General features: G+C 47.8%; 2 protein-coding genes and 2 non-coding genes across 16 annotated transcripts; 2 read left to right on the forward strand and 2 right to left on the reverse strand.

Moving 5' to 3' along the window:
- Positions 1 to 590: 590 nt before the first annotated feature.
- On the reverse strand, positions 591 to 62240 carry Ndst1 (N-deacetylase and N-sulfotransferase 1). 13 transcript variants are annotated; one of them, XM_074076646.1, is made up of 17 exons: positions 62072 to 62240; positions 41910 to 42000; positions 34576 to 34768; positions 31871 to 32763; positions 25934 to 26428; positions 19553 to 19640; positions 18310 to 18464; positions 17436 to 17621; positions 15758 to 15886; positions 14863 to 15045; positions 13826 to 13922; positions 12279 to 12402; positions 10946 to 11120; positions 8561 to 8731; positions 7959 to 8068; positions 6295 to 6397; positions 591 to 5563 (listed from the first exon to the last, which is right to left on the reverse strand). In XM_074076646.1, exons 4-17 carry the CDS (start codon positions 32381 to 32383, stop codon positions 5444 to 5446), a joined length of 2649 nt encoding a protein of 882 aa, XP_073932747.1. In that variant the 5' UTR covers positions 32384 to 32763; positions 34576 to 34768; positions 41910 to 42000; positions 62072 to 62240; the 3' UTR covers positions 591 to 5443. The 13 variants fall into 13 exon arrangements, with proteins under 13 accessions (XP_073932747.1, XP_073932745.1, XP_073932746.1 ...); XM_074076644.1 differs by lacking the exon at positions 62072 to 62240 and adding an exon at positions 61675 to 61809; XM_074076645.1 differs by lacking the exon at positions 41910 to 42000.
- LOC141424555 (small nucleolar RNA SNORA11) lies at positions 44852 to 44980 on the reverse strand. Its single transcript, XR_012449456.1, has one exon. It is a non-coding gene; the product is annotated as a small nucleolar RNA SNORA11 (small nucleolar RNA).
- A 24485-nt stretch (positions 62241 to 86725) lies between the features above and the next one.
- LOC141424408 (U6 spliceosomal RNA) lies at positions 86726 to 86832 on the forward strand. Its single transcript, XR_012449345.1, has one exon. It is a non-coding gene; the product is annotated as a U6 spliceosomal RNA (small nuclear RNA).
- Positions 86833 to 88436: 1604 nt separating this feature from the next.
- Rps14 (ribosomal protein S14) lies at positions 88437 to 93429 on the forward strand. The gene is made up of 5 exons (XM_020157780.2): positions 88437 to 88595; positions 90377 to 90527; positions 91339 to 91500; positions 92562 to 92638; positions 93311 to 93429. Exons 2-5 carry the CDS (start codon positions 90379 to 90381, stop codon positions 93376 to 93378), a joined length of 456 nt encoding a protein of 151 aa, XP_020013369.1. The 5' UTR covers positions 88437 to 88595; positions 90377 to 90378; the 3' UTR covers positions 93379 to 93429.
- The last annotated feature ends 26649 nt before the right edge of the window (positions 93430 to 120078 follow it).

Consider the following 120078-nt stretch of genomic DNA (forward strand, 5'->3'; position numbering starts at 1 on the left):
GTATACTTTGACAGTGGGCTCTCTGCATTAATTAGAACCTGCAGGAATCTTCAGTCCAAACCAGGGTTCCCCAAAGTTGGGCCTGCCACATGCCAGAAAACTTGTTCAAAATGCAACCCCCTCGCCATACACCTGCTGGAGTTGAACCTCTGAAGGAAGAGCCTGGGAATCTGCATTTCAGGCAAGTTCTCCAGGTAAGGTGGTTAAGTTCAACTCCCTCTACATCCCTAAAAGACAAGGGGAACCAAGGATCAAAAAGTAAATGTGATCTGTCCCCAGTCATGATATGTATTAGTGGCAGAAGTGGTCCCAGTCTGGAGTCTCCCCTCAGTGCAGTGCTCACTCCCAAGCACTCTGACAATCCAGTGCACCTGAGAGCTCTTGGGCTACCTGAGAAGCCACATGGCCGGCCTGGGACAGGCCTCTGCTGTGTCTGAAGAGCAGACACAGTTTATAACCCAGTGGAAATGATCTATCCTGACCAAGTCACCATGGTTGGCAGATTTGGGCCATGACTGCAAACCTCCCTGGCCCCACCCTCCCTCGCAGGCATTGCAAAAGGTCAGAAAGAAACAAACAGGGCCCATGTATACAAACAGAACCCCACTTTATTAGCAGTTAGTTCGAGATTGTACATTAATGGAAGAAAATTCCCACATTTAACGCAACCCAAAACGGCTGGTTCAAGAGCCCTCATCAGGTGAGCTGGGTAGCATCCCTCTCCACCCACTCCCCACCCAACAGGGAAGGAAACCTCTGCCTGCTCCCCAGGCGCGCCCTCCACCCGCTCCAGTCAGTCCTCTCCTCTCCCCAAGAAACGACATGAATTTCATGCACAAATTACAAAAGAGCCCTCTTGCCCCTAAGAAAAACTAGCCCAGTCATAGAAAACCCTCCCTGCCCTCAGCCTCCTCCAGGGCCAGGGAGAGGAGGAAGAGCGCTGAAGCCAACCCTCAGCACTGGCCACACAGTTCTCAAGCCAGTTCCACAGGGGAGCTGGTGCTCTGAGTGATGAAGATATCCAGCCCAGAACCAGCGAACCAGACCAAGTATGCCTGGGGGACCTAGGGATGGGTCTGGAGCCCCATCATCTCCAACTACAGCAAAGCTGCTTCCTCCTTGGACACTGAGAGTCCCTGATAAAGTCCCCCATCTACTCATAGGGGAGCTGAGGGCCTGGGAAGAAAACAGTCATGCAGCCACCAACTGTACCCAGTTTGGACAGAACTTCACAGCTCCTGCCTCTAGCCCAGTGCTCTTCTCTTCACACCACAGCTTGAAGGGAAACATTTCCCCATTTAGGCCTTTCCTGGCACATACCAGAGGCCCATCTGTGCTCCAGTGCACAAAGACCACAGGCCTACAGAAAGTGAAAACCCCAGGACCACAAAGCAGAGAGGACAGGGAGGGAGAGGGGGAGCGGAGAGAAAAAAGGAATGGGAAAGGGGGAGGGGAAGAGAATAAAAACAGCAGACAAAGAGATGGATGCTGTGTTTGGCGCCTTGTGGCCCAACTCCAGGGTCAAAGCAAGCTCCTCCATGCTGGAGATATTTCATTCCAACAGGCCCAGAGCCTGGCCTGGCTTCCACGTGTGCAGTCTCCTCCTACCACAGTGCCCTCAATCTTGTCCTCTCGGGCCCAGTGTGATGCCGCCTTCTCCACAGAGTCAGTCCCTCCCCTGAGTTCCTGCAGCTCCCACAGGCCCCTCAGCTGGTTTGGCACTGCTGCAGGTGACAGAGGAGGTACATCTTCGGCAAAAGGGAACTATCAAGTCAGCACAAAAAACAAAATTACCCTTGAAAATATGGGGGATAGAGAAATTGGTCATGTCAGACCATGAGGAAATAATCAGACAGATCTGGAATGTAGGACTTCTACGTGATAGCAGGCCTGCTGGCCCTAAAAACAATATATAAGTTTTAAAAGTCAGATGAGCAGTGGCAAGACTTTTCAGCAAAGAGATTTTTTTTTTAAATTACAAAATGCAATGTGTGCACCTTGATTGGATCCAATTCCAAAACCAGGTATAAATTATTTGGGGGACCTTTGAGTATAGATGGAGAGACGCTAGGAAATGACTGTTGTCTTGGCATTGGCTAGTGCGTGCGTGGAAGGCCCTTTCCAGTAGAGGATGCAGGTGGAAGCACCTAGGAAAAAGTCTCAGGACATTTGCAACTTGCTTTTAAACTCGGTACAAAGGACATTTAACATGGAAAGGGGTGGGGCACATCAGAATGCTAATAATTTCAAATCTAGATGCTGGGCTGTGGTCATTCATAATCAAATGTTTGGTAAAGCACATCTGCACTTGCTTTTCCTGCTAGCATACTGGTGGAGACAACTCCACGTTGGGGCCCATTTCTGTGGGTCAGGACAGTGTTTCTTTCACTGGGAATTCCTAGCTGCTGTCTCAGCAGACTCGGAAACATTAGCTGCTCATGTATCAAAGATCAAAGAGGCCATCTTTAAACTTCACACTCATCCTCCACGCAGATGCCCACACCGTGGAAGGCTCTAGACCCTGAGTGACTGAGGCAGCTGCAGAGGACGTTCCCATCTGCACCTCCCTGGTGGGAGTGGTCTGAGTCAGTTAATCTCGCTGGCCAAATGCTGATGCTGTCCCCCTCACTCACCTCCGAACTTCCCTCATCATAGAGGGGACCTGTGTACCCATTAGCTGGGAACTCCTAGGACAACTTACCTCCCTTCCTCCCTCACCCCACACCCGCAAGTCCGGGCAGTGTCTGGGCCCAGTGGGTCTTTGAGAAAGACTGGTTAGTGGGAAGGGACACAGCAGTAGTGACCTACATAGACAGACAGAATAGGTGGCAGGTCCAGTCTCCAGGCTCCCAGAAGGGCCTAGGCCAAAATCCAGGCTTTCTCCTCTCAGCTCACAGGGTCTCAAACCTGTCTGCCCCATGAGGGCTACTTTAGCCAGCCCACCTCAGCTTTCCAAGTTCGACTAGGACCAGGCATCCAGCCCAGAGAGCAGTGTGAGAATGTGGGAGCCTTAGTCCTCCCAGATCACAGGGTAGGTCCCTCATGAACAGATTCAGGAAGACAGACTCAGGGCTGTCCCACCCTGGGAGTCTGGCTCCAGCCTGCAGGAAGGCCTTCTTGAGCATGAGGCAGACTTGCCACCCTGTCCCCGGCACCGTGTTACTCGTCCCTGCTGTGCTCACAGAAGCACGACAGCCAGCGTTCACAGGCTCAAAGGCCCAGTAAGAAACATGATGGCAACATGGTACTCTGCACACGCTGAAACCACATGCAGTGTGCCACTGAGCAGCCGACATTCCCCACCCCAGCGGAAAACTTGAGAAGAAGGCATCTGCTCAGTTAATGAAGACAGACTTGGACCACAGGTTGAAGGACCTCCCCACATGGAAAGAACATGCAAGGGAAGCAAATGCAGATCTGGGAATGAGAAGGCTCAAAGGCACCTGGCTGGGAAGGAGTGGTTTGTCCCCATATCCTGGAATGACCACGGCTGTGACTGAGGGAAGGATAGGAACCTGGCATAGTGTAGGGTCTCAAGGGCGGGCTCAGAGGCAGTGTGGCACTGGAAGAAGAGCACTGGACTCAGAATTGGGGGCCCTGAGTTCAACTCTTGGCCCTGCTTCCAACCAGCTCTGTGACATGGGCCAACCAGGCCACTCCCCTTCCTGGGGCTGCTTTGTACCTGCTGAAGAACCCTTCCAAGCCTAAAATGCCAGGCTTCTGAATAGGACAAGCCTCTCCAGAAATAATGACCTGGGTGTCTGGTGGAAGTTGAATTGGCAGTTGAGGGGGCCAAGGAAAGACACTCCAGCCTCAGTCATTTCACATTGTTAAAAGGGGTTGGGGGCAGGAGCAGAACCCAAGAAGAAAACAGCCCAGAGATCCGGTGTCTGCAGGGGGCCTGGAGACAGCTCTGCAGGTCCCAGTGGGCATCCCACTCCCAGGGCAGCTCCCAACCTAGCACCATGTGAGGGGAGAGGGATGGGCCAGCTCTGGGTTCCAGCTCTCCAACCCTCACCCTGGCTCTTCCCTTTGGCCAAACCCCCCATGGTCACTGAGCTAAATGAAGCCAGATTTCCTGGAGAGAGTTGGTCTTCCTTGTTCATGTCACCACCTCTGTTCCCCTGGAGCAGCCCCAGGACAGCTGTAGCACTTGGGAGAGGGAGCAGAGACAAGGTGCACCTTTGTACTGCCTCCTTGAGGCTCAGACACATGAACTCGCACCCTCCCTCCTTCCTACCTCATTCTCTAGCACTAAGATATGATACCCTTTGAGGCTGGGGCTTGCCACCATTGTGTACAACTGAATTAAAAACAAACCCAACCAAAAAAATATAATATATATATATACACATTATATATATATATATATATATATATATATATATATATATATAAAACACAGTGCGACCCCAGCACCCAGGGTATAAACTCTGGCACCAAGAAAAAAAAAATATTAAAATACTTTAGCTTCTTAGTATTTGGGAAGTTAAGGGGGGGGGGTCCTCTGGGGACCCTCGGCCACAGGTCACTGGGGCAAAGCAATGGACAGCAGTCTGCCATCTCTGCCGTGTCTGCAGGACCGAGGGAGTGGATATGGGACAATGTATGTACATGGGAGCATGGACGCTGGCCGACTCCTGACCTCCTCGGCCTTTCACCACAGGAAACACCACATGTCACATCTGGGGTGAAGAAAGGGGGCAGCCATAAGTCTCTGGGCCCAGTGGCATGGCAGTGCCCTAGGACCCTGTAGGAGACCTTGAGCACTGGGTAGATACTGTAATAACCACAGAGTCTTTCCCACAAAAGGAAGGTAAGATGTGACAGTATTAACCTAAATGTGGAAGTTCTGCCCTCTCTTGAGGTGGCCACCCTCACATCCGGCCCAGCGACTGCTTCTGAGTGCCCAGCTGACCCCCTGGAAGGGCCTGGCTCGAAACACACTTGGAAGTCTGGTCTCTCTCCCTAGTTTGGCAAAAGGCCCATCTGGGCTCTTTTCCCTTATTGTCTAGAGAACAGAGAAATATGGCAGCTAATACTGAGGAGATACCCTGCTGAAGCAGGGAGTGGTGGGACAAAGAAGGGGGCATGGTTTGTAGAACACAGTGAGGGACAGGAGAGAGAGTCTCGTGGAACCTCTCTCACCAGGAACTGGCCTTCCACCAACAAGAAGTGGCCTCCCCAGGGAGGCTGTGAACAGAATGGACCTCTGGTGCCAGAGAGGTCCTGTAGGCCACAGATCCAGCAGTGGATGCTCTGAGGCGCTTGCAGACCTGCCCAGGCTTCTCCTGGCCCTTTGTGGGCCTCAGCAGAGTATTGCTCATAGTGCTTGGCCAGCCCAGGCCCAGCTCCTCTCTCTGAAGGTCAGTCTGGCTCAGCGCGAGGCAGGCGGGGCATTTCCTGCCGTCATAAGCGTTCGATCAGGTTTTGGTGACTGAGGCTACCTGGTGTTCTGGAGGTCCTCCCGCAGCCAAGTGGGCAGCGTTTGGCCCATCTTGTATAGCAGTTTGGAAAGCTCGATGTTGTGGTCCCGGTAGTAGTCCTTCAGGAAGGCTCGGGACTGCACAGAAAGAAAGTTCAGGTGCGGGCAGCATGCCCTCCCTAACACCACCATTCTCCCAACACCAGGCCATCCACCTCTTTATTCCCAATTCTCTTCTAAACAGTAGCCTCCACAGGAAACTCCCATATAGGAGGAACACCAAAACAGAGCTCATAAGGTCAAAACTCTCATGACAGGGAGAAAAGAGCATTCATCAAAACCAGAGGCAAACAGGAAGAGGGAAACATGACAAGATGCAGAGTCTGTGACCTTCCCCACAAGTGTTTTCACACAATGTTCTCTCGTACGAGAACAGCCTGTCCTTCTGTTCCATGGGTCCAAGTCCTGGGGCATGAACCCCAGCTCCAGAGACCTTGCCTCCCACTGAGGACTTTTCTAGTCTCCAGCCCATAATGATACCCTATGCCCTGAATACCCACTGTACCCCATCCTACACAAAGCTCTTCTGGCCTATACTCTACTCCCTGAGTACAGCTGCCTCCCCTTGGAGGAGTCCTCTAAGGCAGAGAATACTGTTTGCTCTGCTTCATCCTCAGCCCCATGGTACCACCTTCAGAAGAAGGTAATGAATATCTGCTGTACTAAATCAGTTCTGACCCACCATGCCTAGCCCATATTTCCTACTTTTGAGGCCACTGCATGCTGGGGTGGGGTAAAGGGGACGAGGCCCTCCCCCTTCGGACCCCTCCCACTCACTGTCTGCCATGGTCAATGTGTCTACCACTTACATCCAAGTCCATCTCCGGGTATTTCCGGCCCTTGCTTTTGCCCAGACACTTGGTTTTTCCTCCTTCAAGTAGCTGACACCAGAATCCTTTCTTTGGATCAAACCTGTGGAGATGGGAAGCCTGTAGGTGGGATCCAGTCAACCCATCCACCCTTCCCTGAGGCCCTGGTCACACACCCAGGAGCACAGGGAGTCCAACCCCCATACACTCTCAAACTGCACTGACTATGGAGTGACACTTGGCATCACTTGGCCCAGGTGCTGTCCCTGGTCTCCACTACACACACCTGACTATCTTCCAGCAAACGGCATCTCCCATGCTCCAAGTCTTCTCCCACCCAGGCTGAGCTGCCCCGATTCCTCCTGCAATCCATAATGTGAATTTTTTCCATCCCGCACAATGCTAGGAGACACTTTCTGAGCATCCTTTAACTCAGTGATGAGTAACTGTTTTTCATCAAGAAGCCTTCTTTACCTCTCCCAGCTTCAGGATGACTATGATGACAATGGTAACCATGGACTGAGTAACTGGCACATACCAAGCACTGAGCCAAGGGCTCCACAAGCCTGATTTAATTCAATTCAGTTGACCTAGGAGATAGGAGATTTTCTCCCTATCCCCAACATAAAGATGAGGAAAGTGAAGGCCAAAAGACTAAAAGGTCACAGAGCACAGTGAAGGGTTTGGGGTCCTAACCCACGCATCTGTAACACCATAGCTAGTGCCATGGTTTCTGTTTTTTCCTGCTTCGAGATGAGGGACTAACTTCCCTGCTCAACCTTCCACTACCACGACTTCCCCAAGAAAGCAGCCAGGGAGGGTGACTTTTTTCTTCCTTCTCTCGAACCCTTCCTCTGGCTATGTGTGTCACTTGTCTGTGACACAACACTGACAGGCAGGCTTTCCTACCCCAAGACCCTGTAACATAGGCTGGCACTTACTCACCCTGAGAAGACATTTTCAATGAACCTGCCCCAAGCTCTAGGTGGGGTTATTAGCTATCAACAACCATATTCTACCTTCCTTTTCTTAAAATTACATTTTAAGTCTAATTCTAATGCTAAGAAACCCTTGTGGGAATTATGGATGTTCATTGTTGGTCTAACTTATTCAGATGAAACATTCTGATTTGGGGCTGGGCTTGGGCTCACACCTGAAATCCCAGCTACTCAAGAGGGGAAAAAGTTAGTGAGACCCATCTCAATCAATAAGCCAGGCATGGTAGCAGGTGCCTATCATCCTAGCTATGCAGGAGGAATAAATAGGAGGACCACGGTCCAGTTCCGGCCTGGGCAAAATACACGAGACCTTACCTGAAAAACAAACTAAAGCATCATGTCACATGATGACATGGCTCAAGTGGTAGAACGCCTGCCTAGCAAACATAAGGCCCTGGGTTCAAATTCTAGTACATTACCCCCCCAAAAAAAAAGTAGAACAGAAACTGACTAGAGTAGAACATATTCATCACTCCTCTTTTTCTTAAAGTGCCACTACCTTAGGTTTCTTCTGCTTAACAGCCATCAGGGAAGTGTTCATGCTCTATCATACTTGCTGACTCTAATTAACCTGTGTCTCCCACATCATCATTCAAGCCTTTGTTTTTTTGGCCTTGGTCCCTGCTCAGGGATATCACCATGTTGAAAGGTCAACATGACACTCACGCCAAGGTTTTGTGGTAGTCAATGGTGTTGGTCACTCCAAGGAATTTCTGCACCGTGTCCATCACTTTGGCAGGTTCTGTCCGAAGCAGTTTACCGTCCAAGACCAGAATCTGGAAAGAAGGAGAGAGAAAGATGATCTGGACCTGCCTTCACTCCAGTGGCAATGGGTATCAGTGTCCATCACAGCAGGACCACCTGACTGCAAACTTGGGATCCTATACCTTCTCAAGTCCACTTCCTCCTCCACCTTGAATCAGCAGGTATCCACGCACAAGGCTCAGTCCTCAGTATCTAACTCTCTGCTCTCTGCCAGCTCCCCTGATTCATGTTATCTTCTCCCAGAATTTAAGCTATCAAGCAAACCTCGTTCTCAAATCTCTGCAGCATCCCCTTTCCAGCCTCTCGACAAGCCTCCAGTCCCCACACCACTCACGTGGCTCCAATCTCCAAGGCTTTTTTAAAAGGCCTTATGTGATCTGACCCTCCATCGGGTTCTCTCTCATCACCACACCCGATCTCCTCCTCCCAGCAGCCCATCTCAGGGCTTTCCAGGTCCCCTTGGGCTAATGTGAGCCCTCCAAGGGGCAGGGGCAGACAGCTACCTGATTGGCGTGAAAGGCGCTGAGCCAGCGCTCAATGTGGGTGGCATACCAGCCGGGGACCAGGCAGCGGTTCTGGAGGGCCCGCAGCTTGGAAGACACATCAGTGCCAGCTGTGATCACCTCATGGAAGGTGTACTTCAGGGCCACTGGGTCATCATGGGCCCGCTGGTGCTGCAGGAGAGGAAGAAGGTGGCCATGTCACATGGAGTGAACGAAGTGATTTCTGCGAGTCAACAACTCATAAGGTGGCCAAGAGATCCTGGGCTGGAATTGGAGCCCTGAGCTCTGCCTCTCACTGCTCTTTGGTCTCACGGAAGTCACTGCCCCCAGGGCCCCAGCTTCCCCATCTTTTCAAGACAGGAATTGAATCAGGTTAGGGTTTCCAAATGTTGGTCATTCACATAGTCTCTGCAATTCCTGCTGTACCACAATGTCCACATTGTTTTTCTTTTCACCTTTTTCTCATTAAAGAAAACTCAATTATCACCTCCATAAATAGAAAACTAGAATCAATTTCCACATTCAGAATGCAGCCATTGATAAATACAGTAAAAAGAAAGCAATGTTCTTAAACACCAAACACAAACGTTTGCTCCAGGCCCTGCACCCAAAACTCACCCTCTCTTTGTTAGAAAAGACAGGAGCCACTTGTACCAAACTGTGCTCAATTCTCCTTTATGGAAATCAGAAGGATTAGGAAGAAAAGTATAAAGGGAAAAACGCTAGGTCTAAACCACCTAAAACAACGCTGTGGGCCACCAGCATCTGCAGAAATTGCGTCCAGAGAGCAGGCACAGCAGTGCACAGCAGGCAGCAGCCTCCCCAACTGACCCCAGGCTCCACCATGGAACGGCACAGCCCAGAGCAAGAACAGGCAGCAACGAGCACAACAGCCTCCTGACCTCTTCTGAGGCAGACCACAACCCTTCTCCTTCTAGCACCTTCTTGGACCTTCCTTAGTATGCATTAATCTCCCTTCTCATTTCCTTTACCCCCGATCATAGACAGGAGAAAGAATAAAGTCTTAGATCTAGATGACCTGGTTTGAAGTGCCGCCACATGAAAACTGCTGAATCTTGGTCTCCTTGTGTGTGAAGGGGACACAACACACACACACCCTCCTCTGCCTTCCTTCACACACACACACACACACACACACACACACACACCCGCCTTCCTTCTAGAAAACTGCTGCAAAATTCCAGTGAGGTGGCAGAAGTACTGTCATGAGTATAGAACAGGGGACCGAGTAGACCCATGATGCTTTCATGATGACCCTACATGTCCCCCCATGAAAGCCAGAGGCAGAGGGAAGACACACTGCCTGCTACATTCTGGGTTCCCAATAAGGCAAAGCCCTCAGGAAAGGCGGATATCAGCACATAAGCTAAAGTCCTAGGGGATGAGTGGAAGATAGCTCTCCCCACCCCTGCCCCAACTAGGCTTAGGGAGTGGCCAGAGAGGTGAGAGTTCTGAGGGATCAAGAGAAAAGAGGATCTGCTCTGTGCCTGCTGGCACTGCAGGGGACACAGCAAGGCCCCAGAAGCACCTATGGAAGCCTGCAGATAGGGAGGCTCAAAGTGTGGCAAGGAGCTACCAAAAGTGGCCAGGCTGGAGAGGCCTTCCTGGCTAGGAGAATGAACCCCACCCCAGGTAATCAAGGACTAAGGTCCAGGAATTTCCTAACATCAAGAGCAGCCCCAGTCTGCTGGCTTGATAAGGGTGGACAGGAACTTAGCCTTGAGTACTGGGACCACTTCTGAATCAAAGTTCTTGGCATAACCCAAGGAAGACTGACAAGTAGCAAAGGGACCCCCCCCTCACCACCACTGGCCACCACACCCAACTGAGAAGCACTCCTATAAGCCCAGTGGACTGAACTCAGAAGAAATCAAGTCAGGTCACAGAAATGAAAGAAAGTTCAGGCCTCACAAACATGAAGTAGGGATGCATTTACAGCACCACTGGTAGGTCCTGAGTCCTTTCCTTCCCTGAGTTCTCATGCCACCCTCCCAGTATCCAGCAGGGAAGCAATAACCCAGCATGAGCCCACATGGCTGTCACCAAATCTAGGCTGTGTCAAGGTCTATCCAGCTCCACCTCTTATTGGTATCAGTCTCAGGCAGGACCCCCATTGATGCTGGGGGCAGGAAGTCAGCTGGTGATTGGCATATGGCATAGATTTCTACCTGTCACACCGCCACCGCCGCCACCACCACCACCACGCCAGAAGCACCAAGGAAGCAGGGCTTTATTCTTTTCATCACCACATTCCAGGTGCCTCCTTTGGGGTTGCACATAGTAGGTGCTTAATCAGTATTTGTTGAGTGAGTATCAGACAGAACCCTGCACCCCTACTCAGAGATTCCACCCCTGGCTGCTTACCTGGTACCATGAATAGGCCCGGTCCGCTGGGTTGATGAGGATGGTGAGGATCTTGGCTTTGGGCAGCAAGGCAGCTGCCCGCCGGGGCGCCACTTCTGAATCAAAGTAGTTGGCGCTTTTCTCAAAGTAGAAGTCCGAGGTGGTATTGGAGGGGATGGGGAAGAACTCCATGTACCTGCAGACAGTGACTCATGAGAGGCCGAGGAATGTGGGGGGATGATGATCACTGGGGGTACACCTCATCAGAAGGCCAGCAGGCCACACTGCTCCAGCCAACCAGGACTTCCCCCTGGGGGGGACGCTTTAGGGAATGGCCTCTTGGCAGGATCCCATCCCAAATTTGTTCCTTTTCAGTGCAGGCTGTGGGGTCAGGAGGATCTAAAGACTCGATGTGGTGTGGGTTGCAGGGCATATGGAGGGAGCTATACTGTTCCATCCTAAACTCTAGATGCTCCTGCAGCTAAACTCACTCTGCCCCTGGGGGCAAGGTGGGGCTCAGGTCCACTCTCCCTCCAACCCAAGGAGGGAGGACTAGTTAAGAGAGGAGGAGGCCTTCTGCTGCCTCCAGGGCAGGCTTTCTTTCCAGACTTGGGACGGTGCCCTCCAGTCTGTCACTGTGGACCTGAAGATAAGGAAGAGAGTCGTTTCCTACCACCCATACCACTGTCCCTATCCAGGTAACCCATTAACATAACAATAATAAATAATGTCAATACATGTACATACAAGGTTTTTTTTTTAAAAAAAAAAAAGAGTAGGGAAAGATGCAAATCGAAAAACTGAAGAGTAAAACCACACTATGCGGGCCACCACATGCTTGCGGTGAACTCTGGGGAAGACTGGTGGGAAGCTGCAACTCTACCAGCCTTCCAGGGAAGCCCCTGAAGGCCAGCTAGTGCCGCTGGAGGGCCTGCAAGAACACCTTCTCCCACAGTTGCCCACATGCAGAGGGAAGGGCCAGCAATCAATCAGACCACTTGGATTTTTGCCCCTGCTGTCACCAACAGACCTTGGGACCTTGGATGAGCACTACCCTCTCCTCTCCTAGGGCCCAGAGGTTCTGTGTAAGTAAGGGAGGAGCTGGACTCTGACTTTAGTGGTCTCTGACCTTAGGCCATACTGCAGAGGGGCAAAGTGCTTCCACATCAAGTGTCCTGTCTGTAACAACCCTCTTCCATCATGATTCAAGGGTCACTGAGACTTGTCCCTGTTTATAGGAACTTCAGCTGTGTGTGAGTAATCACCAGCTGTTTCCTGCTGTGGCCATGCAGGCCTCCCTTGCTGGCTCCATGATGGCCTTCCTGTCCTGCAGTGGACAGGACAGCCCACTCACCAGTCAATGCCTTTGTGATAGTTGTGGCCGTTAAAAAACTGGATCTCCTCAAAGGTCTCTGAGCTGGGGTAGTTGCTGCTTAGGTCCGGGTGCATGCCCAGGAACAGGTAGAGGGCTGTGGTGCCTGTGGGAGAAGAGACAGCTGAGGCCATGCCCCAGCCCCCAAAAGAGATGGAGTCTGGGTTCTGGGCTTAGCTCTGCAATATTCACTGGGAGGTCCCAGCAAAATCCCTTTCCTTCCCTGAGTGTTAGGTTCTTCATCTGTCCATAAAAGGAATTGCACTAAATCCAAGATGGCAAAAACAGGGTATGCATGTGGACACCCTAACTCCTGTAGCCTTTACAGATATTACTAATCCATTACAGCATTCATCATTACTAAACAAGACTTGACATTGGAATTCTTCTCATCACAGCACTATGGTAGCCATGTTCAATGGACTACTGTATCTGCAGAATCTCAGAACTAGATGCTTCCTGCTGTTCTTTTCCAGCTGTGAACCTCTGTCTACCCTTGCACTTAGGAACAGCTCAGGGAAAAGGAAGCTGACCCTCTAGGTCTATTAATGTGACTTTTTTTTTTTTTAAAGACAGAGTCTTCTATGTAGTCCAGGCTGGTCTTAAACTCTTAATCCTCCTGCCTCACCTCTAGAGTACTGAGATTACAGGCATGTGCCATCACACATCTAATATGAAACCCTTGAGGAGCCAAGAACTCCTCTTGCAGGTGCTCTCCCTTCACTCATGTTCTCTCTCGCATCCCTCCTCAAGAGACCCTCACTTATTCCCTGGGTGCTCTCTCTGTGACGAGAGCCTCCAGAAGAGAAGGAAGCTGTAGTTTAGTGACTGTAAGTAAGGCTTTAGAATCACAGAGACAGGTTTTAAGACCTAGAACTGTCACTTCCTAACTGAAGGTGTTGCAGGAAATCACTTAACTTCTCTGAGCCTTGAGTTTTCTAGGTTTTGGGGTTTTTTTTTTTTTTGGTATTTAGAGACAGGGTCTCAACATGTAGCCCAGGCTGGTCTCAAACCTTCTATCCTGCCTCTGCCTCCTGAGTGTTGGACTTATAGGTATGAACCACCATGCCCAGCTGATGTTCTTGTCTGTAAAATGTGAGTACTCATTTATGCCTTACAGAAACGTGTGCGTGGCAAATGCTCAGCAATTACTCAGTGCTTCCTTCTCCTGCACCTCTGGCAGACAGCACTAACTGACACATCTCTTTGCACTGAGCCACTTTTTCTTGGCCCTGCTCAAACTTGCAGAGCAGCTCACCTGGGCTACCTTCCTGCCTAGGCTCAGACTCCCAAGAGGACAGAGAGAGAACTTGATGAGGCTGTGGTTCAAGACAAATAGGAGAATGCCATACCTACCCTCCACTCCCTTCCCTCCTTCACACTGATAGGCAATTTGTATTTACCCCAACTTTGCTCCCATTTTTGGGGAAAGGAAGGGCAGAGTATTTGGGAGTGGGACCAGGAAAGGGTGGTCCCCAGAATTACATGGCTGACATAGCCTGTGGGGGAGGCTGGGTGGAATGACCTGCCTGTTTTCTGGGGGCCGATGATGAGGAGCTTTGGGAAGCGGTCACATGTTTTTTCCTTGGACCAGATGTCTTTGTGGCGTTTGTCCTCGCAAGGGTCCTAAAACAACAATGGAAGGGATGTGAGGGAGACCCGAGAACCCACGAATGGACTCCCACCACACATACATATGTGGCCATGACCAGCAGGCATAATACCTGCATGTGACCTCATCACCTCCAGACACCAAGCTGCAACAGGCAGGGACTACTTCTACTTAGCATCATGCTCCCCACAGAGCCTGGCCAAATGCCCAGCTGCATAGTTGGCACTAAGAGGAACTCCCGAGTACTTGTTGAATTTAACTAGACAAGCAGTGTCTCAAATGAATCATCAAGCTTTTCCTCCAGAGTCCAGAGTTAGTAAACACTATAGGCTTTGGGTAACTGTCCAGTCTCTGTTGCCACTACTCCACTCTGCTGCTGTGGCACGAGTGGTGCCTGCAACACTCATGAGAATGAGTGGGGCTGGTTCCAACAAAACTTTCTTTATAAAAACAGAACATGGGCTGGTTTTGGCCCACAAATTACAGTCTATGGACCCCTGGTCTGAACTATGAGACTGCCACTGAGCCCAGCTTCTGCTCCCAACTTTTAACAGTCCCCAGGTGTAGTCCTTCCTAAGGACGGCCCCAAACCATCCCTTGAGTTCCCTTCCCAGTGGCTCAGAACTGCTATAGTTAGGGGACTTGGGAGAGTCCCAGTCAGGGTGGTCGCTCTCGACACTTCAGCCATGCTGGGTTCATCTGCAGTTCTTCAAGGCTGTCTTTTCCAAGACTGTGAATGAGTGTGCATGTTTGCAGGAGGCCATGTATGTGTACATACATGTGCACATGTGCTCACGAGTGGTGTGCCCATGCTGGTGAGCAAACAAGCATGGGAGTTTCTGCTCAAGAAGGCATGAGTATGAAGGGTGAGCCTCAAGACCATGCCTGGAACACATGTTTGTGAGCAGAGGGCATTCCATCCCTGCAGCAAGGCACCAGGCTGCCTTGCCCCACCTGCCAGAGTGGGTCCTTTTCCTCAGCGAAGATCTGGAAGTACTTCTGGGCTAGCTGCACCGGAGGCAGTGTCTGCAGCCGCAGGTTGGTCCAGGAGTGCAGGAAGCGCACCAGGTGCTTGAACGTGTACAGGCCCAGGCGGTCATTCCCATAATTGGACAAGTGTGTCATGAAGATGCTGATCTGCTCCAGGGGAGGGGAAGAGGAAGACAGCAGCTGCATCAACATCTGAGCCACCCTCATCCCCACTTCTAACCCCTCTAGCCCTGCCTCAGCTTGCAGGCCCACCCAAAGACCAGTGCAAGGTACACTGGGGCAATCAACAACCTCACTGTGTGACCTCAGGCTGGGCACAGGTAAGGTCTTAATGGCCTCCAAATGTTACAAGCCTGGGGTAGGAGGTTGGCTTAATGCAGTGATTTGTAAATCACAAATATATAAAGTTGGGGGGTGGTGGGATACATGGAAGATGAGGAAATCTTAGCCCATTGTGCTAGCTAGACAATATGATTATTTCTATTTTACACATCAGGAAAAAAAAGTCCAAAAAGCTCAAGTAGAGAAGGAGAGAGAGGGAGACAGAGGAGAGAGAGAGAGAGAGAGTATACATGCAGGTCTACACTTGAACAAAGACTGGAAAAAAGAACATGCAGAAAAATACTAACAATGCTGTATTGCAGCACATGATCATGAAAGACAGGAAAAGAAAGCTCCAATGCTTTAGTCCAGCTCACACAGCAGAGAAGGTACAGTGCCAGGGCTGGAGAGTGGATCTCCTAATTTCCAGTCCTTCACACTGGCCCCTCACCATTCCCCAGCCCAGAAGGCCTCCTCAGCTGCAGACAGGCTGTCAACAGCCCCTCCCCAAGCCAGCTGTGGGCTGCAGAGCACTCACAGGATTGAGAAGCACGGTGAGGAAGAGCTCGCCCCCATTGATGATTTTGTCCAGCTCACTGGAGCCACCAGGGTACTCATTGTAGAAGATGGTATGTGTGAAAAGGCCACAGGTCTGCCGAGGGAGGACCTGGGATGGAGAGGGAAAAGAGCCATGGCATCTCCAGACAGTGAATGTAGTAGGAGAGGTCTTCCCTATCCTCTTGTGCAGACACAGCCCCTACTACAGGAGTCCTTGCTCCCAAACACTCTGTAGGCTGTGACACTGCCTCACATGAACAACAGGTCCTTACCAGTTTACATTTTGCTGTTATTCTTTGTACAAAATAAACAGACCCTACGTGATGTAGGAGAATGAGACAGTTTCTGGAAAACTGACTGCTTGCAGCAAGAATCCTGTACCCTCTAACATTGCTCTTCAGGGCATACTCTGCCTAGCCTGCACACTAGTGTCATGCATTGACTTAGCTACCTACTGTCTCTACTCCAGAAACCGGACTCTAAGAGGAAAAGAAGAGGCCTGCCTTGTCACCACCTAATGCTCAGTGTTAATGTGAGCCCCTGATACTGAGGAAGTGGATGGATGGGTGGGTGATGGATAAAGACAAACTTTGCCTTCCCACACTTGCCCCATCTTGACTGACAATACATCCTTCCAATGCCTCAGGCCAGAAACCTTAGCATCACCTCTGACTTCTCTCTCTCTTACACCTAGAATCACACTTATCAACAGGTCCTACTGGCTGTAAATTCTAACAAGTCCAACATACAATTACATTCCCACCTTGTACTGGGTCCATTTCTTATCTGGAAGAGTGTAATGGCCTCCTAACTGGCCTGCCCGATTCTTTTGTACCCTTTACTCCACTCCACACCAATAGACAGAAGGATAGAAAACTCTTTTAAAATATGAATCAGGTCATGCTCCATTCAAACCTTTCCATCTCTGCCTAAAAGTGATGGCCAGCCTTCCATGGCCTTATACCAGCTGGACCATTACCCCTCTGACATCCTCTACCATCTGCGTGTCACTCACTCCCTTCAAGACACACTGCCTCCTAGTTGGTCCTCAGACACACTCAGCACAGGCCTGCCTCAGAGCCTTTGCACTTGTGCTGCTTTCTCTGCCTTGCATGCTCTTCCACATGTAGCAGGTGGGAGGGGAGACCTTCCTAATCCCTTACTGAAAACAGCCCCTTACCTCCCTTCCCTGCTAGATTGTCTCCAGGGCACCTTTCACCATCTAACCATTATATGCATGAGTGTCTCCTGCCACTAGAATGCCAGGTCTACAAGGCCAGGAACTTCTCTGAGTTTTGTGCATTTCTGTGCCTCAGTCCCTAGAAGGACAGACACATGGTAACAGCTCAAGAGAAGTTTTTAAATGAGCAAATGAGTGTAACAGAGGCCTGTCCCACATCCTCACCAGAACCCCCTTTAAAGCATGCTCACTCCTAGACCCTCTGTCACAAAAGCTAAGATGTTCACGAAAAGGGGCCATGACTGGCAATCTACCTTCCCCATGATGGAGCCTCAGATGCCAAGGTGGCAGAAGAAAACAGCCTGCAGCCTCTATGCCAGCTAGCCACAGCTCTACTTCCCAGAACAGCACATGCACATACCCCATGAAAGTGTGGGCCCACAGATCCCCCACCTCCCTCCTGCTGTGGACCACTTGCCATGATGCTGTTGTGGATGAAGCCGCGGCGGTAGCGGGCTGGCTTCAGGTGGGGGTACTCCTCTGTGCTGGTCACACGGATGTTCCACACCTGCTTCCAGGCCTCATACAGCTGCATATGCACAGGGTACACACCCGAGTGGTGGGGTGCCACTGCGTACCCCATGTCTGTGGGAATGCCATGCTCCTGGGGAAAGGATGAGCAGGGCAGGATGAGAATGGGGCCTTTCCCCTTGGGGCTTTAACTCCCCCTTGTAGAATATGAGAGAAAAATCAGAGGCTAGAATGGCAGGGTAGTTGGTCTAAGCCCTCATGGTACAGATAGGGAAAGCAAGGCCTGAGAAAGAAAGGAAGCTGCTCAGAGTGAGTGACTGGCACAGCTGAGACTAAAACCCAGGTCCTGACTCTCGGTCAGGACCCATGCCTTCTAGCTCAGAGGTGCATGCACCCCAGAGTACAGGGCAAAGACAGGGTTTTTCCTGCCTCCTCTTGCCTCTGGTTGTTCAGTGAACACAGGCTAGTCTACTGAGCAACCATCCCCTCCTCACTGAGTACCTCTCCCTGTTTTCCTGTGCCTCTGCCCTAGCCTGGAAGTGAGAGCTTGGACTCAGGAAACACAAAGACCTGGGTTTAAGTCCTGGTGTAACCTCCCTGAGCTTCAGTTTCTGGTCTGTGAAGTGGGGCTGTTTTCTTAAATTAAGAGTACAAGAGACAGAGACTATAAAGGGGCTCACCTTAGGCCCCGACACAGAGTTGGTATAAAAATCTGTCCAGCTGAACAGATATGCTTGCTAAAGCAGCAAGAGGCTCACAGTCCAGGCCCCCAGCCCAGCCCCTAGGCACCCCAGCTCTGCCCTGGAGGGAATCTTACTCACGACAGCGAACTTCTTGTTCAGGGCCATCTGCTCAGCTAACACAGACTGATTGTGGAACAGGTGAGGCTGCATGTGGCTCCACATGTGGGGGAACCACCAGAACTCCTTCACATAGGACAGCAGCAGGTCATCTCCAGCATCCTCGGCATCAGTACCTGCAGGGTGGCACAGAGCACTCTCAGCACAGATGACTTGGCCATAAGGCCCTCAAACCTGGCCTGAGCCTTCAGATAGGGTGCACAGCTACAACCCATTCAGGAGCTGCTTGGGAGAATTCTTCAAGCTCACCCCAGGAGAAGACAGTCTAGAGTGTGCCCTGCCTCAATGAAAAAACGTGCAGAGAACTTCTCTCAGGGACTTTGGGGTTTGGCATCAACAATCTCAATTGTTTCCTCCACTTCTCCCCTGCCTTCTCTGATCCTATCTCAGTGATCCAAATGGGGTCATCTGCCTTTCACCCACTGATCTATGTAAGCTCTTTGTGTGCACACAGGATGCGTAACACTCTGTCTCATATTTGTTACTACAACGACCTCTGACATTTCTTAGCATGTTGTCTCTGACAACCAGGATAGTTCCTATTTGGCTTTGGCTATGTTGCTCATTGTCTCCCTCCCTCTAATTGCTGGCCAAAATGGTTCTGCCTAGAATTCCAGAGAGGCCACCCTCACTATGGTGAGCAGAAAGCACCAAGATGGATGGTCACTGCAGATGACCAGTCTAGGGGCTGTTCTCCCTGCACAGTCCTAGAAGGGCAGCATGTGAGGAACCTGAGAGAGCCTAAAAGAAGGCAAGCATGAAGCAGGCAACCTACAGCTCTCAACCTCAAGCCTTCTGCCTCCAAACTCAACTCAGGACACTGGTCACGCTGGGGTGGGTACAAATGCAAGGCGCCTTCACCTTCTATGCTACACACCCTGTAACATTCTTAAAATTCAACTGGTTTCTTTTACAAGCAAAAATAATACAAATAATTTTACAAAGTGGAGGGTGGAGAAGAGGTACACCTAGAACAGTATAGCCTTCAAGGCTGGGGGTAGTCAGGAAGAAGGGTGCATCTGCCTGTTGCTGTGACTACTCTTGTGGTCCACTGGCTCTGGGGAACCAGAGGGGTCAGATGTGACCAAGTGTGACCAGCCAGTCTATCTGGTGGCCTGTAGTAGTGTTCCCAGGAGGTGGCTTGGAGGAGCCCCTGAACCTCCATCCTGAAAGGTGCTAGTGAGAACAGGGGCAGGCCACATACCTGTATGGAAGAATTTCCCTGAGTAGCCCAGGTTGAAGGTGAAGTTTGGGATGTGTGTGCGTAGTTCATTTTGCGTATCAAACAGGGCCTAGGAAAAGCAGAGGAGAAAGGAAGGGGTGAGGGAAAGACAGGAGCTCCCACTCCTTCCACTAAGGGCCCAAGGAGTGTCTTGTTCCAACAGAACCAGCTACAGAGTTGGAAGGCCCAGTGAAAAATGAAAATGTGGGAACCACAGGGCACAGTGGATCAGGCCTGTAACCCTAGCTGTACAGGAGGCAGAGATCAGGAAGATCGAAGTTCAAGGCAGCCTAGGAAAAAAGTTTGAGACCTCATCTCAACCAAAAAAAGGTGAGCAGTGGTGCACACCTGACATCCCAGCTATGTGGAAAGCATAAATAGGAAGACTGTGCAGGGCACCTGTAGCTCACACCTGTAATCCTAGCTACTTGGAAGGCTAAGATTGAAAGGATCACAGTTCTAGGCCAGGAAGGGCTGCCAAGACCCCATTTCCAAAATAATCAGAGCAAAATGGACTGGAGATGTGACTCAAGTGCTACAGCCCCTGCCTAGCAAGTGAAAGGCCAAGTTCAAACCCCCAGTACTCCCAAATAAAGGAAAAAGAAAAAAAGAAAAGAAAATTGGGACCCTTGTTCAAAAGGTTATAAAGAATATCAAGAAGCAACAGCAAATTGGGCATAGTGGCTCACACCTATAATCCTAGCTACTCAGGAGGCAGAGACCTTGAGGATCACAGTCCAGGCATAAACAGTACATCTTATCCCAAAAACAACTAAAAAAGCAAAACAGGCTAGAGGCTGACTCAAGTGGTAAATCGCCTGCCTTGCAAGCTTAAGAGTTTAAGGCCCTGAGTTCAATCCCCAGTCCCACAAAAAAAAAAGAAGAAGAAGAAGAAGAAGAAGGCAACAGCAGAGCACTCAACCACATATGAGCCCCACCCATGCACAGGGTCCTGTGTGACAGCATAGGATGCACATGTGTGAAACCAGTCTGCGCTGCCTCCTCCAGCAAGCCTCTAGCAGAAGACGTGGACTGCAGTCAGGTCTGCTGTATGCCTTGAAAAGCTTCCAACTTCTCTAGGCCTCAGTTTCCCCAAATGCAAAAGGGGACAATAATCTCTCTCTCCCTCATGGGCTTTTAGAGAATTAAGAGAGCTACAGCCTATAAAGCTGCCTGATATTTGGTTAAGTGATAGAGACTGGTAGCCACCGCCATGTCTGTGGTCACTGCTACCAAAAGCCTTGGTGTCTTTATGTAGATTTCTCCTTCATGGTGGAATGCAAGACTGCAATGTTCCTATGCTCAGCACACCTAGCTTTTGCAAGTCCACGAAGGGAAGCTGACCCTGTGAACACAGGCAGCTATACTGTGGGGAGAGGAATGCATGGTTCACCAGGCTGTTAGGGACCCTGCAAAAGCCTACTTTCACAGAATGTTGCAGACTAAAAGTTCTGGCCCTCCAGGGACAGTGTTGTCACCACTGGCATATAACCAAGGCCATGCCTTGTAGACACGTGGCCTTGGACAAGCTCACCTCTCTGAGTCCTAGTGTCCTCCTCTGTGAAATGGGACTCATGACAACGCCCACTGCAGCAGGCTGCTGGGAGGACCAAATGAGGCCCTCACAGAGAGGGCTGAGTCCAGAGCCTGGCATTTCTGGAGCCCTGAATACAGGGTTTCTGTCAGTACTATGTAAATCATGGTGCACTGCCAGTACTGTACAAGCTCATGGGATGACACACCATGAAGAAGGGCACAGTTGTCACCCACGGTTGGGACTAAAGAGGAAAACACCCTGCCCCTTCTGACTCATGAGAATGTTTGATAATAATAAGACCCTGGCTGCAGATACACTTTGTTATCTGTGCTGAGCTTAGTTCATGGAAGAGGATGCCTCGATCTGTGGTGTTGTACACACATGCCTCCTAGCTGCTATTATACCTCTCACTTTAGAGATAAGAGCCAGGCAGAGTATTTGGGAGGCTGAGGCAGGAGGGTCATGAGTTCCAGGCCAGCCTAGGCTACATAGTAGCCCTAGTTTCAAAAAAAAACCAGAAGGAAGAAAAGAAGAAGAAAACAAAGTGGGAAGTTCAGAACTTATAATGATGCTGTGTGTCCCACAGCCAGACTTCCTTGTGGGCTTATTCTGAACGAGTTTCATGGGGATTCCCCTGCACAGGCATCATGGGCCTAGGCTAGAGCAAGAGAGAACCAGCTTGGGCCACTGGAAGAGCATCCTAAAGTAGGAAACAGAGCAATCTATTTGATAGAGGTAGGTCATAGCATCATATGAAGATGTTCAGATGGGAAGGCTCAACTGGAAAGAACTTCAAATCTTCCTTCAATAGGAAAGCCCTTGAGGAAATGAAATGAAAGGGAAGAAAAACAATGAGTACAAGCAAATCAGGTTGTTCTCATTCTCACTCCAAAAGTGACCTGCTTTCAGTCTACTGAAAGTGTATTGCAGCTCATGCCTATAATCCTAGCTACTCAAGAGGTAGATAGAGCTCAGGAGGATCTCAGTTCAAAGACAGACCAGGCAAATAGTTTCTGAGACCCTATCTTAAAAAACCCATCACAAAAAAAGGCTGGTGGAGTGGCTCAAAATGTAGCCCTGAGTTCAAACCCCAGTATCTACCAAAAAAAAAAAAAAGAGAGAGAGAGAGAAAGTGTATTGCTTTACTAATAAACTTTACTATCACTTTCGCTACAAAAAAAAAAAAAGAAACCTGAAGACCAATGGAACTGAGGATCCAGATATGAATCCATTCAACTATGTCCACCTGATTTTTGACAAAGGCACCAAAACATACAATGGAGAAAAGACAGCCTCTTCAATAAATGCTGCCAGGAAAACTGGGTATCTGCATGCAGAAAACCAAAACTAGACCCATGTCTTTCATCCTGTACAAATATCAATTCAAAGTGGATTAAGGACCTTAATATAATACCCGAAACTTTGAAGCTAGTGCAGGAATGAGTAGGAAATACACTGGAACTTATAGGCATAGGCAGTAACACCCTAAATAGAACTCCAGTGGCTCAGCATCTAAAAGGACTAAAAAGCTTCTGCACAAAAGAAATGGTCACTAGATTGAAGAGGCAGCCCACAGAATGGGAGAAAAATTTTGCCAGCTATACATCTGACAAGGTATTAATAACCAGAATATACAGGGAGCTCAAAAACTAAACTCCCCCAAAAAAATCAATGATCCAATGAGGAAATGGGCAAGTGAACTGAACAGAGATTTTTCAAAGGAAGAAGTCCAAACAGCCAAAAAATACATGAAGAAATGCTCAACATCCCTGGCCATAAAGGAAATGTCAATCAAAATCACGTTAAGATTCCATCTCACTCCTGTTAGAATGGCTACCGTCAAGAACATAACAAATGTTGGTGAGGATGTGGGGAAAAAGAGATCCTCATACACTGCTGGTGGGAATATAAATTAGTATAACCACTATGGAAAACAGTATGGAAGCTCCTCAAAACACTAAAAAACAGAACTGCCATATGATCCAGCAGCACCATTCCTAGGGACATACCAAAAGGAATGTAAATCAGGTTACAATAAAGGCACCTGCACACTCATGTTTACTGTAGCACTATTCACAATAGCCAAGCTATGGAAATAGCCAAGATGTCCCACCACTGACGAATGGATTAAGAAAATGTGGTATTTATAAACACTGGAATTTTATTCAGCCACAAAGAAGAATGAAATTTTGTCATTTGCAGGTAAATGGATGGAATGATGGAACTAGAGAGTATTATCTTAAATGGAGTTAGCCAGGTTCAGAAAGTCAAGGGCTGCATATTTTCTCTCATACATGGAATATAGGCCCAACACAAATAACAAGCAATATCATATATATATATATATATATATTCATACACACACACACACACACACACACAGAGCATGTATCCCAAAGTGGGACTGGTAGAGGAGACCAAGGGAGGAGGAAACGAAGGAAAGAAAGATAGCGAATAATAAAGAAGTACGTCACATCATGCAGGAACAAGATAAAATGAAACAACACAGGATGGAGGAAAGGTGAGGAAGTGCAGTGGAGGGGGTTACACTGACTTAGGTACAATGCATGTACAGGAATAAAACCAAGGCAAAAATCCCACTGAACAACAAGCAGACACCTAAACAATGAAGGACAAGAATGAAAAACAGGTCACGCTAAGGGAGGGCCACTAATGGGAGAGGGAGAATAAAAGAAGGAAGCAAAGAAGGTGAACATGGTTGATGTACTTTCTATACAAGAATAAATACAAAACTTTTAAACCTGTCAAAATCACAAGAATGGGACTAAGGTAACAAAGAGAAAAATGGACGGGATGAACCAATTCAGGATACAGTACATATATACATGAAAATTTCATAATAAAATTTCCTGTATAGATATCTTAAACAAACAAAAATGTCTTTTTTCAAAAACAAAGGACAAGAAGGCAAACAGGTCCTATCTGGGGGATGGCACCAGTGGGAGGGGGGAGGACATACAAAAGAGTGTAGGAGGGTGAATATGGTAGAAATATTATGTATGAAAATGGAAAAAATGAGACCTGTTGAAACTATTCTAAGAATGGGGGAGGGGATAAAGGAGTATGATGGAGGGGGTAAATTTAACTAAGACATAATATAAGCACTTTTGTAAATGTCACAATGCACCCCCAGTACAAAAACAGTAATTTAAAAAAAGACTCGCTTTGTAAAATTGATACTGTATGCTCTTTTTTACTATTTTAAATTTGAAACACTAATAAAACCTCCAGATGGCTACAAAAAAAAAAAAAAAAAAGCACATCAAAGCTTGCAGTAAGAGCACCTGCCTAGCAAGCATGTGGGCCCAAGTTCAAACCCCACTGCTGCCAAAAACTAAACAAAAAAGCTGCTGGCTTGTCCAGCTGCAGCAAGCAGCCTGGAGGGTGGAGCCTGGCCAGAAGAGCAGGACCTCTCCCCCACCCCACCCCTCAACCCAGCACCTTTGTGAAACCCAGGGGTGCACAGGAAACAGCAGGTGCTCTTTACAGCTGAGACTTAGTGATGGGAAGTGACTTGCCCAAGTCACCTAATCAATCAGGGTCACATTGGGATTTGACTCAAATTAGGTATCAACTTCCCACACAATGCCAGCTTCCCAAGTCCATCTACTCTGATTGTCTCCTCTGGGGTGTGAACAGGTGCAGAAAGTTCACTTTTAACAGAGACAGGGGCACAAACCCCACCAGCACCTTTCTTTCAGGCCACAGGTCAACCCTACCAGGAGACTTCAGGTTGGTGGAAAAATACAGCACAACAGACCTGCATTGCTCAGGGAGAGAAGTATTCCTCTCTGTTTAAAGCCTCCCGGAGCATCAAAGAGAGGTCTTGGTTTAGTGCTAATCTCCTGTAAGAGAGGACACTGGGTCAGCAGGCAGCAGTGTCTCTGGGAATTTAATCCTGTTTTGTTTCCACTGCATTCATTGTTATGACTGCACTCTATCACAGCAACCAGTACCAATGCCCACTTACACTTGGAGGCCATCTCCTTTGCAAACAACCTTCAGTAAAATCACTGATAGATAAAAACTGAATTTTAAGCAAGGCTTAATGGTCTTGCTTTGCAGACTTCTCTTTCACAGTGACAGTGCCTATGTATATAAAAACTTGTGGTTTGCAAAGTGCTTTTCCATGCAGTTTTGTTTGGTAAACGTATTTTGAATTCAACACATGCATTCCTCTATCTGTAATACCTGTTAAAATGGGCTGAAAGTGTGATTCAAGCTCTCATTCTTGTTTAAGAATTTTTATAGGAGCTCTGATTTTTTGTTATTGTTGTTTGGTGGGACTGGGGTTTGAACTCAGGGGTTCACCTTTGCAAAGCAGGAACTCTACCACTTGAGCCACACCTTCAGTTCTTTTTTGCTATGGTTATTTTGGAGATGCATCTCATTAACTATTTGCCTGGGCTGGCCTCAAACCACAATCCTCCCAATCTCAGCCTCCCAAGTACCAAGGATTACAGGCATGAGCCACTGGTGCCAGCAGGAGTTCTGATATTGACATAAGCATTTTTCAGGGTTAAAAATCATATATGGATTAAAAGATAAACAACACGCACAGCTCCCACATTTGTGTTTCAGTGACTGGGTTTCTTCTTCTGCAGATAAACACCTGCACTCATACCCCAGATGCAAAATTTCTCTGATTTAATACTTCAATAAAATTTTAAGTGACATTTACTTCTAATGAGATAATTAATAAAAACTAGGTAGTGGGGATGGAGGCTCGTTTTGGGTAACTAACAGCCAGAGCAAAGTCACGTTGAAGTACATGAAGACTTGAAGTTTCGTGAGGACTGCCTTACCTTCACATCCTCCACCTTCATGCGTGTGCCCTCCTTGCCCACGAAGATGTCGTCAATGTCCACCAGGATGTAGCGGTCCAGAGGCAGCGAGAGGCGTTTACCCGTGAGAAAGGCCACTGCATCCACAAAGACGAGTTTGTGCAGCCAGAAGTTGAGGTTGTTGCCAAACAGCACGCGCTGGATGCCGTCGTGGAGGCCCAGGTCCTGCACCACGGTGGCGTGCAGTGCAGCATGTAGGCTGGTGTCTGCACCCAGGTGTGGGATGGACTCAGATGAGCGCGTCTTGGCCAGCAGCACTGGCTCATAGGTGGAATGGTTCGACTGAAACACTGTCCAGTCCTCGCCAGGCAGTACACCCTTTTCCACCTCACTGGGCCGTGTCACATAGAGCAGTGGAGACTTAGGGTTGATGCTGCAGTCCTTCAGGCCCAGGTTCGAGTGCAGGAAGAGGGGGAAGCCCTTGAGTTGCGCACTCAGCAGGCTATTCTCATTGGCCTGCAGCCAGGGTGGGGTAGAAGGGGGAATAGCTATCAGGTCCAGAACTGGAGGGACACAGAATCTCAGATGTGGAACAAGAACAGTAACATCAACAATATTTGTATCATTCACTGAAGGCTCACCACATCCCTCCCCATTCACCCTCCCACCAACCCCACAATGATACACCAGTAAACACGTGCAACTTAAAGCCAGGGAGTGGGTTCTGCACACTCTGCATGCAGGAATGCTGTTAATCTTCCAAGTGACCCCAGAATGCAAGTATTGTCGCACCCATTCCACATATAAGGAGACTGAGGCCCACAGAGGTTAAATTGCACAGAGAAAATCCTAGCAGTCTACTACCACACTGCCTGGCCTCAGGCAAGTTATGCTACTTCTCCAGGCCTCACCTTCCTCTGCCCCACAGCATCCCCAGTTCCTCACACAATCCTGGCACCCTAAGGCCACAGGAGTGTAGCTCCCATGCTCACCCAGTCCCTGCCAGTGTTGAGGTCTCCAATTCCCTTTTCCCAGGGCATGCTGCTGCCCAGCTCCCTGAGGGTCTGCAGACAGGTCCCATGGCACCCCACTTCTCTTCCCTGGCCTCATAGCCCCTGCCCTTCCATGCCCTCCCTTACCCTTCTAGTCACCTGACTCTAGGTACGGTACAATTGGTCCTTGTTCCTGTGTCCATTCCATCCCTTCTTCTTGTGCTGGCAAGCCCCTGCTTATTCTTCAAAACCCAACACATATGCCCTCTTCTCTATATTGGGACCATGTGCAGGTGAAGGACATGAAGGTAAGGCAGGGCCTTGCAAGCGTCAAATCTTTGTGTACCCTATACCACAACTTAGCTCTGGGACTACTCAAAGCCTCAACTATAGTATTTCTCACCTCAGCTGCTGCACTATCACACCAGCCTGCACATCCTGAGGACAAGGGGCTACATCATTTTCTACCCTTGGATCCCTGACAACCAGTGGTAGCATACAACATTTGATAAAGAACTAAATTTTAAAAAAAAAAAAGAAAGTGGAACAGACCGTTGGCTATACTTGGTACATGATAGCTATTTGGCTACAGTTTTCATGTGTTCATTCCCCAACTATTCACTGTGTTGGCACTGTATTAAGTATCAAATGAAATCAGTGAGAAAATACAGTGTGTATAGCACATATGTATTGTATTAAGTGAGAACAATGGATATGGGCCTTGCCCTCTGGAACCTTAAAGATAAGCAGGAAGACAGACATCCATCAAAACCACAGCAATAAACACAAAACTCCAGGGCACACACTATGCAGAGAGGTGCCTGGGCATCCAGCTGGCTCGAGTGGCTCCTGGAGAAAGGGACTTTTGAGCTAACATTTAAAGAATGAGTAATCAGCTGGGGGAAAAATAGGAGCCATGTCCAAGAACAGCAAATGCAAAGGTCCTGAGGTAGAAGGAACAGCAAGAGCTCAGCAGAATGATCAAGAGGGAGAGGAGATGAGGCAAAAAGGCCAGCACAGGGTAGGGGGCAGACCTGCGGGAGCTTGGAGGCTTGAAGTGACACCAGGAAGCCATCAAAGACTCCATCATAGGGTTCTGAGGCAGGGTTGGTGGGTTCCAATTTGCATTCTGGAAAGATCTGTGTGAGTCAAGTGGAGAGTGGAGTGGAGCAAAGCAAGAATGGACAAAGGGCATGTTGGTTTAGAGACAGTGGTAAGGTTGTGTGCAGGGTGCCACTGTGGCTGCTCAGGTGAGCACCATCACAGTGTGCCTGCCTGAGTAGTGAGTGAAGGATAGGGTCTCAGCTAAGCCATGTGTCCAGTGCAGACATGCCTGCCCAGGTTCTGTAGGTGTCTGGCCTTGTAAACTGTGATAAGAAGCTGACATTGAATTCTCCAAAAGCCAGGAGTGAGCCAGGAGCAAGTGGCTGATGCTTATAATCCTACCTACTTGGGAGGCTGAGATCAGGAAGATTGCAGTTGGAGGCCAGTCTGAGGAAACAGTTTGCAAGACCCCATCTCCAAAATAACCAGAGCAAGATGTACTGGAGGTGTGGCTCAAGTGGTAAAGCACAGCATGAAGCCCTAAGTTCAAAACTCAGTGCCTCAAAAAATAAATAAAAGGAAGGAATCCCTGCCAACCTCCTCCATCCTGAGTCAGCCTAGTATTGTGGGTGTTGAGCTCTATCCTCAGAGGCAACCTATCACCCACAGGTTCCCAATCTCTCCTGGTCAGAATTGAGCCTGCATGATCCCTGTGGAGACCCAACACATGTCAAGCCCTGTTCACACCCACTGAGGCCTGGGAAGCTACACTGGACCACAAGGACTGAGGTATTCCATTTCAAAGTCCTGGCTCCACACTGACTGCCAGGTGTTGGCAGCTCATCCATGAAGGAAGGGAGAAACTGAGCTGCTGATAACTACCTAGTAAGCAATGAAAGAGCCAGCCAGGGAAGGGAATGGAGAGCCAGGGCATCACAGAGGCCAGCTTAAGGCAGGCCTCATCCACGCAGGAGACACCAATTCTTCCAAAGGGCTCCCCCAGGCAAAGAAAGGAGAGCCTGAGCTGGAAATGGAAGATGGAGGCCTAACATAGACTTAATTGTTAACTGGCTGGGCATCCTGGGGAAACTCCCATCCCCTCTCTGGGCCTCAGGACCCCCAATGGTCAGTTTGTTCTCACAGTCTCCTATGGTCGAGTTAGAAGCAAGTAGCTTGGTTGTCAAATCTTAGCTCTATGACTTATAAACTATGTCACTCTGGAAAAGCCAATTCACTTTTTGAGCTTCAGGTCCTTATCTGAAAATAAAGTGCCTATTTCACAGGCAGTTGTGAAAATTAAACATAATACGTGAAGAGTAATACTCAGGGTTTGGCACATCCTATGTGCTCAATGAAAGAAGCCAGGTGGCTTCTGCCAGACCTCTGCCATGGTGCGTTGAGACCCAGGGCCCCAGGAGTTGTGAGCCTGAGGCACCACAGTGCCAGGAACTGGGGCTACAAATGAGGAGGACCCAGCTCTCACTCTCGAGGACCTCACAGAGGCACACATTGGTCAGACACAAGACCAAGAGCTACCACCACTGTGTTTGCTGAACTTGGAGATGACAAAACACAACAGCTCCCACTTACTGACAGGCTCCAGGTACCCAGTCTTGTGCGTAGTGCTTCCCACCCATTGTCCTGTTTTGTCTCCAACACAGCCCACTGAGGCAGGAGCTGTAGCTGGCCCCACTTTACAAGTGGGTTGAGCATCCTGCCCAAAGTCACTCTGCTTCTAAGTGTCAGGAAGGTTTGACCCAGGGTCTGCAGCTTTAAACCTCTGCTCTCACAAAGCCATGAGGTCCTCACTGGATAAAGAGGAGGTAATCCTCAACCACCAGGGGGGTGAGCATTTGAGCAGAGAAATCAGACCTCTGGTCAAAACCAACAAGAGATCTTGACTTATGCAACAGGGTAGGAAGAGCACGAAGACCTGGAATTATCACTGATCCTACAGTGAGACTCTGAGCACATCCCTGCTCCAGAGCTCTTAATCTTAAACACTGTGTGACAGTCCTGGAACTGCCATACCCTCCACTCATTTACTTAGTAGAATTTTGCATCAGAGGCCACTTTTGGGAAACAGGACTCCCAAAGTCTCTGGGACCAGGTAGATAATACTTAGAGGTATGAGTTTGGGCACATTTCTTCAACTTTCTGCCTCAGTTTCCTTCTCTCTTAAGTCTGGATGCTATCTCCACCTGCCTTGAAGGATGCCTTATTAGCGTGAGGTGAGTTCATTTGTGTAAAGCATGCAGGCAGTGCATGGCACTGGGTGTGCTCTATAAATGTCTTCCATTCTGGTGATTTTCAGGCCTGGGGCTCTGAATCAACCTTAATGAAGTTCGTGTCAGAAAAGGGCACAGAGACTAGAAGAAAAAAACACAGACAATGAAGAAAGCCTAACTTTACTCTTCTATGAAGTCACAAACCAGGCCAGTGGTCCCCAGAGGGTGCTCTGTGAAAGAGATCAAGCCAGCTAGGGAAGGAATCTCCCCAGGCTGCCTACTGCAGGACTGCTAAGGACCTTCAATCTCATGCCTCACAGTACCTTTCCAGCAGCAGAGCTCCTGCTCTATCAGTGCATGAAAGAGTCTGCTGTATAAACCCCCAACTAGACCAGCCCCTCCCAGCACCAAACACAGGGCCAAGGGCTTAATGCACATGGACGCCTGGCATACAGGCCACTTTTGACCACCTCCTACTTCTTCCCACCTCGCCAAGCTAGAGCCTACCCTAAGACCTGCAATTTGACTTGTGGGCTGAGGACTCTCACACGGAGCCACATGTCTCCTTCCCTCACTTCCTTTAGGCCACTTTATCAGAGAAGACTTCCCTGGCTGACTATCAAAAATAGTGTCAGCCTCTCATACTCACTACCCTCTGTACCAATGCCCTGCTCTGCTTCCTTTTGCATTTATCACTACCCTCCATGTACTATGTTTATTTGTTTGGCGCCAATCACCCACTGCGTTCCTATTGTACTAAACTGTCAGCTGCATGAGAGCAGGGGCTCCATTTTATGCCTCTGTGCCTGGAGCAGTGCAAGTGCTCAGTAAATAAATATTTGCCAAATGAAGGAGCAAACATCCACCAGAGCACCAGACCAAAGTCCCAGCTCATGCCTGCTTTCATCTGCCTGACACAGCCTCAAAATCCCTCAGCCAAAAATTAGAGATAAGGGCAAAATAGTTTCTGCTGGGTATCGAGGGGGTGGGGGGGAGAGGGAGGGGGCAGAGTGGGTGGTAAGGGAGGGGGTGGGGGCAGGGGGGAGAAATGACCCAAGCATTGTATGCACATATGAATAATAAAATAATAAAAATTTTTTTAAAAATCCCTCAGCCAAGGACCCCACTATTCCCTCCCAAAAGACAGGTTCTCCACAATGCCCTTTCAGCAAGGACCCTGATCCCAGTGGAGCCCTACAGAACCCAGAGTAGCACCCCACCTACCCTCTGAGATTCTTTCTCTTTCTCCCAATGCAAAATGGTCTGGATGAAGAGTTGCGTAAACTCCCACACCCCGGTATAGCCAGGAGGAAGTGCATGGAGCGAGAACCCAAACTGCCTGTGTTCCTACCTTATAGGCTTAGAGCCTTGAATATAAGCACCTTAACCCTCTGAGCCTACACGTGCTCATCTGTAAAATGGGAGTCACCCCCACCCTTGGGAGAACTGCCTTGCCTGATACCCATCCCCTGCCCCCTTTAGGCAGTGACTGCTGTGTGCTAACCTCCATGTGTGGCAGGGAACAGGGACCCTAACACTTATAAAGCACTCACTCACACATTTAACCTTTGTGACAAGCTTGGGAGGTTAAATGCTACCATTGCACCCATTTTACAGATGAGAAAAGCAGGCACTCAGCTAGTGAGTGTGGGGATGGGGCTTAGAAGGGCTCAAGAACTTTGCTCCCTTCCTACCTTGAAGAAGCCAATGATGCCCACGCCATAGGCCACACAGTACTTGTCCAGCAGCTCCCTGTTCCAGGCGTCCAGGTTGACATACTTGAGGATGTTTTCATAGATGATGAGGGCAAAGCGGCCACGTCCCTTGTCAGTGAGTGTGGGCATGTCCCCCTTGCCTGGTGCAATCTCTGTACGGTACTTGAAGCGGCTGGACTCCAGGATGGCCACCACCTCCTGGCCCAACTGGGAATAGAGGCTCTCCACAAACACCAGCACCAGTGGATCCGTGCGGGAAGGGGTGGCCACCTGCACAGGCTTGAGTGGCAATAAGCGGCTAGGGGCCACAGGTGGTGGATCCCCACAGTCGGACTCAGGGGCGTCAGCCGAGGGCTCAAGGCCTCGCTTCCAGCCATATAGGTAGTAGGCTGAGATGAAAACGCTGAACAGACAGAAGACAAACAGCAGGAAAAGGACAGCCTGTGGGGACACGTGCCGACACAGCCTCCGGAGGCACGCCAGGGCAGGCATTGTGGCCCCCGAGACCTTGGCCACCGGAGGCCTAGCCTGCCCTGGCTACCCCAAGGCCCCACACAGAGATACAAGAGTTGTTCACTGACCAAGAAATTCACAGAGACTTTGGAAGCAAGGCCCTTAGTGGGCAGCGGAGTGGAGGACCAGTGCCCCTGGCCCTTCCTCCCAGCCAGGGGCACAGTCTGCAGGCTGGTCTTGATCCTTCCTTCCTCTGCCCCTTTATGTCACCATGGCAAATCCCCACGTGGTCCTGCACAGAGCAGAAGTGCCCCAGGGCGTCAGGGCCTCCTGGGGGAACTGGGCAGCACTCCAGAGGATGCCAGGTAGGCTGATGGGTGCTGCATGCTGCTCACCCACTAGGGCCAATGGAGTTAAGGCTGCAGAGAAAACAGGAGAGTCAGAATGGGGGGCTTCAGGGAGCTGCTGATCACAGACAGTCAGGTCCTGACCAGTTCAAGCCTTCTCCTCCAGCCTAAATCCCCCCAACCAGGCCATACCACTGCACTCATCTCACTAGAAAGAATTAACAAAGATCCACGTACAACAGATCTCACCCCAAAAGCAACCCCAGACACAGCCCTCCAGTCCCCTGAACATGAATGGAGGCCACAAAGCGAGATTTCCCAGCTCCAGTAGCTGGCCCAAGCTTCCATGGCAGAATGGAAGTGAGAGAGCCTGGGCTGAGGTGGTCAGGCAGGGAACTGGAGTCCAGGCTTGGTCTTGAGGATAAAAACCTCTGAAATCCCTCCCAGCCCCAACGCTATATGATATACTGGCTGCACCACCTGCCAGAGACCCAACAGTCGCACTTCCAGGAATTTATCCTAAAGTAGTAACTACAGAAGTGTGTAAAGATTTCTTCGCAAGAATTCAAATCCCAGTGCTGTTTACAATAGCAAATCCCCAACAACGGGGGATGTCTTTAGAAATTATGATGCATTGACAGAATCCTAGGCAGACATTACAGTATGTTGAAGGAGGACATTTACTGACATTCACCACATACATTGTTGAGTTGGGGAACATTTATAAAAACAGTCTGTAAATATGATCATGTTTTTGTTAAACATTTTTATGTATAGGCTAGAAACTGGTACTTTTTTTTTTTTTTTTTTTTGCGGTACTGGGGTTGAACTCAGGGCCTTCACCTTGAGCCACTCCACCAGCCCTATTTTTGTGAAGGGTTTTTCAGGATAGGGTCCTGCAAACTATTTGCCTGGGTTGGCTTCAAGCTGTGATCCTCCTGATCACTGCCTCCTGAGTAGCTAGGGTTATAGGCATGAGCCACCAGCACCCGACTCTAATTTTCTGTTTTTGTAAAAGCCACATTAATACTGATTCTCTCCGGGTAATTTTCATTTTCTGCTTTTTGTTTGTAAATGAGAAGATGGAGAGCAAGTTTGGTCCCAGCTGTGCTGTGACAGGCTGTGTGATGTTGAGCATACCCTATCTGTCTCTGAGGTTCCTGCCCAATAGGTGGGGGCTGGGACCTCTTCCACCTCTGCAGTCTTACTATGTGGAGTTCCTGGGAAATTAGGGGCAGCCTTTCAAGAAAGCAGGCATCTACAATGCTGGGGAATGAGTGTGGCAGCTGGGGAAGGGAAAAGTGTTTGGGAGAACCAAGAAGTATTTAACCTCTGCAGGGTGAGGGGGCTGGGGAAGGCTACCTAGAAGAAGTGGTACCTGAGCTGGTCAGAACAAGAAGGGTTGGTCAGGAAAAGGAAGAGGAGGAGGAGGAGGAAGGAACAGCACATGCCACGACCTGGAGATAAGGGAGTGTGTGGTGCTTTCCAGGGACTCCCTGCAATTCTAGGTGAGAGAAGGGCAAGAAGGGGCAAGTGTTCTGGCACAGTTAGGAAGACTGGAGCAGCCAGTCCTGTTTATGCCAAGGGTGTGCCAGAGTCCCACCTACCACTGATAAGAGCTGCCTGCAGCCAAAGCCAGGCCCCACCCTGAGGTGTAAGGGGGGGGGTAGCGAGGGACACCCTGGTAGTGCACTGCCCATGCCAGCCACCCAATTCCATGGAAGAGGAAGTGAGTCTAAGTGCTGTATCACTGACCCTCTATCACATTAACAGCCTTTCTGCCAGTTAATGATGCAATCCACAGCCTGAGGCATCTGGGGGTCATAGAACCCTGTGAAAATAAGACATTTTTCATATACAAAAGTATGCAAATTAAAGACTCACATGGCTGCCAAGACTGGGGGTTGGAGGGATGAATAGGTGAAGAAAACTGCTTTGTATCATGCTATGGTGGGCACATATCCAAACCCATAGGATGGTGCAACATCAAGCTGGGTGTGGTGGTACATGCCTATAATCCCAAAACTCTTGAGGCTGAGGCAGGAGGATGGTAAATTCAAGGCAAGTCTGGGCTACCCTGTCTCAAAACAAAACAGAAAAACAGAATGAGCGAGAGTAAACCCTACTGTGAACTCTGGGCTGTGGATGACAATGACATCTGTGTAGGTTCATCCACTGTAATACATGGACAGCTCTAGTGAGGGATGTTGATATGGTGATATATATATGAAATGGGAATTCTCTGTACTTTGTGCACAATTTTGTTGTGAACCTAAAACAGCTGCCCCAAAAAAAATTTTTTAAAGAAATACATATGAGCTGATGGAGTAGCTCAAGTGGTAGAGCACCAACCTAGCAAGTGCGAGGCCCTGAGTTCAAACCCCAGTACCACCACCAAAAATATATATATATATGCACATCTGCTGGAAAATGTAACAACTTGAAGAATTCAGACTGAGCCCCACCAAGTTCATCCATGGACCCAAAGTCCTAGATTAATGGAGCCTACTGATTACACAGGCCAACTGCAGCCAGGTGGCACCAGTTCAAACCTGAGCTCCATGACCTAGTTAGTAGCTGCATAATCCTAGGCAAGACACTTAACTTCTCAGTGCCTCGGTTTTCCTACATGTAAACCAGGACCATTTTACATATTTCCCAAGGTCATGAAAACTAAGTAAGAGGACACATCAAATGCTCAGCAGCACATCTGACATACAGCACTGAGGAGCTGTCCACTGCCATTACCATGTGCTCCTGTAGCTTCTTTAATGTCCTCACAACTCACTATGAGCTCTCACCATGTGGACAACTCCGGTCACATAACACTAGGGAGCTCAACTCTCTGGCAGCCCTGGAATCAGACAGAGGCAAGTGCTGATTTCACAGAGGGAGAGCAAGGGCTGTGGGAGGCAACTGCTCTGTGCACAGAGGGGCCTCCTCTCTCACTGTACACCTTAGAAGAATCTCCATCTTGAGGACCTTTCCTGGGAGATTAGGGAAAAGACAGTCCATGGTAAATCGCATGACAGAGAGAGGGTAAAATAACCCATGTTCCCAGAAATCACCAAATATCCTAGGGTAGGGAGAAGGTCTGTTGCTTTGTAAACAAAGCAATGACCACCCAGCTTGCTAGCAAGGGGCCTCTGCACACTGCTGCCCCCTCAGACCCACCTCTACCCCCACCCCACCATTCCAGGCTCTTCTCACCTTCCTGTATCCCAGAGCACCTGTGGCTCAAGGGGTGAAGGACTAGGGGTTTCTAATCCACCCCTCAGTCGCCAAAGCCTCAAGGACAGCTTGGACAGGGTCTTGGTGTCCCCCTACCACCCTGGGCCTTGCCAAGATCATGATCACCAGCCCCTTCCCCTAAGCCATAGCCTTGCCCAGCCAGTCACACATCCTGATCAAGTGTCCTGGCCTTCACTAGTGAAGTTCCCATTGCCAGGAATGCCTCCCCCAACCCCTTGGGACACTTACTCATCCTTCGCCACACTGGTTCCAATGTTATGGCCTCTCTGAAGTCATCTCCAGCCACCTGGCTCCTGCCCCAGGCCTGCTCCTCAGGCTCCACCCAGCCCACTCAAAGCATAGGGCTGAGAACGAAGACCAAAAGGCCCTTAAGGCCAAACAAAGGGTAGATGTGTGTTCTTTGACTTACACAGCATTCTTCTTTAATTTGGGATTAACTACGAACATGTTAAAATCAGGGAATTTCACCTATCAGAACTTCTAACTTCTCTTTCAAAAGGGCAGGTTCCAATGACACCAGGCACCCATCCCTGCCAGCGCCACCACGTGGGCTCCTAGTCCCCAGTCAGCACAGTCACGGTGCCCCTCACAGTCCCACAGCCAGCCTCCTGCCCTCATTCAGCTTCCTGCCAAGGTGCACCTGAGCTGTGGCCCATACAGAGTAAACCTGGCAGTTCTTCCCTGAAAAGGCTGCCTCCTGCAGCCTTGCAGGCCCTCAGGGAAGAACTGGGACTAATGACCTCTGAAGGGACAGGCTCTGCCCTCCCCCTAGCACCCAGAAGCCCTCAGCCTTTGCTGTCTTCTTTCTCCCCCAAGCCTCGGTGCCTTGCAAGGGAGGAACCAAATCTGATTCTAGGTCCTTATACAGGACTCAGGATATGAATGAAAGGGTAGCTGTTACTATTCTCAATCTACAGATGAACAGAAAGCGGCTCCAAGGGAAAGTGACTTGCCACAACCACACAGAAATCACTAAATCTTGTGATCACTAAATCAGGTTTCTTCCTGACTTTGAGAGTTTACAGAAATCAGGTGCTTCTATAATAAAATAACAACAGTATGATTATCATCATTATTAATTATCATTATTAATACTAATACCACACCTTTAGCATTTTCTTTGAGCCTGACACTTTTCATACCTTACCTAATTTAATGCTTACAACTAATACTGTCATTTTCCACATTGACAGTTGAGAATGAGGCTCAGAGAGGTTGTCATTTGCCCCAAATCACATAGCTAGTCAGTGGTAGAGTTGAAATTTGGATCCAGACCCCATAAAAGGGAGTGTTCCAGAGCCTCCAGGGGACCCTTGGCTGGGGAACATGAGGGGGACCTCAGCCACTGAGGTCTCCAGCCTTTAGCCAGGCTCCCACTGCACTCTCCCAGCCCCAGCTTTTCCTGCCAAGGTGCTGGAGATAATGAATGAGATGTTCTGGTTGTCATGGAGATACTATGGCAACGCCACACTTCAGGAACTACCACAGTGACTGTGGCCATTGCTCTAGAGTTGAAAGTCACTTCCTACTCCATCTCCTTACCCAAAAGTATCTGGTCTCTACAATCCTTCCCAGGACCCATAAGAGAAAGGGGGCCTTCTCACAGAACAAACTATCCAGAGCCTGGGACAGGTTAAAGGGGTCCAACTTGAGCCCTAGATGAATGTGTGGTCTCCAGGAATGAGAGAAAGAGCTCCCTGACAGCAAGTAGAGACTGAACTGGCTGCATCTTGGAGGGTGCAGTATGCCCAAAAACTCAACTCACGGGTTCTTAGCACCGTTTGCCAGCAGGCTCTGGGAAGGGCTGTGTGTTCACCCTCCCTCAGGGAAGCAACCCCAGAGATAGCAGTGCAGTGGCTGTTGCCACAGTAAGGGCTCGGACTGAAGCCAGACTGCCAGGCTCAAATCTTGGTTAAATTATTTACCAGCCCTGTGACCTTTGCAAAATCTTTCAATTTCTCTGAGCCTCAGTTTTCCTTCCTCTGCTAAAAAAAAAATAAATAAAAAGTGGGGTTTTTTTATACTGCTTATCTAGCTCAGGGGACAGCTGCCAAGATTTAGATGATACATGTAGAATGCTCAGCTCAGTGCCTGGCACATGGTAATATAAGGTGATAAAATGAATGTCCATTTACCAGATTTGAAAACTGAGGCTCAGGAAGGGACTGGCCCAAGGCCACATACCAAATTAACAGTGGTTCTGGAAAGAGAGAACAGGATGTCAAGTTGAAGCCAGAAGGTGGGCTCCAGGAAAGGGAGACATGTGTATCAACACCCGGGGAGTTGAAAACAAGTAGATGACCTGCCCCTGCTCTCTTGGTCTGTGTTTATCAGCAGCACGAGGTGCCAAGCACAGCACCAGGCACTGAAGAGGCCAGTGGTCACCAAGACCTTCAATGAAAGTCTCTCTAAAGGCTTCAGGCATCTTGGATTTGGGTCTCCAGTGCGATGTTGCTGTAGAGTACCTGGGGGAAGGGACCCGCCACTGTGCTCACCAGCCTGGGCCACTCCTGACACCACCATGCACCCACCTTTCTGTGCACACAAAATGCACAGGCAAACTCTCACGGTATAGATATGCTGAAAGCTGTCACCACAGGACACAAGGACATGGGGAGCTGACAGGAGGTCAGTGCAAGAAGACCCCAAAGGCAGCTCTGAAACGTGTGAATAGTAGCGACTAAGGAGGACAAGGTGGTGGTGGCTGCAGGCCAAGGCACTGGCAGTCCCGCGTGCACCCAGAGCCACTCCTCACAGCTGGCCCAGCCCCTCCCAGCCTGTCACAGTCACCCCACCACCCAGCCACACCCCACAGCCACCCACTCTGTCAGCCACCCTGCCTCAGCATGCCCCACCCACCACGTCCAGCACTGCAAAGAAAATCCTCCACATTTGCTTCCCAGCTGTGCAGGAGTTTCTCCAGTACAATTGCACCCCTGAGAGGTGGAGAACAGGAGCAAATCCTTCCTCCGCTGGAATGTGCTTATGTGCCCTATCCCCTACAACCCCTTCAGCACCTGGGCCTCTCAAGGGGCCAAGCTGCTGCCTGTCAGTCACCCCACCAATACCAAGGCCACCACCATCAGGGGATGGTCTGGCGTGAGTAGCAGGGCTATAGAGAGCACAGTCTACCCTGCAGTGAGCATATGAAAACACTGAGGCCCAGGGAGAGGAAAAGAAAGGACCATAGCATTGTCCAGCCAGGCCATCCCCACTCCTACCTACCTTTTTTTGTCCACTAAACCCCTGTCCATCTTCCTCCACAGCTAGTTCCAGCTGGGAGTTGGCTTCTGACTGCTATAGCTTTCAGAATTCCTGTTGAGTGCTCCTCTGGCTCCCCCATGCCATCGTGCCCAGCATCAACTGCTCTCATAGCTTCACTGCTGGTCATCCAGGGTAGAGTGGTCTCCTGCCCATGGGAGGTGCTGGCAAGCAATACACCCTCACCATTACCTTGTTCTTTCTGAATGGCCCAGGAGGAGCTCTAACTTAAATGAACTAAGAGTCACTTCCATTTCCTAGACATCATATGTATATACCACATGCTAGCATTTCACCCACACAGCAGCACCATGACCTATATTCCCCCATTTCACAGATAGGGAACAGAAGCCTGAGTGGCCCCAGCCAAGGACAGGATGACTAGGAATCCCAGCACAAAGCCTGGGTCTTCCCTCCTCAGCTGCAAGGCCCCTCTGTTCACCTGACAGCCCTCACTGGCCAGGCACCCTGCACATCCCAACTCTGACCCCTTTCAGTGGTTCACTCTGTTTTTCTTCTCATCACAAGCAGCAGCTAATGATCCTTTCTGGAAGCAGACCCCATCCCCCATGCTCCATCAATCATCCAGCTCACAAAACATAAAGTGCTGTTCACTCCTGGTTCTCAACTTGAGAATTTGTTCTGGGTACCCTGGCATGCAATGAAGGCCCAAGAGAAAACATCAGGAGCCCTAGACCCTACTTGGTGAGAATCTGTCTTTTTTTCCAGCAGGGCCTGAGTTGAGAGCTTACCTTTGTACCAGCTCTGAAGAAAGCATTTGCCAAGCAAACACAAGGCCTGGGGGGAGGGGTCCCGTGGGGAACAAGGCAGGTCAGGACCAGCTGCTCTCCCATCCCAAGGACAAGCTCCCTCCAGTCCCACTGAGGCTTCAGGGAGGGCAATTATTCACTGGCCCACGAAGCTTCCCAAATCAGAGATCTTTCTGCCCACCTCCCACACCCAAATCTCCCTAAACCAAAGTCAAATCCACCCCAATTTATTTTCTAAGGTCCTGACACTCAAAAGGAAAAGAACATTTCCTAACAAATATTATAACCTTGTTGGCAGCAACCAACCTTGACTGGGCTCCTACTAACTCACTAAGAGCATTCCTGCTTCACCACACTCAATCCTCATGCCCTATATACACACTTTACAGACAAAGAAACTGAGACTCAGAGAGAGGAAGTAACTGATTTAAAGTCACACAGCTAGTGGAGGTGGGGCTAGAATGGCCCCTCCCAGCTCACCATGAAGCCTCCTGTTCATGACCCTTGTAACATCCCCTACCCAAAATTCTACCCCATTCCTTGGCCAGATCCACAGCCAGAAGGCTTCTGCAGGTCACAGGCCCCAAGGCTGCTGACCCAGCTTCTCTAGCAATGGTGAGCTTCACCCTCCCCCCAAAAGCTTATGAGGACAGAGAGGGATACTGTAATCTCCAAAAAGGTAGGACCTCAGCCTGAGGATCTCCACCTTCCCCAACTCCAGGGGCCCCACATGAGAAAAGGGGCTGCCTCCATGCCCCAGTCAGCGGCCTCATGCTAAGGAAGTCAAGAGAGGAGTAAGGTCAAAGCAGGGGATCTCAGTTGGCAAGGCCACGCCAAGGACAATGATAACCAGCATGTGTCATAGGCTTGGTACCTGCCAGGCACTATACCTAGCACTTTCCAATAGTTGTCTCATTTGTCGTTTGTTCCCAATGAAGTAAAGATCACTTTAAGAGGAGCCAGGAAGTGCTACCACCCCTACCCCACAGCCCCTACCCTTCTGCATGCCTGACTCCAGGCTACTAGATGTCCCAAGAGGCTCTGAGAAGCAGGAAGACTCCATTTCAAGGACCAGGGGCAAAACCCATACGCAATCCATGTCAGCACCCGCCTGACCTCCCCAGGCTCTGAACACTCAGGGGCTAAGGAGCAAGTTCCCCTCTGAGTAAGCCAGGGTCCACCAGTCATGAGATCAGGAGCTGAGGACAGAGTGCTGGCAGGAAGAGGGGAGACATCTCAGAGCCTTCACAGTTTTCTGTGTCTCTGGAAGGTCCCTTCCCTTCTCTGAACCCCTGTCTTCAACTGCACAAGATGTGTGATCAGAGCAGAAGTCTGTGACCTGGAGGTTACAGAACCCTTTGAGAAGCTGATGACAGCTGCTAGCAGAATCTCTCCCCTAAATTGAAGGTGGCTATAAGCAGCCCCCACCAAAAGACAAGTTAAAAATATGGAAACGCTCCAGGAGGGCCTCATCTATGACAAGCCCTGGCTCTTGCCACAAATGCAGCACCCAAGCATCCTGGCTCACTATGCCAGCTTCCTTCATGGCTCTGGAATCAATCTTCAACTCTTGACCTGCTGGCATCTGCAGACTGCCTAGCTGTCCCAGGAAGCTGCAAGAGAAACTGGGCCCTCCTTTCACATCTCTCTACCACCACCTCTTCCTCCTCCTCCCTCCGCAACCTACCAGGTCAGCCCTGGGCCTCCTCCCTGTGGCAGCCTTGTGGAACCTGCTTCTGATCCTGACTAGACAGAACCCTGATCAGGCTCATGGGTCAGCTGCACACCCAGGCCCCTCCCAGATGGGTGTGCACACACACATGCTGCACATATTCATATTCAGACTGAACTAGGCAAGGGACTGGGACAGTAATCAGAGGACACAGGGAGGCCAGGACAGAGCAGGGAAGCCAGGAAGGGAATGCCGGGACCCACCAGAATTCCAGGAGTCCAGACAGTGGCTGCTTGGCTGCACTTGACTGTGGCCTCTCAACGACTCCACACTCCTCACTTCACACGGCTGCACCTAATCCCAAAGCCAGCACAAATGGCATTACTGTCTGCTGAGTTCCCCTCCCAGGGAGGGAGGGAGGGAAGGAAAAAGGGAGGGAGGTGGCCCTAGGGCACCATGAACCACCAACCACATTGCCAGGAGCCTCCTGCCCTTCCTCACTCCTCCTTTGCAGGGCCACCAGCCCCTACCTCCTGAATCTCAGAAAAAAGAGGCCGTCCCCTCAAGTCTCCCGAGGTCCAGAGGTCCCCACTGCAGGCAGGGCCCACCTGGAGGTGCCCTCCACACACAAGGAGAAAGCATGTCCCAGACCCTCATGTGGGTTCTCTGGTTCCTCTCAAGAAAGTGGCAAGCAGGAGTGAAGGAGTCCTTATTGACAATAAGGATAACTGGGTTCTAGCTCTACCCTACTTCCCATGTGTTTTTAGGCAATGCCCTTCCCTTCCAGGCCTCAGTTTCCCCACTGGTCTTGAGAAGAAGAGAAAGAAAGACCAGCATCCCCTCCTGGGAACAGTTGGCACTCAAAGTGTTCATGTTGTTGGCTTTAGGCCCCTGCCCCCACCCCAGCTCAGCTGACAGGCCTTTCCCATTGCCCCACCCTGCAGAGGAGGAAGAAAGGTGACTGACAAAGGTGTGGAGAGTTTTAGAGTCTGTGCCAATGTCCAAATGCTAGAGTTAAAAACAGTCTCTCAAAGTCAAGGTTCAGAGAGGAGATGCTACTAAACTCTAACCACACAGTGAGCTAAAAAAGGGCAGGCCAGCCTGAGGTTACTTCTTAGTCGCAGTCACAAGTGGCCACCTGAAAAGGTATTTGACTTCTTAGGGAATGCCAAAACAGAGTGCAAGGCACCTTGCTAGTGGCAGAATCACAAGCCCAAGAGCAGCAGTAGAACCAAAATTAAGGGGCACTTGTATACATGGCACCCCAGGATGGAGGCTGGGTCAGCTTCCAGCCTCTCATGTCATACCATGTGGGTAAAACCTAGGAAGCCCTTGTAGGGTTATAATCCCACCACTCAGGAGGGTGAGACAGGAGGATGAGAATTTGAGGCCAGCCTGGGCTACACAGTGAAACCTGTGTCAAAAAATAAAAAAGGACTAAAAGAGGACTGGAGGCGTGGCTCAAGCAGTAGAGCATCTGCTTTGCAAGCACAAAGCCCTGAGTTCAAACTCATCCCACAAAAAAAAAAAAAAAAAAAAAAAAAAAAGATGAGCACCAGTGGCTCATGCCTGTAATCCTAACTACTCAGGAAGCAGAGATCAGAAGGACTGATGTTCAAAGCCAGCCAGCCCAGGCAAATAGTTTGAGACCCTATCTCAAAAATACCCACCACAAAAAAGGGCTGGCAGAGTGGCTCAAGTGGTAGACCACTTGCCTAGTAAGCATGAAGACCTGAGTTCAAAAGCCCCAGTACCACCAAAAGAAAAAAAAAAATTCACCTGAGCCCCAGTGGGCAGGCCCAGCAATAGTGATGGGGAAAGTGCTGCTAGGATACCTCAAACCCAGCTGGCTCCAAAAGACACCAAAGACTTGGGAACACTGAAAAGCCTCAGGCCCTGTGCTAGAGCAGAGGAAAGCCAGGCTAGGTGGGATGACTCAAAGCAAGGGAAAGGCTTCAAGGCAAGTGGAGCCACAGAAGCCCCCTAATCTCCTGGAGGCCTGTTGGGCACAACATGGGGCCTGCTGAGACCAAGAAGGCTTCACAAGGCCCACATGAAAGCAGCCCGTCCCTCTAAACTTGCTGGGGCTCGTCACTGTCACTGGCAACAACAGCCTAAAGCCAACACGCCTGGGGTGGGGAGGTGCGGGTGGAAGGTTTTAGCACACTCACACAGGGAGGCCCAGCTGGTGGGGAAGGGGCTGGAGGAAGAAGGTCTGGCTCAGACAGCTGAGGGCAGAGCAAAAAGCACCAAGTGACCTATTCTACACAAGCTCCTTTAAAGGGGATCAGGAGCTTCAGCGAGACTCTGGAAGGTACTTCCAGGTGTCCCAAACAGACCCAAATTTGCATCCTAGAGCAGATACTGCTCCAGGGCCCTGCTCAGGTAAGGGAAGTGAGATGCCAGCGAACAACCATGAGAAGGTACTTGTGCTGGGCACTGGCTCGCACCTGTAATCCTAGCTACTTGGGAGGCTGAAATTGGGAGGATCTGGGTTCCAAGCCAGGCTTGGCAAATAGTTCACAAGACCCCAAAATAACCAGAGGAAGCCAGGCGCCAGTGGCTCACGCCTGTAATCCTAGCTACTCAGGAGGCAGAGATCAGAAGGATCGCAGTTTGAAGCCAGCCGGGCAAATACTTTGCGAGACCCTATCTTGAAAAACCCTTCACAAAAAAGGGCTGGTGGAGTGTCTCCAGGTGTAGGTCCTGAGTTCAAACCTCATACCACAAAAAAATTTTTTTTAATAAATAAATAACCAGAGCAAAATGGACTGGAGTAGAGTGCCTGCCTTACAGGCACAAAGACCTGAGTTCAAACCCCACTCTCACAAAAAGGAAGTGTACAGTGGGTACCTCCTGAGACAGCCCTGGATGCTTCACTTGCCTCATGCTAATTCTAGCTTCAAAATAACCTGCCTGTGACCTCAAGCAAGCACTGTTCCTTGTGGGGCCTCACTTTGTTCACCTGCAAAATGGAACTGCTGCCAGATAAGCCTCAACTGGACAATTCTGTAGAGAGCATAGCTGACTTCTAGGACATCCTCAGAAACAGGTGCAAAGGCCCAGCTCCCTGCCTCAGTAGTACCACAGACCCACACCCAGGTGGATAGCACATTGTAATGCCCACCACAGACCACTAGGTGCCAGGCCTTTTGCTAACTGCATAGCCTCCAGGTCATCAGAGCCTTTTTTTTTTTTTTTTGCCACATGTAGGGCATCTGTTCATAGGAAGGCCAAACATTTTGTCTTCCTCCTCACAATGACCACAGATTCCTATTAGATGTGTTATAAACAGAGGACTCATTCTTCAGGCCTCCTGCTCTGAGCACATCCCACAGGGCCTCATTTTACAAATGTGGAAACTAGTTCCTGGAGGTTAAGCTAGTTGCTCAAGTTCCCAGTTGGGAAATGCTTAGCTGAGATTTGAACCAACACTTCTCTGGCTCTTAATCTCTACATTCCATGGCATCAACCACAGATAACCCCAAATCCTCCATAGTCTGGAAAATGCCATCAGATCTTTGCACCTCCCACATTTTCTAGTTGATGCTAATGCACAAAGCAGCCAGGAACAGACAGGCAGGGATGGGGAAGTCCATGTGGGCGCTGGACATCCCACAGACCAACAAGCCTGCAGCCAAACCAGTTGTCCACCACCATGGTCTCAATATATCATCACCATCAGCACAGCACAGCAACCACCTGCCACTTTTTTTTTTTTTTTACAGGGTGGGGAGCAGTACCAGGGTTTGAACTCAGGGTCTCATGCTTGCTAGGCAGATGCTCTATCACTTGAGCCACTCCACCAGCCCAACACCTGGCAATTTTTAAATCATTACATACATGCAAAGCTTTTTCACAGGCATTATTTTGGTATCCTATCACAGCTTTATAAAAGCATAGTAGGGATTTCTTCCTCTTTCTCGGAAGAGGGAGGTGGGATTCACAGAGAATGAATGACTTCCCAAAAGGCACAGAGGGAGACAGTGTGAGAGTGAACTTGGAGCTCACTCCACTGCCTTCTGTGTGAGACTGGGTCCACTCCATGCTCTCAACATGTCAGGCCAACCAGCCCTGATGAGCTGTGTAACAACAAGGAGCACATCTGAGAGCTCATTCCGTGCCAGCACTTCACACCATCTCAGTAGTTAACCATCGTGACACCCCAAAAAAATGAGTGCTGCCACTGCTTTCATGCACAGATGGTGATGCTGAGACTCAGGAGGCTGGGCTGACATGCCCAGGGTCACGAGGCTAGGAAGGGGCAGAGCTGGAATTCAATACCCAGGATAAATGGCTCCAGAGCCTGAGGCCTAAACTTCTGTGCTAAAGGCTCTCTGTCTGGGAGACTCCATCCCAAGCAGTCACTGGAAGAGGGCAGGAGGTCAGACACATCAAGTAGTGTGTGTGCCTGGCAGGGCATGGCAAGATTACGATAATAGGAGGACAAACAAAGCTCGTGAGGAACCTGCAAGAGAGAGACTGTATAAACGTCTGTCTGGGCAGTAGGCCAGTAGTCTGAGCAAGGGACATGGAATGGTAGGAGGTGACAGATATGAGGCAAGAGGCCCTGTGAGACCTCGATCAAGTGCCTTGCTCTTTCTGGGCCTCAATTTACCCTGCTGTTAAGGAAAGTCCCTGGAATATTTCCAGTGCCCTGACATCCCTAAAGCCTCTTGCACCCTGGGAAAGAACAATGTCCAGTGACGGTCTGGCCACAAGCCCCAGGGACTCTGAAATGTCCTTAGCTGTCTTGGCACAGCTTAACTGCTGGAAAAAGGCTTGCAGGCTTGGTTGGCATGTCTGGGCATCAGTGAAGTGTGGGTCCTTAGGGGCTACATTCCATCCATTCAGACATCAAACTCTCCACAGCTCCACTGGAGCAGGCACCACCCAGCCTGGACCCAGACCAGGAGCTAAAGTCACATCCAAGTGCCCAGTGGAATGCCACTCCATGACCTGCCCTGACCACCAGCTCTGACCAGAACCCTACATGTTTTTTTGGGTTTGTTGTTGTTCTTTTCTTTTTAGTCAGGGTTTTGCTGAGGCTGGTCTCAAACTCCTGGGCTCAAGCAATCCTCCTGCCTTAGCCTTCTGAGTGCTGGGACTATGGGTGCATACCATCACACCTAGCTCAAGAACACTATGTGCTACTTAAGTCCCTTCAATGTCACCCACCCTTCAAAGCCCCTTACATTTCCCTAAGGCCAACCTCTGCAATGCAGGGACAAGGAGTTCTAGAGAAAACTGTAAGGAAAATGACCAGCCTCATCCCTGAGAGATGTGTGTAAGACAAAGGCTACCATGTCAAGTAAACAAGGACTCTTGGCTAGGGAAGGGACAGAGATCTGTTAGGGTCATCCCTCAGTCCTCACTCTGGAAGATGGAATGGAACAGGGGCTTGCAAAGAGGATTCAGCCCAGATCTCTGCACTCACAGCTGCCTCATCAAACCACATGCAAACATGCTCCCTCTCAATAACCTCCCATGGCTCCCACCACACACTGGGCAAGGCCTCTTAATCTAATGGACCACACAGATCATTTACTGAAGGCCCTGGCCTTCACTAAGTCTTTCTTACATTTCTCATTTATCCCTGAAAGTAACCCTGTGAAGCAGGTATTATGATTAGCTCATTTTTACAGATGAGAAAGTTGAAGCTCAGAGGTTATGTCACTTGCCCAGAGTATCACAGCCAAGCAGCAGAGGAAGGATTCACATTCACACCTGCCTGACTCCAAACCCCAATTCTTAACCACCGTGCCCTGCCATCTCCTTAACACCCATCAGTCTTAAAACTCTGGGGCCAGCTCAATACTGCTATGCCAAAAAGGGTTAAACTGAGGCCCAGAGCTCTCTACTGGTAGCAGAGCCAGGAAAGACCTGGGGCCTCCAGCCTCCCTTTCCAGCTTCACCCACTCCACCCCAGAAAGAACTCCCACCCACGAGGTATGCAAGACAGAAAGGCTGGGACCTCCACTTTGACAATGTGTCCTCTCTGTCCAGAAGGAAGGGAAAAGCAGGAGTCAGGGAGTAGACAGGAAAGAACATGAAAGAGTTAGGAAACACTGGTCCTTACACAGTAGACTCTCAGAGCTGAGGAGGGTCCCACAGGGTACCCCTCACACCGCGACAGCAACAGGAGCTTTCAGGACCCAGGACCCAGGACCCATCTCCACTATGGGCCTCCCTACCAGCATGTGCTGCACCCTAACATAGCTGACCCCAAAACTCCATTTCTCTCCCAAACCTGCTTGTCCTGAGCATTCCTTAGCTCTGTAAATGGTACACTGTCCTTCCAGTTCCTCCAGTCAGAAACCTGGTAGACAACACTCTTCTTCTCACACCCTTTATCTAATACCTCAGCAAATTCCATCAGTTCATCCTGTAAAATAAATCCAGAATTCACCGTGGTGCACCCCCACCCTCCCCACCACTGAACTGTGACCTCCCTCATCTGGTGACCAAGGCCATCTCCTCTGGTGGGTCATCCTGCATCCTTCCCACCACCACCACTGTCCAGTCTCTTCTCCATGACATAACCCACATGCTCCCTCGAAATGTAGGCAAAGCAGGTCAGTCCTTGGCTCCAAGCCCTCCAGCAGCATCCCCTTCACTCAGACTTAACAGAAAGTCCTCACTATGGGGCAAGAAGCCCTACACCCTCATTTTCTCTGCCCAGCCACCCAACCTCCTTGCTGGTTCCCACATATGCCTACACCCTCCTGCCTCACAGCCTTGTGGCTGTTCCCTCCTCCTGGAATGCTCTTGCCTAGACTTCCCAACACTCCCTGCCTCCCTCCCACAATCCCTTACCAGAGTTGCCCACCTGACATGGCAGAGCCACACCTTCACATCACACTTACTAATCCCCAACCTGGCTTTATTTTTCGTCTAGGCACTTCTTGCCATCTGGCACATATATATGTTTGTTGATTCTATCCCATCACTAGTTCAGCAGCCCTAAAACAGGGACTTGGTTTCTTTTTTTCACTGCTGTCTCACAGTTCCTAGAAAAGATCTAGAATAAAGTAGATGCTTAATAAAAATGTACTAAATGAAGGACATTTACTTCCCTCATTTGGACATGCCTTCTGGCATCTACAGGGCTCTGGAGGCTGACACCAAACCTGCACCAGCTGAAATCCTGAGGTTTCATGTGACCAGTTCCAGGCCAAATCTCCAGTGCTGTTCTGGGACATCTGACCGCTTGGACACAATAGACAGGACTCTACATCAGTCCCTGACTGGTGCTTTATATATCCTTTTGGCTGTGGAGGGAGAACTTCCTGGATCCCCACAGGGAGCAAAGACAAGGCTATTACTGGCCTCTCTCACAGCTCACCAGTGCTGCCCCATGCTCCCAGCAAGTGGAGGTGAAGGAAGAAGGCCAGGCCACGCCTGCCCTTTTCCTGTTCTAAGCAGGAGAATGGTCAGAAGGAAGCTTTGTTCTCAGAAGAAAAGCATAAAGCCAGTGCCAGGGGGAAGTGGGCACAAAGACAGCTGGCCCATCAGAGATAGTTCAAGGAAAAACAAAAACATGGGATGGAGGGTGTTCGAGGGGTCACTTGCACACCCAACCAGTTCCATGCCTCCAGGGTGGTTGTGACCACGGCTTACTCTTCTAGGCCCCAGCCTCCATGTCCTCATAGACAATCAGATGATTGTTCCAGGGTGATCTGCCAGAAGGATGTAGAGACAGAGGAGTGCGGCCTTGACCAAAATCAAAAGGCCTGGAGCTCCAGCCTGGCTTTCCACACACTCAGTTTAACCAGTTGTTCAGGCTTGCATATGACCAGGCTTACACTTGACATGTCAGCCTGTGTGCCACAGGTCCACACAGCAGGGGACCTCAGTCTGCAGCTAGGTTACTGACCTCCCAGGCCAGGGTCTCCCTGTGGGGTCTAAAACCAGAGGCACAGCACCTGCCTGTTAGCAACCCAGGCTTCCAGCCAGTCTCCTCCTTGGGTGTCCTCTTTTGAATCCTAGCACTCCTCTCCTGACTGTGCTAATGTAATAATGAAACCCTAAGGCTGGCCAGGATAGGCCAAGACTCCTCACCCTGTCCCCCTACCACATGCTTAATGCCATGTGTTAGCACAAGGAAGGCCCATGAGGCATGCTCAGCCACAATGACCAGAGGAGCCTAGTGTGCTGATGCAAAGGGTAAAAGAGGAGCCTGGAGGAAAAAAAAAAAAAGGGACATGTTGAAGTTATCCAGGAGACCTCTCTTACAGCCCTGGGCTCTGTGCACCAAGACATGATCCTCAAGATGTGGTCTAAAGACCCCAGAATATGGATCTTCTGGGGAGGGAGGGACTGTACTCCAAATAAAAGGAATCAGAGCAGGGAAGGGGGCAGAAATCTGCACACAAATTTTGCAAGCTTCCCAGGTTTTTCTTTAAAGAGACACAGAATAATTGCAACCTCTCAGCTAAGACCTCTTCCAGGAGGAGACATCTGAGCTGGCCTGGAGGCTTCAATTAAAAGAGTCCAATAAACCTTGAATGCACAGACAGCTGGAAAAAGAACTGATGGACAAATAAAGTACCACACTCAAGGAGGTGCACAAAGCAGAGAGAGGAGTCTAGCGCTATAAACACCAAAATTAATGCACACTCTCCCTCACCTTTCCCCTCTGCCCCAGTATGCCTGGGTCAGCACCCAGAACCTCTGAGGACTGCTGGACCCACTCTGCTCCCTTCCCAAACTCTCCCAAGCCCTGTGGCCACAGAGGGCCAGCTGCAGGGGAAGCCTCCTCCCTGGGGCACAGTGAGCCTGTTACCTGAAGTTTAAGCCTGGGTCAGTGGCTAATCGGCAGGAGATTATCTGGGGAAAGGATTCAAGGGCTGCAGGGCAGGCTGATCCAGAAGCCTCAACCAAATGGAACCTTCACAGCTGGCAGGGACATACAATTGCATGCCTTCTTCCCACAGGAAGCATTTATTATGCTCCTGCTAGGTATACAGTCCTGAGCATAAGTACAATGCTTCAAGCAACACAGAGATGAGTCAGCCCCTATCTCCACTGCCCTCAAAAAGCACAAGGAGACAGACAGACAGCACACTACAAGGAGGAGAAAGTTGTCCATGCCTTAAGGACAGGGTTGTAAACTCAGATGCCTTGGGGGACCAAAAAAGATCATGTAAGTACATCAAGTAGTTGCCCAGGGACAGAGCAAAGTAGAGTGGACATACCTCATCTCCAGCACTGGCCACTGGAGAATGTAGGCTCAAGATTTTTCAATCTTTCAATTTTTGAAGTAAAACCAGGAGTCTGGATTTTTATGTAAAATCTCCTACTGGTACTGGTAATTTGGCATGGACCAAACAAAATCCACCTGTGGGCATGTTGTGGTCTACCAGTTTGTGACCTCTGTTTTCTTAAAAAGGACAGAGAACAAACTGTGGAGTTCAGCAGAGATCCACTTCCCAGCAGCTGAGGTACCAGGGAAGGCTGCCTGGGAGAGAAGGCATTAGTGCTGGGCCACAGGATAGAGAGAAGGGAGGGCATCCTAGGAAGGGAGTGGGGCATACCACTGGAACCACTAAAAGAGCAGACTACCAGACTATGGGCCCAAGCACTAGGTGGCCTTCCTTCCCCCCAAAATAGGGTTCCTGTCACTGTCTCCAAAGCAAGCACAGAAACGTGGCTCTGTTCTGTTCCCAGGTGGTGGGAGGAGGGGCTGCCTGCACAACTAACCTCCAGACTGAATCAATAGGTAGCAGAATAGCAGGGGTCCGATTTCAGACCTGCAGCTTGAGGATGCCAGCTAACAACAGCTCCGTGGGGGAAGGGAGAGGAAGAGACAATGGAGGGACAAAATGAGGTTGAGAACTGGGTCCTGCCTGGCCAGGCCTGGCTGTTACATAACCTGCCTCAGGACAAAGCCAGGGAGGGCCTGGGCAGGGGAGTCTGAGAATACTGAGTGGGCTCCCCTCCCTTGCCTGTCCACCGTGCTCTCCAACCTTGCCAGGCAGCTCCCAGAAAGCTCAACAGTGCAGAGCTGGGGAGGAGACCAAGGCCCAAGATAAAGGACTTAGACGATCACACCACAAATTAGCAGCAGTGCTTGCACAAGCTACAACAACAAGCTCTTACCAAGTGGTGACTACGTACCCAGCACTGGGATAAGCCCGTCACATGCACTGTCTTTTAAAAAGTCCAGCCATGGTACCATGAGTAAATATACTTATTTGTTGCCATTTTACATATAAAACTAAATCACAATATAAATTACCCAAGGTCACACAGCTCCTAAGTAGAGGAGCTGGCTTAGAACCCCAAAGCAGCCCTCTGAGACTATGCTGTGAACCACAGTGCTGCATGACTCCTTTCTACCAAACTGGCCACATTCTCTGAAGCCTGCAGTATGTATGGCCCCTTCCCTCCTTTCTACTCTTCACAGGGATGCACGGTCCTCTGTCAGCCTGACACAACTGACAGTACTCTTTCTTCAGAAATAGAACATTCAGAAATGCCTACAAAATGTTGCACCTGACTTCAGGGATTCCCAGACCACCCTGCACTGGTGAGATGGGCAAGTCCCAAACAGAACACTGTATAGACAGGAGGCATGGCAGCAGAAGGAAAAGATGCACCCAGGCCCTCTGGTGCCCTTCATATCTGCAGACATGGAGTCCTTCAGCCACAAGCGTGGGCACAATCAGGGCTCAGGGCCTAGTCATCCCTTCAGAATTGGGAGAAAAGAATGAATCACAACACACAATGGCCTGTGCCTCTGTACCCACTGGGTGTGACTCACAGCTCTCAGCTGCTGGGCAGACGGTGCACAGCTGGACCCAACATCTGGACAGGGGTGGACTCACCAGGCATTTCATCCAGCCTTCACACTACTGGGCCCATCTTGCTGCAGACCACACCAGTCCTTACCCAACTCCAGTGCAGTGAGCATTTCCAAGGGTCCCTTCCACACCCCCTGCCCAGTCTCTACGCCAGCCAGAGCTCTGGGGATAGAAAAATAGTCCCTTGCAAGAGAAAAGACCTAGATTCTAGCCTCAAACCCTACCCTTGGCCTCACTGTGTAACCTCAGGCAGCCTTTCCCACCTCTCAGGCTCCCTAAACAGGGCCTAACAATCTCACAGAGTCTTGGGATCCTGCTTTCAGGAAGTTACATAAACATCCTTCAGAGAAACAAAAGTCAAACCTACAGACTACTTTTTTAAAGGATATTGAGAAGCCTTTTTATAGTCCAGCTTCCCCCTTCCCACTTCATTGTTCCAAATATCCTCTCAGGGCCTAAAAAATACATTTGGTTTCCGTCTGGAGTTTGGGCTTCTTGGTGTTCTTCCTTGTGGAAGCTGCTACACCCTTTCTTGGCAGCCTTCTCCCAGGGCACCCCCATTTTCGACTTCAGGATCCTCCTAGAACACTATAAGGGTTATAGGTACCCAGCCTGCCATAGAGCATGGGGCAAGAAGAGTTTTGGGAAATAAACCCTCAGTTGGTTGGAACAGAGACAATTCTGAGTTCTGATGGCTCAGAAACCCTGTGCTCTAACAGTGGCTCTGACACCCTGTACAGCCCTGGTAAGTCTCTGTTCCTGTCTGGCCCTCAGCTCTAACTTGAGAAGAGGGACCCCTTCACTGTCAGGGATGCTCTCAGACTCCTGCAAAGGGAAGTACGTTGGGAACAAACACTGGGGAAAGAACAGCAAGATGGAGGGTAGACTCTGGTCTTAATCCTCCCACTCCTCCTGCCAGAACCAAAGGAGACCCTCTTTTATCTCGATTTATCTCTTACCCCAGCTGTGGGACTTGAACTCACCACTGAGCTCTGAGCCTTAGGTAGCTTGGGGGCTGCAGCCCTCACCACCCCACCACAATCTCATTTGGCTCATTTGATAGAATATATATTTGGGGACTCTTTAACTAATCATTCTAAGTTGAGCCACACAAACACTCTAAAACAAATCTCCTACCACCCTTCTTCCAATGAGCTCATGCTTCTAAGCACCTCTGTGGAATTCTATAGAATTCCTAGCTCTAGACCCATACAGCTGTATGGCACCGGTACTTTCATCTATAAAATAGAGAGCACAATAGAGCCTACCCAATTTACAGGATTACTTTGGGGATTACAGCAGAGGAGGTGACATGGAAGTGCCTAACAAGCACTGGTAAGCTGTCAATACTGGTAAGTAATTATAACCATCATTAAAATTATTGAGATGCTTAAAACCACTAGACTGCTGAGAACTAAGGCCCCTTAAGCCCTCTCAGCCCACATATGGCTACAACAATCACACATGTGCATGCCCACATACACGAGCACACACCATTCTCTAAGGAAGACCCATACTCTGCCCAACCCCAGCCCCAGATCCAGAACACAGCTGGCTTCATCCTGGAACCCACCCTTGTCACCCACAAGTTCTCAACTCTTCCAATCCCCCAATTCTGTCTTCCTCAAGTTGCCCCATCACTGTTTCCTGTCATCATAGCATTTGCCTATACCCCACCGCTGTGTCACATGATTGCTTCCCAAGGTTATGGAGCTATTCCAAGATGAGGGCTCCTTGAAGTCAGGGTAGAAAGAAATTGGGATTTACTATGGGCTCTTGCATGCACACACACAGTTCTTGGGTGTCTGGATATGCTGAAAGCAGAAGAACACAAGGAAAGAAGCATCAACCTTTTTTTTTTTTTTCCTAATGACCTAACCCAATGGACCTCTTACCTCAGAATCACTTGGAGAGCATCTTAAAACACAGATTAATGGAGGGTGGGGGAGAGGGGCAGGAGGGAGAAATGACCCAAACAATGTATGCACATGTGAATAAATGAATAATTAAAAAAAAAAAACAGATTAATGGGCTGGCAGAGTAGCTCAAGTGGTAGAGCATCTGTCTAGCAAGCATGAGGCCTGAGTTCAAAGTCCTAGTACCACCACCACCAAAAAAATAAAAAAGCAGATTGCTGAGCCAGGCACTGTGGCTCACGACTATCATCCTAACCACTTGGGAGGCTGAGATCAGAAGGATCACCGGGTTGGGGGTGGGGGGGAAGTTCATGAGATCTCATCTCAACCAATAGCTGGGCATAAAGGCACATACCTGTTATCCCAGCTACAGCAGGAAGCATAAAATAGGAGGCTCACAGTCCAAGCTGGCCTGGCTAAAAAGCAAGATACTATCTCCAAAGTAACCAAAGTAAAAAGGGCTGCAGGTGTGGCTCAAGTGATAGAGAGACTGCCCAGCAAGCATGAAGCTCTAAGTTCTGCCAAAGCACACACAGGCACAGATTGCTGAACCCTACTTGTAAAAGCACCTGACTCAGAAGGTCTGGAAAAAGGCTAGGCAATTTGCATTTTTCACAAGTTCCCAGGTGATACTGATGCTGCTGGTCCACATTCCAACTTTGAGAGCTTGTTTGGAGGTTCTAGCAAGGGAGCGCAGCTACTCTATACTCTTGACCGAAAAATGGTCCTCCTCTATGGGGGATGGTCGTCCTCTTCGACTGAGCGCACAGCTTTGGGAGGGATGCACATGGAGCAGTGAGGGAGGAAGGGGATACCCACCTAGCCAGCCAAATCAGCCAAATCAACCCTGGTGATCAATGGGGTGACAGATGTCACAGCCAGATTGCCCTCACATTCCACATTCCAACTTTGAGAACCACTAACAACCTGCAGGTGAAGCAAGGAGAGCTTCTGTGAGTAAATGGAGCTTCCACTTCTATAAAAGCATGAGCAGGAGTGGCACAGGTGCAAGAAGGAAGAGCATGCAGGCAGAGAATGCAGCATGAGTAAAGGGCTTACTATGACAACATTCACTTCTCACCTGGCTTCTGCCTGGGCAAGTAGCTATGTGCAAGTAAAGCTGGTGGTGCAAACCACCACTAAGCAATGACTCTAACAAACCTCTACCTATAGCCACCTGGGGACCTGCCCAGACAAGCCAATCCTTGGCCAACCTGAGGATGCTGAGAATCCAATCCCTCCTTCATGGAGCCAGACCTCAGGTCTGAATGAGAATCCCTACCACATCTTAAGCACATGAGCTCCAGGATTCTGGTCCCACCTCCAGAAACAGGGAGGTCACTCCCTCCAAACACAACCCCTGCCATCTTTGTCTGCTGTGACATTTTTGCTGTTGTTCTCTCATTACGCTAAATTGAAGTCAGTCTCCCCTAGAATTTCCACCCATTGACTCTGCCCTCCAGTACATCACAGAACAAGGAACTGGCCAGAGCAACCCCTCAGAAATCAGCAAACGTGGCTGTAATCCCCTGAGACTAAACTTCTCCAGGCTGAGCCACTTCTCTAAGGCTTAGCTGCCACATCTGCTAAGAGGGGTGGCAACAGTGCCATCTCTCACTGCTGTGGGATGAAGTGAGTTCCTTAGTCAAGAATAACAGTATCAACCACAAGAGCCATAACTAAACTGAACTGGCTGCAGTTAAGCATCACCCCGTGTTACTTTCTAAAAGCTGCAAGATGGAGATGATTGTTACACCTCTTGTACAGATGAAAAATTAAGCCTTTCGCCCAAGGCAAGCAGAAAATGACCCAACAGGGATTCGATCCCAGCCTATCTGCTTCTGAGCCTCACTTTCAACCTTGGCTCCATCTGGATCTCCTAATCACACCCCAAGAGCAAGACCTTGTCACCTCTTCCTGACACCACCACTCCTCCTTCCCAGGGCACAGGTGGGAAGTCTCACAAAGCTCTATCCCACAGCCCATGTCTCTGGTCCTGGGGGCAGCCACAGAGCCACCAAGCCAACTCATCTGATGCAAGCTTTAAATACTACTCAATGTGGCTACCAGGGAGGAGACCAAGTCCATGGAAGTTGAGCATATTTTGTTTTGTTTTGTTTTCTTTTTCTTTTTTGAGATACAGTCCACTATGTAGCCTAGGCTGACCTTGAACTGACCCCTCCTACCTCAGCCTCCTGAGGCGTGCAACACCACACCCAGCTTAAACTTGAACATCTTAATCTTGATGACAGGAGAGAAAGGGAGAAAATCCTTTCAGGCTTCCTGGATGTGCCCAGTAGCCACTGCCTGTCATGCAACTGCCCTATCTGTTTAGGCCTCAGTTTACTCATTTGCACAAGCCTGCTCCTGCTCAGAATTTGCCCTTCCATGCACATCTGAATCACACATGAGCTCCCAGCTGCAGACCCACCTCAGATTCTAGGGAGTCTTCCCTCCATCCCTAAAAGAAGAGATGAGTTAGTTCCTAGCCATTCACAATAAAAACCACCATTGCTTCTGAACATCTACCTACTGGATACTTACTACGTATCAGGCACTGATATGCTCAACTTCCCTTTCAGAACAGTACTGTTATTATTAACCTGTTTTGCAGTTGAAGAAGGCAGTGCCCAGTGAAATAGATGAATTTTGCTCTGCAACACAACAACTAAGGGTGGTAGAACTGGAATTTGAACCCAGGACGTTGGACTCTACTCTGCAATGCTGCCCACCCCTCTAGCAACCTTCAGGCAACCCATGCCTCTGGTGCACAGAACCTAGAGGAGATGACACATGCCTTTAAGGAATCAGAGTTCATAGCCAGGAGAATGGCCCCACAAGAGGTCCAGACAACAGGTTCTGAACATGTAAGGAAGAGAGCAGGTACTGCCAGCTCTGGAGAACTGGGAATGGCTGCATGAAAGAGGCGACAATGGAGCTGGGTACTGATGGGAGGATTTGGAGGTGGGCAAGGGAAAGTGACTGGGGTGCAGCTTCCTTGTCATGAATAGAAATGCAGAGGCAGAAATGGACAGAGGCATAGCTAGAGAGGGAAAAGTAGGCTCTGCTTAAGGATGGGCAGAGCTTTGTTAACAGCCCCAGACAGGAGAAAGCGCTTGCTGGTGACCTCTGGAGACCAGGAGACCCTGCTTTAAGTTCTACTATATAGAAGGAGGGAAACGGGGAACATCCGTGCCATCCACCCCTAGCCTGTCCTTCCTCTTCCCCTACTCCTCATTTTCAAACCTACCAACCCCTTTCCCCAACCTCTACTGATCAGCCTGACTCATGATTCAGCTGTAGCTGCTTACAGTTGATCCTGTAGAGACTGACCCCCATTTCTCAGACAGGGAAATGCAAGAAGATTCAAGTCCTCAGTGAAATTACAGCCCTCACAGCAGCTCAGCTCTGGCTGCTGCTCCAGACATCCTCAAGGGGCTGGGCTGAGTGTATTCCAAAGCACAAGGACTCTCCAGAGTGAGCTCTGCAGGTTGGGTGAATATGGAACCTCCCAAGACATGCAGGAAGCTGCTCTGAAAGCTATGAGAAAAGCAGGGCTGGACGTGGGCCGAGCACCACCCAACTGCTGAGGTTCTTGGGTGGAAAGGGAAGTGAGAACAGTCACTCAGGCTCGACCCTGCTGGTACACCTCTCTCTTTGTATAGTCAGCAATGGGGCCCTGGCCTCCCAGGCAGCTCATTCCCCAGTTAGCTGTCCTGGGAAGACTAACACAGGGAATTAGACCCTTGGTGTTGTCTCTGTCCTCAAAAGCCCACAGGACTAGACTACACCCTCTGCCCCTAGTGAGCCTTTTGGGGATTTGAAAGCAGTGACATCACTCCTTTAAGCATCAATCCCCCAAGCCTTAGGCCACCCGGGATGATCCCAATCCCCAAGGCAGCTGCAAGTCCTCCTCCCTCCCATCAGTCCCATTGCTTGAGTCAGACTTTGGGCAGTTCTGCTGGACCATGATGAGTGTAATCTCTGGGCTGGTCTCAATCCTGCCATCATTTTTGGCCAAGTGACCCTGAGAAAAGCAACACAATGACCACGCAAGGGTTCAAATTCCAACTCTGTAAGTGACTCCATCACTCTGAGCCTCCATTTCCCCATCTGAAAATAGGGCAGGAGTGGGGTTACCAGCAGCAGCTACTTTGTACGGTATTGTGAGATTTCAATGTGGTATTTGTAAAGAGCCTGGCATGCTGCCTGACACAAGGCACAGGAGCAGGCATCGACTCACCTTGCTGCTTACAACACTCTGTTCTCTCTGTCAGCTACAGAATAAAACCCAAACTCTGGAGCAGGACACTGCAGACTCCCACAATCTAATCTTGTGCCCATCGCTCCTCTGCCTATAGCCTGTATCCTCACAAACACTTCCTCCTCCAGGAAATCTTGCCAGCATTAATGACCAGAGAGCTTTTCTTTCCACGGGCCTTCCAGAGCCCATCTATCGGCGATCACTGATCACATCCTGCCTTGGATCCTTGTCTTCCCTTCCTGCCAGACCAGGAGCCTCTCCAGTCAAAACCCAACAGAACCTCACCCCATTTCCCATCCCCTGTCACCCCTGGCCACAGACATTTTCCATACGTATTTGTTAAATAACAAATTACCCTAACATTCCATTCCAAGTAAAGCATATCCAAGTCCTCCAAGCAGTCCAGATATTTCAAGCCATACTCAGAACCAAATTCCACTCCAGTACAAGTCTGCCCAGGCTCTTGAGACTTGCAGCCTGGCTTTGGTCCCAAAGCATGGACACGTGGCCCAGAGCATAGGCAAACAGGTCCCCAGCTCAAGGCAGAGAGAGGTTTAGGATGCTGAGACCATTTCTAAGTTTCTCAGATGCAGAACTGCTCTGCTGGCTCCTAGGAACCCCAATTTCTCATTCCTGATCTCATCCTCGATCTGTGATTGCAAAACTGTCCCTTGCAGTACCCCCTCCCCTCTCCCTGTGACAGAAGGCTCACTATCTTCTCCTATTTGCTGGCTCCCTTCCTTCACCTGTTGACTCTCCCAGAGGCCTCTCCTCCTGCTCTGCTCACAAAAACATTGATGTGACCACATGACAAGGGACAATCAGTCCCAGACCTCAGGACCCCTTTCAACCTTCCAGCTCTTCTACGTAATCCCTTGCTTCTTGGAGTTCTCTCAATATCCAACTAAACAGTGGAATTTTCACTCTTGTTCCTACAAGCTGACAGTGATGTCAGTCCAGGAGTCCTCCCTAGTCCCAGGACCCAAGAAAAACCTACAAACTAGGCAAATTCGACACTCTGTGCTGGAACAGCCTTGGAGCAGTTAAGGGCTGTATGAAGACTTCCCTCCCCCAAGAACTTCTTTCATTATCTACCCCACCCACCACACTCCCTCAGACATAGGTTTTAAGATGTCATTAATTAAATAGCAATTTATTTTCCATTTTTAATTATTCAAGGTCCCCAATCAGAACGTGATTGGTATTCATGAAATGTCACCTCCCACCAAAAGACTGGGCCAACCTAGGGTGTGGAAGCCACTGGGAGCTTGAGCCACCCCACATATTCACTCATAGGATATTTCCTGAGGGCCTACAAGGTGTCCAGGACTGTGCTAGCAAGGCTCTGTAAACATGCACATTTTCATCAGGATTCTGCAATCCTGATACTGGCTCAAAATCCACCCTTATTTACTAGCCTAACAAAATCTAGGGCCCAAAAACTGCCCCTTCATTTAGCAATGAGGACCCTATGGCCAAGTTACACAAGAGCACACTTGGGCTACAAATCCCTTGGTCTTAGGTCTTTTATCTGCCCAAGGGCTCCACTTCTGGGTTCTATCTCTGTTTCCTACTGATCTGAAAGTCACCTAGTCTGAATGGAGATGAAAGGTTCTGTGGTCCCCTGGGTGCCTGCTGACAAAGCCACCAGCTGTCCCCAGTTGGAGCCAGGGAGCCAGGCTCCTCCCTGCACCACCCACACTGGGAGAGCACTTCTGCTACTAACCCAGCCAGCAACACAACTTTGACCATCATGAAGCTCCAAGGCCAGGCTCCAACTGACCTCCCCTCCTGCTCCAGCGGCCCACACTAACAAGAGCCAAGGCACAAGACCTCACCCAGGCAAGTGCCAGGCAGAAAGGAACCTCACCTGGAATAAGGGTGATGGGGAGGGAGGAAGGAGTTCACATAATTCAACTAAAACTGAAGCCATGAGCCCAGTCACAGGCAGACCTTGTAGAGATCTTTGGTTGAGCCCAGGAGCTGGGAGAGGGAATCAAATCCCAGCTCCACCATTTCCTACCTATGTGGTCTTTAACCTCCTATGCCTCAGTTTCCCTCCCTAAAATGTGTTTAATGGAAATATGGGAAAAATTAAATGAGATATTTTATGTAAAGCAATTAATTAGCCCAGTATCGGGCACATAGTAAATATGCGATACTTGTTGAATATAAGCACGCCAATATTTTGTGACGTATCTACCACAGGCTCATTTCATCCTCACTCTGACAGATACTGTATTTTTCACACTTTACAGGTGAGGAAACAGAGGTTAGCCGAAGGTAAGGGACCTGTTCAAGGTCACACGGCTGGAAAATGACAAACACGCGGGTCATTAGAGCAGAGTGCAATACCGTTCCCAGGACATTCCGAATTCTCTCCTGGGCTTAGGGGGAGGACAATGGGAAGGGGCGAGAAGGAGGTCCTGTATTCCCAGAGTCTGGCAGGTTCCTGGCACGAAAGAGCCAGGTGTCGAGTCCTCAGATTCCTGGCAGGTCCGAGAGCGCAAGCGTCCACAGGCATCCCTCCACCCCACCCCACCCCACCCCACCCTGGTTGCCTGTCCCAAGGCATTAAAGAGCAGCATTCAAAGGGGAGTCCTCGCTCCCGAGAACCTGAGGGAGGAGGGGAGTTAGAGACCAGGCCGCTCAGGCCGGGAGAAAACCGGTCTAGCTGCCTTACCCTTCCCGAAGCCCGAACCCGGCCTCTAACCCCCTCCCTCGCTAGACAAAAGTTTCCCCTGTTCGGGAGCAGGGGAGGGGGAGGGGGCATTCCTCGTGAGTGACATTATCCGTGACCTACAGCTGCGGCGCTGCTCTCGCCCGCACCCCGGCTGCCCCCGGCCCCCGAGCGGCCCCCCACCCCTTTGTCCTCCCACCCCGCGCGCGGAGCCCGGCAGACTCCACCCGCCCTCCCGGCGCCCGCCCGCATCAAACTTGCGCCGGCGGCGGCCCGGGCCCCGCGCGGCCTGCACGCCGGCTTTCGGGCTGCGCCGGCTCGGCGACAGGGGACTGGCCAAGCCCGGCCCTCCCGGCCTCTTACCTGCCACGGCTTGGGGCGCCACCCAGGGAAGGGGCGCTCCTGCAAAGCGCTGGACGCCTGGGTCCCCGGGGCGGTGTGTGAGCCGCTGGGCTCCGGCCGGGACCGAGGTTAACCCCTTCGCCGCCACCTCCCGCCGCTCCCACCCCCGCTCCACGCCGCCGCCGCCCCGCCTCCCGCTCGCTCTCCTCCCCCCGCCTCCCGGTGCCCAGCCCCCAGTCCGCCCGGCACTGCGCCCGCAGCTCGCAGCTTCCCCCCGTCCCGCGGAGGTGAGGGGGCTCCCTGGAGGCTGGAAGTTGGGGCGCTGCCTCAGCCGCTAGGGCTCGTGGAGCAGAGGGGCGTACCCGCGTGCCCAGGGTCCTCAGCCCGTCTCCCTTAACCCCTCCGGCCCGGCGCCTACCTCCCCGAACCGCGGCCGCTGCGAGCGGGGTTCGATCTGGTGCTGGCGCGTGTGTGGGTCGGAGACGCGCTGCGGAGGCCGGGGTGGCCGGCGGGCGTGAGGCGAGCGCCCCGGGGCGGTGGCCGGGGCGGGACCCGGCGCTGCTATCAGGACTGATTTCTCGGCTTCCACCCGGATTCTCCCTCGGCTCTCCCGGCCGATTCGGTGCTGCTCGGCGACCACGTGACGCGGGCTGCCTTTGACCCCAGTCAGAGCGGGTAGGGGGCGGGGGCCAGGGGGTTGTCAGATGCGCGACCCACGAGGGCCTCGGGCGGCTGCAGGGGTCTCAAAGACGATGACCCTGGGGAAACAAAGCCCCAGGGAAACCAACAAGTTATTTGGGGTCAGAGAGAGAACAGTGCTTGGGGTCGGAGAAGGCGGCAGAGAGAAGAAGGAGACAAAGACCCACACCCGCCGCGCCTCCGAGGGCCCTAAAGCGCCCAGGCTGGGCCCGGGCCTCCTCCTGGCTCTGCCCCCGCTGGGGGGTTATAGGGCCTCCTCTGATGCCATCGGACAACCAATTCCCAGCCAGAGTGACCACTCATGGGCAGGACCTCCTCCAACCTCCACACACCCTTACCCTAACTCGAAAACTCCCTTATTTCCTTTATCGTGATTATCTAGTTCACTTACTGGGTTCATTGTTTACTAGAATGACATCTCTCCCAACAAGTTGTTCCCAGCTGAATCCTCTGCCTAGTACCTAACAAGCAGGTGAAGAGGTGGATGACCACTGTTTCCCCCCCGGGGGGTGGATTCCAGCCATCCCAAGAATCCTGCAAGTTAGGGAAGGTTGCAGTGGTTGTTCCCATTAAGCAGAGGGAAACACTGAGGCCCGGAGAGCAAGATAATTTGGTCATCTCATATGCTGCTGAGAGCCATAATAGCTGATGCTAAATCTACTCCCAAACCAGGGCTTTCTACCATCCATGAGCCAGGCTATAAACTTAGAAGGTAAAGTCAGGATGAAGGTGCAGCCTTACTAATGATGCAGATTGCCAGACCCCTCCCATGGTGATCCTGATTCTATGAGACTGGGGTGAGGCTGAGGCAAATTTAGGGAACAGTGGACTGGATTCTTAAGGACCTTCAGAAGCTCAAGATAATTAACTTTAGAAACAAAAAAATATAAGAGCGATCAGAGCAAAGCAAAAGAGTACAGGTAGAAAGGCAAGCTAGATACTTGAGTCAGATAGACCCAGTCTGTTCCCTCCACCCTCCCCCAAAAAAAGGCTAACATCCTTGTTCTGGGGGCAAGTGGCTCTCTGTTGGCCTATTCATATCTCCTACAGGGAAAAATGTTGATGCCTAAACACAGAATACTGGACCCAGGCTTCTGACTCATATGTTCCCATGTGACAGCTCTGGGTAAGATATAAACAGACTAGATTGAGCCTGAGGATGGTGACCATAATTCCAAACTGCAGGTCATATATGAATAGGATTGTGACTTTCTAGTACATTCTCCAGCAACACCAGTTTGGCCAGGGAAAAGAACATAGACCATTAAATTCTTGGTAATCTAGATACCCACAGCAGTCAGTCTGAAGTCCTTGCAGATGGCTGGGAGTTGGGGAGATGAGACAAGCCCCTAGAACCCTATGCATGCTAATCTCTGCTTTAGAAGGTCCATTTCATCTGCAGGCAGTCCTGCGGGCATCTTCTCTGTTCCAGGCACTGCACTCCTGGTAAGGGAGAGTCAGAGTTGAAAGAGTTCTGTACCCCTAAGAAGTGTCCAGGCTTGTTTGGAGATAACCTACATGTTCCTCCTTGTGTTTGGAGGTTGACCAAGCTGAGACTGCAGGGAAGGTATAGGACAAGTGCTATGGCCAGGTGCTGGTGGCTCACACCTGTAATCCTAGCTACTTGGGAGGCAGAGTAGGGAGGATCAGCCCAGGCAAATAGTTTGAGAGACCTCCACACACACCTCTAAAATAACCAGAACAAAATGGAGTGAAGATGTGGCTCAAGCAGTAGAGCATCTGCTTTGCATGAAGCCCTGAGTTCAAATCCCAGTCATCCCCCTCTCCCCCAAAAAAAGAAAGAAAAAAGAAAAGAACAGGTGCTGTGGCTCACAGGAAGAGGGGAGCAAACTGAGGGAGGGAGAAAAATGAAGGGGCTCAGTGGGAAACAGCCTTCAAGCAAGAGAGGGAAGAACAGAGCCAGTGGGATTGGGGTAGAGTTGGACATTCCCAGCATAAGGAACAACTCATGCACAGGCCATGTGGAAAAGGCTCTGGAAAAGTTGAGTGTTGTCCTAGGGGAAGCGGGGGGTTGGGGGAGGGAGGAAGGAAAAAATGAGCAAGAAAACTGAAGAGGGGACAGGAGCAGATGGCGTGTGACCTTGTGTGAGTAGCTCCATGGACTGGGCCTTATCCTGAGAAGGCTATGAGCAGGTGAAGTTGACAAGAGTCACCTGGGAGTAGGGAGGAATGGGAGGCAAGGCTGCAGATCAGGTCAAGGGCCTGTGCTCCCCCAAACTGAGCTGAGCAAGCCCATCCAAAGTAGCTCGTCCTCAGTATCTGGGGAGCAGCCCGTGAGTTGGGGTGACTCCACAACTCTAACAGCCTTTCCTACTTACTCAGGTCTTCAGAGTTGCTGCTCCCTGAGCTGGACCTGAAGCCTTCCAGCTCACTGTCACCCCAGGGAGTGTGCCACAAGGGTCTAAGCAGGCACTCTACTACTTGAGCCATACCCTACAGGGGAAGTACCTGCATTTCTAACCAAGTCCCAGGATTCTGAGAAGGGCTGCTCTTGAGCTATCTTCCTTCCCCCTTCCTCAAGACCTTTATGCTAAGAGAACCCTGCCCAGGCCCTTCCTCAGGCCCAGGTGATCCCCAGTGCCCCCTTGATACTCCCTTGGCTGACCCAAAGTCAGCTCCAACACAACAAATCAAAGACTGAACTCACTGTCTTCTGCCCAAACCTGCTTTCTTTTCCCATGTGCCCAATCCCCTATCCAAGCCAGAAACCTTTGCCCCCTCATCCCATTCATAAGTCTGTCTGTCTCACCATTGCTTCTGGCTCCAGTTTGTTGGAGATTCCCCACTCCCTTTCACCAAACCCCATTTCTCCTTATACATCACTACTCACCTTGTCCAAGCTTACTGTGATCACTGCCTTGATCCACATGAACAGCCTCCTCCTCCCTTCCCTTCTCCCTTTTTTTTAGCCTTTAATGCAATCTCATCTTACCCATTTTCTACTGAAACTAACAATGGCTTCCCACTATTCCCAGAAGAAGTGCTCTGCCTCTGTGTCTAGCCATTGCTTCCTTACAATAAGTGGACTTATACTCACCTTCCCCTTTATTTGACCTATTCCTTGTTAAGGGGATATACTTCTTCCTGGATTTAAACCCTGACTGCCCCATGTAAACTATGTGAATTTGACAGTTTCTCAACCTATCTGTGTTCAGTTTCCTCATCTCTAAAGTGTGGGTAATAATCGTATGTACTTCCTAGGGCTGTTGTGAGAATTAAATGGGTTCACTATGTAAAGCCCTTAGTGTGGTGTCTGCCATTTGATAAGTACTATATAAATGTTAGCTAAATGATTCATTGAGATCCTTTAGGTCTCAGATTAAACCTCATTTCCTCCCAGGCTTTCCCTAAACCCTGGATGCAGCTCGGGACTCCTGATAATACACTTCACATCTTCCTCCTCACCACCCTCATAGTTCCTTGTCAACTGCTGTCTTTCTCGCTTGAGTGTACACTCTGTAGGCAGGGCTGAGTTTGTCTCAGCACCCTGCACAGCACCAGGCATATGGCAGGCAACCAGCACGTATTTGCTAGCTAAACAGGTGAAATGAAAATTAATAGATTCAGGGCAAAATAGAGGACACTGTCTACCTATGCCTATCAATGACCATTCATTCCTTCATTTGACATTTATTAGTACACCTAGAGTGTTCCTCACATCATGCTGGGATGGGGGAGGGAGATGCAAGGAAGAACAAGACAAATGTGGCCCCTCTCCTCAGGAATACTTTAGAAAGACATATAAACACACAGGACTATGCAATATAATGTAACCATGGTTTTTTGATTTGTTGCTATTTTTGATGGGCCTGGGGTTTGAACTCACGGCTTCACACTTGCAAAGCAGGTGCTCTGCCACTTGTGCCATACCTCTAGTCAGTTTTGCTCTGGTTATTTTATTTTACATTTTGGCAGTAGTGGGTCTTAAACTTGGGACCTCATATTTGCTAGGCAGGTGCTTTACTACTTGAGCCATCCCATCAACCCCACTTTTGCTGGAGGGAGGTATTTTGGAGATAAGGTCTTGTAACTATTTGCCTGAGCAAGTCTCCAACCTCAGTCCTCCCAATCTTAGCCTCCCAAGTAGCTAGGATTACAGGTGTGAGCCACCAGCACTCCTACTAGCGCCTGGCTTTGTAACCACGTTACTTATTTTTATTTTTATTTTTATTTTGGGTGGTACTGGGGCTTGAACTTAAGGTGTCATGCTTGTTAGATAGGTGCTCTACCACCAGCCCTGTAATCAAGTTTTTTTTTTTTGTTTTTGTTTGTTTATTTGTTTTGCAGTACTGGGACTTGAACTCGGAGCCTACATACACCTTAAGCCACTCCACCAGCCCTTTTTTGTGTTAGGTATTTTTGAGATAGGGTCTCACAAACTATTTGCTCAGGCTGGCTTCAAACTGAGATCCTGCTAATCTCTGCCTCTTGAGTAGCTAGGATTACAGGCGTGAGCCACCAGCATCCTGCTGAAATCAAGTTCTTTTAAGGGTCTAATGATTGTTGCCCAGGAGGCTAAGGTGGGTTTTTGGAACAATGGAAGTAAAAGGTAACTGAAAAAACCCATTTTTGCCTCCTTTAGCCAGTATTACCAATTCCTAGTTTTTGGAGCAGGAAGAGTAGGTCCTGTCCATACTTTCTGGCCACCCCTCTTTCTTTGCCCACAGACCTCTCATTCAGCCTTCAAAGCTCACATAAGCAGCAGCTTCTCCAGGAAATCTTGCTGCTCTGACTGGAGGTCTGCATGGTCTCTGATCATGGTTCTAGTGATTTTCTGGGAATATCGTGGGATTTGTCAAGGATAATCTAAATTTCATGTTAGTCACTTCTTTTTTAAAAAAAAAAAAGGTGATTCAGTGAATGTATAACTACATGTGATTTCATGTTTGGACTTCAGTGAAGGCAGAAAATAGCCTCTGTCAGACCACGTGACCTGATTTGTGGTTTGGAGAACATGGTCACCATAATTGCAGCATTGACCACATGGTGTAGCAGTTTCCTCTCTCTCTCTCTCTCTCTCTATCTCTCTGTCTCTCTGTCTCTCTCTCTCACAACACACACACACAAACACACACACACACACAGTGAGGTCTATAAGAACTATTTGCTTCCTGGCAAACTTTGGTATCTATTACATAAACAAAGGAGACAATCTGTAAAATGGGCAGGTTATCCAGTGCAAAATGGATATAAAATGTTTGGGAAACCAAATACTATCTAAGATATGGGGGGAGGGCAATTAATTGCTTATTCTGTGCATGCCGCCTTCTCTCTTCTTTTTGTGACCTCAGCAACCCATAAAACATAAAGTTCAGAGATGTGAAGCATTCTCCAAGGCCATACAGACAGAAGTAGCAGAAGAGGCTTCACACCCAGGTCCACACAACTAAAAGCCTACTTTCTCTACTTCTGAGTGCCCAGGGGCCAGAAGTCCCCAGATGACCCAAGACTACCCTGGGTTTTGTACCTTCTTTCCTCATTCCCACAGGATTCCCTCCACCCTTCCCTGTTATACACCATGTTCACAATGGTGTGACCATTTGGACAGTTTAAGTTGGTACCCAAAGGTTTCCCGTTTCAGGCAGAGCTGAAGAATGCGTATCATGTCTTCCCCCGACTACCTCTCACTTCCAGGAGCTGCCACAGGGGAAGGGTCCTCAGATGCAGAGAGCATGGCCCCTTGCACGTATAGCACTTTTCCTGTTTTTTATTTTATTATTTATTTAGGTGATATGGGGTTTGAACTCAAGACCTGAAGCTTGCTAGGCAGGCACTCTACCACTTGAGCTACACCTCCAGCCTTGTCCTTGTTTTTGTACACCAATTTCTGGCAGCCCACCACATCCTGAAATACAGACACCGGGTCTATATCAGACCCCATTTTGCAGAAAAGACCATGGAAGTTTGGCCAACCTGCAAGGGATTCCCTTGGTTTATTAAAAAATAAAAGAAGCCAAGCTGAGGCTAAACTTGGATCTTCAGGTTTAACTTGACCAAGATAACTGGAAAGGAAGGTGAAAGAGCTTTCAAATCCTCACACAGAAGAAAACGCTTCTGCAAACAAATGTAAATCAGTTAATTTCCCCTTTTATGGTGCCCATTGTAATGTGCCAATTACAAGCTGACAATGGAAAAAGAAAACACTCCCAAGCACCAGGGATCTCTAAATGGCCTTTATTTATTTATTTTTTTTATATTTTAATGGTTTTAATAGCATGGTACTAAGTAAAACAAAAAACTTAAATATGAATTGAATCTCACTAAAAATAAAACTGAAAGAAAATATGTATATTATTTGATAATTTTTAAAAAATTCATAGGAGTCAAAGCAGCCTAGGCAGCTCTGGATATACTGACATAGATCCTCAGCCTCAGAGTAAGAACAGGGTGAATCCAATATGCTTGGATGCCAGCTTCTGCCATGATTCTCTTAGCCATTTCTGGGAGGCTCTCAGGAGGCCTCCTTGTGTCTAAGAACTAGTCCCTGTCATGTCTACCATGTGCCATCTGCCCTTTTCCAGCCCAGGGTCATGGCAGCGTTGGGAACCACTTCATGACACATGCTTCCACCAGTCCCCGTCACACAAGACAGCAGTCCTTGTACAAGCTTGGCTCTGGCTGTTTCAGGTGTGATACCTGGGATGGGAAGTTTGGCAATCAGCCCCAACCACTGCTCTCCAAGATGCCAGAGTGTGAGGACAAGCAGGCTTCTCTGGACCCTTACACAACATATTAAGAAACATGGTGTAGTGCGGGGGGAGGGGGGATCTAATAAAAATTATAATAATAAAAAAAGAAACATGGTGTTTAAAAATAACACATTATCTTACTGGCAAAAGGATTTCGCAGGGACTATTTGGAATTGTCACGATGAATCCCCCTCCAGAATACCCTTTAATTCCCCTTTAATTGGGGGAAGCTCAAAGTTCCCTCCCTGAAAGCAGGGCCAGGTGGAGGGCTGAGTCTAATCTGGCAGCAGATAGCCAGCAGTCAAGGTGCAGTTGCCGTCCACTTCCCCTGGGAGCTCTCCACTCATACATGCACACACAGCCCACTTTGGTTTTTTGGTTTTGTTTTTGTTTTGCAGTGCTGAGAATGGAACCAGGGACTTGCACACGCTAGGCCAACCTTCTATGGCTGAGCCCCATCTCCAGCTCCAGGCCACTTTATTTGCATTATTCTCCTGGCCTCTATCACATCTGAGTTTATGACTCCTGAACTAATGCAATTCTCCCTCTTATACATATGGAGAAATTGAAGACCAGGAAGGGGCAAGGGCTTGCCAGACCACCAATGACTGGAAGCAGGGCTAAGACCAGATCCAAGGAGTACCCTGGCCATCAACCTTCCTGTGTGGATCAGATGCTAGGGAGGATGGACACCTGCAAGGCACAAGATTACCAGGGTCCTGTCTAGATCCTATTCCTTGGTCATTGGAGAGTCACCAACAAGAAGAGAGGAGCAGAGTGGACCCTGGTGTGTAGCTGGCTCTGGAACTGGTGCAGTGACCTGGCCCTTGTCTGCAGCTATCTGCTCCAAAAGCATTGGAATTCTTCCTAAGGCACTCTTCGTGCCTGGCCTGGATTTGAACTGGAGCAGGAGTTGAAAGGGGGAAAAATGGGGGAAATGACAGGGCTACATACACACACACATCCATATATGCCACACACCCCTCGACCTTCTTTTACCCACGACCTGTCCTCTATCCAGTGCTTAAGAGTTTTGAAGTCAAATGGTCCTCTTTTGGAATCCGGAGGCAGCCATTGTTTACTACTATTTAACATGGCTTCAATTGTTGATTTGTTCGTGGGGATAATAGTATTTAACTTAGTGTTATTGAGAGGACTGAGTAAGATATGAGGTATTAGGAAACTGCTCAGCACTGTGCCTGGCATAGTTTCACTGTTACTTTTACCCTACAATCCCCTATACAGCTCTCAGGGGTTCTCTCCGTCCTCCGTCCTCCGTCCTCCTTCTCTCTCTCTCTCTCTCTCTCTCTCTCTCACACACACACACACACACACACACACACACATTCCCCCCCCCCCACATGCACATACACACCCAGGCTGCCCTCAGTCAGCTTAACCTGCTCTCACAGGCAAATCACCCTCCAGCCCCTCTACTCCAGGCCGTCTGGGGCAGCAAAGTCTGGAAGCAAACCCCTTGTGTCCAGCATGCCTTCTGCCTGAATTTCCTCCCTGCCACCTCTTCACACCTCTAGATTCCTCTCCTCAGTTTGCTCATTGCACTCTGGTCTCCTCCTCTGTGCAGAGGTCTCCTGAGTGAGTCATGGCCCACTGAGTGCAGCCTTGGAATTCCTAACTCTGTCTCTGAGAAAGCCTCTCCCTTCTCTTTCCAGAGCCTCTTAAAACTGAAGAATATGGGGTCTCCTTAAATCGACCTTCTGATTCTTGTGCCCCTTCTTCCAGAACCAAAAGTCACCCACCCTTTACACCACCCTAGAGCCAGGAACCAGTAGGGCCCAGAGAACACACAGGTCTCCAGGAACAATTCTGCTGAGGGATGGGAAGTAGAGAGGAGCAGAGGGTCCCAGTGGAGGTCCCTGAAGCCACCTGTAGGGACAAGTGTTTGAATAGGCCCTGCAGCCTGGAGGACAGTGGCTCTGGATGGGATGAGCAGGCCCCAGGTGCTCTGCCTTTAAGGGGAGGAGAGTGCAGACAAAAAGTGATGTGGGAACTCATGAGAAAGGGGAAGAAACTAGGGGAAGCAGTTCCCATAATGTCAGGCGCTCTTAATAACCATTCAAAAAACCCAGCAGCCTTGTTGGCAGGAGTCTTTCACCAGCACAGAGAAGGGACAACAGAGGCTGGCTAGAAGACTCCCTGCTTTGGATGGGAGATGAACCAGAATTCTTCCTAAATGTGTTCAGGCTCTGGGAATTAGTGTCTAAAATTCAAAATCAGTGATGTAAAGATTTGAAAATCTGGCTCTAAAATTCTGTCACTTTAAAGTTCTGAAATACTACCATTTCATGACTGGAGATTTAAAAGCATGATTCTTAGGTTTCTGTCATTAGAAAGATAATGCAATCGACACACGAACTTTTAAGTTCTCTAGTAGCCACATTTTTGTTTGTTTGTTTGTATTTGTGCAGGGATTTAACCCAGGGGCTTGTACATGCTAGGCACTCACTCTACACTGAGCTATGTTTCTGTCTCACATTTTTTTAAAAAGAAAGATGAAACAGATGAAGTTAATTTTAGAAACATATTGTACTTTACCCAATGTACCCCAAATACTATCAGGTTGACTTATAATTAATATAAATTATCAGCGAAATGTTTTAAATTCCTCTTTTTCTAAGTCTTCCAAATACACTGTGTAGTCTACACTTATTGCACGTTTCAATTCAGACTAGTCACACTCTGAATGTTCCAAAGCCAAATGTGGCTAGCGGCTACAGTGTTGGGGAGCATGGTTTAAAAATCTAAAATCCTATGACTCATTTTTCTATCATTCCAGGATGTTGGGCCTCTGAAATTCTAGAATTCTGCGACATGCTAAGGTTTTATAATGCTACAACTGTGATTCCATCAGATTGAAATGTTTCATGAGCCCCAAGACTACTTGTGGAAAAGGCTTTTCCCCACGTCTTGTGTGGAAACAAATCTGGATCCCTGCAGAGCCCATGGGGTAGGTGGGAACAAGGAGCCCTCTGCTCAGCTGCCCCTACCATCTGGCTTAGCCTGTGGGAGAGAGGGTGGACATGTTTCTCTGTGCAGGGCTCCCTCCCCTGCCATTCCTCCAACTTGTCACTTCTCCATCCATTTGCACTAGCCTAGAAGTGAGATACCTGCCTTGGAATGTCCCTGCGGAAGGGGTGTGCCTTGGTTTCTGTCCATTCTGGAGAGCATCTGGGGGCTGCTGTCGCAGATGGAACTGGGGAGTTAAAACTCCAGATGGAATCTCTGAGAGGGGGACTGGGTTTCATTGGCTTAAGGCTGAAGCTGGAGCCTGGGAGGGCAGAAATCAGAGGTCCACCTTCTGGGGACTGGAGAACCAGAAGGTCTCTCTGAGGTCTAATGATATATGCCTTTCACAATGCAGATGGGGAAACTCAGACCTACGAGCAGAAAGGGTTTCTCAAGTTCGGCACAAGGTGAGTGTTGTACTGTGCCATAAGGAACATCTGGTTGGCTATGGGTCTCCTCTCCTAACCCCAAGCTCCTGCTCCCACCTTGGCCTGCAGGGAAAGTCAAGGAATAAGGCTGGCATGGCGGATGTCAGGAGGTTGTAGAAGGCCTGCGAGTAGCACGCCTAGGTTGTACCTTCTTGGTTTTGGGATGTCTTAGTCAGTTTGGGTTGCTATAACAAATATCGTTGGCTGGGAAGGTTTACATATGACAGAAATGTGTTTCTCACAATTCTAGAGGCTGGAAAATCCAAGATCAAGCTTCCAGCAGATTCCATATCTGGTAAGGGATTCTGTATCCCACTTCCCGGTTCATAGATGGCACCTTCTTGCTGTGTCCTCATGTGGTGGAAGGGGCAAATGAGTTCCTTTGAGCCTATTTTATAAGGACACTAATTCCATCCATGAGGGTTCTGCCTTCATGACCTAATCACCTCCCAAAGACCCTCCCACCTCCTAATTGTCACCTTGGGGGTTACAATTTCAGTATATGGATCTTGGGGCCACACAAACATTCAGATCATAGCAGGATGCTTATACCAAGCCTAGAAATGTCCTGGTTAGACCTTGCTCCAGGCTCCTCTTGATCCCAGACCACAGATTCTTCAGGAGCTGTTGGGTACAAGCAGCAGCCTGGGAGAGGCTGGGGCTGAATGCTGGATGGGGAGGGTCTCAGCCAACAGTAATCAGCTTCTGCATCTGCTCCATTATTCGGCTCTGGATTCTACTCCAAAGTCCTTTCAGAGCTACATCCCATTACATCCACACAAGAGCCCAAGAGGAAAGGCAGGGTGACTTGCCATCAGCACAGAAATTCCCAGCCCATACGCCACCCAGAGGGCCAGGGTTGGAGCTTTGTTACTGTCCCCTTGTTACAGGTGGGGAAACTAAACCCCAGAGAGGGGCTATGACTTGTCTCCGTCCACGGGGACAGAGGGAGGCTGAGTCTAGGCTCTCGGGAGTCATTAGGTCGATATCCACACAGCCCCATTACTGTACCTCCAGGCACCCCCGTGCTCTGCAGCTGAGGAGACAAACATCAAGAGCCACCGACAGTCACATTTTCCATGCGCTGCTTCCACGCTGGGCTTTCCCTCTGAGGAAGGCCCCAAGGTTGTTCTGCACGGTCAGGAGAACCAGAGGAAGTGACAAAAATCCTGCTGCAGAGGGCAGAAAACAGCTCAACTTTCGGCCTCTAGGGATCTGGTTCTGCCAAAGTAGCAGTGGGGAGAGGGAGGTGGGGGGGTCCAGCAGGAAGACAGACCTGCAGTCTAGATTTGGAAAAGCACAAACATTGGAATGAGGTGGGTCTGGATTCAAGTACCCAGAACAGCTGCTCGGTGGCTGTGTGATCTTATGTCTGTGGCTTCCCCTGGTTCCCTACTCTGTTAACTGTGCAGTGCCCAAGTCCAGGGTAGTAAGAATCTGAGCACATATGGCTAAGTCCATAGATGCCGAATAAACATTAGTTCTCACTCAGTGCCCTTATAGGAGCCTGTTAGGTTCCATCTGCCACCCTTTAGGGCCATAGACTCCACAAATACTTATTGAATAAACGAATGAATGAATGAATGCTGCCAGCAAAAAATAGAGCAACATATAGAGGAAGGTTTTGAACTAGTCTACCAGGAAATCTGACAGGCTGTCACAATTTGCTAGGCACCCTCATTTTTATAAGAACATGGTAATAATGAACCTTTCTAAATCACTGTGTTCTGCTTTGCTAAGAACTTGAGAGCCCTCAGTTCTCCCAGCAGCAATATGAGAAGGTATGACTAGTATCTCCATGTTCCAGAGGAGGAAACTGGGGTACAGAAAGACTAAGTAGCCCTGGGGTCTCACTGCACCTGAGACCAGACTTGAACCCAATCAGTTCTGGAGAACACTCCAGAACTCCTGTTCTCCACTTTGGGGTAGCTTGGGGAAAGGGGACTTTCAGCACCTCCCCTACACACCAGGTTTTTCAGGCTAGGACTCCTGTAGGGCTCAGGCTCCTCTTCTCCTGTTGATGTGTCTCAGGGCTTCCCAGGAGTTTTGAAGGCTCCTGCAAACCAGCCTCTGGGGAATGTATGTGGGAGATGAAGTGGGCCCTTTGTCAGAGACTAATTTTCTGCAGCTTTCCGGCTGCTTCCTGTCCCAAAGCAAGACAGGAAGCAAGGCACTGGAAATTTTGGATCCAGCTCCTTTGTCCTTCCTCAGCTCATCCTCTCACTCTGCTGCCCCTAGTTTTGGACCTTCCTCTTTCTTGCCAAGTCACAGACTTTGAACTTGAGGTTCATTCCCAGGCACACTTTCCAGAGTATAAGCAACAACTAAGGGCTGAGAATCCAGGGACTGGGCTTATATACTGCTAGGAAATGGAAAACACTTTTCTTTCTGAGTGGGTAATTCTGAAAGCCTATCCCAGATGGGAGAGATGGGGATCAGGAGTGTACAAACAACTCACATGTGCACAACAATTTACAAAGACTGTGGTGATGATGTTAGATACTCCTGACCATCCAGGCTAGAAATGGGTTAGATGGTTATCATCTCAATTGCACAGAAGAGAAAACTGAAGTCCAGGAGCATTTAATGACTTGTTTGTGATTATGCAGATATTTAGGGGCAGAAGCAAATGTTTACCTAAGCCTCCAGAGATTACAGAATAATAATAACAACTATTTTTATTGCAAATATTTACCAGATTCAGAACTTGGTAAGTATTTGCAATAAAAACTTTCCTTTCAGCCGGGCACCAGTGGCACACACCTGTAATCCTAGCAACTCAGGAGACAGAGATCAAGAGGATCAAGTTTCAAAGCCAGCCCAAGCAAATAGTTCACAAGACCCTATCTCAAAAAAACCCTTCACAAAAAAAGGGCTGGTGGAGTGGCTCAAGGAGAAGATCCTGAGTTAAAAAAAAAAAAAAAAAAACCTTTCCTTTCACTACCTCATATAATCCTCTTAACAATTGTAAGTGGTGATCCCCATTTCACAGATGAGCAAACTGAGGCTCAGAAAAGCAAATCACTTGCACAAAGTCCACTTAGTCACATCTACTAGTCAGAGTGTCAAAAACAGACTTAAATTCAAGTCTGTTTGGTTCCAAAGTCTCAGGCCTCATAGTTTAGATAGCCACCTCCACCTGTGGAGGAGGAGTCACCCTGCTTCCCAGGGCCCATGAGCAAGCCTGGCTTCACTCACCTGCTAACAGCATTGCTTCAGGCTTGTGCACACAATCCTGGGAGCTCAATAGGCAGTAGGCACTGCAGGGTCTGGGGAAGTACCACCTCGGGGCTATGTGTGTGAATGAATGCTCTCCACACAGCAGCAGCCCCTGGGCTAGGCCAATTTGGCCCTCTGACAGCCTCATAGATGAGCTCCACATGTGCACATACAGATTCATTCACCCACTCACGCATTCATTCATGACCAGCCAGAGGCCCTCATAGTTCTACAAACAGACACTACTTCTTTTGCCAACCTCCCTGACCAGAGCCAGCTACATAATTTGTAGGTAGAGTACAAGATTAAAATACAGAACCCAGGGGTGTGGCTCAGTGGTACAGTACTTGCCTAGCATTCATGAGAACCTGGGTTCAACCCAGCACAACAACAAAAACTAAAACGCCTTATTCAGAAATTAAGAATGTCAAAGGGCTGGCAGAGTGGCTTAAGTGGTAAAATGCTTGCCTAGCTAGCACAAGGCCCTGGGTTCAACCCCCAGTAGGGCAAAAAAAAAAAAAAAAAAGTAATGTCAGGACAAGCCAAGAGCACATGATTCACGTCTGTAATCCTAGCTACTTGGGAGGCTGAGATCTGGAGTTTCACAGTTTGAGGCCAGCCCAGGCAAATAGTTATTGGGACCCCCATCTTCAAAATAACCAGAGTAAAATGGACTGGAGGTGTGGCTCAAGGGCTAGAGTGTTTGCTTTGCAAATGCCAAGCTCTGAGTTCAAACACCTGTTCCACCAAAAAAAAAAAAAGAGTATCTCAGAACAGTGACACAGCAGAGCATTCAACCAAACACAGGTACCTGTGTAACTACAGAAGTTGCATGCTCATATCAACAATTGTGTCCCTAGACCCGTTCCTCCTCCTGCCTCCAGTCCCCCCTACACTTCATCCTCCTTTCATACACTCTTACTAGCTTTCCTGCCAGGAATGCTTCTCCCAGTTTTCCTTCATAACTGGGTTCTTCTCATTTACTTGGGCTCTGCCCAAATGTCACATGCCTCACCCCATAGTCTAAAGCAGCCATTCACTTAGCTCTCATCAGAAATGCTCTTTAGGGTGGCAATTATAGCTCTGTGGTAGAGCGCTTGCTCTAGGCCTTGGGTTCGATTCCCAGCACCACCACAAAAACAAATACGTGTTTTCATTCCTTCACAGTGCACATCACAGTCTGTGATCTTATGCATTCTGTCAGTTTACTGCTTATTGTATATCTTCCCTGTTGGAATTTCCACTTGTAGGTAGACCCATGTCCGCCCTGTTCAGAACTGAGTCCCTGGTGCCCAACCCAGGACTTGCCACACAGTATCCATTCAATAACTTTTAAAACAGTGAATGAATGGACACAGCCACTCTAACTCACATACCCTCCACCCCCTACATCTCCCACTCTCCCTCTGCAACCCAGACTAGCACACACGGTGTTCTCCAAATATCCTGGCACCCAAGACATACCAATACAGACAGCTGAGGAGACAGAGAGGCAAGCAGATCCTCAGGCCTTGAAACAGGACAGACAGAGTGGCAAGGAAAAGAGGAAGGAGGAAAAAAGGTGGGAAAGGAGGCAACAGGAACAGAGGAGGTAGACAAAGTGGGGAGAGTGCGTTGAGCTTGGTCATAATCCCATTTCTTTACTATATTAGTGAAACTAATAATTACTATTAATACCTGGCCCTTCCCTGGTCCTTTCATCCTGGCTGGTGGGGAGGTTTTGAAGATGAAAGACTGGGGGGCCTCTCAGTTCCAGGGCTTCACAACCATTAATTAAACTTCACGGCCCTTCCAATTACCCCCCCTCACCACTCAAGGATGTTGTACTACCTGACTCAGTGCCTTTCCAGGTGGGAATCAGCAGATGGCTGCTCCCTAGACCTGGCCCTCCTCCTCCCAAGAGAGATACCTTGATATCCAGTAGCAGCAGTTGGAGGGTGGGGCTAGCAGCTGAGATAGTCAAGGTGCCAGAAAGAGGAACCTCACACCAGGTGGCTGAAATTCAGGGGCCCTGCCCCCATCTGAAATTACAGTCCTATATCTGAGACTGCCCCCACCTTCTCCAAGGTCTGTGAGCCTCTGGGTCCTGCCAGATGGCAGTGGGGGAAGGGTACCATGGGGAAAGGAGGAGCTTGTCAGACAAAGAGAGTCAGTATGTCCAGCTCCTCCACACTGTCCTAGCGTCACCCCAGTCCTGGTGTCTGGCCTCCTCAGAGTCTATTTCACTCTATCTCCCCTCAAAGAGGCCTCCTCTCTCTAGCAGCCATGACTGACATCAGCCAGACTCTTAGTGTTTGAAGGGATCTCATCCAATCCCTTGGCATTAAACATAATCTAGAGTGGAAACCCCCCCGCCGCCAGCCCGACCAGCTCTTTTGTTTTTAGATTTTATTTTTCACATAGGGTCTTGAAGCATAAACCCAGCTTTTTTTTTCTTTATTCATTTATTCATATGTGCATACATTGTTTGAGCCATTTCTCCCCCCTGCCTCCCCGGCCCCTCCCTCTCCCCCTCACCCTCCTCTCTTCCAGGCAGAACCTGTTCTGCCCTCTTCTCCAATTTTATTGAAGAGAAGACATAAGCAATAATAAGAAAGACATAGCATTTTTGCTAGTTGATATAAGGATAGCTATACAGAGAGCTTCCTAGCATTGCTTCCATGCATAAGCATATTACAACCTGCATTGATTCATCTCTACTAGACTTCTTCACTACTTCCTGCTCATCTTCCCATATTGACCTCTGTCATTTTAAAGTTACTGTATTAGCTCCTCTGCAGTAGGCACATCAAACACTTTCAAGTTTTGGGTTTCCTGCCTTTCCCTATTCCTCCTGTATGGGTTCTCCCCTTAGCGTGTGACCCAAGTCTAATAATATTACTGCATTTGTTTTAGATCTAAAGTCCGCATATGAGGGAGAACATACAATTTTTTGGTCTTCTGATCCTGGCTAATCTTGCTCAGGATGGTGTTCTCCAGTTCCATCCATTTACTTGCGAATGATAAGATTTCATTCTTCTTCGTGGCTGAGTAGTATTCCATTGTGTATAAACATCACATTTTCTTAATCCATTCGTCATATTGGAGCATCCTGGCTGTTTCCATAACTTGGCTATTGTGAATAGCACTGCAATAAACATGGGTGTGCAGTTGCCTCTGGAGTAACCTGTGTCACATTCCTTTGAGTATATCCCCAGGAGTGGGATTGCTGGATCATATGGCAGATCTACGTTTAGTTTTTTAAGGAGCCTCCATATTGTTTTCCAGAGTTACACTAGCTGGTATTCCCACCAGCAGTGTACAAGAGTTCCTTTTTCCCACATCCTTGCCAACACCTGTGGTTGGTGGTGCTTTGGTGATGTCCAAATTGTTTTTGAGATAGCACCTTGCTAACTTTTGCCTAAGTGGCCTGGAGCCTTGAACTTCCATCTCCATCTCTTCAGCAGCTGGAATCACATACATTCAGGGCAGTCTTTGAAAGGCACCAATAAAGTGGGCGCCAGTGGCTCACATCCTGTAATCCTAGCTACTCAGGAGGCAGAAATCAGGAGAATCACAGTCCAAAGCCAGCCCAGGCAAATAGTTCACAAAACCCTATCTCGAAAATACCCAACACAAAAAAGGGCTGGTGGAGTGGCTCAAGTGGTAGAGTGCCTGCTTAGCAAGCATGAAGTCTTAAGTTCAAATCCCAGTACAAGAAAGAAAGAAAGACAACAATTAGAAGACTCTGTTTCCTATTTAAAGCTCTTCACTGCCTTCCCATGACATTTAGAACACAACCTGCTAGGCCCCTGCCTCCTGGATGACCTTACTGAGTTTCCCTCCCCACCATCACCCATTCCTCCTTGCAGTTTCTCAGGCTTTTCCTGGCCTTGGCAGCTTTTGCCCTTTCTTCTTCTTTTTCTTTTTTTTTGAGGTACTGGGGTTTGAATTCAGGGCTTACACCTTGAACCACTCCACCAGTCATTTTTGGTGTTGTTTTGTTTTTGTTTTTGTGATGGGGTCTCGTGAACTATTTGCCTGGGCTGGCTTCGAATCACGATCTTCCTGATCTCTGCCTCCTGAGTAGCTAGTATTATAGGCGTGAGCCACCGGCACCCAGCAACTTCTGCCCCTTCTAACACAGTGGCCTTCTCACATTAGTTTCCTTTATAGTACTTACAAAAGTCCATAACAATAAAGTTATTGGCTGGTTTACTTGTACAATGTCTGACTCTCCTGAGTTAGATTGTCTCTTTCATAAGGACACATTGACTATCTCTATGTCTACTTTATCCATTGCTTTGTCACTCATCAGGAGTACCTGGCACATAATAGGTGCTAAATGAGTGTGCCGAATAAATAAATGACTGAAGATCTATATCCTAGTATTGCCAACCCTTGCGAGGACTCCTAGAGGGTCCTCTGCAAGTCAGCCTGTGGCATGGCAGAGTACACAGAAACCTGGCTGTAATCGTCGTCCACTTGCTCCATTTTGAACTAGGCAAGTGACACTGGGCACCACCTTGACCTTCTTCTGCTTCAGTTTCTCACTCTGTCAAAAAAGATAATAATTTGAGCTCCTGGGGATGGACTGAGGCACAAAGAGTGTCCACCAAAGCCCTGGTCCCATCCTGTGGGGGAATGTCCTGGTTGAAATGAAGATTTACACACACACAGTTACTTTTTTTAGGCTCAGAAACTGAAGTGTGTGCACCCCACTCACACCCCTGCCCTGCCTAGCACCAGCCCTAGCAAAGGCCGGTTGGTGCCAGGGCAGCATGGAGTCAGGTGCGCCATCTAGCGAGAACTTTGGCAAACAGCAAGTATTTTCCACCCCTCTGGTCCACTCACAGTGGGTGGCACAGCTTCATGGGACTCCGCTTACTCTCCCTTGGAGCAGAGCTGAGCCTAGGAGCACAGGGAGCTACCTATAAGTGTGCTGCAGAAAGCCTTATCTTGTGCCTTCAAGGCAAATCCTCTAATCTTTGAGCTCACCTCTCACCACTGGGACCTTCTTCCAAACTCCTGAGAGATCCAAGACTCCCTTTGACTCAAGACCTTCCCACAGGCTGTTCTCAACCTGAGGATTCCTCCCCAGCTCTTCTCTCTGTCCCAGCTGACCTCTCCTCCCACACTGGGTTGTATTTAAGTAGCATCTCCCCAGAGAGGCCCTGAGCTAGAGCTGCCCCTGTCCCCCAACACAGGCTCCCCTCACCTCTGTTCCTTACCACCATCCGGTCCCTTGCCCCTTGTCTCTTGTTCATATTCTTCCTTAGACAAAGAGCTCCTTGGCAGCGACTCTGACACTCCTTTCTGTATGGTAAATTGTGGGGAGGGTCTTGGGCCCATAGAGCTCCAGTGAGACACTCAAGACAGTGGGGCAGCACTGTGCATCAGAGGCTGGCCAAGGACAGGGCCAAAGAGGACAACGGAGGTCTCCAGAAACAGTGCAGGTCATGGCCTCAGCCAGAGCCATCTCCAGTCCCTTTTAGCCCCTCTGGCCTGAGGATGTGCACCTGGCCCAGTCCTCAACATACACAACTGTCTCTCTTCCTTCCTTGCCTCATTTGACACATTCAGACATGTAGATCAGAGCTGGAATGGGATCTGGGGCTCAGACCAATTCTGGAGCCACAACTTCACCATGGCTTCACATCAGCCAGAACTGTTGAAAAGGCCCTATCTCCAAGTTCCAGGGCCAATAGAGCAGCAGTGGGTGACTCCTAGCTGTGTATCCTGGAGAACTAACTCACCCACTGTGGGCCATAAATTCTTTTCCCCACTCTTCCCTTGCTCCCATTTGCAAAACTACCCTCAAGAGGATGAATTGTTGCTAAGATTGGAAAGTATAGGGCTTCTAGGCTGGACATGAGGGCCCAGCAAAGGGCTCAGGTTCTGCTTTCTCTAGGCCCAAGGGCTTTTGGTTCTGTCTTCTCAAAGCCAACACCCTGCTCTTAATTGACACATATTTTTAAAACACCAAGATACGAGGTTAAGTGTTGAGTTCTGAAGTCAGATTGCTTGAGCCCAGTTTCTGATCCCCTAATTATAGCTGTTCATCTTTTACTTGTTTCCTTAGTTGCAAGATGAGTGGGAACAAAACTGTTCTGCCTTCTATGGTTATAGAGCACATGAAATGAGATGAGACATGCAACTCACTTAGAACAAAGCCTGGCATGTTGTGAGCGTCCAATTAATGTTAGGTATGACTGCTGCCATTTTTACTCATGGAACTACTATGTATTCAGTCATAAATCTCATTGTTCCTTTGTTCACAATACATCCAGGATATTCTCTGGCACTCTACTACTTATGGGACCTTGAGCAACCACTCCACAGTCTCCCCTTGGACACTTCCTCAACTCTCTAAGGTCTTCTACTACCCTCAGGAGTTCTAGAACCACAGCAACAGAATCTCTTCTGGCCCCAGTCTTTTCTCTGCGTATTTCCACCTCATCCTAGGAAACTAGGCTATCCCCTGAGGTTGCTACATCCTCTGTGGGCCTCTCAATGGTTTCTTTTTTATTCCACAGCTTGTGGAAGTAAGGAAGGTGGAGAGGAAGGGAGAAACCAGAGGATGTGGAGATGTCCTGCCTGCTCCTCTTTGCCACGTTCAGGGTTTTCTCACCCTTTCCTCCCTAAAAGACCTCATTTCAAAAAAAAAAGAAAAGAAAAGAAAAAAACTCAAGAACCAACAAAAAAGAAAAAGGACTGGTGGAATGGTTCAAGTGGTAGAGCACGTGCCTAGCAAGGGTGAAGCCCTGAGTTCAAGCCCCAGTACCACCAGAAACAAACAAACAAAAAACCTAAAAGACCTCACTTCAATCTCATGTTACTTCAAGAGAGGCACATGACCTGACCCCCTCAGTACAGACACCTCTCAACCCCAGGATCACTCCCTCTCCTTCTTTGTTAGCTTTGCCCTGGACTTGTGGTCACCCTAAGTCAGTTTGTATTTTAAGTCTTGGTCATTGCAATATTCATATGGACAATTCATCTGACGCACCCCTACCCCTCAGCCTCTCATCACTTGACTTCTTCTTGTCTAACAATCTCGTTCTCCTCCCTGTCTTGTCCACTTGCTCCCATGGTTGTTCCAATCCTGTAACTACTCTCTGAACCAACATCTCAATCTCCTACCCCTTAGTGCCTAACCATCAGCTCAAAAGTATCAGCTGTTTTTTTTTTTTTTTTTGCAGTACCGAGGCTTGAACTCAGGGCCTAAACCTCGAGCTATTCCACCAGCCCTGTTTTTGAGAAGGGTTTTTTCAAGATAGGGTCTTGCTGTCTATTTGCCTGGGCTGACTTCAACTACGATCCTCCTGATCTCTGCCTCCTGAGTAGCTAGGATTACAGGCATGAGCCACTGGTGCCTGGCCCAGCTGGTATGTTGACTTCAGCCAACCCTTGACTCCATAGGACTCCAATCCATTGTTCCTACCTCTGTATGTTGTCCCTTGCCCCCTTGACAGGCTTGCTACAGCTATCCACCTTTGATGCCATGTTCAGTCATCATTGTTCTTCTCACTTATACTACATTTCCTTGCCCCTCTCTCAAGCTGTTGTCTCTCTTGGCAAAATCACAACATGATTACATCTAACACTAGGATTTAAATCCCACTGCATGCCAGTATCCATATAGCTGACCCTGGATAGAGAAACACTCACCCAGTAAGTACCTAAAGTGGACATGTGGGGGTGGGGGGAAGGGGGGAGAAATGACCCAAACATTGTATGCACATATGAATAAAAGAAATAAAAAAAATAAAGTGGACATGTCATGCTGCTCAGGAATCTTCATCTACTCCCCTGGCTTCAGTGACTATTTCAAGCTGCCTCTTATCTCAGACCTTCAATGTCTCCCTTGCCCCCAGTTTTACAGCTAGCTGCTGCCTACTTTCCTGTTGAGAACTTACCTAACCTCTATTGCCACACTCACACCCTCCACATCTTCTTTCCTGTTAGCATACACTCTAACAGTGTGCAAATTCTTCCACCCATGTATCACAGCCTCTCATTCAATCAAGGTTAGAGCTCCATCATTGGCTTTCCATCCTCTACTAGACCATTCCTATCCATATTCAATTATGTTATTGATACAATGTTAAAAGGAGAAAGCTCCCCATTCTTCATCTGCTCCTTTGTACCCCTTTGCAGCAAGATTCAAGAGCTGTCTATACCTCCCTTTCTTTCTCTTACTAATACTCCAAACTGCTGAATTCCTTCTCCTCCCCCACTAAAACTGCTCTTGTCAAGGTCCTCAATGGTTATTCTCAGCCCTCCTTACAGGACCTCTGAGTGTACTGGCATAGCTGTTCATTCCTTTCTCTGGATTCCATGTCTCCACTTAATTTCCTGGATGTGCTCTCCTTGATGTCCCTCTCATCTAACTGTTCACTGCTTCCTTTCCCCTGACACTTTTCTTTTATTTCATGCTCAGTTTTTTTTGTGTTGTTTTGTTTTGTTTTTGGTGCTAGGGATAGACCCAGTGCTAGGAAAGCACTCTCCCACTGAGCTACACCCCAGCCCTATAACATGCTCTTGAAGCTCAGTCTATGGAACTGTTCTCTATCTACACTCAGGCCTTCAGTCACAAACAGTATCGTGATTTTAAATACCATCTATATGTTGAAGATGGTCAGGTTTACCCACCAGCCCAGATCCACTCCCCAATTTCAAGTTCATGTGTCCCATAAACCTCCTCAACACATCCACTTGGATATGTAGTAAATATTCTAAACTTGGGTGTAAGACTGAATGGCTGATCTCCCCTAAAAACCTGCTCTACCCAGTCAGCCTTCCCAATCCCAGTGGTTGACAATTTCAACCTTTCAAGTTATTCCAGCACTAAGTGCTGGAGTCATCTTTGACAATGCTCTTTAATAGTACCCCATGTATACTCTCTAGAAAACACTGTTGGATTTACTTTCAAAATATAACTGGGTCTGACCACTTCTTTTTACTTCTGCTGATGCCACCTTGCCCTCAGCTACCAATATCGTTCACTTGGTTTATTTTAAAAGCCTTTTGGAATCCCTGCTTCCAGTTTTGCCCTTTACCCTCACCTCTGAGAGACTATTCTACACAGAGTCTCCACAGCAAACTTATTAAAATGGAAGAGAGATTTGGCCTCTCCTCTGCTTAAAATTCTCCTATGGCGCCAACATGAGTAAAAGCCAAATCCTTACAATAATCTACTGACCCAACCATGCTGGTTTCCCCTACCATGACCTCTCATCATTTCATCTCTTCATCACCCAGCCCCTACTCTTCCTCCACTCCAGCCACGCTGGTCTCCCACTGTTTCTAGAATATGGCAGACTAGTCATGCTTCTACCTTGGGGCATTTGCATATGCTATAGCTGCTGCCTGCAGTAATCTTCCCTTAGATATTGGCAAGGCTTGCTTCCTCTCTTCCCTTATGCCTCTGCTCAATGATCTCTAATTCTTCTACTTGCCCTACCCCTTTCCTCAGACTCCCCAAGACCCTTTATCCTGCCAGGTGTTTTCTTCTTTCCATAGTACTGATCACTTTCTAACACAATGGAGATTTTACTTAGATGTTTATCTGCCTTTCGTTCTGGAATTTAAACTTTAAGAGGATGGGAATAGTTGTCTTATTTGATCACTGATGTATCTCAAGGATTTATAACACCAAACACATAATTGGTGCTCAGTAAGTCTTTACTAAACTAAGCTGGTGGCACACACCTGAAATCCCAGCCCTCAGGAAGCTGAGGAAGGAGAATGGTGAGCTCAAGGCCAGTTTGAGACCCTGTCTCAAAAGAACTAAAAAAACAAATAAACAAATAGTAAATAGTCTTCTCTGATGGAATGAATGAACTATGAGAAGAGCACACTCCTTGTGCTCACAGTGGTGAAAGTGCATGGAGTGTGGTAGATATGGAAAACAGATAGGGCAACAAGGAGGTAAGGCCCTTCAGTGACTCTGTCACTCCTCCTCCAAACTGATCTCCCATTCCTCCTCCCTCACTCATACTCACTCATAACATCCCAGCCATACTGGCTTATTTTTAGTTCCTTTAGCACTCCAAGTACCTTCCTACCTCAGAACCTTTGCATAAATTGTTCTCTCTGCCCAGAGTATTCTTTCTTTAGCTAATTCCTACTCTACTTTCAAGTCTCAGTTTAAATACCATTACTATTATATCTCAGAACATGGCACAGAGTGGGAGCCCAATAAAGATATATGTTTTTGATATACTTTTAAAAAACATTATTACCCCATCTTACAGATGAGACACCTAAAGCCCAGAGAAGTTCCAACTTTTGTCCATTTGTAGAATCAATAAACATGTTGACTAAGTAAACAATGTGGTGTTTGAAATCAGGGACTGTTGACAGTTTCTGGGATAAAGGAAGAGTTACCTGTGGAAAATTTTGTCTTGAGCTGATTGTACAGACTGCCTCCAGCCTGGCTCCCTCCAAGACGGCTTCTCTCACTGGGGTTTAGAGGTCTGTTTGTTTAAAGCAATGAGAATTCAAAGCAGAAACTCGCTCCACAATACTCCAGTCTCTGCTAATATGCCTCCTCTTAGGGAACACACTACTGGAAAAGAAAGAGAAGAAAAAAGCCCTGGCATACAAAGAATATAAAGACAATTCACAGAACATGATCCCTAATGAGAATCAGACCTAACTAGCATGGGAGAAAAGCAAGGCAAAAAGGAGATATGTTTACTTTTTCAGCTTAATAGAACAAAAATTGATAGAAACTTTCTGGAGGGCAGTTTAACGACATATATCAAAATTTTAAATGTGTGTTCCTTTTGACTTCAAGTGATTTACTCCAAGGAAAAAGAACTGTATGTGTGTCTTATGAAATGGAATTTAGCCAGGCATGTTGGTAATCCCAGCACTAGGGAGACTGAATTATGAGTTCCAGACCAGTCTGAGCTACATAGCAAGTTTCAGGCCAGATTTACCTCCCTATCGAAACCTGATCTCAAAAACAAATAAGCAAGCAAACAAAAAAAATGTCACCCAGTGCTTCCTTCAGCAGCATATATACTAAAATTGGAATGATATAAAGAAAACTAGCATGGCCCCTGTGCAAGGATGACATGCAAATTCATGAAGCATTTCATATTTAAAAAAAAATTAGGATATACAATATTAGGATTACAATCCTGAAATGGAGGTGAGAGAACATCCTTCCAAGGACACTGTAAAGATTCCATGAAACAGCCAGACACTGGTGGTTCACACCTGTAATTCTAACTATTCAGGAGGTAGAGATCAAGAGGATCCCAGTATATATGTGTATATATATATATATATATATATATATATATATACATATATATTATGTATAGAAGGTTGTTTCAGAAATGATGCTATAATTTGATAATGGTGGTATCTAAAGAGGAAAAATGAGTTGAAGGTATGACTCAAGTAGTAGAGCACCTACCTAGCAAGTACTAAGTCCTGAATTCAAAACTCCAGTACCACCAAAAAAGAAAAAAGAAAAAGAAGAAGAACAAGAAAGAATTTTGGGGTGATTTTTACTTTTTTCTTTCTATACTTTTCTATATTGTGTGAATTGTTTATAATGAACATGGCTTTCTTTAATCATCAAGGCAAAACAATGTAAAGTTATTTTCTTTTCTTTAAAAAGAAAACCCTTTCCTGTATATATATAGATAGGGGATATTTGGTAAAAACATACAGAAAGCTATAAACAGCATGTATAAGATAGTTATTTCATTTTTCTTTCTTTTTGTTTTTTGGCAGTATTGGGGTTTGAACTCAAAGCCTTGAGCTATCCCTTTTTTGTTTTGGGTATCTTTGAGACAGAGTGTCACTTTTCTTGCCTGGACTGACCCTGAACTGTAATCCTCCTGATCTCTGACTCCCAAGTAGCTAGGATTACAGGCATGAATCACTGATGTCCAGCTTGCTTTAGTTATTTTTTGGATAGGGTCTTCAGTTTTTGCTGGGGTGTCCTTGGAATGTGATCCTCCTACCTATGCTACCAGAGTAGCAGGGATTACAATAGCATGGAGTCTCACCTAACTTGTGAGCCTTGAACCACAATTCTCCAGCTCTCTGCCTCATAAATTTTATATGTCCAATATATATTCATTACACAGGTTACTATATGCATATTGTATTTGTTCACCAAGCTCTGCTAGGTACACTTCTTGGCCCTTTTTTAAGCTACACATTCTCTCAATTCTTCAAGGTCCTTCAATTATTAGGTCTTTGTTATCTTACGGATATATGGAGTATATGGATATATGGGTTTAAAATATATGGATTTTTAACTCAGAACCCCAAATCTGCCAAAAATACGTGATAAACATTCCTTATCTGTACAAGGGAAATCAAAACAGCAATCTGTTTGATGATATTGAGAGAATTAAATGAAGCAATGCGTATGAATTGCTTAGCGTAGGTCGGCATGAAAGCGTTGAATAATTTATTCTTGCTTTGCCTAACACTGTACAGAGTAGGTGAAAGATTCCAGCGGTTTTGTTGTTGTTATTCCCCTCCGCACCACGAGGTGCGCTGAAGCTTCTAGGCTGCCAGCCTCGGAGTCAGGATGGTGGAAGTTCCTCTACCTGCGGCCACCACCATCTTGGAACAGCGGCCCGTCTCGCCCCACGGCTATGTCAGCAAGTCAGCTTGCAGAGATACCCAGCTCCCTGTCTCGTTTCGTTCCCCTTTTAAGTAAGCTATCTTCCCCGAGGTCGAGTGTTAAGCTCTTTGGAAGCAATAAAAGGAGGTGTCTTCCGGGAGCCTCCCTCGCCCCGTGACCTCAGAGGTACACTTCCGGGACACGGAAGTGACCCGTCGCCCCGCCTCCTCCCACTCTCTCTTTCCGGTGTCGGAGTCTGGTGGAGACGACGCGCAGGTAGGAGGCCCTGGCTCGGACAATCGTGCGGCATCTTGTGGCTAGGGGGTTCTTAAGGGATTTGGGGTGCGAGGCTAGGGTCTTTCCGCCGAAGCCGAGCCAAATGCTGGGCGAGAGACACGCAGCCGGACGAGCCGAATCCCGGCCGGCCCGGAATCAAGTTAGCGCCTTGTCTCGGAAGGCGGTGCTCTGATTCAACGGGAAGCCTGGGGCGTGAGAGTGAGTGCGGGCCTGCCCTTAGGCCTCGGCTGCGCGCTGCGACCGCACCGCGTGGTTTGCGGGAGCCGGGACCCTGTCTCGGGTGGGCGCACTCCCCCACCCCGCCAGCTTCTAACTGAGCTGTCGTAGGCACGCCTAAACTCAAGTTTATTTCCCCGCCTGGAAAATAGGAGTAATAGTAGCACCGACTCCATGGTAGTGTGGTGCAGACTCAAAGAGGGACTGGAGGGAACCCCGGCACTGTGTTGGGTGCTTGTAAGTCGGGATGATTCTACTGCTGAGTCGTGCATGTTCTATGCCCTGGGAGCTCAGAGCGGGCCTTTGAAGGCCAGGATAGCGGGTAGGAAATGCACATCAGTGTTTGCTGAGTGCCTGCCAGATATTTACACACACTCAGATGCCCATTTCCCTCATCACGTTAGACTTGGGGAATGAAAAAAATGTAAGTCAGTATTGAGTAGGCACCTTGCTGGAACTTCTGTTGAGACCTATTGGAGCCTTGCTAGGCTTTTCTAGATGGAACTTCGGGATTCTCTCCTGTGGCACCTTACTTAAAAATAACACACTGGGTCCTGCTCACTAGTTCTAACTGGAGAGCAGGAATAAATTACTTGGGACATTCTCATTTTCCAGTCCTATGCCTTTTCCCCAGGTCCTGTGACAGTGCGATTGTAGACTGTATCCTGTATCCGATTGGAATTGGTTTCACAAATACTGGATTTCTGGGGTGGATCTTTTCCACTAGATTTCCTGGAGGATGTATAGTAGTGCAGGTTTAGTTGCTAACAGCAGTGGAAGAATGTCAAGGTGAATTGCTGGAGTGTGGGGGGAGAGCATTTAGGTTGGCTTTGGGAGGGAGCAGGTGGATGGAGCACAGGAAATAGAAGATGAGACTCCAGGCCTGCGTTGGTAAGAGTTGTAAGTAAGTTAGGAGTTGGAGAATTGAGTCAGTTTTTTAGTGTCTTCAGAATGCCATTTGCCAGTACATGGGTAGATTTTGGCCTTGGCTTAAGGGATAAAGTTTTGCAGGCTTCTCTGAGTCTAACCTGCAAGTGGTATCTGGGGATCAGGAAACTCAGAAGTGCTCTTAGTGATGAAGAATTGTGTGGAATGAGAATTCCCTAACCTGGGTCTGCAACTGACTTGTTGGCGAGATCAAGAAAAAGGTTAGCTTATATAAGGAACAGAGGGAAGAGTTGGTTTGCCCAGTATTTCATACCTGCCAATTGAACTCAGCTGTCTCCAGAGATTTAAGCCAGCGTGATGTATGTATTTTGCAGGCGCATTGGGTGAACATTAAGAGGTGCTTGTGCTCTGCTACTAGAATCTTAGGTGTGTCCTGAAAATCCTATGAGTTATGCTTCTGGAGTTTCTGGAAAAAGGTTGACTCTCATGTTGTGGCTTTTTTGGCTACCAGTTGACAATCCACAAATGCAGGGAGTAATTGGGGCTCATGGAGGCAGGGACACAGGAACAAAATTTGGGGTTTCCTGTAATAGCCAAAGAAAAGGTTCTGAAAGCCTTTTGTATATCATTAACATTGTGGTTTTCCTTCTGTTTAGAAATGGCACCTCGCAAGGGGAAGGAAAAGAAGGAAGAACAGGTTATTAGTCTTGGACCACAGGTGGCTGAAGGAGAGAATGTATTTGGCGTCTGCCACATATTCGCATCCTTCAATGATACCTTTGTCCATGTCACTGATCTTTCTGGCAAGTGAGTACCTGGGTAGAGAGGCATAAACCCAGCTATCAAGGACTGAGGGGAGACTGGAGACTGGGGACTGTCAGTTTAGGGGTTTCTCAAGAACTGCTATTTTGTCTAGGTAACAAAATGTGCTTGCTCATTTTGCCCACAAATACTATAATTTCCCAGGGATTACAAGAGAGAAGCCACACTGAATCCTTTATTTAAGTACTCTGTGTAGGGGCAGTGGTGGGTGGATGTCAGCACTAGGTACAGGTTCTGATTGCCATTGGTAAGGTTTTGTTTGTTTTGTGTGTGTGGTGGGGGGAACTGGGCTTTGAGCTTGGCTTCACACTTGTGGAACAGGTACTCTACCACTTCAGCCACACCCCCAGTCCTTTTGTTCTGGTTGTTTTGAAGATGCGATCCCATTTCCCAGGGCTGATCTTAAACCAATCTTCTGATCTCAGCTTCCCAAGTAGCTAGGATTGCAGGTGTGAGACCAGCACCCAGCTACCGTTAGCTTTTTATGACTTGTGTGAACTCACCCAAATTCTGAGTTTTGGTTCTTTGTAAAATAAGGGTAATAGTGCCTACCTCATAGAGTAATTGAGGACTAAATGCAGAAGTTACTATAAAGTGCTATTATGAATTTAGGTTATGGGGTCTTTTAGCGCCATAAAGACAGAATTCCTGGCTGTCCTGTCCAGGGTCAAGATACATGCTCAAGTTGACCTTCATCCTGTGTTAGAGCTGGTCTGTGGCACTACTTACTCATTAGGACATGCTAAGTACTCAGTAAATGTTTGTGGGGATGAGGGATGACTGCTTTTGTCTGCAGGGAAACAATCTGCCGTGTGACTGGTGGAATGAAGGTGAAGGCTGACCGAGATGAATCCTCCCCATATGCTGCCATGTTGGCTGCCCAGGATGTGGCCCAGAGGTGCAAGGAGCTGGGCATCACTGCTCTGCATATTAAGCTCCGAGCCACAGGTGGAAACAGGTATGGAAGGTTGGGGCTGGGTAGTAAGTCCACTGGGCTTAGGTGCCAAAGGGTTTGAGACTGGATATATTCTTTCTCGAGCTGTCTTTTCTTTCGCACTGGGGTTTTAACTCAGGGTTTTGCACTTGCACTTACTACTGTGTGAGCAATGTGAAGATGGTTTTCTATTGTGACTTTAAAAAATGTTTTACTATGTACATATTACATAATTGGTTCCTGAGTATACCTCCACCCTTAACTGTGTTTATTGAGCACACACTGCATACCAGATACTATGTTTTCAGCTACTAGACAAGACTGATGGACAAAAGATATGACCTCTGTCTTCTTACGTAGCACCCAGCATGCTTGGAAGGTCAGACTTTAAACAGCATAGGGCAGCAGGTGGTGTGTAACTACACATTTGTGGCAAACACTTCCTAAGCAAAAGTATGGAGTTGATAATAAAGTGTAATTTAAACTGGGGCCTAAATGATGGGCCAGGAGTCCTTCCAGTGAAGGGAGGACAGGGAAGTGTATTAGCACTAGAGACAATTGTAAAAGGACAAGTTCTTGAAGCGAGGAAAGAGTGGCATAAGGTGTGGTCTTAGAGGCAAAAGTTAAGTTGTGGTGGATCTTGTGGCAGACTTGAAGACTAGAATAAGTGACTGCTAGGTAGGGAAGAAGCTGGATAGGAAGTTGTTAAAGGACCTGTGGACATGTGGTGGTGTTTTAGATGGAGCAGCTGTAAACGGACAGGTTGCCAAAGACTATGTAAGAGTCATGGCATGTGGCAGGTAGGGAAGGGTCTTAACCAGGCCACAAGCAAAGCAGAGCAAGCTTGTCAATGGACCAGACCTAACCTGCTATTTATTTTTGCACAGTCTGGCCTAAGGGTAATTTTTGAGTTTAGAAAGGATTTTTTTTGAAGGGGGCATGGTGCTTTAAACAACAACACAGTATCCCACTAAGCCTAAGATATTTATTCTCTGGCCTTCACAGAAAGTGTACAGGTCTCCAAACTAGAGGGTGTGGGATCTTAGAATTCCCAATGACTTAGCTAACCTTCATTCATTTCCCAGGACCAAGACCCCTGGACCTGGGGCCCAGTCAGCCCTCAGAGCCCTTGCTCGCTCTGGTATGAAGATCGGACGGATTGGTAAGTGCCCTACTAACTAATACGTGTGTTTTTGAAGCATTGAACCCAAAAACCATGCGATATGCCCAAAGGATTCAGGCTTAGTTTGGTGACTGTTGACCTTTCAATAAAAGGAGCTGTGAGAGGCATTATCAGACATAAAATTTCTCCCCGAATATCTCTATCTTGACTGTCTTTCCCATCTGCCTTGGGACAGCTTAGTGTTATTTCAGGAGCCATGGTCCCTGCCTATTAAATACAAGTAGGGCATGCCACTCACTGTGACTGTGACAACCAACAATTGAGGAAGAGAGGGCAGTTGACTGTCCCCTCAAACTTGTCATCTCCTGACCTAAAGATGTTTTCAGACTGCTTTTGGCCTCCCTACTGAAAAAGAGACATCCACAGTTGTTTGGTGTAGAGGAGGGTGGTATTTTCGCTGGAGTCAGTGGGCTTGGTGTCAGGAACTTGGATGTTCCCTCTGCCTCTTAGAGTCTGTTTCCTCTTCTGATAGTGACTTGAGACCACATGGTAAAATTGAAAGAGATAGCACACAGGTGGGGAAGTGCCTTATTGACCCAACTATGAATACATTTGGGGAGCAACAGAATCTTGCTGGTTAGTTAACCTCTTCTGGCCTACGGAGGCCTGGGGTCCTTCCAGCTTTGGTAATGGTGTTTTCTCTTTCCACAGAGGATGTCACTCCCATCCCCTCTGACAGCACCCGCAGGAAGGGAGGTCGCCGTGGTCGCCGTCTGTGAACAAGACTACTCAAATTATTTTCTGTTAATAAATTGCTTTCATGGAAGCTATTTCAATTCGTGTTTTCTTGCAGTAAGGGCCACCCAGAGGTACTTGTTTCCTTCTTCCTGTCTAGGTGTGATCAGGTAGTGGTTTGGCTTGAGGTCCCAGGGGCAGTGGCAAACAGCAGGCAGAGTATTCAGAAGATATAGAGATCCTGTTACATAGGATCACAGTGGGATTGTTTCTACCCCCAATGTGGGACAGGTGAGCCTGGTTCTGGAAACTGGTTTTCTGGGAGAAGGAGCCTGGGAGGTGCTGTGCTGTAGTTAGGTCTTTTCCACATACTGTCTTGTGGCTTTAAGTTGTCTTTGCTATGCAAAGCAGATGAAGGCCTTATAGACCTTGTTTTGAAAGTGGAGATGTTGGTTTTAAAAAAAGAATTCTTAAAGAGCCAGGGCAGAGTGGGAACTGTTGATCCAAGTGTAGCCTGAACAGAAGAGGAGCCTTCCAGACCTGAGCCATATATAAACATACGTGGGTGTGTAGCTCTCCCCACACCGTCTGTAGCTCACTCAACTGTTCCTTGCTTTGCTTCACTTGGCACATCATGGAGGTTGTTCCACATTGGTACATAAAGTACATAAAGATTCAGTTGCCTCACAAATACACACCAAGTCCTATTTTCATCAGCAGTAAAAAAGAAAAGTTGTTTTCCGGAAGCTTGCATCCAGCTCCAAGGACATGGTGGCAGCAGATGGTACTAAGTGTTTTGCAAGGGATTGCCACAGGACCCTGTTGAGGTTAGGAGAGGTAGGTCTAGTGGGTGGGTAGCAGGAGAGGGATTAACCAAGCCCTGTGGGGAGGAGAGGATATTGTACGTCCTGGGCTGGAGAGGCAAGAGCACTTAACTTGAGGCAGTATAAGTTAAGCAGAATCAGCAAGAGGAAAGTTTGTCGGGGCAAACTTGATGGCATATTTCAAGCAGTGTGTTCCAGGCAGAGGGAAGAAAGAAGCAAATGGAAAGGTCTTAAGCAGAAAGGATGTGCTGTGATGAAGCAGCATTGGTTACATTCCAGACCCTATTTTAATCACCCACTGTATCATACCTAATGAAAACGATGCTGTTATTCCTATAATCTAGATAAAGTAAAAATGCCTAGAAAGTAATTTGAACATCCTTTGGCCCCTACCAAAACTCCCCTTTCCTAGGTAACCTTCAATCTAGATTTGCCTGTTCTGGCCATTTAGGTAAGTGGAATCTATATTATGTGGTCTTGTGTGTAAATTCTCTAGTTTAGCATACTAAACATTTAAGGTTCATTAACAAGAAGCAAATGTGCCAAAGCTTCATTCGTGGTTTTTTTTTTTGTTGAGTGAAGCTATTTTCTGGAGAAACAGACTTTTTTCCCCCTGGAGGCCTAGATGTAGGGACTAGCCAACCAACTTACTGGCCCCACCAACTTATCCTGTGGTGTTAGACAAGTAAGTGTGGGTAAGGGGGCTCTTATGAAGAGTTCTAAGCAATGGAAGTAGGAACTTCTCTCCACCAAGTGGAACTTTCCTCCCTTCACAGTGAGCTGGACTGGGTGACTCACTTTGCAAAGAACAGAATATAGAAGAGGAAAAATAGCACTTTACTGTGCAGCAACCTGGCATACTAACTACCAAGTAAGGTTGATGTTACTTATGAAAAGTCATGGCCATACACGTGCCCTCTGCTTTGATACAATGGCAAGAACACTTCATCTCTGACATTCTTCCTGAAGACCCAAAACTAGTCTAGACAAGGGAAATCCATGATTGAAGTAGATGACATTCTGCAAAATTGTTTAATTGTCATGGCATGAAAAATAAGGATGGATCCAAGAAGACCAGAGGAAATTTTAATGTATGTATATCTACTTCTCTATATACGTATAGCTATATATATTTGGTACTGGGTTTGACTCAGCATACATCTTGAGCTGCTCCACCAGCCCTTTTTTGTGATACAGTCCTGCAAACATTTGCCTAGGCTGGCCTGAACTCTGCCTCCTGAGTAGTTATGATTACAGGTGTGAGCCCCTAGCGGTTGGTTTTTATTTTTTTTTGATAAATTTATCACAGTAATGTAAGATGGGTAAAGGTAGGGGACACTGGGTGAGTGATAATTGGGAGCACTATGTATTCTTTACAACTTTTTGGTAAATGTAAAATCAAATTACTAGGGAAAAATGAGAGGTGCCTTTATACTGTCAGTCTGATTTCAAGGCAGTATGTGGAGCCACAAGAGGTGGACATGACTGGATGAACAGCCTCAAACTGAAATGTTAGGCCAAGTATTTCACCCCTCATCCATTTAGTGAAAACTGATTACAGTTGCCTCAGAGGGGATCACAGGATGAAATTGTTAAGCGCAGTACCTCACACCAAAGAAGCTGCTGCTAGTCCTGTTCAGTTCTGTGCCAAGCAGATAAAGGACAGCTGGCTGAGAAATCCTGGTAGAAAAATGCTGGTAATTGCTGGAACATTCCTTTTATTTCCTGTGACGGGACATTGCAACTTGTCCTGCTGTTTCCTGGTAACAACGAATGCAATCAGGTTCTTTCCAGGTTTTGTCTGCAAGGAGAGCCAAGTTGTGAAGTGGCTCAGCTTGGAATATGGACCACTGAGACAAGCAGGATGAGACTGAGGGACTGTTGCCCACCTGAGCCTGTGGACCGTGGAACCCCAGCCCAGTCTTACCAGACAAGCCTGAAAGTGGCAGCCCCCTAGGCCCCTAGAGATGGCTCCTGTGTCACTCCACTACTCTCCTGGGTACTGGCACTCACTTGAGCTTGAACAGTGTCCATTCTAACCAGTCCCTCTATCTTCCCTCTGGCCCCTTCCTGTCCCTTAAAGCACACTGCAATTGAGTAATCTAGAATCAATCCCAGGGCTTGGGATATAACTCAATGGGAGAGCACTTCATGTTCAGGCCCTGAGTTCATCTGTAGCACTGCAAAATAATAAAAAAGTAATTGTCGGGCTGGTGGAATGGCTCAAGTGGTAGAGTGCCTGCCTGAAGTTGTGAGGCACTGAGTTCAAGCCCCAGTACCACCAGAAAAACAAACTTTCCTGTCAATCGCTGTCCTACCCCATTTCTTCAGAATGTAATCTCATCCCAGGGAATCTCCTCAGTATTTTGTCTGGGTCGTCAATGTCCCTAAGCCTTCAAGCCTTTAGCATATGTTTTTTCCATCCTCCAGCTTGGCTCGTTTAGCATTCCTCTTCCCCTACTGAGCCTCCACTACCTTCTGCCTGTTAGAATCAGTTCTTCTCACTCACAAAGTTATCTTTTTGGTTGCCCCTCAAGGTGTCCCTATGAATTCCCAAGTGACACCTTTTATTACAACAGCTCATTTCCCCCACTTAAGTGGTGGGCTGTAAGAGGGCAGGGAGTGTGTTTTGCTGTATGTCAGCTGCCCAGCACCCAGCCCAGTCTCTGCACAAAATAGTGACTCCATAAAGATCGGTTGATGAATCATTGAAAGAATGGATGAATGGACTTCTACCTTCTGCAGTTAAGCCAAGTCGATATTTTGAAGGGTTTCTCTGGATCTTGGGCAAATTAAAACAAAACATGCATTCCAAGGCTCTGAAGAAGTAAAGTAAAACTCCAAGGGCTTTGAAGAATTGAGAAAGAAAAAGAACAAGATGAAATGGATTAAGGAACAGAAAGCTCAGGCAAAGAATACTGGGGCAGCCCTGAGAGCAAATAGAGGAGTAGTGGTCAGAAGCTTAAGCCTGGGCTCTGTCCCCACAACCTTCCCCAACCACAAGGTGAGGGAGCTGAACTTGACACTAAGCCAGAAATACTCAGATTTCTGGGTTACTCTGGTTTAGTTCTTGGCAGAAGCAAAAGCAAGTCTTCACTGCTAAAAGCCATCCACAATTGAGGCTCTCTATTTTCCCACAGATTAGATAAAACCAAATATGGGTCCACAAGAAAGAAAATATCCATGGAAATAAGCCATTAGAATGAGACAGCAGAAAGTTGAAACAGATGTAGATATCCCCAAAGACTTCAGATATTAGAATCAGAATAAAAGATAACTACATACGAAATGTTTAAAGAAATATATAACAACAAAAAAAGAACAGGCAAAAGCTATATATAAGAAAATTCTCTGAAAAATATATATAATCATTGAAATTAAATACTCTGTGGATCTGTTAAATGGCAGATTAGAGCCAGCTGAAGGGAGAATTACTTAACTGCAAAATAAATCTGAAAGATACTACAAAACAGGAAGAGACTGCAAGAGTGTTGGAACTGACTACATTTCTGCACGGCTTCCTCTGAGTTCTACCTGAGATAGAGGTTAACTCTGCCAGCTGTCTCTGGCTTCAAGCAGCCATCATTCATCTGGGTTCATGATATGCTGGGTGGTTCCCTGTGGTTCGGAAAAGATACTACCAAAGCCATCTCAGTCTCTTGATGCTGGATTAGGAAAATCTTTCCCAAGATGTGGCTGCAAGGGGAGATACTTCTTCAGTTATTTGCTTTTAGAACTCTACTGGAACTTGTTGCAAATCAGATAGGTCTCCCCTGGATATCATTAGCATCTCTTTCCCCTGGCCATCATCCTTAAGCCATCTGTCCATTTGTTCTGCCCTATGTTTAGCTCTTAACTCCACCCCATACACGCATCTCTATCACCAAGTTCATTCTCAAACAATAGCATGTATCAGATTCAGGGTCCCATCCCTGAAGATTTTTTTTTTTGTGGTACTAGGGTACCTACACCTTGAGTCATGACGGCAGCCTTTGTGTGTGTGTGTGTGTGTGTGTGTGTGTGTGTATGTGTGTACTGGGTTTTCTCGAGATAAGGTCTCATGAACTATTTCCCCTGGCTGGCTTTGAACCTCAATCCTCCTGATCTCTACCTCCTGAGTAGCTAGGGGCAGGTGTGAGCCACCAGCTCCCGGCTCAAGATTTGCAATTTTAATACATTCCCAGGTATTGCTAATGTTGATGGTCCAGGGACCTAGCTTTGAGAACCACTGGCCTTGGACTCTTGGACTTGTCTGTTTAGGTCACTGCTGTATCCTAGCATTGGAACAGTGCGTAACTGATGTTCTGTAAATATTTGGTGACTCAAGTTGCAGTTATTTCATTTACTTGCTTTGAAATAAGTACTGCTTTTATATTATCCACACTTTATGTGTGGCAACATGGAGAATCAGAGAGGCTGAGTGACTTGTCCAAGGATTTATAACTATAAAGGGTGCAGAGCCAGGATTCAAACGTGCTTGTCTATAGCCACAGATTATATCTTTAATCACCACACCCGCTAGGGTTACTAGCAGGTTAGGGCTCAGTGTAGTCAGTCTGCTAAGGAGGAGGATCCTCTCTGCTCTAGTGTTTGCAGTGGGCTGGGAAGTAGATGGTAGCAAGCAGAGTCCTGTGTTGAAAAGGAGCCTAATTGCTGTGGGTACAAGCATCAGTCCTATATGGGTGGCCACCAGGTGGCAGCATTGTTATGACGAAGCCATTCGCCATACAGGTAGCCGGTTCTTTCTGATTCTGAGGTCCTTAGCATAGCCCTCTCCTCTCCCCTCCCCTCCTCCACCTCTCCTTCCCATCACTCCTCCCCTCTTCTCTTCCCTTCCTCTCTTCTTCTCTTCTCCTCCCCTCCCACCTTCATAGTTGAACCCTGCTCAGATTCTGAGGTCCTTAGCACAGCCCTTTCTCCTCCCCTCCTCTCCTCAACTCTCCTGCCCAACCCCCTCTTCTCTCCTCTCCCCTCCTTCTGGTACCCTTCTTCCTTCCTCTCCCCTCCCCCTCCTCTTCTCTTCTCAGATTACAGGTGTGCACCACCACTGCCTGAGCAAATGGCCTCAATTCCTCATTTTTGCAGAGGAGGTTGGATCTCTGTGATCTCCAAGGAGCCCTCACAGCTCAGATGGAAGCGCTGCAAGAGACAGGTGTAGCCAGTAAAATTCAAATTTCTCTTCTCCCCTGCTAAAAAACCCCAGCAAAACCGACAAGAATTAGATCAAAAGAATGAGCCAAATATGAAATTTCAAATTTTCTAGTAGCCTTACTAATAAAGAAGAAAAATGACTTTAATTTTTTTAAATGTTTAACATAATTTGTTTCATTTAAAAAAAATTTTTTTTAAGTTTTTGTGTACTGGGACTTGAACCTAGTTGAGCCATGGCCCCAGCTCTGATTTTAATATATATTTATTTCAATATATCCAAAATATTTTAATAAAACAGATAATCAATATAGATCATTATAAAGATATTTGAGCTGGGGTGTGGCTCAAATGGTAGTGCACCTGCCTAACAAGCTCGAGGGGCTGAGTTCAAATCCCATATCATCACCCCCCAAAAAAAAGAAGAAGAAAGATATTTTACAGGGCTGGAGGAGTAGCATGTCTGTGACCTTAGGTTTGATCCCCAGCACCACCAAAAAAAATTTCTTTTTACTTTCTTTGTACTAAATCTGAAATTCGTTGGGTATTTTACACTTATAGTACATCTTAATTTGGAAGAGCCATATTTTGAGAACTCATTACGGCATGTGGCTAATGACTGCCATATGAGATAGCACAGCCCTAGCTATGAATGCCATATGTTTATTTATGTGGGCAGTATGCTAAATGTTTTACATGCATTATCTCAATCCTCACAATGCCTAGTGAAGTAGGTGAGATTTCTTGCTGTTAGCCCCTTTTTGCAGATAAGAAAACTGAGGCCTAGGAACACTGAGGGTATCAGCTAAGATCACACCACAAGTAAGACTCTGTCTGGCTACAGAATCTGGGTTCTTTATTATATAATTCTGCTTTGTGTGTGTGTGTGTGTGGGGTGTTGGGGTTTGAACTCAGGGCTTATACCCTGAGCCACTCCACTTTTTTGTGTTGGGTCTTTTCAAGATAGGGTCTCATGAACTATTTCCCCGGGCTGGCTTAGAACCTCGATCCTCCTGATATCTGCCTCCTGAGTAGCTAGGATTACAGGCGTGAGACACTGGTACTCAGCTATAATTCTGCTCTGATAGTGGATGTGTAGGTGTGCAGTCGGAGAGGCCCACTGGCAAGGAGTGCAAAAGCTTAGGCACAAACAAGTAGGCCTGGGAGGGCAGGAGTAGAGGCCTTGAAGCTGCAATCCTCCTACCCCTTGTGTGTTTTGGCAAAGTTGAGCTTGCCTAGCCAACAACCAGTGACTCTGCAAGAAAGAAGCCATGATTTTAGGAAAGTCATGTTTGTGCGATGAATAATAACTTGGAAAAGGAAAATCTGGCTTCAGGAGAAAATAAAAACTGAGAAATGCAGAATAAAAGGACTAACCTCCAGGTGAGTATAGGAGAGGGTAGAATTCCTTGGATGGGTTAGCCCTAAAATATGATGGGTATAGGGAGGCAGGCTGTAGCTCTACTCAGAAAAAGAATAGTAAGGATCATGATGGTGTGAGTAGCCGGAATTTGTTAGATGCTTAGCAAGCAACTTAAACATAGCATCTTAGTTAATCCTCATAATCACATTAAGAAGTAAGTGCTGCTGTCATTGCCATTTTCAAATGAGAAAGCTGAGGCACAGGATACTAGCAGGCAACAGAGTTAAGATTCAACAACAGTAACTTAGACCAGAGATCATTCTCTGAATTGCTGGGCTGTCCTGCCTAGAATGGATTGCTCATGGAGGTAGTGAGCTTACTGCCTCTCGAGGTAGGCAAGCAGACTATCAGGATATGAGGAAGTGCTCAAAAGCTGCCTTCCTGGGTAGGACAGACCCTGGAGAACAGATACTAAACTTGTCTAGAGAGTAATAGAGGTAAAAGTTGCCCATTTGAAACAATGCCCAGGAGGGAGTCCCACATGCCTTTCTGATCCAGGCCTTGAGAAGTGACTGCAGGAGGCATTGCCTTCATTAAGACCAGCCAAAGAGAGAAGGGGCCTGTGGAAGGTCGGGTGCATGATGGGTAGGAAAATGGACTCTGTAGACAGTCAGACCGAGTTCAAATCCTGGCTTTGATACTGACTAGTACTTAGCTACTGCTTGTGTTATTCAATGAATTCCTCTGAGACTAATGGGACTATTGTGACAAAAAAGTGAGAAACCACATGGGAATTTACACCCCATCAAAGAGGTGACCGTGGCTGTGTGCTGGTGACCCACACCGGTAATCCTAGCTACTTCAGAAGCTAATATGGGAAGATCAAAGTTTGAGACCAGCACAGGCAAATAATTCACAAGACCCCATCTCCAAAATAACCAGAGCAAAATAGACTGGAGGTGTGGCTCAAGTGGTAGAGTCCCACAAAAAAAAAAAAAAAAAAAGAGAAAAGAGGTGACCAGAGCTCCCTCAGGAGGGAGTGAAAGGAGCTAGGCTTATGTGATTCCAAAGTTCCACCCCTCCCTCCAAGCTGCTGGGTGGGGGCTGTGGCAGACAGCATGGGGGGTGGAGGGGGGAGATGAGCTGAGGAGGGGGTTATGAGTCACTAGGGCAAGAAAAAGGAAGGTAGACAGGAGCTGATTTGACTGCTAGAGGCATTCCAGGGCCCAGCCAGAGGTCATGCCTTTCTGGCCATGATGTCATGCTTATACAGGGCCTCAGCTTGTGCAGAGCTCCTGTTTTAGCCCCTCCCTCCCCACTCCTCTTGCAAACAAGCATGCTGCACACCTAGCATACTTGTGCACTGTGCACACCAGTGCCCTGCATCCTCTCCTAGCTACTGCCTCACCACTGCTCCCCTTCACAGTGTTGGCTTCACACACCCCTCACCCACAACTCAGATCTACCCTTGCCAACATTGTCACCAGTGATCTCTGTGTGGCCAAGACCAATGGGCATTTTTCTGTGCTCAAGTTGTTTGTCTTCTGAGCAGTATAACACAATGATCACACCCCCTTCTAACCCATCTTGGGAATCCATGAGTGAACCCCTGTCCCATCCCTCCTCACTGCCCAGGGCTGCTTCTCTATCCCATCTTTCTAATCACAGAGGTACCACAGAACTCAGCCCTTGATCTATGGTTTCAAATACCATCTGCATGTTGATAATTCACAAGTGTATATGCTCTCTTAAGTTTTGGTATGGTATCCTCAGTTGCCTCTTGATGTCTACACATCAGTGCCACAGCAGAACCCAAGCAACAAGACTCTGGGTTCTACCTGCTACAGAATGTGATCGTCTCCCACTCTTCCCCATCTCTGTGAGTGCCACCACCATGGCATCACCTTTTATTTATTTATTTATTTATTTATTTTTGTGGTACTAGAGCTTGAACTCAGGGCCTACACCTTGAGCCTCTCTACCAGTCCTTTTTTGTGATGGGTTTTTTTTTTTTTTGAGATAGGATCTCATGAACTGTTTGCCTGGGCTGGCTTCGAACCTCGATCTTCCTGATCTCTGCCTCCTGAGTAGCTAGGATTACAATCGTGGGCCACCAGCACCCAGCTTCATGGCACCATCTTTATCTCCTTTCCCTCCCTGCCATCATAGCAGGTCCTAATAGTTCTATCTTCAAAACAGCTATGGAAGTCGTCTCCATCACCATCTGAAGTCAACACCATCTCTAAACCACTCTGACTTTTAACTAGTCCCCTGGCTCCCATTCTGGTCCCCCTTAAGTCCATATGCCAACACACGACTTCCAACATAAACCAGACACATCATCTCCTTGCCTAATACTCCACTCTGGTTGCCTATTGTCACTTGATGACACAGCTCAAGGCCTGTGTCATCAGTGACATCTGAAACCTCCCTGCTTTTGCCATTGCTTCTTGCTGCACTCAGATGCACTACACGTCTTTCTCTTCCTCAAATGTGGCAAGGACTTCCTGTTCTTATAAATGACATCATCTTTTCCTCACATGAGAAGGCTCAGCAGCATCTTGGTCACACTCCCCCTGTAGTCAGACTGTGCCTTCTTCTACAGTGTCATCAGGCTTTGCCTTCCAGCCTGCCTGTTCACCTCCAACCACAAGCTGACTCTTGACCCTTGAGCCCACCCCAGCTACTGGGATCCCAAACCTCAACTAATACCTGACCCAAAACAGCACAGACCCATCCCTGACCCCACCATAGACTCACCAGGTGCTCCAAATACCTTTGTGTCCCAGCTCCTGGTCCAGATCAGAGCCTGGCACAGAGCTGCTGCTCAATAAATATTGTTGAATAAATGAATCAGAGAGGGAATATTACTGACCTGCCACGTGGCACCCTGCCCTAGGGAACAGTGGGGAAGTCCCAGGCATAGAATTTATGACTTTGGACAGTTCCCACCTTGGTTCAATTGCCCCTTCAACAGAGTGGGAATAAAAACAGCTGTTTTTTTTTTTTTTAATCCCAGAAACACTGTTAAGTACACATAGGGGCTTTTACTACAAAGCCCTTTGACCTTTACAGTCCCATGAGGCAGTGGTGATTATCTGCCCCATTGTGCAGATTCTCAGTGCAGCAGGTAGACCATCCTTTTCAAACCCAAAGGCCCTCCCCTGCTCAAAGCAGACCTCTTTCCATCCCCCTTCTGTTTCTCACAGAGTAAAACCAAAGACCTGTGGATGACTGCCCCAGCCATGTGGGCCTTTTTGCTGTTCTCTAGCCAGGCACATTCTCACCATGGGATCTTGGCTCTGGTTGTTCCACAAACATTGACTGGGTTAACTACCTCACCTTCTTCAAACCTGCACTCAGATCTGCCTTGTCAGTGAGACCTGCCCAGCTCCTCCAGCAGCGTCTCCTTGCCATAGCACTAAAAACTCTCTAACCTGTAATCTAAGTTACTTGCTTGTCTCCTGCCACTAGAATGTAAACTCCATATGGATGGGAAAATCCATGTGTCCCTGCGTCCCCCAAGCACCTAGAACAGTGCCTGGCATGAAAGAGCTACTCAGTAAATAGTTACTGAGTGAATGAGTGACCAAGAGAAGTGACATATACTTGCTGAGGTGTTAGTGGCAGCGGTGGAGTCTGTGATCAGAAGACTTCCAAATTCTTTGTGTCCCACTGGGAAGAATCCATGGCAGGACATGTGGGTGTGAATGGAGTTTATTATAAGTGAGGGAGGAAAATTACAAAAGGGGGCATGATAGGCACAGGTGGAATCTGGAGGCAGAGAGAGTGTGCTTTCCTTCTCCAGGTGCTTTTAAAATGTATGCTGACCTAGGGGAAGGGAGGAACCAGGTGATTCCCATCCAATAATCAATGAGTGGAGAGGAGCCCAGGCCAGGTGAGGGTGGTCCCTGGGCCAGGCATGGGCAACCTACAAACACATACAATATTAAGTCATATATTTTTGAGAGTCCCGAACTTTCCCTAATTCTAGCCTGCCTCAGGGGCAGGTACAGCAGATGCAGGGCTGAAGCCCAAGCCTGGTTCCTTTCCACAAAGAGCACCTTTTTCAGCCTCTTATTCAAGGCCAGAGTGTACTGGGGTCTATGGAGGCCCCATATAGAAGTCCTCACCTTGTGGGATGGTAGACAGGGCTGGGCATGAACTGCCTGCCCGCCAGTTGGGCTGGTTCATCAGAGACTTAGGGAACAAGGAAGGCGAAGTTCCAGGAGACTCCACCTGCCTGGCCCACCCAGTGGGAACTAGAAGGGGCCTGGAGTGCTCAGACCAAAGAAAGGCAGGTGTCACAGGCGCTCAAATTGCTTTTGCTGAAAAGCACTGACTCCTTCTTGGGCCCACAAATTAACTAATAGCAGGGGAAAAGCATGGCATCTTTTCTCCATTTTTGTATGTCTTTGCTCTAAGCCATTCTTTCTGCAATCACTTTGTAGTCGCCTTGGATTCCAGAAAGGATAGAACTGATAACATCTTTATAACAAGGAACTGGAGCCACCTGGAGCTTTCCACCCTCCCAGTGAGGACAATTATCCACAGCCAGAGTAATCCCTCTCAAACAAGAATCAGAGTACTCCCTCTAGGTAGTAACTTCCCAGAACTGGACCAGACCACCAGACCACCTTCCTCACCAAGACTGTTCCACCAGTCATGAAACCAACCAGACCACATCTGTGACTGGGACTGTTTAACCATGCATACCTTTGTCCTTTGCCCCCATTTCTTTTGTCTACTTAAACCTATAGCTCATGTCTGTACCCCGATAGCTGAAGATGAGCTTAGTGCTAGTTGCAGGAGGGCTCAGACAGAGAGACAGGGCACGAAAGCTTTCGGGAAGCAAATTTATTAAGCAAGCCAGCAGCAACTCAGAAGACTTGAGACTAAATGCTGCTGAGCCCCAAGAACAAATGGACCTTCCTTATATACCATTTAGAGCAGGTTACAGAAATGGGGGTACAGCTTGTCCCATACATGGTCACATGCTATTTCATTGGCCACCTTAATCTCGAGGGTGAGGTGACCCTTCTCTGGTCTCACCCCAGGTGACGTTCCCCAAATCCGTTTTTTTTTTTCCACTGTTGCACTCATTATCTTTCATTATCACTCGTTATTTCCCTTCCCCCTCCCTGCCTTCCTGCCACATTCCCCCTTTGATGCTTGGACCCTCTTCTGGGTCAAAGAGCATCATCTCGATTTAGAGATTTCCACAGCCACAGCACCATCACATAAGCAGCTGTCTTTCTTTCTTTCTTTTTTTTTTTTTCTTTTTCATTTTTCTTTTATTATTCATATGTGCATATAAGGCTTGGTTCATTTCTCCCCCCTGCCCCCACCCCCTCCCTTACCACCCACTCGGCCCCCTCCCTCTCCCCCCCCCTCAATACCCAGCAGAAACTATTTTGCCCTTATTTCTAATTTTGTTGTAGAGAGAGTATAAGCAATAATAGGAAAGAACAAGGGTTTTTGCTGGTTGAGATAAGGATAGCTATACAGGGCATTGACTCACATTGATTTCTGTGCGTGGGTGTTACCTTCTAAGTTAATTCTTTTTGATCTAACCTTTTCTCTAGTACCTGTTCCCCTTTTCCTATTGGCCTCAGTTGCTTTAAGGTATCTGCTTTAGTTTCTCTGCGTTAAGGGCAACAAATGCTAGCTGGTTTTTTAGGTGTCTTACCTATCCTCACCCCTTCCTTGTGTGCTAAAGCTTTTATCATGTGCTCATAGTCCAATCCCCTTGTTGTGTTTGCCCTTGATCTAATGTCCACATATGAGGATGAATGAACATACGATTTTTGGTTTTTTTGAGCCAGGCTAACCTCACTCAGAATGATGTTCTCCAATTCCATCCATTTACCAGCGAATGATAACATTTCGTTCTTCTTCATGACTGCATAAAATTCCATTGTGTATAGATACCACATTTTCTTAATCCATTCGTCAGTGCTGGGGCATCTTGGCTGTTTCCATAACTTGGCTATTGTGAATAGTGCCGCAATAAACATGGGTGTGCAGGTGCCTCTGGAGTAACCTGTGTCACAGTCTTTTGGGTATATCCCCAAGAGTGGTGTTGCTGGATCAAATGGTAGATCGATGTCCAGCTTTTTAAGTAGCCTCCAAATTTTTTTCCAGAGTGGTTGTACTAGTCTACATTCCCACCAACAGTGTAAGAGGGTTCCTTTTTCCCCGAATCCTCGTCAACACCTGTTGTTGGTGGTGTTGCTGATGATGGCTATTCTAACAGGGGTGAGGTGGAATCTTAGCGTGGTTTTAATTTGCATTTCCTTTATTGCTAGAGATGGTGAGCATTTCTTCATGTGTTTTCTGGCCATTTGAATTTCTTCTTTTGAGAAAGTTCTGTTTAGTTCACCTGCCCATTTCTTTATTGGTTCATTAGTTTTGGGAGAATTTAGTTTTTTAAGTTCCCTATATATTCTGGTTATCAGTCCTTTGTCTGATGTATAGTTGGCAAATATTTTCTCCCACTCTGTGGGTGTTCTCTTCAGTTTAGAGACCATTTCTTTTGATGAACAGAAGCTTTTTAGTTTTATGAGGTCCCATTTATCTATGCTATCTCTTAGTTGCTGTGCTGCTGGGGTTTCATTGAGAAAGTTCTTACCTATACCTACTAACTCCAGAGTATTTCCTACTCTTTCTTGTATCAACTTAAGAGTTTGGGGTCTGATATTAAGATCCTTGATCCATTTTGAGTTAATCTTGGTATAGGGTGATATACATGGATCTAGTTTCAGTTTTTGGCAGACTGCTAACCAGTTTTCCCAGCAGTTTTTGTTGAAGAGGCTGCTATTTCTCCATCGTATATTTTTAGCTCCTTTGTCAAAGATAAGTTGGTTATAGTTGTGTGGCTTCATATCTGGATCCTCTATTCTGTTCCACTGGTCTTCATGTCTGTTTTTGTGCCAGTACCATGCTGTTTTTATTGTTATTGCTTTGTAATATAGTTTGAAGTCAGGTATTGTGATACCTCCTGCATTGTTCTTTTGACTGAGTATTGCCTTGGCTATTTGTGGCCTCTTGTGTTTCCATATAAATTTAACAGTAGATTTTTCAATCTCTTTAATGAATGTCATTGGAATTTTGATGGGAATTGCATTAAACATGTAGATTACTTTTGGGAGTATCGACATTTTTACTATGTTGATTCTACCAATCCATGAGCATGGGAGATCTCTCCACTTTCTATAGTCTTCCTCAATCTCTTTCTTCAGAAGTGTATAGTTTTCCTTGTAGAGGTCTTTCACATCTTTTGTTAGGTTTACACCTAGGTATTTGATTTTGTTTGAGGCTATTGTAAATGGAATTGTTTTCATACATTCTTTTTCCGTTTGCTCATTGTTAGTGTATAGAAATGCTAATGATTTTTCTATGTTGATTTTATATCCTGCTACCTTGCTATAGCTATTGATGATGTCTAGAAGCTTCTGAGTAGAGTTTTTTGGGTCTTTAAGGTATAGGATCATGTCGTCTGCAAATAGGGATATTTTGACAGTTTCTTTACCTATTTGTATTCCTTTTATTCCTTCTTCTTGCCTAATTGCTCTGGCTAGGAATTCCAGTGCTATGTTGAATAGGAGTGGAGATAGTGGGCATCCTTGTCTGGTTCCTGATTTTAGAGGGAATGGTTTCAGTTTTAATCCATTAAGTATAATGCTGGCTGTAGGTTTGTCATATATAGCTTTTATAATGTTGAGGTACTTTCCTTCTATTCCTAGTTTTCTTAGAGCTTTTATCATGAAATGATGTTGGATCTTATCAAAGGCTTTTTCTGCATCTATTGAGATGATCAAGTGGTTTTTGTCTTTGCTTTTGTTAATGTGGTTTATTACATTTATTGATTTTCGTATGTTGAACCACCCCTGCATCCCTGGGATGAAGCCTACTTGGTCGTGGTGAATAATCTTTTTGATGTGTTGCTGAATTCGGTTTGCCATTATTTTGTTGAGGATTTTTGCATCAATGTTCATTAAGGAGATTGGCCTATAGCTCTCCTTTTTGGAGGTGTCTTTGCCTGGTTTGGGGATAAGTGTAATACTGGCTTCATAAAATGTGTTTGGCAGTTTTCCTTCCCTTTCTATTTCGTGGAACAGTTTAAGGAGGGTTGGTATCAGTTCTTCTTTAAAGGTCTGATAGAATTCAGCAGAGAATCCATCAGGTCCTGGACTTTTCTTTTTGGGGAGACTCTTGATTGCTGCTTCAATTTCATTTTGTGTTATAGGTCTATTCAGGTGATTAATTTCCTCTTGGTTCAATTTTGGATGATCATATGTATCTAGAAATCTGTCCACTTCTTTTAGATTTTCAAATTTATTTGAATATAGGTTCTCAAAGTAGTCTCTGATGATTTCCTGGACTTCCATGGTGTTTGTTGTTATCTCCCCTTTTGCATTCCTGATTCTACTAATTTGGGTTTTTTCTCTCCTCATTTTAGTCAGGTTTGCCAGGGGTCTATCGATCTTGTTTATTTTTTCAAAGAACCAACTTTTTGTTTCATTAATTCTTTGTATGGTTTTTTTGGTTTCTATTTCGTTGATTTCAGCTCTTATTTTTATTATTTCTCTCCTTCTATTTGTTTTGGGATTTGCTTGTTCTTGTTTTTCTAGGAGTTTGAGATGTATCATTAGGTCATTGATTTGGGATCTTTCAATCTTTTTAATATATGCACTCATGGCTATAAACTTTCCTCTCAAGACTGCCTTAGCTGTGTCCCATAGGTTCCGGTAGGTTGTGTTTTCATTTTCATTGACTTCCAGGAACTTTTTAATTTCCTCTTTTATTGCATCGATGATCCATTCTTCATTAAGTAATGAGTTATTTAGTTTCCAGCTGTTTGCATGTTTTTTGTCTTTACTTTTGTTATTGAGTTCTACTTTTACTGCATTGTGGTCAGATAGTATGCACGGTATTATTTCTATTTTCTTATATTTGCTGAGGCTTGCTTTGTGCCCTAGGATATGATCTATTTTGGAGAAGGTTCCATGGGCTGCTGAGAAGAATGTATATTATGTAGAGGTTGGATGAAATGTTCTGTAGACATCTACTAGGTCCACTTGATCTATTGCATATTTTAGATCTTGGATTTCTTTATTGAGTTTTTGTTTGGATGACCTATCTATTGATGATAATGGGGTGTTAAAGTCTCCCACAACCACTGTGTTGGCGTTTATATATGCTTTTAGGTCTTTCAGGGTATGTTTGATGAAATTGGGTGCGTTGACATTGGGTGCGTACAGATTGATGATTATTATTTCCTTTTGGTCTATTTCCCCTTTTATTAGTATGGGATGTCCTTCTTTATCTCGTTTGATCAATGTAGGTTTGAAGTCTACTTTGTCAGAGATAAGTATTGCTACTCCTGCCTGTTTTCGGGGGCCATTGGCTTGGTAAATCTTCTTCCAGCCTTTCATCCTAAGCATATGCTTATTTCTGTCGGTGAGATGAGTCTCCTGTAAGCAACAAATTGTTGGATCTTCTTTTTTAATCCATTTTGTCAAACGGTGTCTTTTGATGGGTGAATTAAGTCCATTAACATTAAGCGTTAGTACTGATAGGTATGTGGTGATTCCTGCCATTTAGTTGTCTTAGTTGTTTGAAGGTTTGATTGTGTGTACCTAACTTGATGTTACTCTCTACTGTCTTGCTTTTTCTTATCCTGTGGTTTGGTGCTGCCTGCCTTTTCATGGTTAAGTTGGGTGTCACTTTCTGTGTGCAGGATCCCTTGCAGAATCTTTTGTAATGGTGGCTTTGTGGTCACATATTGTTTTAGTTTCTGCTTATCATGGAAGACTTTAATTGCTCCATCTATTTTGAATGATAGCTTTGCTGGGTAGAGTATCCTGGGGTTGAAGTTATTTTCATTCAGTGCCCGGAAGATCTCACCCCACACTCTTCTTGCTTTTAATGTTTCTGTTGAGAAGTCTGCTGTTATTTTGATGGGTTTACCTTTGTATGTTACTTGTTTTTTCTCTCTTACAGCCTTCAATATTCTTTCCTTAGTTTCTGAACTTGTTGTTTTAATGATGATATGTCGTGGAGTAGTTCTATTTTGATCTGATCTGTTTGGTGTCCTGGAGGCCTCTTGCATTTGTATGGGAATATCTTTCTCTAGATTTGGGAAATTTTCCATTATTATTTTGTTGAATATATTACGCATTCCCTTCGCTTGCACCTTTTCTCCTTCTTCGATGCCCATGATTCTCAAGTTTGATCTTTTGATGGAGTCAGTGAGTTCTTGCATTTTCTTTTCACAGGTCTTGAGTTGTTTAATTAATAGTTCTTCGGTTTTTCCTTTAATTACCATTTCATCTTCAAGTTCTGAGATTCTGTCTTCTGTTTGTTCTATTCTGCTGGATTGGCCTTCTGTTTTGTTTTGCAGTTCTGTTTCGTTCTTTTTTCTGAGGTTTTCCATATCCTGGCTGTTTTCTTCTTTATTGTTGTCTATTTTTGTCCTGAGTTCATTTATCCATTTATTCATTGTGTTCTCTCTTTCACTTTGGTGTTTATACAGTGCTTCTATGGTTTCCTTTATTTCTTCTTTTGCTTTTTCAAATTCTCTATTTTTATTGTCTTGGAATTTCTTGAGTGTCTCCTGTACATTTTGGTTGACCCTATCCAGTATCATCTCTATAAAATTCTCATTGAGTACTTGTAGTATGTCTTCTTTTAAATTATTCTTGTGGGCTTCATTGGGTCCTTTGGCATAGTTTATCTTCATTTTGTTGGAGTCTGGATCTGAGTTTCTGTTCTCTTCATTCCCCTCTGGTTCCTGTACTAATTTTTTGCTGTGGGGAAACTGGTTTCCCTGTTTTTTCTGTCTTCCCGTCATTGTCCTTGGTGTTGTTACTGTCCCTGTACTGTGTGCAATTAAGTATTTTCTAGCTTGTAATAATAACAGTGGTAATATTTAGAATGGAAGGGTGGGCTGAGATGGAAAGCAAGAAGTTAAAGAAAAGGGGAAAACAAATATACAGACAAGAGGGAGAAAGCAGAACAAGGTATCAGACAAGAGAGTTTCAAAGGTATAAACAGGGAGTGTTAGTGTACTAATTGACAGTAAGCTGAACAGACATTAGAGAGACAGAGAGAGGATTGAAAATCAAAGACAAAAAAAATAAAAAATAAGTAAATGAAAGAAATATCTATATATAAAATTGAATTAAAATAAAATGGAAAATAGAAAATTAAAAAAAAAAAAAACAAAAAACTTCCAAGTTTATATGCAATGCAGTTTCAGTCTTAATAATTTGGGTGTCCGTCTCAATCTCCAGTCCTGGAGTTGGTGCCTTAGATGTTGTTCTGTAGTTGTCTCATCAAAGGGGATGCATAAAGTAGAACAAAACTACACACTCACACACACACACACACACACACACACACAAAGCCCCACCAAGTGTCCCAAGTTCAAATGCAATACAGTTTCAGTAAGTTTTTCGGCTTGCAGGTGTAATTCGGTTGTTCTCTCATCAAAGGTAGGGAGAAAAAGAAAAAAAAACGTCTGGAGGCAGTTCTGAGAGTGGTATCTGCAACTGTGGCTTGCCTGCCTGCTGCTCTCAGCCTGTAGCTGGCAGCATTATTTATGCAGATCTCTGGGGTGAGCTAGCACTCACCTGGTCCCACAGGCTTTGTTTGCTCAGAGTTCTCCTGTGCGGGGGCCTCTGCTACAGGCTTTCCCCTTTCCAAGCACTGGGAAAGGTGACACTGCCCCTGCGTTGTCAGGCCTGCGTGTTTATTTACAGTTCATGTGGGAGGTGGGTCTTCCCCCCTCTCCTCTGAAGTTTTCCTCCCACTGCCACTTTCAGAAGCTTTCCTGCTCCTGCTTACTGGGTGGTGCTGCTGCTCCTGCCGGCCGCCATGTTTATTTACAGTTCACGTGGGAAGTGGGTCTTCCCTCCTCTCCTGTGGAGTTTTCCTCCCTCAGCCACTCTCACAAGCTTCCCTGCTCCTGGTTGCTGGGCGCGCCCCGCTCCCGCCAGAGCCTCTCCACCTCTCCGGCCTGCCCAGCTCGTTTATTTACAGTCCCGGGAAGGATTCCCTTCCCCCAGTCTTCAGCGCTCAGGGTGCCCCACCCTCTTTGCTTATTACTCAGTTTCTCTTTTTTTCCCGGGTGGAGGTCAGTCTGTCCAGGGGGCTTTGCTGCTCTGGCCCAGGCTTGTCTGTGGGGCTACCGTGGTACTGCGAAGCTCACCTGGTCCGCGTCTTCCCAAGCTGTATGGGCGCCGGCCACTGGCGGCCCCGGGGGCCCTCCTCGTTTCTCCGTTTAACGTGAAGTGGAGATGCTCTGCACCGGCTGGAGATGTGGTGGGGTCAAAGTTATGCCTTTTCTCGGTGATTATGCCTGCAAAGTGTGTCTCCAGTGTCTCTCCAAGATTTCACTATAGGAGGCTCGCTTTCTGCTTCCTACCTCTAGCCGCCATCTTTAATCCCCCTGTCTTTCTTTCTAAAGTGGGTTCCACAATGGTCCTGAAGGACCCAGTACCAGGGGGATGAGGCAGGGTAATACCAGGCATGCTCTAAGACAAGGAATGTTGCCCCTATTAAGGTCTTGAACCCACCTACGGTTGAGAACCAGCCCCAAACAGGTCATCAGGACTCCATCCCTTCCAGGGCTGCACAGGGACATGGGCAAGCTTTTTCATCTTGTCGGTAATTTCTTCAGTTACCTTTCCCTCATCATCAATCTGTAAACAGCAGTTACTCAGATTGAACTTTCCATATATTCCACCCTCCAAGGCTAGCAAATAGTCCAAAGCCAAACGGCTTGGGTAGATGGCATTTCGTATTTTAGTTTGTTGTTTGCTAATATGTTGAGGGCTTTAGCTGTTTCGGTAGTTATAATCTCAACCACTGCCTGAAGCTGAATTATGCGGTTGGGCATATAGATTGGGGTGTGGTAGCCCCAGGAGCCATCTTCTGCCCATGTAGCAGGACCATAATATTGAATGATTCTCTCTGGAGGCCATTCATTGTCCTTCCAGTCCCCTATTTGTAGGCCATCTTGCTTTTTCCTGTTTACCCTTTCTTCATATATGGAGACTCCTTATCTGAGGGGGAGCAAGAGGAAAGAAGGTAGGATGGTGCCCAGCACAAAGGATCCGAAACAGTCATTGGGAAGGATTGTGTAAGCTCATTTCCCACAGATCCAGTACAGCTCCTTAGGCACCTGCCACTCTATGCCCACGGTTAGATTATTCCAGGCTATTGCAGGCTTAGGGAAGTTAGCAAGAGGGTGAGGCTGGGGCTCTGTGTGATTGAAAGTCCCCCACCACTGAGTCTGCTAAGCAGTATCATTGTAAAACTTTTGTCCCAAGCAGATCAAGTCCCCTACCAGGGTGGAGAATTGGCCTTTTGGATGGGAGATACAGTAAATCCCAATAATAGAGGTTTATAGGAGCCAAATTCTCTTCCTAAGCCTAGGGAGAGTGGTTTCATTAAAGAGCTCTTGTGGGTTTAGCTCTTTTGCCTCCCATGGCCAATGGTTTCCCATATTCGTTCCTCACAAACATAACACAAAGCTACATTCAGCATTTGTGTTATGGACTCAGCTAGTGAGAGGAACAGGATTTTGGTTTTAACTGAGATGGGAAACTCACTTTGCATCTCTTCGTAGAAGGAGTGAAATACATGGTATGAAGAGCTCTCGTGGGTAATAGTTACTAATTTGAGGTGCAGTAGAGTCCCGGGATCAAGCCCCATTCCATCTATCATTATTCCAATCTTAAATCCTCATTCCAATCTGAGGGCTTAAGTATAGAATTTATGGGGTTACAGGAGCCAAGGGAGCAGTTAGAGGCTGCTACTCCTTTTTGAAGGAGGGCAGAGGGTTCTGCCTTTTGCCAGGTAGCCCATGAAACACAATTCCAGTGTAGGCAGTAGTTCTAGCCCTTGCCAGTACATGGCCAAGAGTTGTCCCCTCAGCATATATACTTATCAGTTGACATATGAGTTCTTTCCCAGGCCAGGCCTCTGTAGATGTTTCCAATACTGTGAGGTCAATAGACAGTGTTTGTAGCTATTAGGGAACACACATCAAAGTATGCACTTACTGGCCTTTTGGGGTTGTAAACCTGTGTCCAGCTAATGATCTCCCCAGTTCTGGTAAAGCTTTGAATCTCTAGCCATTGCTCCTGAAGGTGATAGATGGGGTTAAAACAGATATATTGACCATCATGAGAGCACACTGCGTAGGTAGTATGGTTGTGGGTGTATGTCCCAATAACTGTGCCTGCACAAATATAGTAAGTACGGAAAACCAGAGTTTTGGTAACAGCACTTCCCACTCAGGTAGTGCACATGCATGAGTCATGGTCCAAAGCCTGGGCGTGCCAGGTAGAGAGCTGACCAAGATTAGCAAGAAGATTACACAGAATGGACTCATCCTCAAAGGTGAGATGGGTGACTCCTCAAGCTTCTGCCGTGTGTAGACCAGTATGCTTCTGGAGTGACTAGAGCAGGGCTGATGTCTTGTTGTTTGTGGTCTCCTGGGAAGCAGGGTCCTGCCAGGGAAAGGCACAGGCATTCTGAAGAGCGATCTTGTATGGTGAACCTGGGTCAGGGATGCACTCCCACTTGGGGGAAGCAGGCTCCACTTGGCTGTGGTGGATCCAGGGCCGATCTCTGCTACCTAAACTTTGGTGGGGATGGACAAAACAACAAAAGGGCCCCTCCAGTGGGGCTTTAGTGGTTGAACATTACACTACTTTATCCAAACAGCCTCCCCTGGTTTATAAGGGTGTGTGGGAGTTGTCAGACTAGCGGAGAGTCTCTCTCTCACCCAGGTATTGATTTTTGAGGGAGGCCTGCATCTGCTGTCTCAGGTGAAGTCACCTATTTCCTTAAGGTCTACTTGTTGGTCCTTGACTAAAGGGGGTGGATGTCCAAAAAGAATTCAAAAGGGGAAAGACCTGTCGGTTTGGTGGGTCTAGACCTAATCCTGAGCAAGGCTATGGGCAGTAACTGATCCCATTGTAGGTGGGTCTCCTGGCATAGTTTTCCCAATTGCAATTTTATGGTCCTGTTCATACATTCTACTTTCCCTGAATTCTGGGGCCAGTAGGTTGTGTGCAGCTTCCAAGTTATTCCTAACCCTTTAGCCACCAACGGTACCACCTCAGTCACAAAGGCTGGCCCATTGTCTGATCCAATAGACATAGGTATTCCAAATCCAGAGATGATTTCCTTTAACAGGCACCAGGCCATTTCCTGGGCTTTCTCAGTCTGAGTGAGGAAGCCTTCCATCCATCCTGAGAAAGTGTAAACACCAGCAAATATTTACATCTTCTGACCCGTGGCATCTCAGTAAAGTCCACAATCAGGTTTTCAAAAGGACTTCCACCAACACTTTGCGCCTGAGGTGGTGCTCTCGGCCCTTGTTGGGGATTGTTTTTGGCACACTCTCACATATGCCAGAGAGCTTGGGGACATAAAATGCTGGGCCAAGGTGGTCTTGAGAGCTGTTCACCATGACTGAGTTCCTTCATGGAACTGCTTGACAAATGTGGGAGCTAGCAATTCTGGAATTGCAATATGGCCACTAGCAAACTTCCACCATCTACCTGGTAGAAAATTTTCCCTCCTCAGTCTTAAACCAAGCCTGTTCTTGTGGTGTGTACAATGGGTCCCATTCAGATAAAGAGCATGGGAACAAGGGAGCTGTCAGTGAAGTTGAAGTTTGTCCTCCTGTGAGAGCTGCTCATTTGGCTTTCCTATCAGCTTTTCAGTTTCCCCAAACAGCTGTTGTCTCCCCTTCTGATGCCCTCAGCAGTGCATGACTGCTACTTGCTTAGGGGCCCATACAGCATCTAGCAACTCCAGAATTTCTTGTCCACACTTTAAAGCAGAGTAGGGAGTTTGGACTGTGAGTTCTTGTCCCAAAGTAACTTTGTCTGCTTCAGCTGCCAAAATGGCAGTGGCTGCCATGGCACATAGGCAGGGCAGCCAGCTTCTGGAAACTACATCAGGTTGCTTTGATAAATAGGCCACTGGGCAGTGCAAGGAACCTAGCTGCTGGGTCAAGACTCCCACAGCTGTCCCCAGGCTCTCATGTACATATAAGAAGAAGGGCTTCATCACATTTGGCAGGCCTAGAGCAGGGGCATTTGTGAGTGCCCTCTTAATTTTTTTAAGGTCCTTTTATGCTCCTTTCTCCATATCATGGGTTTCTGGTTCTCCCACTTTGTGTCTTCATAAAGGGGTTTTGCCAAGAGAGAGTAATTGGGGATCCAGATCTAGCAGAAACCTGCAGCCCCTAGAAATTCTCTAATCTGTTGATGGGTCTTGGGGGATGGAATGGAAGAGACAGTCTATGTTCTCTCAGGGCCCAGTCTATGTTGTCCTTGTGACAGGTGAAACCTGAGGTATTTGACAATATCCTGGCAAATCTGGGCTTTCTTTTGGGAAACCTTATATCCTGCCTTTCACAAAAGGGACAGCCCCCTACCTTCATTAGGGCCATAGGCTCCTGGGGACCCAGTAGGATGGAGCCTGGTCCATCCTAGTCTTCCTCACGATCCTCAAAAGTGGCCAGTCTGATGATGTCTTCTTCTCAGGGGCTGCTTCTCCTCTGAGCAGGTTGATACTTTCCTTCAACAACTTGACCTCTGCCTCTGGTCTGGGGGGCCTTCTAGGGGTCCCTGGGGTGTTGGAGACATTAATTTTTTCAGTGTCCTTCCTTATGACAGTAGGCACACTGGTCTCACCTTAGTTCCTCTCTAGGGTGAGGCTGTTCCCGGAGCACTGACCACCATCCACAGGGATTGCCTCTTCCTCTGCCATGGCCTGCATGCTGGGGTCCACCTGAATGTTTGGCTAGAGACTCAGCAAGGAGGGCCATCTTCCTTTTTATCTTTCTATTGGTCTCCTGTTTGGCCTCCTGATCTCAACTGACAAAGACTTTTATGGCTACCTCCAGAAGCTGGCTGGCATTCATACCAGCAAAACCCTCAAGCTTTTGTAATTTTCACCTTATGTTCCCCTGGGCCTGGCTGACAAAGGCTGCATAATCATCCCCTGGTTTTCATCCACCTCTGAGTCAAAAGGGATATGCAGGCTGAAGACCTCACATAGGCCTCATAAAACTGGCTAGGGCTCTCATCTGGCCTTTGGAGGACTTCTGTTGCCTTATTAATGTTTATGGCCTTTTCCCCTCCATCCTTCATGCCTCCTAATAATGCCTCCTGATACTGTTTAAGCCATTGGTATCTCAGTTGTCATCATTAGGGTCCCAGTGGGGGGTCCTCCTCAGGGAACTGGCCCTGAGGATAGGCTTTGGCATTTAGAGTATCTGCAGGAGCATGCTCTTCCAGCCACTTTAGAGCCACCAAGGTTATACAGTGTCGCTTCTGAGTATTAAATAGAGTCAGAAGAAGCTGATGGCAGTCTGTCCAGGTGTGACATGAGTTTGGATGATGGACTGCATTCTGTCAATCAGGGCCTGAGGCTTTTCTGTGAAGGATGGGTACAGTGGCAATAAGGGGGCAGGGTGTCCTCAGCATCCTCCGCTAATATGTGTTTCTCTGGCTTTTTACATTTTTCTCTGCAGTTGGAAGCTGCTGCTGCCCTGGCTACCATGATCCTACATGTCTCCTCTAGGTGGGACTTTAGCCACATGGGCTGACTGAAGACTGCATCCCGCCTGCATTCAGTATAAGGAACTCTCTGGGTGTCCAGGCTCCCCTACAACCACTTTAAAAATTCTATTGACTATGACCTTATCTAATGACCCCTCTGAGGGCCATCCTACACCAAAAGCAGGCCAGTCTATTTTACAGAAGGTCCTAAATTTGCCAGGAGTCAGCTTGACTCCGTAATCTCCAATAAATTCCTTTTTAAGGTTTTTAAGCATGCACTCTAGGGAAGTGTTCTTACTGTGTCCTCCTTCCATTCCTCCCATTACCAGATGTCAAGACAGAGACAGAGATGGAAGGGTTGAGGGTTGTGGAGAGGAGGTAAGGGGTCCTCCTCTCCAGCACACAAGGGAAAACACGACTTGCTTCATCTGTCTCCAGACTCTCCCTCGAGGGGATTTGGGCATTTCTTGGCCATAGTGAGTCTGTATAAGCCCCAGACTGGAGGCCCCATTAGGGCTCACCCAGGACCATATGAGTTTGCCATGGACCTGCAGATCGGGACTCTGCATTTGCTTCGAAGCTGAGCTGCATCTCAGGCTTGCACTTTCACACATTTTCACACAGCACAGTACTTCCACCCCACTCCCTGAACCTGAGAGACATGTTTCACCCCAAAAGGTGGTTACCTGGGTGTCTCTGTCTCTGGGAGTTGATCAGACTCCTCTTCTGCCTCCTGAGGCAGGCCTGAATTCAAACCCAGGTTCTTACCAGTCTGATAAGTGGGGTTCCCAAGTTGGTTCTTGAGCCTTTATGGGTTCCTTTGTGCAACTGAAACTCACCTCCTCAGTTTGCTGGGAGAAAGGCTCCCTCCCCTTGGACCAACACAGTTTGGTGGCACCTGACAGGGGCAACCCTTCCAGTGGGCCGGAGACACTGAGCCAGAAACAAAGAGATGAAAACATGGCTCTGAATCCTAAGTGAGTACCCAGAAATGTTGCAGGACAGCTCAGACAGAGATGGGGCACCAAAGCTTTTGGGAAGCAAGTTTATTTAACAAGCCAGCAGTGACTCAGTGGACTCGAGTCCAAAGGCCAAGCCCCAAGAACAAAGGGGACCTTCCCTATATGCCATTTAGAGCAGGTTACAGAAATGGGGGGTACAGCTTGTCCCATACATGGTCACATTCTATTTCATTGACCACCTTAACCTCTGGGGTGAGGTGACCCTTCTCTGATCTCACCCCAAGTGACATTCTGCAAATCAGTTTTTATTTCACTGTATTTCATTATCTTTCATTATCACTCATTATCTCCCTTCCCCCTTTCTGACTTCCTGCCACATGCTTATTCTACCTCTTCCCACAGCATGTCCAGAGCTGTGAAATAAACTGCCTTTCTCTGCCTTCACTGTGCCTCTTTATTTGGCATTTAGGGGCAGGTGGCCAGACCTGGCATATGAAATCTCAGGAGTTTGAGCCTTGGGTCCAAACTCCCATTTCAACACCATAGGACCAGACTCCCAGGAAGGCCCAGAGAAGGAGGATGAGGTGCCCTCTTTCTCTGTTGAGAAGCTCCACATCTCTTGCAGGGTAGAATCTGCAAGACTTAAGAAGGTTGTGGAAAAAAATCTATCACTGGAACTGGGCACCAGTGACTTATGCCTAAAATCCTAGCTACTCAGGAGGCAGAGATCAGGAAGATGGCTGTTGGAAGCCAGTCATGGCCAAATAGTTCATGAGATCTGTCCCTAAAAACACCATCACAAAAATGGCTGGTGGAGTGGCTCAAGTGGTAAGGACCTCAGAGGTCCTGAATT

Source organism: Castor canadensis, chromosome 6 (genome assembly GCF_047511655.1).
Source record: "Castor canadensis chromosome 6, mCasCan1.hap1v2, whole genome shotgun sequence".
In the NCBI taxonomy this organism is placed as follows: domain Eukaryota; kingdom Metazoa; phylum Chordata; class Mammalia; order Rodentia; family Castoridae; genus Castor; species Castor canadensis.

Coding starts and splice junctions, on each gene's coding strand:
- Rps14 (XM_020157780.2), top strand. CDS start 90,379: ATGGCACCTCGCAAGGGGAAGGAAAAGAAGGAAGAACAGGTTATTAGT. Junction 90,528..91,338: donor GTCACTGATCTTTCTGGCAA/GTGAGTACCTGG, acceptor TTTTGTCTGCAG/GGAAACAATCTGCCGTGTGA. Junction 91,501..92,561: donor CGAGCCACAGGTGGAAACAG/GTATGGAAGGTT, acceptor TTCATTTCCCAG/GACCAAGACCCCTGGACCTG.
- Ndst1 (XM_074076642.1), bottom strand. CDS start 32,383: ATGCCTGCCCTGGCGTGCCTCCGGAGGCTGTGTCGGCACGTGTCCCCA. Junction 13,923..14,862: donor AAAAGGACCCACTCTGGCAG/GTGGGGCAAGGC, acceptor TTGTTGTTTTAG/GACCCTTGCGAGGACAAACG. Junction 8,069..8,560: donor GCGCCTTTCACGCCAATCAG/GTAGCTGTCTGC, acceptor CCTTCTTTCCAG/ATTCTGGTCTTGGACGGTAA.